Source organism: Capra hircus, chromosome 2 (genome assembly GCF_001704415.2).
Source record: "Capra hircus breed San Clemente chromosome 2, ASM170441v1, whole genome shotgun sequence".
NCBI lineage: Eukaryota > Metazoa > Chordata > Mammalia > Artiodactyla > Bovidae > Capra > Capra hircus.
The window spans coordinates 47682608-47826786 of NC_030809.1; positions in this window are offsets into that span (position 1 = coordinate 47682608).

A 144179-nucleotide genomic window follows, 5' to 3' on the forward strand; every position below is an offset into this window, starting at 1 on the left:
AAAACATTATTAGGAGGAGAGAACATTTGATCTTGGCCTGAAGCAACAAGAAGTGGCAGGGCTGCAGATGGGGATAATCACAAAGGCACAAAACATGCCAAAAAAGCAGGAAATATTCATAAGGAAGAGCAAATAGATGGGAGAGAAAATTGTCCCAAACTTGATCTGAAATAAAATGGTTTTTGCGTGTGAGACTGTACACGACCAACTCTCTTCTGGAAAGAAATGAGCAATTCCTAATAAATGCTTAAGCAATTTTCTGATAAACTTGAAGGTATTAAGAGCTCCTCTGAGAAATTAGCTCCTTATACTCTCAGCTCATCTTCTTTAACCAGATTATTTTTTTCTTAAATTCTGCCTGAAATTTTTATCTAAACAGTCTCTGTTCCTAAATGCATTCCTATCAAAGGTGAATCTCTGAATTTGCTTCTTTGGACTTTGTGCCTGGTGGCAAGGAAGAAGGAAAAATGTAGGCCTAAGATTTTTCCAGCATAATCAAATAAAGTGTGCACACGAGAGCCTAGAAGTTGATAAACCAAACTAAATAGTATTTGAAGCAAGGAATACTGGACTAAGGAGTTAAATCTCTTTCATGGGGAGTGTGGAGCCGTTTAATGTTTCCAGGAGCACGGTGGATGTTCAAATGCATAGTTGTTGAATAGCACTGAGGAGTTGAATGTGATCGCAGTAGTGCCACAGGGCCCCGTGGCAGGGGACCATGGGCTGAGTAATCCGTCAGTCTGAGCTGCTTGTCCACCACGGACTGAAGCTGGGATGTGAAGGTCACCAGTGACCTCCTTTACTGCCCTGTGATTTGTGCCGCAGCAATCTCAGCCTTCATGCTTTTCGACCTACACAGTTCATTTGTAGGGGGTATTTCCCCTCTCCCCATAATAAATCTCCCCTCTTGGGCTGTCATGACATTGCATTGACTCCATTCTGTTTCCCTCTCTACTTTTCTGACTCTTTCATTACCAGTCCTTTGTCTCCTTGGGGACTTTCTTCATTCTTCCAGCCCCTGGATACTGCCTTCCTGAAGTGCTGTTCTGTGTCCTCCTCTGTCTGTACACGCTTCCTCTTAGGGGACCTCCTATAGGGTAGTAAATGTCTTCTACCATGTGCAATATAAGAGCTATTTCTGTTAGCACTACGTTGAAAACAGTAGGAGAGATCACCACAAATCTGGGCTGGGCTGAGATTTACTTGGATGCATGAGGGTGGACCAAATGATATCTCAGTAATTTATCCCTAATGAGTAGTCTGTGCTTAAGTCTATGTGTTTTAACCTCAGGAAATCTTTGTCTGGCTTTAAATCCCATGGATGGAGGAGCCTGGTAGGCTGCAGTTCACGGGGTCGCGAAGAGTCGGACATGACTGAGCGACTTCCCTTTCACTTTTCACTTTCATGCATTGGAGAAAGAAAGGGCAACCCACTCCAGAGTTCTTGCCTGGAGAATCCCAGAGATGGGGGAACCCGGTGGGCTGCTGTCTATGGGATCACACAGAGTTGGACACGACTGAAGTGACTTAGCAGCAGCAGCAGCACTTAAGAACTACCTTACTTAATACTTTCCAAATTGGAATTAACAATATAGCTGATGGCACACTGAAAACAGGTGCAATTGAAAATCTCATTTTGCATGTCTGTGAAGTAGAATGAAAATACATAGTATGAGTTTGTCAACTTATTTTTCTTTCCCATATCTGTTCTTCTCTATGCCTTGTTTATGCTTCTAATGCTGCAGTCATCACAGGGAATTATAATTTTGACTGTGAACCCCTTGAAAGCATAAAATATATAAATTTGCTTCTGTATCCCAATTGTTTATCACATGCTTAGCATATAGCAGATGCAAAACAAAAGTTGATCAAATAAATTAAAAAGAAAAATGATGTCATTAAGAAAAAAATCAGAATTGTGGAACAAAAAAACTAGAAACTAGATAAAAGGTAAAAGTGATACCAAGAAGATTTTAAGGTCTGAATTTGATTCATGACAAATTTTAACATGTCCAAGGAAATTATGATGATTACCTTTTATACTTTGCTGTTTATCTTTTATTCTCAGTTGACACTCCTCTCTTTCTGACTTCCTTTGGGTTTAAGACAAATCTGCAAATTCTTTGTCAATTCTTCACTAAAAGGTGGAGACTAATTGCCCTCCTCCTATAACTGAGCCAGCCTTAGTGACTAGTCTACCAAATAGGATGAGGAGGAAGCCATACGAAGATACTTCTGTGGCAAGGTTGGGAGCAGTGATACAGCTTCTTCCTGACTCTGTATCTTAGGATATATGCCTTTGGGGGCTTGAGCTGCCACATCAGAAGCCCAGATACCCTGAAGCTGCCATGATGCAGAGAATAATAGAAAGATGACTTGGAGCAGCCCCACTTGTTGTAGCCACCAGCTGTTTGAGTCTTCCCAGCTGGGGCACCTGGCATATGAATGAAAAAGCCTTCAAAATGACCTAAACATCATTTACCTGTAATCTCGAGACCAAAAGCTGTCCAATTAATCCATTCCCAAATTCCTGAATCACAGAAACATGAAAGATAATATGCAGTTATTGTTATTTTACCAATAAGTTTGGGAGCTATTTGCTATACAAAATAGCTAACAAATACAGCCTCTTGCTATATTTTCATCTCAGCCAAATTCACCCATTTAAGTGCATCCTGCTTTTCAAAACATGCTATAATTTGCATGTAATAAATGTATTTATGTGCTTCTAAATTTTATTCCCATTTCTAGTGTTTATGCCTGAATAACTAAAGCAAGGGCCCTCTCATGCCAGCTTGAGAGCTATGAATATGGAATTCAGAACTTGAAACCTTTCAGAGCTACCAAGAATGTCACTTCATCACTGCCGGCAGGGGAGAAAGCAGATAGAGAGGGCAAGGGGTTACCAAGTGATTCTAGAAGTCAATTAGCGGGTAATTAGCATGCACTGGCATCCCTGATACAAACAGAATGTACTTTTCTAGGGAAAAGCCATATAAGCCTTTTAAGGAGATAGTATATCAGCTTTCCTGCGAACTAGAACATTGGAGAGTGTGGATCTGGTAGAGGACACTGTGACCCCACCAGTGTGAAGCCTCTGAGATTTTAAAGCAGGAACCATTATAAACAAATACAATAATCTTTAAAAAGAAGCTCTTTTTTTCCAAGCTCTGACTTTTGTGATGATAGGAGCTATATTTTTTTGGCCTGATCAGAAGGGAGGTTCCTTTTAATATATATAAGGTGCTTGGTTTGTTGGAAATCTTGGTGGGACAGAAAGAGCTCCTAGTCAGACAGATAGAAAAGTCAACTAGCCAGAACTAATATTAGCTAGCTAACATTGCCCCACGGAGAAGGCAACGGCACCGCACTCCAGTACTCTTGCCTGGAAAATCCCATGGACAGAGGAGCCTGGTAGGCTGCAGTCCATGAGGTCGCTGAGAGTCAAACATGACTGAGCTACTTCACTTTCACTTTTCACTTTCATGCATTGGAGAAGGAAATGGCAACCCACTCCAGTGTTCTTGCCTGGAGAATCCCAGGGGCGGGGGAGCCTGGTGGGCTGCCGTCTATGGGGTCGCACAGAGTCGGACACGACTGAAGCGACTTAGCAGCAGCAGCAGCAGCAACATTGCCCCAACTCAGCGACCAACTGGAAGAGGACATTGGTCAGAAAAGAGATGGGGAGAGCAGATATTTGACTTCAGAAGGTTCTAATGGAATTTTCACTTTTGAAGTGAACCTGGCATTGCTTAGTTGTTTGTGGACTTTAGGGAAACTGCTCTACACTTGTTAGACTTTAGCTTCTTATGATTTGACTCTTTCAAAATTTGTAAAATGGGGCAGCAAGGAGGTGATTATTTCTTTCACACTTTCGTCAGCTTGGTCGTAATTAGTGTTCCTGTGTAATGACATGTGTTTCCCTCTGCCTGAAATGCCCTTCTCTCAGCCTGTATCCATAGAGTGCCTTCCATCATGAGCAGAGATCCCTGAGGGAGATTTCCAAGACCCCTCCTTCCCCTAGAGTCCATCACTGCCTCATTTGTGACATTACTGATGCTGCTCATTCCTCTTTGCTGTGTGCTTATTATTTATTTTCAGACATCATTCACTAGATGGTGGCTCTGAGGTTTATTTCTTTCTTTGTTTGTTTTTGTTTTTGCCATGGATTAAATACAGATGCTATGTCTTTATTGATTTCCCCATCCCACTCCCTGGGCATGTAGTAGGTACATTCCTAAACAGATCTCAACATCTAGTCAATTGTGGAGGGACAAGAAAGGCTTGTCTGTTAGATCACTCTAGGTTGCCTAGCAGGAGCCAGCTGGGATCAGTTACTATCACCTCAGCAGGAAAGTCAGTGACCAGCTTCAACTTACTCTGAAGTTTCTAAGGGATGTTGGTGTCAGGAAGCTGGTATTCCCAGCACTGGTGTGTACTTGCCCTGAGCAGCTGTTAAAAAAATGTTGATCATATTGCGCACTGGCCCTGTGTCCTTTATTGCAAGGTGGCTTTCATGAGAACCCTAGGAAAAGAGCAGAAAAGGGGCCAGGTCTCTCTCCTGTAGCACCTCCGTGGGGTATCTGGCCGAGCCCAGTCTAACCACTCTTCTTCCTGGGGTGCTGAGAAAAGGGGGCTACATGTCTACCGACCTGCTTGTGTTTCAGTCTGTTCTAGGTGGTGATTATGCATGTTTGACTGGGCCGTTTGCCTGGTGCCAGATCATACCTTGGAGATAAGTGATCAAATAAAAATAAATGAGAAAGTAAAGAAACAAATACAAAGTTTGTGAACTTGGGAAACAAATGGCTTGCATCAGTCAGTTCAATTCAGTTCAGTCGCTCAGTCGTGTCCGAAACAAACACAAAGTTTGTGAGCTTGGGAAACAAATGGCTTGCACAAAAAAGCTAATTTTCAAAGGTCTCTGTCAGCCCATGGCCACTTTCTTCTGTTCTAGATGCCTTACTGAAGCAAAAACCCAGAGAGGCAGATTCTATTAGTTTTCCTGAAAGCTTTTAGAACTCTCTTGATTTCTGCTGTTGACCTCAGACAAAACTGATTTTTGAATCCTATTATGCCCTCTAGAGGTGTGACAGACTATCAAGGTATTACTTGATAACTCAGAGAACAGCAGGTGACTGTAGGATAATGAATGCAGTGGAAAGCTAGAACTAATGAAAAATTAAAAAAAAAACGTTTTTTTCATTGTTGATACCTGCTGAATTTGTTGCCACTACTTTTAGAGAATTTTGACATCAGTATTCACGTTCCAAAATAAAATAGTATGAGAATTTCTGCTTTTGGGTCAAAAACAGAAAGTTCTCTCTGTGACAAACATCTACCTTTCATCTTTCTGCAAACTGTTAATCAGATTCATGGTGTGATTGTTAGCTCAAAAAGGAAACCGGAAGGAATTATAGCACTCTCTCAGAGTATAAATCCATGTAGGGGTTATGCTTGCCAGTGGAAACATTATGGTTTGTCTAATCACCATTTGAATTTTTAATTTTGAGTTGTGGTACTCGGCCAGGAAAGCTGCTACTACAGTCTCAAAATCAGGCAAAAACTAATTCTTTTCAACTCTGTTGGTTTACAGGGGTCCCCAACCTCTGGGATCTAATGACTGATGATCTGAAGTGGAGATGATGTAATAATAATGGAAATAAAGTACACAATAAATGTAACATGCTTGAATCATTCCCTGCTCCCCGCCCCAGTCTGTGGAAAAATTATCTTCTATGAAACTGGTCCCTGATGCCAAAAAGGTTGGGGACTGCTGGAATATATTTTGCTCAATGAAGTCTCTCTAGAATTCTATTTTATTATCAAATTCCCTAAACCTTGTGGAAAACATTGTCATTGCCACCCTGATAATACAGATATCTAGAAAAAGGATTCATCATTGCATGAAACCATGGCAGGGACACAGGTAGACTAGTTAGTTCTTGAGTCTCCCAAATCTGTTTTTTTTTTTTTTTTTTGTCATAAGCTGCATATTACTTCACTGGCTTTATGGCTTAACGAACGTAAGGTTCAGCAGAATCTTTGGACATCAAATGGCCTTCGTGAAACAATGTCTTGACGAGTTAAGTAAAAATGAATCAGAAACACATGGACCCGACGTCCCTTGAAATATAAGCAGGCATACAAATCAAGGCAAGGAGCAGTTAACAAACATTGGATTTGGGTTTCCTCAATCTGAAATGTTAAAATAATTAGCAGGGACTTATTGAGGCTGAAAAGTGATCAGTTCCAGTATTCCTAATTCAAAACTGAAATGAAGAGAGGTGGAAGGGTCCTGGAAGAGAAGGGAGTGGCCACAGGGAACAAGGAGATCTTTGAAAATTAGCCCCCACCCCATACCCATGTTTCCCAAAGCTCACACATTTTGTTTTTATTTATTTATCTTTCTTTTCTTCTGCTTTGATTGCCAGATTTCAGCTGAAGACCTGCCTAAAATACTTGGGATCCGTTTAACATAAGTCCTTCTAGTCTCTTCTCCAAGGCAGGAAATGATGACATTTGGTGAGACAATGCTCTGTTCGTTCTCGACTTGGAGATAAATTCCTATAATGGCCATTCAGGAAGTTAGGTTAAGTAATCAAGATGAATTTATTTCTTAGTGTGTTGGACTTCTCAGCATTCCCCTAACCCAGAAAATAAATTCTTTCAGAAAGCACTTTAAAAATTTGTAAGAAAGAATTATTACCTACTATAATACAGATTTTGAAGTAGATCATAAACTTGGAGAAAAAAAAACAACAAACTTCAATTGTTAGAAACTGAGAGACAGTGGTTTCCTTGCTTGCTCCTACACTTGTCTGGGATTCCTAGAATCCCTGCTCTGGCCCAGGTCTTTAGTCTTTTCTTCCTCGCAAGAGGCCTCTGGGATTCAGCCAGCTTCCTCTCTTCTTCTGAAGTTGCTTCCTTCCATCCTTTGTGATATTTTTTCCCCACATTCAAGTCTGGCTGCAGAGTACAAAGCAATCACCTATCACTACTCCAGAGTGTGCATTATTTTTAAAGATTACTTCAGAGATTTTATTGGTAATCATCATGGGAAACTGACCAGAGTCACAAAAATAACAGCCATGGGGAAGTCTTAGAGCTGAGAGAGTAATCTCTGGTCTCTTTCCTGAATTTGTCACCTGAGAGCTTGACTGAGAGGTCCTGCCTTGTCTTTTATCTACAAAGGTAGATCTCAGCAACCAGATCCCTCTTCTGCAGGCCAGGTGTATCCCTGCTATCACCATAGCCCTTGGCCAGGCCTGAAGATTCTAACCAGGTTGCATCACTAATATTTCCTTCTACCAAGTGGGGGTAAGGGTGGGTTTCCATCTCTAAAGTCCTTTTGATTTGAAGACATTTGTTTGTACATTCACTCAGTATTGTCCTATCGCCTCCCATTTATGAAAAAGTATATATATATTTAGCCACTTCAGATCTGTCAATCAGGAGCAAACTTAAAAATAGTATTTGTTATCATTTAAATATGAAACATTTCACTTACTCATCAATACAACATATATTTATGTCAGTTAGGCCTAAAATGCTGGTACTATGAATGCAATGGTCAAGTGTGTGATATAATTCTCTTAAAAACTGTGAAAGTATTTAGCAATGCCCAAGAGTCCTGGCTGAGGGAAGCAACTTCATTAATTTATTCAAACATTCTCATATTGCTTCCTCTGGGGTCTCTACTGATCATATTGAAGCATATGATAAAAAATGACAATAATCTTTTGAGTTAGGGGAGCATTACTATACCATCCAACACTTCCTTCAATGCAAGACCGTTTTTCAAAAGCTTGTATCCATTATTTCCTTTCCTGCTATTCTAATAATATCTCCCTTCTATTGAGCACATATTGGGAGGCAGGCACATGACTTATATTCTCTCATTTGATGTTTGAACACTTTGAACAACACCTGGAAATAGGTAACATGAGCCATATTTCATGATCACACAAAGTGAGACTCAGAGAAATTAATTTGCTCAATATAGAGCCACTGATGGAATGAAAGAGTTCAAATATGAACTGATACAACTCAAAAGCATATTGTATTCATCACATTCCTCTCTATTTTCTCAATTGTTTTGAATAGAATGACTAGAACTTTCAAAGAATGGCAATTTCAAACAAATCGGTTCTAATCAGTCTCACTAATTTATACTTATACCATGATATGTTCACAAAGTATTAGAGCATTTATGATAAACAAATCTAACTTTATTTTTACATAGACAATAACCCCCTGGAAAAAGAACGTTGTCTTTAGAGTGACACTTGAGGCAAAATCAAGACTGCAATCACATCATCTCGTTTCTCAAGCCAGTGCGCTTTCTGATCTGTTTTGCCATCTGATATAACCAATCAAATCACATATACTCAAACAGAGAAACTTCACCAAGAAAAAGTAACTCAGAAATCTATTTTACTTCAGCCCCCAAATCATTATGTCTAAGGTCATTGTCAAAGTAACCATTTCTCAAACCAAGGGATCTGAGGAGACTTGTAAGTATTTAGCATTAGGTTCCAGTGACTCCAACTTTGAATACGCTTGTTTTTGACTGCTGAGGAGTCAAGATATAAGAAGGAAAGGTTGCAATCTTTCAAATGTTACTGTACCAATGATATGAGCACTTGCTATATTGGCCCAATCAAGTCCTTGTTTTTCATTTTTTTCAGTATATAGCTAGGTTTAGAAACTGTTCAGTCAATCTATAATAACTTTTTGATTGCTTAGACTCAGAGATCCTTATCAGTCCTAAATAATGGTCCTGTGTTTTCTTTTTCTGTTTGCCACAAGTCCTAGGAATTCAGCCCGTTTTCCTATTTCAGTGTAAAAAAAATGATAGTGCAACCAGAGTTGTTTTTATTGAGGTCTTGTTATATGCAAACACTGTCCTAAGTGCTTTACATGTATTGTATCACTAATCCTTATGAAGTAGATCTTGTTATTATTTCCACTTTATAGATGAGGAAACTGAGACAAAGAGAGGTTAAGTAATGTTCCCAAGGTTAAACAATTAGTGGTTGAGCTGTTCTGTAGTATATGATTTTAGTTTCTCCCTCCATAAAGGTCTCTCAGTTTTTCTTTGTTCCTCCCAAAATACACACACATATTATATGCCCCTCTCATCACATTAAAACAAATAGGGTTTTGCTGGGAATTACTGCTACAAAACAAACAGAGAGAAATACAATATGAACTTTGGTAAATTACAAGTTTACAGAATCTTATAAAGTTCTTTTGATTATGATTTGTGGTCTGTAGCCTATGACTGCCTCCTGACATGACAACTGGAAGCCCCCGTGGTCTTCTGTTCTCTTATTTCCTTGGGGAATCACAGGTTTATGGTGTTTTTGTTTTTTGTTTTTTTTTTTTAACTCATCTGTGTCTTTTTTTCCTTGCCTAAAGAAACTGGGATGACTGAATACACTGATAATAGAGGCTGAACCAAAAGTGTACCCTAATCCTATCTCATGGACAGACATCTCCACTGAGACCCTCCAGACTTCACAGTATGCTCATCACCAGATTTTTGTGTAGTCCAGACAGATTGATCCCCTTTTAGGGGAAGAGGAAGGAAGGAAGAGGAGAATAAGGAGACAGTGAAATATCCTTATGAGTTAAAGCATAATCAGTTTGCTTTCCTGTAGCATCTTACTGGTAAGGACTGAGAGTGTACCTGGACTTTAAACAGATCTATCACTTACTCTTGTGGGGATGGTAAAATATAGATACAATTAGGAGCACATGGTGAATTGGACCATTGACATTTACTATGGCAACACCGGAGATTGAACTTTTGTTTCCTAGTCTATCTGTTGCCCAGGGGTTGGGCTATTGGAAGCAGGCAAGCATATTTCACGCAGAAATGAGCTCCACTGTTTTTTATAATCTAATATTATGCCGACACTCCTATATGTTATAAATAAAATCCTAATTAGAACCAGAAAAACCAAAGAAGTCACTAATGGGAAGACACATGTCTTGGCTCTGCCACTAACTAGTTTTGTAATTTTGGCACATTCTTCAGCTTCTCTGGGACTCAGTTTACTAGTTTTTAAAGTGAGAGAAAAAACATCATTTCTAAGGTATCTTTTAATTCTCACATTTTTTGATTGTAGGAATCATGTGAATAAAAATGCTTTAGAAACTTGAAAACACAGTACTGTAGCAGAACGTATGGTTTTCTATTTTGAATTTTATCAGACTTTGTTTGATTCTGAATTCTAAAACAGGATCGAATATTTTTCAATTAGCTTTGTATGTAACACCAAACACATATCTAATTGAGGAAGGAAAAGAAACCCTAAAAACCTGTATTGAGGGAAAAAAGAAGTGCTCTTCAGTTTTCTTAGACATTAAATGGCTCATTCAAAGCAACATTTTGATAAACTGTGTAAATGAGAGAGGAACATATGGATTAAATTTTCCCTGAAATACATACGTACTTAAAAATTAAGAAGAAAAAGTGCTTGGCAAAGCCCATTTGGGGTTCTGCCAAATGGGAAACATTTGAAAAATAGTTGAAAATGCAGTTTTATCTCAAGATGCTGCCATATTCACCCATCCTTATTGATTATATATTTTAAAATTTGTTATTTACCCTCCTTGTATTTATTTTTGCAGTTTGTTTTATGCTCTGGGGGCTTGCTCAATTTTACCACCATTTTTTTTTTTTTTTAAACAGAGCACATAGTCCGTTAGTCACTGAAGAGCACATCACAATATCTATCCGCTTCCTGTGAGATTCGTGTTAATTGGACTTCTGTGGAGGTTTCAGTTTGATCTCTCCTGGTGTAACAACTGGCATTAATTCATATTGTTGCAATGAAAATTTCTAAGGAGCACTTTGTGGTAGAGAAAGAAAGGGGATCTGGTCTTTGAAGACGTAGAATATGGTAAATAACTTTCCAGTAAATCATGCTATTGCAGTGGAAGAGCTTTAAGAGAAGACAAGCCCAGAGTTTCCTGATTATATATAATTCAAAATCAGATAATCAAAAGACTTAGAGATAGCATCCCGCTGGATGGACAGAAGAGTTTGGTTTGTCAATAGATTCTGTGGTATAACTAGAAGAAGAGAAAAATAAAAAATTGTAAAAGTCACAGATTTCTGATCAAACTGATAGTCCTTCTTAGTTTTAGGGGGTAAATTTATTACAGTAAAATGACTCAGTACAATCTGTGTAATTACTTTACAGCTCCCTACCAACCCTGTGATGGATTTCAGCTGAGCTATTTTAAATCCTAAAAGATAATGCTGTTAAAGTGCTGCACTTAATATGCCAGCAAATTTGGAAAACCCAGCAGTGGCCCCAGGACTGGAAAAGGTCAGTTTTCATTCCAATCTCAAAGAAAAGCAATGCCAAAGAATGTTCAAACTACTGTAAAATGGCACTCATTTCACATGCTAGCAAGTAATGCTCAAAAATCCTTCAAGTTAAGCTTCAACAGTATGTGAAACGAGAGCTTCCAGATGTACAAGCTGGATTTAGACAGAGCAGAGGAACCAGAAATCAAATTGCCAACATTCATTGGATCATAGAAAAAGCAAGAGAATTAAAAAAAAAATCTACTTCTGCTTCATTGACTATGATCAAGCCTTTGGCTTTTGTGGATCACAACAAACTGGAAAATTCTTCAAGAGACAGAAATACCAGACCACCTTACCTATCTCCAGAGAAGTACAGTTAGAACCTGACATAGAACAATGGACTGGCTCCAAATTAGGAAAGGAGTATGTCAACTATATGTTGTCATTCTGCTGATTTCACTTCTATGCAGAGTACATCATGAGAAATGCTGGGCTGGGTGAATCACAATATGGGATCAAGATTGCCGTGAGAAATAGCAATAACCTCAGATATGCAGATGATACTACCCTAATGGCAGAAAGTGAAGAGGAATTAAAGAACCTGTTGATGACAGTGAAAGAGGAGATTGAAAAAGCTGGCTTGAAACCCCAACATTCAAAAAACTAAGATCATGGCATCCGGTCCCATCATTTCATGGCAAATAGAAAGGGAAAGAGTGGAAACAGTGACAACGTTTATTTCCTTAGGATCCAAAATCACTGTGGATGGTGATTGCAACCTTGGAAGGAAAGCTGTGACAAACCTAGACAGTGTATTAAATAGCAGACACATCACTTTGCTGACCAAGGTCTGTATAGTCAAAACTATGCTTTTTCCAGTAGTCATGTATGGATGTAAGAGTTGGATCATAAACAAAGCTGAGCACTGCAGAATTGATGTTTTCAAACAGGTGTTGGAGAAGACTCTTGAGAGTCCCTTGGACTGCAAGGAGATCAAACCGGTCAATTGTAAAGGAAATCAACACTGAATGTTCATTGGAAGGACTGATGCTGAAGCTGAGGCTCCAGAAATTTTGGCCACCTGATGTGAAGAGCTTACTCACTGGAAAAGACTGTGAAGCTGGGAAAGATTGAGGGCAAGAGGAGAAGGGGACGACAGAGGATGAAATGGTTGGATGGCATCACCAACTCAATGGACACAAGTTTGAGCAAATTCTGTGAAACAGTGAAGGACAGAGAAGCCTGTTGTGCTGCAGTCCATGAGGTCGCAAAGAGTCAGACACAACTTAGCCATTGAATGACAAACAGCAGACCCTATAGAAGTCACATCTCCATAGATAAATATACAGATTCAGGTCACTAGGACATATTCCTGAAACCTGATGTTCTGGGTAAGGTTTTTCTCCCCTTTCCCTACTTCCCCCCCCTTTTAATAATTTAATCCTTTTCTCTTTTGTCATGATAATACAAGAAAACAAGAACATTTTCTTGGTGTTAAAATCTCAAAGCCTAGGTAATGATACCATCAGATACAGCCTTCTACTCAGCATGTGTCCAAGGCAATGATAAGGTTTATTTTCACAAGATGGTAATGATAGTTTACTTATCCTTTGAGGCTAATCTTTACAACATAGGAATTCATTTTTATTGTTGGGTTGTTCTTTTACTTTTGTAGTATTGAAATGTCATATGTTATTTTTAATAATTATTTTCCATGAATTCTTTATAATTTAAAGTCCTCTTTGGGCTTCTATATTTTACCCGTGCAAAATTGCAATAGAATTTGTATGATTTCATGAGCTTTGAAATAGAAGATATCGTAGGCAATTTCGTATAACAACTCAGTAGCAGACACAGAATGACAGTCTTAGAACCTCCCATGTGCTTGGTTTTATGTTTAAAGGTGCATTCAACATAACAGAGTATATTTGAAATATAAAAGAATTAATGAAAGTCTTGATTCCACTTCCTTAGGGAATATTATATAAGTGATGTTATAAGACAAATTTTGATTTAAGATAACCCAAGCATTAAAATTTACATTATTCTATTCTTCAGTCTGCTTGTTTGAACTGTAGCTGCATATTCAGAAAATCTGAAAGGGAAAGAGTAAATGTGATTATTTGGCTGATGGTGGTGCTAGTGGTAAAAACCCACCTGCCAGTGCAGGAGATGCCGTTCCAATCCCTGGATTGGGAAGAGCTCCTGGAGAAGGAAATGGCAACCCACCCCAGCATTCTTGCCTAGGAAATCCCATGGACAGGGAAGTCTGGCAGGCAGCGATCAGTGTGGTCTCAAAGAGTCAGACACAACGGAGCACACACATCGTGGGAAATTATTTCATTTTATGAATAAAGGGCACTAAATACTGAAGTACGTTCCTCAATGTAAGGTGTTAGTCATATTTAGGTCAAACTTAAGTATATAGTGGCCTTTTGAAAACTTAGATTATTGTCATAGTTTCTTAGTTACTAAATTACTTTGAAGAAAGCAGTTTTATTGAGGTATCATTTATATATCACAAAATGTACCTATTTTAAGTATACATCTAGATGAGTTTTGACAAATGTAGACATCTGTGGAACCACCATCACCAGTCAAGATATAAAATATTCATATCACCCCTCAAATTTCCTTTGTTTTCCTTTGTAGTCATTTCCCTTGTTTAAAGATCCTTGGCAACCCCAGACTGACTTTATACCTCAATAGAGTAGTTTTGCCTATTCCAGAATTTGATATAAATTCATTTTTATAATATGTACACTTCTGTGTCCTACTTCTTTCACACAGCACCATTATTTTTTAGATTTATCCGTATTATATGTATCAGTAGTTTGCTCTCTTTACTACTGAATATGTTCCACTTTATGACTATATTACAGCTTTTCTGTGTACGCTTTGGTTGTTTCCACCTTTTGGCTATTATGAATAAAGCTGCTGTGAACATTTATGCACAGGTCTTTGTGTGGACATATATTACCTTTCTCTTGGGTAACTAGGTGTGAAATGGATGGGCTGTCTGATAAAAGTATGTTCTACTTTTTAAGGAACTTTTTTTCAAAATGTTTTTCCAAATTAACTGCACGATTTTATACTCCCACTAAAACTGTATGTGAGTTCTGGTCACTGCATATCTCACTAGCTTTTGGTATTATTATGATTTTTTGATATTAGCCATTCTAGTGGTACATAATGGTATCCTGTGATTTTAATTCATGTTTCCCTGATGACTAGTGATGCTGAACATCTTTTCTTGTGCATATAGGCTATTTGTATATGTATTTTTTGCAAAGCATTTGTTTAAGCCTTTTACCTTTTTAAAATTATGCTGTTTGTCTTCTTTTTGAGTCATACAAGTTCTTTGTATATTCTAGATAAAAGTTCTTAGTGAGACATATGAGCTCCTAATTATTTAAAAAGTTTTGGGGGAGCAATATTTTATCAAGGAATATTATATCTGGGGAATACTGTATCAGTTTATCTTATGAAGAGTAAATTTCCTCTCAACAGTGAAAAACTAAACAACTCAATTCAAAAATAGGCAAAGGACTTGAATAGACATTTCTCCAAAGAAAAAATATAAATGACCAATTAACACATGAAAATATGCTCAGTGTCACTAATTGCTGTTGTTGTTGTTTAGTCACTAAATTGTGTCCAGCTCCTTTGTGATCCCATGGACTGTAACCCGCCAGACTTCTCTGTCCATGGGATTTCCTAGGAAAGAATACTGGAGTGGCTTGCCATTTCCTTCTCTGGGGGATATTACTGACCCAGGGAATGAACTCATGTCTCCTGCATTGGCAGGTAGATTATTTACCACTGAGCCACCAGGGAAGCCCAGACTAATCCTAGGGAAATCCAAATCAAAACCAAAGTGAGAAACCACTTCATGCCCATTAGGATGTCTCTTATAATTAAAAAAACAGCTCCAAACCAGCAAGTATTGGCTAGGATGTGGATAAATTGGAACCTTTGGGCATTGCTTGTAGGAATGTAAAATGGTGCATCTTCTGTGATAAATGGTATGTTTGATTTTTCAAGAAAGAATATAGAATTACCAAATGATCCAGAAATTCCACTTCTAGGTGTATACACAAGAGAATTGAAAGCAGGAATGTGAACAGATATTTTTATACCAATATGTGTAGTAGCATCATTCAATAGCTAAAAGGTGTAAGGAATCCAAATGTCTATGGACAAATGAAAAGATAGATAAAATACAAATATATTCTTTCAATGGAATGTTATTCAGTCTTTAAAAGAAATGAAATTCTAATATGTGCAACAACATGGATAAACTTCGAAGATATGCTGGCGAGATAAACCAGACATAGAAGGACAAATGACAAATACTGTTTGATTCCACATATATGAGGTACCTAGAGTAGTCAAATTCATAAAGACAGAAAGCAGAAGAGTGGTTACCAGGGGCTAACTGATATTAGCCTAAAATAAGATGTTATAAATATATGATATGTAAGCCTTATGGTAACTATGAAGGAAATATCTATAATAAATACACTAAAGATTATGATAAAGGTGTCAAAGCATGCCCCTACAAAGAGAGGAAGGAAGAAACAGGATCTACAAAACACTCAGGAAAAAGAATGAACAAAATGGCAATAGTAAGTTCTTACCTATCAATAATTACTTAGATTAAATGGATTAAATTCTCTAATCAAAAGAAACAGAATAATTTAATGGGTAAAAAAACCCAAACCCATCTCTATGTTGCCTACAAGAGACTCACTTTAGCTTTAAGGACACACATAGACTGAGACGGGGGTCACAAAGAGTTGGACACGACTGAGCGACTGAACTGAACTGAACTGATAGACTGAGAATGATGGGATGAGAAAAAGATACTTTAAGCAAATAGTAGCCCAAAGAAAGCAAGGTAACTATACTTATATCAGACAAAATGGTGTTTAAATAAACAATGGTCAAAGAGACAAAGAAAGTTGTTATATAATGTTAAAGAGGTATATTCACCAAGATGATACAACAATTGCAAATATTTATGCATCTAACATTGGAGCATTTAATATATACGGCAGATACTAACAGAACTAAAAGGAGAAATAAGTAACTATACAGTAATAACTGAGGACTTTAATACTCCACTTTCAACAATGGCTAAATCATCCAGGCAGAAAATCAATAAGGAAATAGCAAATTTGAACAGCACTGTTGACCATCCAACAACAGCTAAACACATGTTCTTCTCAAAGGCACATGAAATATTTTCTAGGATAGATCATATGTTAGACCACAAAACAAATCTCAACAGATTCAAATAGATAGAAATTATATCAAGTATTTTTTCCAACCACAATGGTATGAAACTAGAAACTATAACAAGAGGAAAGCTGGAAAATTCACTGAATTCACAAATACATGGAAATTAAACAACACTGTCCTCAACAGCCAATGGATCAAAGAAAAGATCAAAAAGGAAATTTAAAAAGTATGTTGAGAAAATGAAAATGGAAATAACTTTCCAAATTTATAGGACGCAACAAAAATAGCTACAGAAGAGTTCTTAGCAACAAATGCATATCTCAAGCAAAAAAGAAAGCTCTTAAACAGGCAACCTAACTTTATACCTCAAAGAACTAGAAATAGAAGAACAAACTAAGCCCAGAGTTAGTTGAAGGAAGGAAATAATAAAGATTGGCTTCCCAGGGGCCCAATGGTAAAGAATTTGCCTGTCAATGCAGGAGACCCAGCAGATGTGAGTTTGATCTCTGAGTTGGGAAGATCCCCTGGAGAAGGAAATGGCAACCCACTCCAGTATTCTTGCCTGGAAAATGCTATGGACAGAAGGGCCTAACAGGATATGGTCTGTCAGGTCTCAAGAGTTGAATATGACTGAAAGACCAAACCACCACCAAATAAAATAGACAATAGGAAAACAATAGGAAAGATTAATAAAACTAAGAGTTGCCAATAAATATAGGTTATATGAAGTAGACAAATTCCTGAAAGATACAAATTATCAGAGCTCGCTTAAGATAGTGATAAACTGAACAATATTATATCTGTTAAATAAATCAAAAGTGTAGTTAGAAAACTTCCTAAAAGGTCAAACTTCAGGCCAGAATATTGGTAAATTCTACCAATATTTAAAAAATAACTAATAGTAATTCTATATTACCTATCTATGAGCCAGAATTCCCATAATACTAAAACCAACCATATTTGGATACTTGATTTACAAAAGTGGCACTAAAGAACAATACGAGAAGAACGATTTTTTTAAAGATCATAGCTCATTTTGTTTATTCATGTGGAAAGAAGTAAACCTAGATATTAGCTGTCAGAAAATTAAATGTTTTGGTTATTCATCTAAATGTGAAACATAAAACAATAAATCTTCTAGAAAGCAATGTAGGAAAATAGAAGACATCTTCATGGATTTGGGACAAAGGTTTTTGAAATAGGACAGAAAAAAGCACTAACCACAAAGGAAAAGATCCTAAGTTGAACAACATTAAAATTAAGAATTCCTTTTGTCAAGAGATACCATGAAAAGAGTGAGAAAGTCCACAGATGGAGGCAAGATATTTTCATGTATAAAAATAACAAATGACTTGACTCCACAATTATGGGATGGATCTACCTGGTTAACACCAGGCTATGGTCATTTAAGCTTGAACGCTCCTCTATGTTGGAAACAATTAAACCATACTAAGAAAGATCAACCTATTAATAATATGAAACTAGGCTGGGTAATTTGTGAATCACAAAAAGAGTGATTGGTATTGATTAGAACTCAGTGGATTTGTGGTACTAATTTATGGCCTCAGCATTTACAGGGATGGATATGAAGGTGTAGCCTGGGATTCACATGAACTTAAAGTCATACACGTTAACAAATTAGAGGTAACCCCAACCAATCTACCATGGGTACAAGTCCAATGGGTAAAAAAATCTGTATTCTACTGCTGTGGCCATTTAGCAGCTATTTTTTTGTGCCATCAAAGGTATCGGAAGATGTAACTGGCCATATCAAAGTCTTAACAACTTTCACTCAACAAGCTTTGAAAGAAAGTGAAAGTGAAATTTGCTAGTTGTGTCTGACTCTTTGTGACCACATTGCCTATACAGTCCATGGAATTCTCTAGGCTAGAATATTAGAGTGGGTACCCTTTTCCTTCTCCAGGGGATCTTCCCAACCCAGGGATGATTGAACCCAGGTCTTCTGCATTGCAGGCAGATTCTTTACCAGCTGAGCCACAAGGAAAGCCCAAGAATACTGGAGTGGGTAGCCTATCCCTTCTCCAGCAGATCTTCCCAACCCAGGAATTGAATCGGGGTCTCCTGCATTGCAGGAGGATTCTATATCAGTTGAGCCATCAGGGAAGCCTCAAGTTTGAAAGTGAAAGTGAAAGTCCCTCAGTCGTGTCCGACTCTTTGCGACCCCATGGACTGTATAGTCCATGGAATTCTCTAGGCCAGAATACTGGAGTGAGTACCCTTTCCCTTCTCCAGGGGATCTTCCCAACACAGGGATGAAACCCAGGTCTCCCGCATTGCAGGTGGATTTTTTACCAGCTGAGCCACAAGGGAAGCCCAAGAATACTGGAGTGGGTAACCTATCCCTTCTCCAGCAGATCTTCCTGATCCAGGAATTGAACTGGAATCTCCTGCATTGCAGGCGGATTCTTTGCCAACTGAGCTATCAGGGTAGCTTTAAATGATGGTAACCTGTCTATTGGGGTTTCTCAGGTGGTGCTAGCAGTAAAGAACTTGCCTGCCAGTGCAGGAGACTTAAGAGATGTGGGTTTGACCCCTGGGTTGGAAAGATCCCCTAGAGAAGGGCATGACAACCAACTCCAGTATTTTTGCCTGGAGAATCCCTTGGACAGAGGAGCCTGGTGGGCTATATAGTCCATAGGGTTGCACAGAGTCGGACAACTGAAGCGACTTAGCATGAGAATAAAATAAGCCAAATGTAGGGGAACATAATTGTTTTGGGGGAACATGCACACATTCACATCTAGAGTGTGACTGTCAGAAGAGGTTCTAGGCATATCAAGAACTGGAGTGTGGAAAACCGATCACTCTTAAACTGGCACTCACCACCATCTAAGCTCAGACCCTTTGGGCACAAAGGGCAGTAGGAGACGCTGTCTTATGGTTGACCCAGTCCATTGGCATTATCCCGATCACCAGGAGACTGCTCTAGATGTGATGACAGATTATCCTTTCCCACCAGGTTGGAAATGGCCACGTTTTATTGTTCCCCAAATATAGCAAGTGCACTTTTAACTCCATCTTGCTCATTTCATTTCCTTCCTCTCAAGAATAACTTTAGGGGTGGTCCTAAGATGGCAGAGGAATAGGATGGGGAGACCGCAGCTAGCTGGCTGCGGACCGGCCCATCCCCCGCTGGAGACAGGCAGGCGAGGGCAGCCAGAGCCGGAAGCGGGCAATCGCGGCCCCAGAGAGGCATCATCTACCAAACTGCAAAGACCTAGACTTTTTCCCCCACAAATTCACCAAAAGAACATTGGAACGCTGAGTAAATTCCACAAAACAACTTCTGAATGCTGGCAGAGGACATTAGGCACCCAGAAAAGCAGCCCATTGTCTTTGAAAGGAGGTAGGAAAAAATATAAAAGATAAAAAGAACTCTACTTAATGTTATATTTTGACCTATATGGGAAAAAAATCTTTAAAAAAAGAGTGAATATATGTTTATGTATAACTGAATCACTTTGGTGTACACCTGACTAATACAACATTGTAAATCAACTATACTCCAATAAAAATGTTTGAAAAATGTTAAAAAAAAAAATAAATAAATAAAAGATAAAAAGAGAGACAAAAGAGGTAGGGATGGACATCTGTCCCGGGAAGGGAGCCTTAAAAAAGAGAGGTTTCCAAACAAGAGTAAACACTCTCACTGGCGAGTCTGTGGCTAGCCTTGGAACCTCAGAGGGCAACATAACTGGGAGGAAAAATAAATAAATAATTAAAACCCACAGATTATGAGCCCAACGGTAACTCCCAGTGGAGAAGCACTGAAGACTCCCGCCTCCGCCACTAGCAATAGGGGGCTGGGCAGGGAGGCGTGGGCTGCGTTGCTTAGAGTAAGGACCGGGCCTGAATGCCCAGAATGCAATCTGAGGGAACTAACTTGAGATAGCAAACCAGACTGTGGGATAGTTATCCCGTGAAAAGCCCTAACCAAAGACACCACCAGGCCCGCTCACTGAACAAAGTACTGAGCAGAGCTGGCCGGCTGCGGACCGGTCCATCCCCTGCCGTAGACAGGCAGACAAGGGCAAGCCAGAGCCGGAAGGGGGCAATTGCGGCCCCAGAGAGGCATCATCTACCAAACTGCAAGCAGGCTTCTTTGCTAACCAAGACTTCTTGGGATTCTGGACAGTCGATATCCGCCGGGATGGTTGCCGCCAGAGATCACCTCCCCAGAAGAGAAACACGGCACACCCGAGAAGGGGCAATGGTTGTACACCCAGAAAACCGAGCGGCAGGGACTGGGGAGGCGATAAGTCACAGTGACTGTGCTTGCCAAGCACCTGGTCACCTGAGCTGCTCGGACCTGGGAAAGGCACAAAACGCAGGCCCAACCGAGTCTGCGCCTCTGAGGACTCCCCGAGTTCCTGAACCTGAGCGGCTTAGACCTGGGAAGTTCATACAACCCAGGGCCCTCCTCAGACAGTTCCAGCAGAGCAACCCAGAGCCTAAGCAGTGTAGACAAGGAAAGCACACACCCCGTGAGCGGGGGCAAAGCCAGTGTGGCCGGGACACTGTGAGCACACGCCAGTGTTATTTGTTTGCAGTGTTCCTTCCTCCCCACAGTACGACTGAACAAGGGAGCCTAAAAAAGTGTCCACCACCGCCCCCTTGTGTCAGGGTGGAAATTAGACACTGAAGAGACCAGCAAACAGAAGAAGCTAAAACAGAGGGAACGGCCTTGGAAGTGACAGGTGCAATAGATTAAAACCCTGTAGTTAGCACCGACCACATAGGAAGGAGCCTATAGATCTTGAGAAGTATATCCGGATCAAGGAACTATCTGAAAATGAACTGACCCCACACTGTCCACAACAGCTCCAGAGAAAGTCCTAGATATATTTTTACTATTATCATTCTTTAAATTAAAATTTTTTTAATTTTTAAGTTCTTTATTACTCCTTTAATTTTCATTTTTATAACCTACTATTACTTTGCAAAAAAAGACCCTATTTTTTTAAAGCAAACTTCATATATATATATATTATAATTTTTGTGACTTTGTTTTTTTCTTTAATACTGTATTTTTGAGAATCCAACCTCTACTCTGGAGTTTTAATCTTTGCTTTTTGGTATTTGTTATCAGTTTTGTACCTTTAAGAATCCAATCTTCAGTACCCATTTTTACTTGGGAGCAAGATTACTGGCTTGACTGCTCTCTCCCCCTTTGGACTCTCCTTTTTCCCCACCAGGTCGCCTCTATCTCCTCCCTCCCCCTTCTCTTCTCTATCCAACTCTGTGAATCTCTTCGTGTGTTCCAGACTGTGGTGAACACTTAGGGAACTGATTACTGGCTGGATCTGTCTCTCTCCTTTTGGTTCCCCCCTTTATCCTCCTGGCCACCTCTGTCTCTTTCCTCCCTCTTTTCTTCTCTGTATAACTCCATGAACATCTCTGAATGGTCCAGGCTGTGGAGCACACGTAAGGAAGTGATTACTGGCTAGCTTGCTCTCTCCTCTTTTGATTCCCCCTCTTCTCCTCCTGGTCACCTCCATCTCCCTCCTCCATCTTTTCTTCTCCATGTAACTCTGTGAACCTCTCTGGGTGTCCCTCACTGTGGAGAAACTTTTCATCTTTAACCTAGATGTTTTACCATCAGTGCTATATAGATGGAGAAGTCTTGAGGCTACTGTAAGAATAAGACTGAAAACCAGAGGCAGGAGGCTTAAGTTCAAATCTTGAGAACACCAGAGAACTCCTGATTCCAGGGAACATTAATCGATAGGAGTTCATCAAACGCCTCCATATCTACACTGAAACCAAGCACCACCCAAGGGCCAACAAGTTCCAGAGCAAGACATACCATGCAAATTCTCCAGCAACACAGGAACATAGCCCTGAGCTTCAATATACAGGTTGCCCAAAGTCACACCAAACCCAGTGACATCTCATAACTCATTACTGGACACTTCATTGCGCTCCAGAGAGAAGAAATCCAACTCTACCCACCAAAACACCGACACAAGCTTCCCTAACCAGGAAACCTTGACAAGCCACTGATACAACCCCACCCACAGTGAGGAAATTCCACAATAAAGAGAACTCCACAAACTGCCAGATACAGAAATGCTGCCCCAAACACAGCAATATAAACAAGATGAAAAGGCAGAGAAATACCCAGCAGGTAAAGGAACAGGATAAATTCCTGTTCCATCACTTCATGGGAACTAGATGGGGAAACAGTGGAAACAGTGTCAGGCTTTATTTTTGGGGGCTCCAAAATCACTGCAGATGGTGACTGCAGCCATGAAATTAAAAGACGCTTACTCCTTGGAAGGAAAGTTATGATCAACCTAGATAGCATATTCAAAAGGATATTACTTTGCCGACTAAGGTCTGTCTAGTCAAGGCTATGGTTTTTCCAGTAGTCATGTATGGATGTGAGAGTTGGACTGTGAAGAAGGCTGAGCGCCGAAGAATTGATGCTTTTGAACTGTGGTGTTGGAGAAGACTCTTGAGAGTCCCTTGGACTGCAAGGAGATCCAACCAGTGCGTTCTGAAGGAGATCAGCCCTGGGATTTCTTTGGAAGGAATGATGCTAAAGCTGAAACTCCAGTACTTTGGTCATCTCATGCGAAGATTTGACTCATTGGAAAAGACCCTGATGCTGGGAGGGAATGGGGGCAGGAGGAGAAGGGGACGACAGAGGATGAGATGGCTGGATGGCATCATTGACTCGATGGACGTGAGTCTGAGTGAACTCCTGGAGTTGGTGATGGACAGGGAGGCCTGGTGTGCTGCGATTCATGGGGTCGCAAAGAGTCGGACATGACTGAGCGACTGAACTGAACTGAACTGAAACCAATCAAAAGAGGAACAGATACGGAATCTACCTGATAAAGAATTCTGAATAATGATAGTGAAAATGATCCCAAATCTTGGAAACAAAATGGAGTTACAGATAAATAGCCTGGAGACAAGGATTGAGAAGATGCAAAAAAGGTTTAATAAGGACCTAGAAAAAATAAAAAAGAGTCAATATATAATGAATAATGCAATAAATGAGATAAAAAAATACTCTGGAGGGAACCAATAGTAGAATAACGGAGGCAGAAGATAGGATAAGTGAGATAGAAAATAGAATGGTAGAAATAAATGAAACAGAGAGGAAAAAAGAAAAACGAATTAAAAGAAATGAGGACAATCTCAGAGACCTCTAGGACAATATTATATGCTCCAACATTCGAATCATAGGAGTCCCAGAAGAAGAAGCCAAAAAGAAAAACCATGAGAAAATACTTGAGGAGATAATAGTTGAAAACTTCCCTTAAATGGGGAAGGAAATAATCACCCAAGTCCAAGAAACCCAAAGAGTCCCAAACAGGATAAACCCAAGGCAAAACACCCCAAGACACATATTAGTCAAATTAACAAAGATCAAATCCAAAGAACAAATATTAAAAGCCATAAGGGAAAAACAATAAATAACACAAAAGGGGATTCCCATCAGGATAACAGCTGATCTTTCAATAGAAACTCTTTAGGCCAGGAGGGAATGGCAAGACATACTTAAAGTGATGAAAGAAAATAACCTACAGCCCAGAATACTGTACCCAGCAAGGATCTCATCCAAATATAAAGGAGAAATCAAAAGCTTTACAGACAAGCAAAAGCTGAGAGAATTCAGCACCACCAAACCAGCTCTCCAACAAATGCTAAAGGATCTTCTCTAGACAGGAAACACAGAAAGGGCGTATAAACTCTAATCCAAAACAATAAAGTAAATGGCAATGGGATCATACTTATCAATAATTACCTTAAACGTAAATGGGTTGAATACCCCAACCAAAAGACAAAGACTGGATGAATGGATACAGAAACAAGACCCCTATATATGTTGTCTACAAGAGACCCACCTCGAAACAAGGGACACACGCAGACTGAAAATGAAGGGCTGGAAAAAGATATTCCATGCAAATAGAGACCAAAAGAAAGCAGGAGTGGCAATACTCATATCAGATAAAATAGACTTTAAAACAAAGGCTGTGAAAAGAGACAAAGAAGGACACTACATAATGATCAAAGGATCAATCCAAGAAGAAGATATAACAATTATAAATATATACACACCCAACATAGGAGCACCGCAATATGTAAGACAAATGCTAACAAGTATGAAAGGGGAAATTAACAATAACACAATAATAGTGAGAGATTTTAATACCCCACTCACTCCTATGGATAGATCAACTAAACAGAAAATTAACAAGGAAACACAAACTTTAAAGGATACAATAGACCAGTTAAGCCTAATTGATATCTATAGGACATTTCACCCCCAAACAATGAATTTCACCTTTTTCTCAAGCACGCACAGAACCTTCTCCAGGATAGATCACATCCTGGGCCATAAATCTAACCTTGGTAAATTCAAAAAAATTGAAATCATTCCAAGTGTCTTTTCTGACCACAATGCAGTAAGATTAGATCTCAATTACAGGAGAAAAACTATTAAAAATTCCAACATATGGAAGCTGAACAACACGCTGCTGAATAACCAACAAATCACAGAAGAAATAAAAAAGAAATCAAAATATGCATAGAAACAAATGAGAATGAAAACACAACCCCAAACCTGTGGGACACTGTAAAAGCAGTGCTAAGGGGAAGGTTCATAGCAATACAGGCGTACCTCAAGAAACAAGAAAAAAGTCAAATAAATAACCTAACTCTATCACTGGGTCGGAAAGATCCCCTGGAGAAGGAAATGGCAACCCTCTCCAGTACTCTTGCCTGGAAAATTCGATGGACAGAGGAGCCTAGTAGGCTACAGTCCATGGGGTTGCAAACAGTCAGACACGAATGAGCGACTTCACTTCACTTCACTCACACCTAAAGCAACTAGAAAAGGAAGAAATGAAGAACCCCAGGGTTAGTAGAAGGAAAGAAATCTTTAAAAAATTAGGGCAGAAATAAATGCAAATAAAACAAAAGAGACCATAGCAAAAATCAATAAAGCCAAAAGCTGATTCTTTGAGAGGATAAATAAAATTGACAAACCATTAGCCAGACTCATAAAGAAACAAAGGGAGAAAAATCAAATCAATAAAATTAGAAATGAAAACGGAGAGATCACAACAGACAACACCGGAAATACAAAGGATCATAAGAGACTACTATCAACAACTATATACCAATAAAATAGACAACTTGGAAGAAATGGACAAATTCTTAGAAAAGTACAACTTTCCAAAACTGAACCAGGAGGAAATAAAAAATCTTAACAGACCCATCACAAGCACGGAAATTGAAGCTGTAATCAGAAATCTTCCAGCAAACAAAAGCCCAGGACCAGATGGCTTCACAGCTGAATTCTACCAAAAATTTAAAGAGCTACAGCTATCCTACTCAAACTCTTCCAGAAAATTGCAGAGGAAGGTAAACTTCCAAACTCATTCTATGAGGCCACCATCACCCTAATACCCAAACCTGACAAAGATGCCACAAAAAAAGAAAACCACAGGCCAATATCACTGATGAACATAGATACAAAAATCCTTAGCGAAATTCTAGCAAACAGAATACAACAACACATTAAAAATATCATACATCATGACCAAGTGGGTTTTATCCCAGGAATGCAAAGATTCTTCAATATCTGAAAATCAATCAATGTAATACACCACATTAACAAATTAAAAAATAAAAACCATATGATTATCTCAATAGACGCAGAGAAAGCCGTTGACAAAATTCAACATCCATTTATAAAAAAACCTTCCAGAAAGCAGGAATAGAAGGAACATACTTCAACAAAATAAAAGCTATATACGACAAGCCCACAGCAAACATTATCCTCAGTGGTGAAAAATTGAAAGCCTTTCCCCTAAAGTCAGGAACAAGACAAGGGTGCCCACTTTCACCACTACTATTTAACATAGTTCTGGAAGTTTGGCCATAGCAATCAGAGCAGAAAAAAAAATAAAAGGAATCCAAATTGGAAAAGAAGAAGTAAAACTCTCACTATTTGCAGATGACATGATCCTCTACATAGAAAATCCTAAAGACTCCACCAGAAGATTACTAGAGCTAATCAATGAATATAAAGTTGCAGGATATAAAATCAACACACAGAAATCCCTTGCATTCCTATACACTAATAATGAGAAAATAGAAAGAGAAATTAATGAAACAATTCCATTCACCATTGCAACAAAAAGAATAAAATACTTAGGAATATATCTACCTAAAGAGGCTAAAGACCTATAGATATAAAGCTATAAAACACTGGTGAAAGAAGTCAAAGAGGACACTAATAGATGGAGAAATATACTGTGTTCATGGATCAGAAGAATCAAAATAGTGAAAATGAGTATACTATCCAAAGCAATCTATAGATTCAATGCAATCCCTATCAAGCTACCAATGGTATTTTTCACATAGCTAGAACAAACAATTTCACAATTTGTATGGAAATACAGAAAACCTCGAATAGCCAAAGCAATCTTGAGAAAGAAAAATGGAACTGGAGGAATCAACCTGCCTGACTTCAGGCTCTACTACAAAGACGCAGTCATCAAGACAGTATAGTACTGGCACAAAGACAGAAATATAGATCAATGGAACAAAATAGAAAGCCCAGAGATAAATCCACGCACCTATGGACACCTTATCTTTGACAAAGGAAGCAAAAATATACAATGGAGAAAAGACGATCTCTTTAACAAGTGGTGCTGGGAAAACTGGTCAACCACTTGTAAAAGAATGAAACTAGAACACTTTCTAACACCATACACAAAAATAAACTCAAAATGGATTAAGGATATAAACGTAAGACCGGAAACTATAAAACTCCTAGAGGAGAACATAGGCAAATCACTCTCTGACATAAATCACAGCAGGATCCTCTATGACCCACCTCCTAGAATATTGGAAATAAAAGCAAAAATAAACAAATGGTACCTGATTAAAATTAAAAATTTCTGCACAACAAAGGAAACTATAAGCAAGGTGAAAAGACAGCCTTCAGAATGGGAGAAAATAATAGCAAATGAAGTAACTGACAAATAAATCTCAAAAATATACAAGCAACTCCTGCAGATCAATTCCAGAAAAATAAATGACCCAATCAAAAAATCGGCCAAAGAACTAAACAAACATATCTCCAATGAAGATATACAGATGGCTAACAAACACATGAAAAGATGCTCGACATCACTCATTATCAAAGAAATGCAAATCAAAACCACAGTGAGGTACCATTTCATGGCAGTCAGAATGGCTGCTATCCAAAAGTCTACAAGCAATAAATGCTGAAGAGGGTGTGGAGAAAAGGGAACTCTCTTACGCTGTTGGTGGGAATGCAAACTAGTACAGCCACTATGGAGAACAATGTGGAGATTCCTTAAAAAACTGGAAATAGAACTGCCATACGACCCAACAATCCCACTGCTGGGCATACACACTGAGGAAACCAGAATTGAAAGAGACACATGTACCCCAATGTTCATCACAGCACTGTTTATAATAGCCAGGATATGGAAGCAACCTAGATGTCCATCAGCAGAAAAATGGATAAGAAAGCTGTGGTACATATACACAATGGAGTATTGCTCAGCCATTAAAAAGAATACATTTGAATCAGTTCTAATGAGGTGGATGAAACTGGAGCCTATTATACAGAGTGAAGTAAATCAGAAAGGAAAGCACCAATACAGTATACTAACACACATATATGGAATTTAGAAAGATGGTAATGACAACCCTGTATGCAAGACAGCAAAAGAGACACAGATGTATAGAACAGTCTTTTGGACTCTGTGGGAGAGGGCGAGGGTGGGATGATTTGGGAAAATGGCACTGAAACATGTATATTATCATATGTGAAATGAATCACCAGTCCAGGTTTGATGCATGATACATATGTTCAGGGTTGGTGCACTGTGATGACCCAGAGGGATGGGATGGGGAGAGAGGTGGGAGGGGGGTTCAGGATGGGGAACACATGTATCCCCGTGGCAGATTCATGTCAATGTATGGCAAAACCAATACAATATTGTAAAGTAATTAGCCTCCAATTAAAATAACTAAATTTATATTAAAAAAAGAATAACTTTATATCAGCCAGAGTCTTGGCGGCAGAATTAGAATATAATTCAGGCTGCCCAGTAAAAAAGGAAAGTGCAGAGCCTGTTATTCAAAAGTCTTAGGGACTGGATTCCAAGACAGAATGCAGCAGTTCATGAAGCCGGGTGTGGGTTCTTCCTCAGTGTGGGTCCGGATGTGACTGCCTGGGTCACATACTGTGAAGCCAGCCCCACCTGGCAGGAAACAGACAGCACACTCACCCAGATTTCTCAAGTAAATTTTTAATGAAGAGATCATCTACAGAAATGTGTGCAGAGTTGAGGGAATTTGATAATGCACATGGAAGCACCCAGGCATTAGCTTGGGGTAAAGAACCTACCTGCAGTGCAGAAGACCCAGGTTCAATCCCTGGGTCAGGAAGATCTGCTGTAGAAGGAAATGGCAACCGAGTCCAATATTCTTGCCTGGAGAATTCCATGGCCAGAAGAGCCTGGTGGGCTACAGTCCATGGGATCACAAAGAGTTGAACATGACTGAGCTATAAACATGCACACACACACACACACACACACACACACACACACACAGGCATTAGCTGACTACAACAGCAAGCTTTGCTGCCCCAGGCCTGGGGCATGGCCAGAACCAGGTTGAGAGCTAACACCAGGGAAGGTCAGTCACCCCCAAAGAGCTGAGGCAATAGCAGAATGAAACTACCGTCAGAATTGTGACAACACATGGCAGTGGGGAGAGGGAGGGAGTGGGAGGTGGGAAGTAAATAGCTCTTTTCCTGTTTCCATTGTTCAGCTCTTTCCAGTGGTCATGTATGGATGTGAGAGTTGGACTGTGAAGAAAGCTGAGCGCCAAAGAATTGATGCTTTTGAACTGTGGTGTTGGAGAAGACTCTTGAGAGTCCTTTGGACTGCAAGGAGATCCAACCAGTCCATTCGAAAGGAGATCAGTCCTGGGTGTTCTTTGGAAGGAATGATGCTAAAGCTGAAATTCCAGTACTTTGGCCACCTCATGCGAAGAGTTGACTCATTGGAAAAGACTCTGATGCTGGGAGGGATTGGGGGCAAGAGGAAAGGGGACGACAGAGCATAAGATGGTGGGATGGCATCACTGACTCGTTGGATGTGAGTCTGAGTGAGCTCCAGGAGTTGGTGATGGACAGCGAGGCCTGGCGTGCTGCAATTCATGGGGTCGCGAAGAGTCACACACGACTGAGCGACTGAACTGAACTGATTGTTCAGCTGGTACCTCTTGTTGACTGAATCCACCAACCAGCCAGAGGGCAAGGAGGCCTGGGTAATAAGGTTCCTGGAGAGCTTCCTGGGACCCACACAAGATACAGAGAAAGAAGGACTGAATGTGGGAGCAAACAGATTAACCAACACAATCAACTGGTAGCATACATTCCATCCTTTAGAAGAGTTGGAATGGTAGAAGTTAGAAGAGTCTACCTTGAATCTACCTTAGAATCAGGAGAACAGCTTTAAAAATATTGTTCCCTAGGTCCCAGTCCTAGAGATTTTGGTTTCTTGATCTGGGGTACAACCTGGCCATCAGGATATTTAATGTCTTCCCAGGTGTTTCTAATGGGTAGCCAAAGGTGAGCTGTGGAGTAAGATCTCTCAATCTCAGCACCACTGACATTTGAGGCCAGATAATTCTTTGTTGTGGAGGCTGTTCTGGGTATTGTAGAATTCTTAGAGGCAGCCTCATCTCTACTGACTAGATGCCAGATGCAACAGTCATAACAACTAAAAATGTTGGCAGGCACTGCTGAATGTCCCCCTGTGGGGCAGTATTATTTTCCCCACCTCTATGTGAAGACTATGGCTTTAGAACAAAGGTTCAATAATGCTCCCAGGACTGGCAGCATCAGCACAGCAGGTAGAAACCAGAGGCAGAACTTGTCATAAAGTCAAATGATCAGGTTGCATCCTAGATTTATTGAATAAAAACCCCAGGGGTGGGGCCCAACACTGCATTTTAACCATCCCTCTAGATGATTCTGTCACAGGCTCAAGTTAGAACCACTATTTTAGAGCCTGAATTGAGTTCCAATTCTTCAGAAAGAAGTTTCTCGCCTGTGTCAGCTTATACTTTTTCTTTGAACTTCCAGCGTAATATTTTCTGTTTTTCATGTTAACACTTAATCATACATTTGTTTCTTAATCAGTAACATTTTCAGTGGGTTAATTCTGACATATTTTTTCTCCTTTACAAGACTGTACAATAAAATATCTGTCTTGTCTATCCCACATAGGTGTATATGACTTGAAACAATCTAGTTAGGCCAAGTCTCAGTTTTTTCTTCTGAAATACAGAGATTATCGTAATTCAGTTCAGTTCAGTCACTCAGTCATGTCTGACTCTTTGCGACCCCAAGAACTGCAACACACCAGGCCTCCCTGTCCATCACCAACTCCTGGAGTTTACCCAAACTCATGTCCATCGAGTTGGTGATGCCATCCAACCATCTCATCCTCTATTGTCCCCATCTCCTCCTGCCCCCAATCTTTCCCAGCATCAGGGTCTTCTCAAATGAGTCAGCTCTTCACATCAGGTGGCCAAAGTTGCACGCCAAAGAATTGATGGTTTTGAACTGTGGTGTTGGAGAAGACCCTTGAGAGTCCCTTGAACTACAAGGAGATCAAATCAGTCAATCTTAAAGGAAATCAGTCCTGAATATTCACTGGAAGGACTGATGCTGGAGCTGAAACTCCAATATTTTGGCCACCTGATTCAAAGAGCTGACTCATTGGAAAAGATCATGATGCTGGGAAAGATTGAAGGTGAGAGGAGAAGGGGATGACAGAGGATAAGATGCTTGGATGGCATCACCAACTCAGTGGACATGAGTTTGAGCAAGCTTCGGGACTTAGTGATGGACAGGAAAGCCTGGTGTGCTGCAGTCCATGGGGTTGCAAAGAGTCGGACATTACTGAGAGACTGAAGTGAACTGACTGAGCCCTTATGACAACCATCAATATCTGTATATATTCTTTGGCTTTTTCTCAACTCCAACTCAGTATTATCCATTTGATTAATGCTTAATTGAATAGGAGAATAAATGAATAAGTGAATGAATGAAATCTTGTGACTTTTTGGTTTCTGTGCCTCCAGATAAACCAAAGTTTTGGGCACTTGGATTAAACTGAAGTGTTCTCCGTTACCCAGCAACAGAAGGCAAATCTACAAACACCTCCTGCCCTCCCCTAAGCAAACTGTGGGCCCCTCTAAACCAGTGAGTTAACTCTGGGACTTACTCCTAATTTCCAGGACCCTCAAGACATTCCCAGAGTTATAAAGAGAGAACCAGGGTTCCCTGACTCACAGAAATTTGAAAAAAAAAAAAAAATCTCTGGCATTGAAATACTGACAGATTTTATGACTGTCATAAATGGGAGATTATCCTTCTCTTTTTTTAAAGTGTTGTAGAACTAGTTTCTGTCTCTTTCTTGGATATTTCATTGCCAAAGTTAAAAACCTGTACATTCAAGTATGGTATTGGCACAAAAACAGAAATATAGACCAATGGAACAAGATAGAAAGCCCAGAAATAAACCCATGCACATATGGGTACCTTATTTTTGACAAAGAAGTCAAGAATATGCAATGGGGCAAAGACAACCTCTTCAATAAATGGTGCTGGGAAAACTGGACAGCTACATGTAAAAGAATGAAATTAGAACACTTCCTAAACCATACACAAAGATAAGCTCAAAACGGATTAAAGATCCAAATGTAAGACCAGAAACTATAAAACTCTTAGAGGAAAACATAGGCAGAACACTTGATGACATAAAGCAAAGCAAGATCCTCTCTGACCCACCTCCTAGAGTAATGGAAATAAAAACTAAACTAAACAAGTGGGACCTGATTAAACTTAAAAGCTTTTGCACAGCAAAGGAAACTATAAGCAAAGTGAAAAGACAACCCTCAGAATGGGAAAAAAAAAATAGCAAATGAAACAACTGACAAAGGACTAATTTTCAAAATATACAAGCAGCTCATACAACTCAATACCAGAAAAACAAACAACCCAATCAAAAAGAAGGAAAAAGACCTAAACAAACATTTCTCCAAAGAAGATATACAGATGGCTAACAAACTTATGAAAAGATGCTCAATATTGCTTGTTATTAGAGAAGTGCAAATCAAAACTACAATGAGATATCACCTCACACTTATCAGAATGGCCATCATTAAAAAGTCTGCAAACAATAAATGGTGGAGAGGGTGTGGAGAAAAGGGAATGCTTTTGCCCTGTTGCTGGGAATGTAAACTGATAACAGCCACTGTGGAAGACGGTATGGAGATTCCTTAAAAAACTAGGAATAAAACCATCATATGACCCAACAATCCACTCCTAGGCTTATACTCTGAGGAAACCAAAATTGAAAAAGACACATGTATCCCGTTATTCACTGCAGCAGTATTTATAATAGCTAGAACATGGACGCAACTTACAAGTCCATCAACAGATGAATGGATAAAGAAGTTGTGGTACATATATGCAATGGAATATTATTCAGCCAGAAAAAGGAACACATTTGAGTCAGTTCTAACGAGGTGGATGAACCTATAGCGTATTATACAGAGTGAAGTCAGAAAGAGAAACATAAATGTCATATACTAACACATATATACGGAATCTAGAAAAATGGTACCAAAGAATTCATTTGCAGGGCAGCAGTGGAGAAACAGACGTAGAGAAGAGACTTGTGGACTTGGGGAGAGGAGAGAAGAGGGTGAGATATATGGAGAGAGTAACATGGAAACTTACATTACCATATGTAAAATAGATAGCCAATGGGAATTTGCTGTATGGATCAGGAAACTCAAACAGGGGCTCTGTATCAACCTAGAGGGGGGAATGGGGAGGGAGATGAGAGGGAGGTTCAAAAGGGAGGGGGTATATGTATATCTATGCTTGATTCATGTTGAGGTTTGACAGAAAACAGAATTCCATAAAGCAATTATCCTTCAATTTTAAATAAATAAATAAATAAATAAATAACCTGTACATTCAAAAAGTCTTTTAAAATTTTTTACCTCCATCTTTTTTTCCCTACAAAGTCAATTTCTACTTATTTTGGCTGTAGTGGAGAGACAGAAAATCTCATCTGCACATTAGCACTCGATGCACTTGAAACCTTACTATATTAGGAAAATCTGAAATTTTATTTGCCTAAAGTAAATAGTTCTTACTAAAAAACCATTTTTCTCTTTTTCTGCTTTTCTTTATTGGCAATTCTATCAAAATAATGAATAAGGGGGAAAAATCTGTACCACCAGAGGTAATTAAATAAAGAACAATAAGCAGCTTTGGGTTTATAACTAGCAAGGGTATGTGTCAGGCTGTTCGGTCAAATGTTGCTGGGAAACATTATCTGGGAAGACTTTATGGGAAGAAGATGATTTCCAAAGAAGGCTCAAGTTTATAATGGAAAAGTTAAATATGAGCTTTTTAATAGTTGGCAAAAATACTTCAATACAACACAATACTATTTCAAGCTTCTCATGAATTATGTCATGTTACAAGGATGATGAAAGACATGCTTACTTACAGCTTTTATTGACAGTCCCATGATCTATTTCCATGTGCCAAGACTCAGCACAGTTTCACCTCCCAGATGACCATGGTTCCTCTAATGCAGGTCTGTATCATCAAATAGATTTACAAAATGAACCAACCCTCCCAAATTTTTTCTAAGAGTTGGAGAACTGGTTCCTGGACCTTCCTTTAGGTCTGCCACAACTCATGCTACACAGAGAAAGCTCTTTTTGTATTTTTCACCTATAGCTCTCTTTGTATTGTTAAGGTCAATTTCTACTTACTTTGGCCTTGGTAAAGATACTGAAAATTTGATCTGTGGGTTAGCACTATATGCATTACTTTATTAGGACAATCTGAAATTTTATTTGGCTAAAATAAATCATCCTAATTCCATTTACTTCCTTCTCCTCAAATACCCTATTACCCAAGCCTTGAATTATCTTTATTATAACCTTTTAGGCCTCTTTAACCTTTTCATGTCATTCTAAGTTGTGTTTCTAAAATTTAAGTACAATTATATGTTAAGGTCCCAGAAGGAGACAGTTAATATTCTTAAGGCTCCTATAGACTGCCTTTTCATTTAAATAACTCAGACTTGATACAGTTTGTTTTCTTATGAAAAACCCTTATTTAGGATGGTTCCTCCTCTGGAGCCTTGAGAAGGAAACTGGCCTGCCCACACCTTGGTCTAGGCCCAGTGAAATGCCTCTAGAACCGTGAGAGAATAAATTTCTGTTGTTTAAAAACAGAAATGAACAAACACCTTGTTTACAAAGTGGGGATTTACCTTCCAGTTTAAAATGGCAGACTGAGCACCGACATCTACCTCCCCTTTCTTCCAAAGATCCCTTTGAAATGACAGTAAAGGCTTTTTGTTTTGTTTTGTTTTTTAATAAAAGTGGAACAATGCTGGGAACCATCTGTCAGTCAAAAATGTTGAGGAATTCCTAGAATACTGAAAACATATGTGATTGGAATAGACAGAGAAAGAGCAGAGGAAACCACAGCCCAAGATATCAGAAGTAAATAAAGGCCATCCACAGGAATCCTAGAAATCTCCAAGTTCAAAGTCACTGAAAGCAAAGGGTATGGCAGGCCAGCTACCAGGTTAATACTTTAAAAGAGCATCCCTCTCCCACTCCCACTGTAAAGTAGTTGGCAATGAAAGCTTTTGCCCTTAAGCTACAGCCAGAATATTACATTCCAAAGATTTGATTTGTACCCAAAGATTTGTAGTGAGGGTCTTGGGAGCTGAGAAAGGAGCACAAGATAGGTTGAGTGTCTCTGGAATATACAACAGATCTGAAGAGGCTGGGTCATCACCATCTTCAACTCTGGGATCTAGGCTGATGGTTCCACCACATGGAACACTGTCATTAGCCAAGGCCACAGGGAAAAGGAAGCACTTCAGAGGTTCTCCAGAGAGTACTCTGGCTGGGGAGTGACATGTATCTCTCCACTCACAACTCAGTAGCCAAAATTAGTCACATAATCCTATTCAAAGTCAAGGAGGCTGAAAAGGGCAACCTTACCGCAAGCACGGGAAATATTTGGTGGGTGGGATGCATGACTATTCTGTTACCTACCAAGGAATGAGAGCTGTGCAAACAACAGAATTTCCATCATTAACACTTTGTGCTAGATGATAGTGAAGCAATACCTTCCAAAGTATAAGAAAAAAAAAAAAGATTGCCTAGTATTCTATTCCCACAAGGGGCTATTAATTAAACATGAGGACATGCAGGAATTTAGGAAATATATGACCCATTGACTCTTGCTGAAATCCTTTATATACAAATAAAAGGAGATCTTCAAACTACAGGTCCCATTGACATCAATGTCAGATACTTAAATTATTTTTTTGTTGTTATTCAGTCATTAAGTCATGTCCAACTCTTTGTGACCTCATGGACTGCAGTACACCAGGCTTCTGTCCTTCATCATCTCCCAGAGTTACTCAATCTCATGTCTACTGAGTCAGTGATGCAATCCAACCATTTCATCCTGTGTTATTCCCTTCTCCTGCCTTCAATCTTTCCCAGCATCAAATTCTTTTCCAATGAGTCATCTCTGCATAGAGAAGGAAATGTCGACCCACTCCAGTATTCTTGATGGAGAATTCCATGGACAGAGGAGCCTGACGGGCTATAGTCCACGGAGTCAAAAAGAATCGGATACAACCGAGCAACTAACATGTATATCTCTTGCATCAGGTGGCCAAAGTGTTGGAGCTTCAGCTTCAGCATCAGTCCTTCCAATGAATATTCAGGGGTGATTCCCCTTAGGATTGACTGTTTGATCTTGCTATCCAAGAGACTCTCAACAGTCTTCTACAGCAGCACAGTTCTTCAGCACTCAGACTTCTTAATGGTCTAACACTCATATCTGTACATGACTACTGGAAAAAAGTCATAGCTTTGACTGTTTGGACCTTTATCAGTAAAGTGATATCTTTGCTTTTTAATATGCTGTCTAGACTTCGCTACTTTCTCTAGCATTCTTGCCTGAAGAATTCCATGACCAGAAGAGCCTGGTGGGCTACAGTCCGTGGTATCGCACAGTTGGACACGATTGAGCGACTAACACTTTCACTTTCACTAGATTTGTCATAGCTCTCCTTCCAAGGAGCAAGCATCTTTCAAATTTCATGGCTGCAGTCACCATTCACAGTGATTTTGGAGCCCAAGAAAATAAAATCGGTCACTGCTTCTACTTTTCCCCCTTCTATTTGCCATGAAGTGATGGGACCAGATGCCATGATCTTGGTTTTTTGAATGTTGAATTTTAAGCCAGCTTTTTCATTCTCTTCTTTCAAAGTCATCAAGAGGCTCTTTAGTTCCTCTTCACTTTCTATCATTAGAGTGGTATCATCTGCATATGTGAGGTTGTTGATATTTCTCCCAGCAATCTTCATTCCAGCTTGTGATTCATCCAGCCCAGCACTTCATTTCAAATGATGTACTTTGCATATAAATAAGCATGATGACAATATATAGTCTTGACGTACTCCTTTCCCAATTTTGCACCAGTCAGTTGTTCCATGTCCAATTCTAACTGTTGCTTCTTGACCTGCATACAGGTTTCTCAGGAGGCAGGTAAGGTGGTCTGGTATTCTCAGCTCTTTAAGAATTTTCCACAGTTTGTTGTGATCCACACAGCCAAAGGATTGATTGTAGTCAATGAAGGAGAAGATTTTCTGGAATTCCCTTGCTTTTTCAATGAGCCAATGAATGTTGGCAATTTGATCTCTGGTTCCTCTGCCTTTCCTAAATCCAGCTTGTACATCTGAAAGTTCTTGGTACATGTACTATTGAAGCCTAGCCTGGAAAACTTTGAGCATTACCTTGCCAGCATGTGAAATGAATGCAATTGTATGGTAATTTGAACATTCTTTGCCATTGCTCTTCTTTGTAATTGGAGCGAAAACTGACCTTTTCCAGTCCTGTGGCCACTGCTGAGTTTTCCCAATTTGCTGACATACTGAGTACAGCACTTTAACAACATAATCTTTTAGGATTTTAAGTAGCTCAGCTGATATTCCATTACGTCCACTAGTCTTGTTTTTAGTGATGCTTTCTAAAACCCTCTTGAGTTCATACTCCAGGATGTCTGGCTCTAGGTGGGTGACCAATCCATTGTGGTTATCTGGATAGTTAAGACCTTTTTTGAATAGTTCTGTGTATGGGTATTCTTGCCATCTCTTTTTAATCTCTTCTGCCTCTTTTAGGTAGTTGCCATTTCTGTCTCTGTTGTTACTTAGGATTTTGACCAACAAACTACAGACTGGAGGTGCCAACGATCCCCTCCAATTCAGGATGCTGACTGTAAGTCCAGGTGAACTTCTGGTTGATTGATGACACATCAGAGTTCTCACAACCCCTTCTCAGGTTTGATTAATTTGCTAGAATGGCTCACAGAACTCAGGAAAACCTGTTTACTTGCTAGATTACCAACTTATTATACAAGGATATTAAAAGACTTGAATCAGCAGCTGAGTGAAGAGATACACAGGGTGAGATCGTAAAGGAACTTCTCTCTTCATGGAGCGCAGGGCCTGGATGGTGGCATATGGAAACACTTTGGAAAAGAACGAAAATCTGTCCTTTGGGTTTCTATGAAGGCTTCAGTACATACTCATGATTGACTAAATCTTGACCAGTGGCGACTGATCCAGCCTCAGGTCATCTCCTCTCCCAGGAGGGGATGGAAAGGAAAGTTCTAACCTTCTAATCACTTGGTTGGTTCTCCTGGCAACCAACCTCCACCCTGGGGTGGGATAAAATTCCAAGAGTTTTGGGAGCTGTGAGTCAGGAACTGTGGATGAAGACCAAATATGTATGAGAAATATTTAGGTCATCTGAGAGACTATATATATATATATATTTCTTATAAATCACAGTATTGCAAAATAAATGCCTTGCCTTATTTAGTACCATATGATACTAGAGAATCCATTCTAGTAATACAAATATTTATATTAACATGGACAACAGAAAGAAATGGAAATGAAGAAACAGAAAAAAGTAAAGAAAGCTGCAAAGATTATAAAAGGATATATACATATACGTGTATATGTATGTATATATTAAAATTGTATTTTATCATATCTATCACCATAATATATGCTATGTACTTATTTTCACATTTTATAGTCATTGCATGTAAAAACCCAAAATATGTTATTCTGATTATAGAAAAGAGTATAAATGGTGGAAAAATGGAGGATGTAGAGACAAGGGTGAAAAAAGTCAAAGGCAGGGTAAGTGTGATAAAACTTCTTTTATGTAGCACCTGGCAATTCACAGGGCATTTTAATTATTGTCTCATTGGTACCCCTTAATTGGATTCTCCCCAAATGGAGAATCTTTTTCATGAAATGACAATCTATCAACTAAAAATAATACATAAGACTTGAATTCTATTCTTGCTTTTTCTGAGGGCTTCCCTGGTGGTTTAGATGGTAAATAATCTGCCTGCAACGCAGGAGACCTGAGTTCAGTCCCTGGGTTGGGAAGATACCCTGGAGGAGGGCTTGGAAACCCACTCCAATATTCTTGCCTGTAGAATCCCCATGGACAGAGGAGCCTGGTGGTTACAGTCCATGGGGTCGCAAAGAGTTAGTCGGACAGATTGAGCGACTAAGAACAGCACAGTCAATGCTTTTTCTACCTAGATATTAAAAAGCTATCTTTTCAGGGAAGTGAATTTTTGGGCCAAGGGCCTGTTTGAAAATCCTATGAAAGTTAAGAATATTTTCTCCAAAAATGTGTATGCAATTTTGCGAACCACTTCAAGAGGTTTATCAAGTCCCTGAAACCTATCCGTGGAGCCCTGGAACCACAGATTCAGTATCAGAAGTCCTGCAGAAGAGTGGTCTTACTCCTACTGCTTTAGGACCAGGTGAGGTGGACACCTGCAATATGAGCACAAGAGTGGGCACTTGTTGGATGGCAAGTGGATGGCAAGGCAGTCAGGAAGAAAGTGGACTCTGCTTTTGCTCCTGAAGTTTATAGAGGTTTTCTAGGGCCTCGCCACGTGAGTGAGGGAGGGAATGCAAAGGAAAAAAGGTCTCCTGATAGGTACGCAGTAGAGTGGGGTTCTGCACTGGATAAGGGGCCCTCTCACCTAGATGTGGCCATGCATCGGAATAAATGACTTTGCACAGCATGTGGCAGTTATGAAGCACTTTCATGAATGTCGTCTCATTGTCACCCTTCAATGAGAGTTTAAATGTTGTGTCTTCAAGTGGAATAGGGTCAAGGAACAGCAGCCCTGCCTTATAAGATGAACGAGGGAAGCCTCGCAAAGGTTGAGTGACTTGCCGGGGGTCATCCAAGGAGTGAGTGTCAGAACTGGGTCTGACCCTAATCATCTAATTTTTCCATTCTGTCCCCTCAGGTTAACCTTCTGTGTGGGTAAAATGTGGAATACGATTTTGCACTTTTGGAAAAGCCTCTTTTCTCTAATAGAACATAAAATTGTTCTATTCACAAGCAGAAGGAAGGCTGAGAGTGCAAATTATATGTATTGTCATCTGGAACTAATCGCGCTCAGTTACTCAAGGGTGGGGCTGGAGGTTGGCTAGGAACTACCCTGTTTGGTGGTTTCAGGGAGCCTGTGTGGGGCACAGGGTGCCCGAGAAGGAGCTGGGAGAGGAAGCTGATTCCCTGCACAGTTGGCCCTTATTTCCCAATGAGGCCTAGGGCTAGACCTGAGAATAATTCAGGGACAGCAGGAAGTTGGCAAGAGAAGACAAAGTAAAAATAGCTCATTGTGTAGAGGCCTAGCCACTCAGGAACCAGGTTTCCTCAACATCTTGTCTCCTAGCCTGGCCTCATGGGCTGGTGTGAAATAGACACTTGGGATTGCTGGCACAAAGTGTGTGTGTGGGATGGGGGCACGTATTTTACCGCAGGGCATCAGATTCATAACTACCTATGAGAACAACATTTTTACAAGTGGTACTGTCCGCTGGTAGCAGTGATCCAGAGGGAAGTCCTCAATATACAGAATCTGGAGGGGCAAAGAGCTGGAAACAGCAGTGCCAGAAGTGGGAGGGCCCCACGTTGGCAGGTACTGGACCCAGTGACCTAAGAGATCTCTTTTGTCTCTATGCGATTCCCTAATGGTTAAATGACAAACTGCTTTTAATGAGAGCGACTCAGTGATTCATTTCCATAATAGGAAAAGAAACTACAATAACAATCATCTACTAGGACCTTGGATCCTTCCCACTGAGTGTGTGAAAGTGCTAGTCGCTCAGTCGTGTCCAATTCTTTGGGACCCCATGGACTGTAGTCTGGCAGGTTCCTCTGTCCATGGAATCCTCCAGGCAAGAATAGGGTGTGGGTGGTGTGGGTAGCCATTCTCTTCCCCAGGGGATCTTGCCAACCTGGCTCTCCTGCACTGCAGGCAGATTCTTTACCATCTGAGCCACCAGACACTATAGTAAGAGGGTGATGAAAGCTCCCCAGCTATAGCAGCAAGAGAGAGAAAGGCAAGGCTGTGCTAGGAATCCATCTCTTGCTTTTTCTTCATATAAAGACTGTCATGGTGATGGACGATTGGTGGCGTGACCACTGTGCTTCCTTATGAAGATGCTGGAAGGAGCACAGAGGAAACACTGGTGGGAAATCTTCGCTTTAGGATGCGACTCACCTCTGTTCCTCACAGAAGAGTTGAGAAACATCAGAAACACTCCCTGACCCAGGGTCTCTCAAACCTTAGTCACTTACTACTGTAATCATTTTTGTTCTATGCAAGTGACAGCTTTATTTGTTCTTCTTTGATATCTTTCTATAAATACATCTACATATTTTAACCTAATACTAGAGCTTAACACCAAGTGTTCAGTATATAAGCAATTATTTTTCTGGATACAATAAAATAGCCTCAGTTTTGTGCTGTATTTTGTGGCCTGAAAATGCATTTTTTCACTATGATATTTGTTTGAATACTTAGGTTCTTGGGGAATGACATCACTCTGAACAGAAACTGGGGAAACGCTTTGTACAAATTTTTTTAATGTGGTTAAAATTTGGGGAAAAAACAGATTCTTCCAATTAATGATAGCTTTGGAAGAAAGTGGTATACCCAAAACCTCTCCTCTGCCCCAAGCCTGGCTGAGCAAGCAGGGGAAGAGGTGACTTTCATTCAGAAAATGAAGTACAGCAAGAATGATGTGAATTTGCTTTAATAATAAGGAAAGGAAAACATTTCTTAAAGGCAAAAATCATACAAGTCAATTTGTATGTCCCTAAAAAAAAACTTGGCCAAGGTGAAATATTGTAGCTATTTCAGATTCTTGCTGAAGATTCTTCATTCCCAGCAAGGTGAGTCACAGGAAGTGGAATTTATAGGTTTCTAACCCAAATGATCTTCTCCATCTGAAAGGACCTCCCTAAAGAATATGAGAGAATTTGGCCTCACCGCCCTCCCAGGGAAGGAGTTGAGTTTTGTTTATTCCAATCAGCAAACACTTATTGCTTACTTACCAAGTTTAGAGTCTGTGCTTTGTAAACCTGGTGAGCACAAAGACACACAGAAATCCTACACTGAATGAGCTGTAATTGAGCAAGGGCAATATAAGTAAAGAAATAATTACAGTACAGTGCGACACGTAACCCAAGGCTCTAAGAGCTAACATTTGCTGAATAATCATGATATGACGCACAGTAATCCTCACAAAACCCCACTCTATATATGGAGAAACTGAGGCAACAAATGGTCAAGTCACTTTCAAGATCATTTATGAATGGCAGAGCCAGAAATCAAACCCAGACTGGATGGCTCCAAATCTTGGACATCACCACCAGTCTGGGATTCTTTTGCGAAAGGGATCTGAAGGATGAAGGGGAGTTCACTGGTCACATGGGGAGTAGAGGGTAGTAACCTGAAACGGACACTCTTGTAGGAAACAGCATGTCTGAAACACCTGTGAAAACTTCGTTTCTATATAAAGGGATACAGAGTGGTCCCAAGTAAGTGACTAGGCTAAGTCTCCACGTTTTGGATTCCTACTTCTCATTATTCAGTGATTAAGCAACTGTTATGTGCCAGCACTAAGTGTATAACCAGGAAGAAGACACCATTCCCTCTCCTAGGGCAAGAGGGTCATTATATTTGATTTGAAAATCCATTGAGTTAGGATAAATTGTTTGGGATGGCATAAACTCTTAAACTTTTAAAACTAAATTAGAACTGGGAAATCTGTCAAATTTGGGGTTTCTGTTCTACACCTCAGTTAAACCAAACAAACAAGCAACAACAACCAAGATCCCTCATCTTTTCCCCCCCTGGCAAAACACTTTTATTTTCCATAAATGCTTTAATCAGTTTGGAGAATTGGTTTAAACGTTTAGAGTGTACTTGAGAGCTTTAAGCATCAAACAGACTTTTAAAGTGGCTTTTCCTGTTAACATAATGTTTCTTGTAACCAGTTGGCTGTGCCAAAACTCACTGCACAGAAGTAACGCTGCCAGGTGGGCTTGTGCTTTGGCAGGAATGCACCTCCCTTCTGGATGGCACTGCATTTTTAGTCGGCGTTCCGTTCACATTTTTAGGGTCTTTGTCTACAACTTCCAGAATATCATTTTGCCATCTTGTAAATCGGTTTGCGTTATTTGTGATAATACTTACCCTTTATTATAATTACCACAAGTCATGGGAAGGTTCAACTGTTTCATTAGTTGACTGAGAACAACAAAGTCTAAAGTTTCATTGAAATCAGATGTAATGTTTGTGTTCCAAGGTCAGCTGGAAACTAATAGGAATAATTTAAGCCATAATATCCCAACTGAGGCCGAGCCACGCTAATCACTCTGCAGGTCATACTGGAGTGATTCTGAAGGAAAAAGAAAAATCACAACCTATTTCTCCCTCATTAAGTATACTGAGGCCCAACTTTATAAGAGGAAAGAACTAATCTATAGCAGGGTGGTCACAGTCCTGCCTTGGGAACCACTCATCAGTGACCCTTAGCAGCCAGGAGCCACAACCAAGTGGATGTTAGGAGACTGGAGAGCTGGGTTCCCTTCCCTCCACCCCCTGTTTCTTCTCAGTTCTCTTTTCCCTCTCCCATAACCCAGTAAATGTAGAGTCAGGCAAGTCTAAGAACGTCTAGAACCTTCCAGAAAGTTCTGTAAACACCCTTCCCTCCTCCCCCCGCCAAAAAGCTGTAGGTGAAAAGAGGCTTAAAAGTTGGAAAGTGTTTCAGGGAGGAGCTTTACACTTCTGGCAAGACAGCTGATTGAAAAACTTCCTCTGGCCTTTTATCTAAACTTTGCTAATTCTTACTTTTCATAATTTTTAAATTAATTATGAAGTGATCCTAGCAAGATAAGGCACTCACCTTTCTCACCATAAATAAAGATGTCTCTTCCCCACTCAGGATTCTGTCTAGCAGCTCCCAGCTGTGTCTTTCCTCTTTCATGATAAAATCAAGCTGGGAAGACAGTTTTTCTACAAGCTGTAAACCAAAAAGAAGTTTTTTCCCAAGGCAGTATATATTCTGAATACCTATAGCCATCATCTAGCCAGCGGTTATGGAGTTTTGGGTGTCCCAGTGGGTAAAGAATCTACCTGCAATGCAGAAGATGCAAGAGGCTCAGCTTTGATCCCTGGGTCAGGAAGATCCCCTGCAGGAGGGCATGGCAGCCCACTTCAATATTCTTGCCTGGAGAATGCCATGGATGGAGGAGCCTGGTGAGCTATAGTCCATAGGGTCACAAAGAGTTGGACATGACTGAAGCAATTGAACATGCATCCACACACACACACACACACACATGCAGAGTTCTACCAGAGACAAACGTGAAAATCATTTTATAGATTATTGAAAAATCTGTGGGACTGAATTTGTTAGCTCCACAGAGTAAATGCAAGCTTGTAGGACTGGAATCCTATAATATCAATGAGGTTGTATAAATAACCTCAGATACACAGATGATACCACCCTTATGGCAGAAAGCAAAGAAGAACTAAAGAGCCTCTTGATGAAAGTGAAAGAGAAGAGTGAAAAAACTGGCTTAAAACTCAACATTCAAAAAACTAAGATCATAGCATCCAGCTCCAACACTTCACAGCAAATAGATGGGGAAACAATGGAAACAGTGAGAGACTTTATTTTGGGGGGCTCCAAAATCACAGCAGATGGTGACTGTAGCCATGAAATTAAAAGACACTTGCTCCTTGAAAAAATGGCCATGACCAACCTAGACAGCACATTAAAAAGGAGAGACATTGCTGACAAATGTCCATCTAGTCAAGGCTATGGTTTTTCCAGTGGTCATGTATGGATGTGAGTTGGACTATAAAGAAAGCTGAACACCAAAGAATTGACGCTTTTGAATTGTGGTGTTGGAGAAGACTCTTGAGAGTCCTTTGGGCTTCAAGGAGATCCAACCAGTCAATCCTAAAGGAAATCAACCCTGAATATTCATTGGGAGGACTGATGTTGAAGCTGAAACTCCAATACTTGGGCCACCTGATGCAAAGAACTTACTCATTGGAAAAGACCCCGATGTTGAGAAAGATTGAGGGCAGGAGGAGAAGGGGACGACAGATGGTTGGATGGCATCACCGACTCAATGGACATGAGTTTAAGCAAGTTCTGGGAGTTGGTGATGGACAGGGAAGCCTGGCGTGCAGCAGTCCATTGGGTCACAAAGAGTCGAACACGACTGAAAGACTGAACTGAGACTGAGGACTAGAAATTCCTGGGAGAGTATATTGCTGCTTCCACCATACACACCCCATTCTCTCTCTCTGCTGTGAAGGAGGGAGGGTGGTAGGGTGGTTGGAAGTGGGAGGGACAAGAGATTAAAGCAGTATCTCTTCTTCAGGGATACATGACATGACAGAGCATGAGATGGTTGGGTGGCATCATCGACTCAATGGACATGAGTGTGAGCAAACTATGAGACATAGTGAAGGACAGGGAAGCCTGGCATGCTGCCATCCACAGGATCGCAAAGGGTTGGACACAACCGAGCAACTGAACAGCAACAACAAACATGACATGAAGGTCCTACACAGACCTCTGAGTAACAGCTGGGGCGGGGGAAAGGGTTCAGAAGCGGGACACACTGTTGACACAGAGGGTGCCAGACCAGGGATCAAAGAGTTGCCTCTGGTTGTAAGAAACTTAGAAGCCACAGTGCTGTGGTTCTTTAACCCTCACCCTGCTATTCTAAGTAAATTCAGGCATTCACCAAGATCTCTCCCTCCCTTTTCCTTTCCTTCTAATTCCCTCAGAATCTTAATCCCTGTGATCATTTACATTCTGCAAAATGCTTTCATATATTAGGCGGAAACCAGAAAACTGATACTAATCTATCTTGCTCTGTAGATGGACTGATGCTTCATCTAATACAATCTAATTTATGGTCTCACTTTATTGCTTTTTGCAGATGGAGCCCACTTGTTGTGATGAGTCTCAGCTCCAAGGTCATATAGCAAAGGAGGTAGTCCACCTAGAACTTGAACCTGGCTGTCTGACTTCAAATCCAGTGCTCTTTCACCCTACCTACTTCTCCTTGGGCTGACCTTGGAAGAGAAGTGTGAGAACGAAAGAAGATGTTTCAGGTCTTGGGTTCTTTTTCACCACAGGTGATAGAATCACTGTGGGTTTGAGCCACCTCCACTGGCCTCAGAAATCTCTTCCAGTGTACGTAATACCAAATACATGAAAATGCATATATAGCCATATTTATATATTTTACAAAATTGATGCTTGTATTCTTGTGCTTAAATTTATTTGGCTATGGATAACATACTTAATGTACTATGGTTTCTTGACCACTTGCGAGATGATAAAATCTAGCCCACAAATTGCTTCCAAGTATAATGGAAATTTCAAGAATTTTCAATTTAACACTGAATGAATTAGACATAATATTACATTTCAGAGACATTGAATCAAGTGTTTACTAGTTTCAGTTTGCCCCTTTTCAATTTTTGAGAAAGTGAGTTTCTTCTATTTTCAAATTTCAGCTTTTAAACTGTTTTTTAGGTCCTCGGAAATCTCACAGGCCCCAGGCCTTCAGAGCCCTTTAATATGTACATATGAAACAGTATGGCAATCTCCACTGGCCCCAGAGAGTGCGGATGTTCATCCATTGCCCATTTCCTGTGCACCATAAGTGCAGGAGGACATGCTCTTCCCTGTCAAACCTAAGGTTCATTCATGCATGCGTGTCCAGTCGTCTCTGATTCTTTGCGACCCCCTCTGATCATGGAATTTTCCAGGCAAGAATACTGGAGTGGGTTGGCATTTCGTACTCCAGGGGATCTTCCCGATCCAGGGATCAAACCAGCATCTCGTGCATTGGCAGGCAGATTCTTTATCACTGAGCCATCCATACCCTAAGGTTAATATCTTGAAAACTCCTTGTCACTAAAAATTCTCTCTGATCATATTTAAAAATATACTATCATAGGGGGCTTCTGATCCTACACCAAGTCAAAGCCAGTAAAACCTGGAGCAGCTGGAATAGTTGAATATTCTGATTAAAGGAACTTTGAGGTGTCTCAGGATAACCATGTTTCCTTCAGTCCTTGTCTCAGCTTCGTTTACAGCCCTTGTGTGCAGCCCACAGAAACAAACAGGAACATTCATGGTGAGGATTCTCAGCAGCTCATGTCCATGTTAATTGAATGGGCTCTGAACGTGCGTAAATTTAGGATGATCCAGCAATAGTTTCTGGACACTGATTTTCATTTTTAAAAACAAAATTTTGGCTTTCAACTATTTTTATAGCCTTGAATGCTTTCTGATGGAAGTGGAGTGCAGCAAAAGTCTGAGTTGCCTCTGCTAATCAGCGTTTTTGCTGTTGTCCCAATGTAACAGCCAAATGAAACATTTAATCAATGTGCTAGTTTACAGATGCTCTTTTCCAGAACATTATCTTACTCAGAAAATCAGGGGGAAGTTCTTTAACTTCATGGGTAACATTTTCTTCTGCACCTAATATTATGGGCTTTTACCCTTCTCTGTATCACTGCTTCTAACATCTTATAGCAGAATAGTTTTCTTTTAAATTAGGGGAAAAGATTTTCTCAGACATTTATCATGATGCTGATTGACTTTTCAACTACCATGATAAGTGCCATACTTCATTAAGAAAACAAGTCTTTTTGTTTTCAGTATTTTTGTCCTATAAAGAAAAGTGATGGTGACACTTCCTTTGTTCCAGTTCATTCACTGACTCATTCATGTTAGTCACCTCAGTCATGTCCAACTCCTTGCAACTCCATGGACTGTAGCCCACCTGACTCTTCTGTCCATGGGATTTCCAGGCAAGAATACTGGTATGGAGTGCCATTTCCTTCTCCAGACTCATTCATGATCACTCATTTATTCATGTAGCAAATGTTTATTGAACATTTACACTGTTAGGTACCTGCAAGACCCAGTATTGCTATCCTCACTTGGAATCAATATTTTATCATCAATATCCCAAAACACATACATATCTACATCCAAAGTGGGTGGTGGAAAAGCGCCAGTACCACTGCTGTTTGCTTACAGTAATTCCACTCAATAAATGCTATTTGTGTGCAAGACCTTACACCAGGTACCATGTATGTTCATTACTCCTTTCATTTATTTAACCAAAATGGCCTGGGTGTCTACCATTCACCAATACTTTGCTCTTCATTGAAGTCACAGGAGTGAGTAACAAGCAGCTTCTCCTCCCAAACTGTTTTCCCTTTATTGTGGGGGTTTACACACACAGAACTGTGTGACAGGTGCCCTGATGGGGCTGGCATTTGAGATGAAGGGTGAACACACACAGGGAAAGCTTCCCAGATAAGGTTTTTAAGTGTTGAGGCTTTTCTTCATGAGCATCTCTGGATATTTTGTCATCTACCATGATGAGTGTGAAGTTTAACCATACCAGGAATTATTTATATCATAGATATTACGGATGAGTATATATTAATGAGAATTTTCCTTAAGATGTTAATAAAATGTTTGTCTTAAGAAAATCCATGTAGTTCAACAACTCTCTGACAGAGGCAAGTGTCTTGAGTGAGGAGTGCTGCTTCTAGTGCGCACAGAGATGCCAGAAGAGCTAGGGGCTGTCGAAGAGTAGCCAAGCTGGAAAGGGATGCTCTGAGCAGAAAGACCAATTGTGTAAAGCAGGGGCCAGCGTGGCACACTGGAGGGACTGTCTCTAGTTCTGTGTGATTGGGTGGGAGGGGGCCCAGGTGAGCTGCTGGGAAGGAGACTAAAAAGGTAGTCTCCTATACCTGTCCTCCTACCTGCGCCTGTTAATCTTCAGCATCACATTTTAATGTAAGGCAGTTTTGCCTTCTCTACATGTAAGCCATTGGAAGGACGGATGCTGAAGCTGAAGCTCCAATATTTTGGCCACCTGATGTGAAGAGCCAACTCTTTGGAAAAGACCCTGATGCTAGGAAAGATTGAAGGCGAGAGGAGAAGGGGATGACAGAGGATAAGATGGTTGGATGGTATCACTGATTCAATGGACATGAGTTTGGGCAAACTTCAGGAGATAGTGAAGGACAGGGAAGCCTAGCGTGCTGCAGTCCATGGGGCTGCAAAAAGTCAGACATGACTTAGAGACTGAACAGCAAAAACATGTAGGTCAAACACAGGTCCTTCACAGTTTAATTTACCTTAAGTGGAGGGTTATGGCTTTATTATTCTAATTTCTTGAGGCATATGTAAAAGTCAGTGTGGGATTTATCTTACATTTAACTCAGTACAGGAAACCTTTCTCCAGTCATGGATCCTTAATGCTTTTTCCCTCCATAGGACAGTCTTTCTCAAGTCATGAATCTTGTGTCTTGTGGGAATCTCAAAAGAATCTCCAGGATTCTATATATCTGAGAGCCATTCTTAATGCAAATCTCCTCACTGTTCAGGCTTTTCCACTCATGCTGGTCAGTATCGTCTCCATCCCAGTACCCCAGTCCATCCTTGCTTGTCTAGGCTCTCTTGTCCCCTCTTCTACTAACAGTGCCATCTTTTATTTCTATCATATGACTATAGGTAAAGCTTAGGTCAGGTGAAAATACCACTCCTCCTAAAATGAGCAGAACAGTGAGATATAATATCTTCAGTAAAAGCATTTTGCAAGGAGTCTGCTGGCGGGCACCTTGACCAGCATGCATTCTCTTTCTGCTTTCTCCCTACAGGTAAGCCAGTTGGTAAAGATTCAACTGACACCTCTGATTATGAGCAACAGTAAAGAACCTTGTGTAGGTTAAGAAAAAAAGGGAATGTGTGGGAAAGGTGCGGAGGAGCTAAAGAAGCAAAGATCAGAGGGAAAATTCATATGGGGACTCAGGGGTTCTGGGCAGTGGGAACTAATGGACAATCTTGGCAAGGTACTGCCACTAGCAGTGACCACTCAACTCTCCTTGCTATACTGGACCGAGGATTCAAAGCTCAGGAAAGTGGGTCTGATTGACCCCACCTTGGGTCCGGTACTTACTTGTTGGCTGAGCTGGAGGGAACCTTCTATTTAAAGGAACATTAGGACCACACTTAACGTAGCCAGGTGATTTCCCCCAAAGGAACAGAAGGGGAGGTGGATGCTGACGGTCAGGAAAATATTTGATCACTACAGTATGTTTCTTTCTCTTTTGCAAACTATGAAAATCCTACCTTCCTTTTTTGGATGTTGGTAGAGGAGTTTTAAAGTTTTAAGAGCCTCTGGAGCTAAAAATGGTGAGAAACATATAGCGTGAGAAAGAGAAGTCTAAGGAGTTTCTCTTTCCCCATTTCAGATTGCCTCAGTCAGATATTTTTTTCTGATTCCATTTTCTAATTATCAATCATGCACACTTGAAAATGTGAAAACAGAAGAAAAATCTTTGGGGAGAGGAGGGCTTTTGAAACCTGACTTAGAATAATGGGATTTCTTCAATTTACTATATGCAAAGTAACAGAGAGCTTAGTGTATCCCAGAGATGGATTAGACAGCTGTAGCACTTAACTATTAACATTTGTGGAGTTCATTCCCACCAGTGAGCTTTGCGAGTGGCTTCCATGAGATGCTATGCAAAATCAGTTTAGTACTTTCCTCATTTGTCACTGTGCCGTGAAACTGGTAAAATATAGAGGAAACAGAAAATTGGGCACATCTGTGAATTTGGTTGTGTCCTGATTATAGCAAGGCAATTCCACATATGTGCATGTTTTCACAGGAGAACAGGTTTCTATTTGACTCCAAACTCCATCAATACTCAGCTGATGTTTTATAGCTCCCTTGAGTTAAGCGTGTCCTCACTTTACGGAGCCAAAACAGTAACTTAGCTATAAGAGCCACTGGCACCACTTCGGTACCTATTTTCTTAAATTATGGCAAATGGGAATTTGAGGCATGCATATGTCAACCCCATCTATTACATATTTCTCCTATAATAATGCTTGGCACATTTATACTACCTTTTAGCAGAGAGCCCCAAACACTTACTAAACATTTATTCATTCATTCTTCCATTAAAAAGAGTTTGGTAACTCTCATAACTCCCATTTTACAAAAAGGTGAAAGTGGAAGGCTTGGAGGCCATGAATGAATATATAATCGTAAGTATGAATCGTCTCTTTTTCCTCAAAGTAAGAAGTGCTTGGAGCTGAAACAGCATCAGTAGTGCCATTAGTAAGTTCTGCCGTGTTCTGTATTGAAAGTTCTTACACTTGGGTGTGCACGAGGGTCACCTAGAGGCCTGGTTAAGATACAGAACTGTCTCTCTCCAGCTGCAGAGATTCTGATCCTGAAAGTCTGGGATGGGGCTTAGGCATCAGCATCTTTGACAAGCACCCTCAGGTGATTCAGTGGACCACCTGTCGAGGAACGATGGTCTAGATGATATCATCAGATTGCAAGATCCATTAATAGAGAAGCAAAATCAGAACTCTGAGCCAACCACAAATCCTATTCTCAAGCAGGCCTCCCCTTCTTCCCCAGCCACCTCTGACCTCATAAGATTATTCCATTTTTCAAAAGTATTTCATGAAAGCAGCTGCTGTTATCACTACAGGATCCCCAGAAGGATAAACCATCTCAAAAAAAAAAAAAAAAAAAAGAAAAGAATGATCATGTAAAAATAAAAGCCTGAATTTGGTTTTAGGATCATTTATATAGTCAGTCCGGAGAAGGCGATGGCACCCCTCTGCAGTACTCTTGCCTGGAAAATCCCATGGATGGAGGAGCCTGGTAGGCTGCAGTCCATGGGATCACAAAGAGTTGGACACGACTGAGCGACTTCCCTTTCACTTTTCACTTTCATGCATTGGAGAAGGAAATGGCAACCCACTTAAGTGTTCTTGCCTGGAGAATCTCAGGGACGGAGGAGCCTGGTGGGCTGCTGTCTATGGGGTCGCACAGAGTTGGACACGACTGAAGTGACAGCAGCAGCAGCATACAGTCAGTCAGAGAAACATGGCCTCAATTTGTCCTGCCAGGACTTGGAGGGTCTGGAACCGTCTTGATCATTCAGAAGAGAAGCAGAAGCCATTTCCAGAAGTAGTCTCCACATCTTTAATTATATTTCTGACATCCATTAAACTGCTTCTCACAGGACAGATGAGCCTTCTTTAAACACGTATGGCCCATCCCTACAGTTCCACGTAAGGACCTTTATGACCCTGGTAATAATGACCGCTAACTTTCATTGTTTAGTGTGTATCAGTAACTTGATACTCAGTAAGACATTTGATTCTCATTTTACTTAATGAGGATCCTTGTTTTACATGATGCCCATTTCACAGATGCAGAAACTGAGATAGATTTAACAACTAGCCAAGGGTAATAAGGCTGCTAAGTGGTTAAGCCTTGATCTGAAACAAATTTTGTTTGTCTCTGAGTCCCTGAACATAACCACTATTGTGCCGCTTCTCTTGGAAGAAGGATGGTGAGTTACAAAGGCAAAGTTTGTCCCCTAGAAAAGTCTTTGGGATAAGAAAATAGGCTTTGATAGAATTAAGCCATGCTTGCAGGTAGAGGGCAGTGGGTTCTCATTTCTCAGAATTCCAGCTACAGAAGGGGGTTGCTGAACCTTACATACCATGTATTACTCTCCTGGGGATAGTACTGAGTAGAATACCTTTTGAGTAACTGAATACATAATTGAATATTGTACAAATTGAAGAGCTTGAAAGTGCCTGCCAACTCCCCCCACCCTAGACCAAATGGAATCTTATGTACTAAGCCATAGTTATAATTTTCCCCCTGGTTTCACTTGGGTTTCCTTTAATAATGTTTGATTGTAATTAAAAATTGGTGTATATGTGGAATAGAGGAAGAAACCAAAATTATTCTCTTTTGTCTTTTAGGAAATGGACAGTTATAAAAATGCTCAATATAATCAATTCATGTTTTTTCCCCCATTGAATTAGTGTTTTATCAATCACACATATGCTTCTCCACATAAGAAAGTCACTGCAGTTCTGCGGTAAATGCAGCAGGACTGAAGTCATTGCCAAAGAAGCATCAAAGCTTTCAGGCTTGCTATTGATGTGCTCAGTTCATAGCTCAAAGAAAGCAGAGAAAGAAGCCAATGGCGGGAATGGCTTTGGGCTATGCTTTCAAAATAGGTTTAATATAAAGGCTAAAGCAGTGGTAAGACAATCACATACAGAACAGATATCTGCCACTTAGTGAACCAAGTGGAATAAGGTTTCAGAAGCTCGCAATGTTCAGGCACTGCTGATCCTAGTAACAACAGGATTGAAAAAAATAATAGAGACTTTTTGACTCTGTGGGAGAGGGAGAGGGCAGGATGATTAGGGAGAATGGCATTGAAACATGTATAATATCATATAAAAAAAAACAAAAAAAAATTAATAGATCCTAACAGCTAATTCTGTCCTCATGGCATCTAAATGAGAAGTCCAGACATTTTAGTGATCTGTTATCTTTTCAATCCTATTGTTATGAGGATTGATTGTGCTGGAACATTGAGAGGTTCTGGAATCCCAGTTCATCTTTCAGGCCAAAGTGACTGACAACCATCCAGAGACTCATCCAGACAGACAGGAGAACACTGATCTTTTCTTGGGTAAACTTACTTATTGATCTGAGAAATCACAGCCCTAGGTTTGGGAGACATTCATAGCAGTGATATTATTTGAGAAATTCTACTCTCCCCATAGCACCTTGAAAATCTCAGATTTCACTGGTCTATAGTCACTCTGTCCTTTTTTTCTACCTGGCCTAATGTGGCCGCATTATGGTTGTGTAAGAACTGTGCTTGGGCTGAGTGCCTGCCGCCTTAGTCACAGCCTTTCACGACAGCCGTCTCTATAATGGATAAGAATTCCCTCTTTATTTTGGAGGGCAGTGTGCTACAGGGATGACAGTGTAGTGCTGGGAGACAAATGAAATCTAGTCTAACCTAAGGATTGTCATTTAGTAGCTTTGTGGCATTGAGCAGACTATTAAATCTTTCTGAGTCTCATCAGAAAGTTGAGAGGAAACTCAACTTCCTAGTGTCCTTGTAAGGCATAGAGATTCTTTACCATCTGGGTAAAAGCCACCAGGGAAGCCCGTAGAGGTATTAGAGTGAGGTCAATAAAAGGTGGCTTGTGTCATCACTGAGATGGCGATGGTAAAGAACACTTAGCAATGCAGAGTCTAGTCTTCATTTTGAAGAACAGGGTTCACGTCTGGTGATTTGCAAAAGAAGGTGGGAAGAGGGTGGCAAGACCATTTGTTTTCCATGGTTGATGGAAGATCACTGGTAGGAAGCACCAACAGTATTCTCTAGAGGCAGCGTGATAGCACCAAGGCAGAGAGAGAAGACTCAAGGTGATAGAACTCTCTAGATAGACACTGACAGAGTGAGACTGGGTCCCCTTGGGAGTCACCAAAGACAACCTCAACTCTTCCATTACTCTGAAAGTTCCGGAATCTACTCAAAAGAGAATGCTGAGCATAGTAGTGGGCAACTGTAAGTGAGAATCATAGCATCTGAGAGTAAGACGATTGAGAAGTCAGTGGTAGTCTTTATGAATGGATCTTTCAGATCCCAAATTCCTCTTCTTAGAAATAGAATAGATATTCTCCAGTGTTCTTGTTAGAGCAGATACTCTCCAGGGTCTGTAGGCAGCAAAGCTAGGAAACAATCTACATCTGAATTGAGGGGGTCCTGTAGCCTACATATTGTCCACAATGCATTGTAGAAGGTTCCTCGTCCTCTTTCCAGCCTCACGATTCTCCTCTTGGTTTGAATGAAATTTTGTGATGCATTTTTCAAACTCCTCTGGCAGTTAGTGTTTCAAGTACACAAAATTGTACATTTGAAAAAATTCTGGCTATTTGGATGAAAACAGGAAGCTATGATTTTGTAGATAACATATTTTTACATTCTCTCATTTAAAAACATGGATTTTGTTTCATCATTTATGGAAAATTTTGTACTTTTGAGCACCAATTATATAACTAAAAGAAATGGTGATACTGGATAAAACTCCCTTACCTGAATATTTTTTCATAACCTTAAAAACCTTCCCTCTGTTAGTAAGAGCATCCTCATCAAGTAAATGCATGAAAATTACAACTTTCTGAAAGAAGTCCAACCACATGTGAAAGATAATAAAAATCTAGAAGATTATTTTTATGACACCATGGCCTATTACTATGGAAAATATGATAAGGTAAGTTGAACAATATTATGCTAATAGAAAAATTAGGTAAAACAGGGATGGGAACTGGAAAAATAGAAGTCCTATAATACTGCACAAATACCTTCCATAATTAGAAAATGTAGCAGAGGAAAAAAAGTATGATATCAAAGTGAAAGGTAAATAGATATGTGTTTGATCAGCTTGAAAATTATCCTCATCCCCAAAAGGGTGTCTTCAAATGTGAAATATAGAGATGATTACTTTTTACTCAAGTGTACATTTTTTTATATAACACTTTGAACTCCTCAGTCTCCACCATCTGTAGAACTCAATTTCCGTTTCGTAAAAAAAAATTGCTGACATCTGTTTAAACCCTAATATCTCCACAACCATGTAGAATGTTAACTCAAGCTTGGTGTCATGTTAAACTGTTTTAACTTTAAAATAATATTAAACTTATGGTTCTGTTTCAACTTTGCCATGATGCTAGTATTTAACCCTTCAGATATTCTAAACTGCTCACCAAAGAAAAAATCTTGGATGGAAAAAATGAAGTCAAATGTGAATCCCTCATCTTTACAGAAACTGGAGAGATTTGTCTAAAATCTACTAAGAATTTGGAGTCTTGGAATAATATGACAGACTGTAGGAAGGCCAGTGACTTGACTAAAACATAGAACAGTCAGACTTAAAGAGATCTTGTGCTACTGACTGTGACAGCTAATTCTTTGCTTGGGACAACCCATGTCAAAATTGTGAAGTAGTAAAAATAACCTGGACTTATAAAGTGTTGAACAAATTTAAAGCCCTGCTACATACATAATCTCATTAAATTTCCAGAACCGCACCGGTACATATCAGGGCAAGTTTCACCCTGGGTTTCTCTCCCCACCCCTATCCTGTAGGACTGAGCTTTTTATTCTGCCAGCTATTAAGAGCATTGCCTCTGATGGCTCACAGTGTATCACTCCCCAGGAATTGCCCTTTGCCGAAAGGAGCTGCCTCACACGTTTGTCTTTACTTCAGGGACTGCCCATGTCCAAAGACACTGTGGTCAATAAGGGAGCGACAAAGTTCCTGCCCCCTCGTTTTACTTCATCAACTCTGAAAGGCCATTCCAGACTCTTAGGGGATCAGCTGGGGCCTCTGTTGCAACTTCATTGCTAGTTCAGTTTTTCCCTCTGCTCAGTCCTATTCTCTGTCTTCCCCCCATACATATTGCTCCCAAGAATACTTCCGTCAGCATCTTTGTATGCAAATCTCCATCTCAGAGTCAGCTGCCTTGGTAATTCAACTTGAGACCTTGGTGCCAGGAAGTTATCAGTCCCCAATGACAGTCCCAGAAAGTCATCTGTGAAATGGGATTTAGGAACTATGTATCTGCCAGCTGGCTGGCAGTGAGGTCTCCGTCCCTGATAATTGATGGAATGTGGGCAGTCCTTAGCATGTTGCAGCAGGGCAATTGGTAAAACTTTCGCTGACTGTGAACTGGAATGAGGTACACAAGGAAAGGAATGCACTGGCAGGCACAACATCTCAGAGATTTAGGAGAAGAAGTGATTATAAAGACAATGGAATCAGGTTGCTTTTGCTGAGTGTAATCAATGCAGTGGAGAAAGATAATGAAAAATGTGTGTATGTTCAGTCGCTCAGCTGTGTGTGACTCTTTGTGCCCCTGTGGACTGTAGCCCGCCAAACTCCTCTCTGTCCATGGGATTTTCTAGACAAGAATATTGGAGAGGGTTGCCATTTCTGCCTCCAGGGAATCTTCCCAATCTAGGAGCAAACCTGAGTTTCCTGCATGGGCAGGCGGATTCTTTACCACTGAGCCACCTGGGAAGCCCAATGAAAAGGGTAGGGTGATTAATTACCAATTTAAGGCAAATTGTAAGTTCAGAGGGCTTTCTCAGAAGCACATGAAAGAACAATCATCTCCTGCAGCCAGAGAACAGAAAATGCTGAGGATCAGTCCCCAGACTTAATTACAAGGGTAGCTGAGCACCAGAGAACTTTGAATTGTCAGCCCTCCAACAAAGTCAGCTATGCTAAGTCAGAGCCCTGGCTGGGAAGAGATGGATGCTGTGACCTGAAATATGGAAGCTGAGTGTGTGTGCTAAAGAACTTTGAACCCTGGGCCCTTGGCACAATGCAAAAAAAAAAAAAATTAAATAATAAAGCACTTTCTTTTCCTACTGAAACATTCCCCCTTGTTTGAACATGGCCCAGAGTGCTCTGCCTTGTAAGAAAACACCTTCCTACCTTAAGATTTACTCCCAACTCCATTCTTAGCTGCTGACCAATAATTAAGGACACACCATAACATAACTTGTTGAAGGATATGCTGACCCTGCTAAAGATACTGAAGGGGGTCTAGGATCCAGGCCACATGGACCAACATTGGTGGTTCTCATCTCTGCAATTCCAGGCTTGGAGGGGCAAGGGGCCCTGGTTCCAATGGGATTTATAGCCAGAGCTCCTTTCACCTCTAAGTTACAGCTGCTAGTTGCTCACTTTAGGCTGCCTATGTCAAGGGCAAAGAAGGATATTGCTCTCTGGCAGGTATAATTTAATCATCCAAAAAATAGGGAAGCTGCTACACAATAGGGAAGAACTCATATGGGATCCATGTGATTCATTGGGTCATCTCTTGATACTCAGTTCCCCAATTTTTACTATCAATGTTCATGTGCAACAGCCATAGTCAGAGAAGGGCATAGGGTCTGGGGCTCAGACCCACTCAGGAAGGACTGTCTGAACCACTTAGACCAGCAGAGATGCTAGGGGTGAAGAGAATCTAGAACATGTAGTAGAACCATGAGATGAGTGTCAGTTGCAGCCTCAGGACCAGTTGCGGTGGTGCAGGCTGTATTTCATCCATGAACCCTCCCGCTGTCAGTTTTCCCAGGGAGAGAGATAGACCAGGATCATGGGGGAGCTGTTTCCAGATGGTACATGCTTACACACAGGGTCAGTGCATCTGAGCGATGCAGGGGTGCATGTGGTGGGTGTTGAGCACTGCCCTATCTCTCCCCTTGAGGAGGCCTCTTTTTCTCCCAGCTGCCTGTGTTAGTGTTGGTGATGGCTTCAGCTCAGCCCTCCCCAGACTTGCTCTCAGCTGCCTCTTCCAGGACTGTGTCCCCCCTTACATAGGAGGGGACGGACCAGTCTGCCTCCAGTGACTGGCTGGTCTGAGGGTCCAGACATCTGCCCTTTGGTCTCCATGCAGGGCAATTCTGAAGAGCTCTACTCGTCAGGAGAGCCCTGCAGGGTCACCTGGGACTGCTGCTGAAACTTCATTATGGTTCATCCTCTCCCACTGCCCAGTCCTGCCTCCCTCAGGCTCTTGTTCCTGAGGGCTATCCCATGGAACATACATCTCAGAGTCTGTTTCCTTGGGCACCCAACCTGAGACAGGAGGTTACTGCAATTTTACCCCATTTTGGACCTGTAGAAAACGTGCCCTACTGAAGCTGCAGAATTCCCCAGGGTCACAGAGCTGGCGAGGGACAGAGAGAGAATTGCACTGCAGTGGACTCCAAGTCCATTGCATCCCGCTGCTTTCTTCTGACTCGGTTCTCCCCTCCACCGGCCGCTGCTCTGCCTTCATTTGTCCTGGACTCAGATGCCAATGCCCCAGTGGTAGGGGTGGTGGGCAGGCGCTGACTTGATGCTGGAGCCGGTAATGAGCTGAGCACTACCCGCCCTCATCACACTCAGCGATGGGTGAGCTCACTGACTGGGTCCCTCACAGGTGTCCCGGCTCTTCCATGGAGATTCACCCTCCAAGATGCCCACTCATTTCTTAGCCCCAGTGGGGATCAGATCACTGGCATGGATAAAGATTGGGGACAGGGAGATTAAATGAACTCTTCAGCATTCAAAATAACGTGAGAATGAATGCATTATTTCCCCCAAAGAATGTCATTCTTTTAATAGGGGATTCATCTCTATGAAACAGCGGCATTTTTGGTTTCAGCACAGGGCATGGGAAAATTGAGGTCTGTGAAGACCTGGAAAGCCTAGAAGCAGGCTAAATAGGAGTCTCCCCATTCTACCTACAAATGCAACTGGCTGGACTGGTCACCTACAGTGGCTGCTGTGTGCACAGGGTCCAGGTTCCAGGATACAACTTTTTAATAGTTAAAGGTACAAAATTGGCTTTATTGCAGAAATTCAGTTTTTAAATACTGGGATTAAGTATTTAAAAATGTGTTTTCACTGTTATCCCAAGTTCTCTAAGCCTTTGAGGATATATACACTTTCTAAAAACATGCAAAAAAGGTAGTGAGTGTTAATTTTAATCCCCAAACTCTTGAATAAATGGAGTTCTCTAACATTTCACCTAGCTCAATGTTCACTGTGATCCAGCTTTCTCTTCTTAAGTAGATTTTCACCCATATACATTCTATATTTTTCTTTGCTCAATTTCATCCCACTTCTCTTTTTTATGCCCAATTGGCTTTCCTGTAAAACTCTGCTACCATTTTAGTAAATTATTAGAATATGCTGGGCTAAAGCCCAAGGTCTGAGCTAAAGAAATCCTTGCAAAGGTTTTCTCAAGCTTGAGTCAAAATCTACAAAATATTAAGCTTACTTAATCACATAAATATGTTGAAAAGATTAGAAGAGAATTTTTATCCTAAAATGACAAACTAAGAGTTTGACAAATATAGATACACTCTCTCTCTCTCTCTCTCTCTCTCTCTCTCTCTCTCTCCAAGGAGTTCTACCACTTAAAAGGCAGCAAATGTGTTAATGCAATACATCATTAAAGATAATACTGCAGAGTAATACACAAACTAAACCAGATTTTAAACTAAGTCTCTGAGGATCCCTGACCTGGAAAATCCTTTGGATCAGTGTTGTGGACATACCCATGCCCCTGTTGATTGCAGATATACTCAGATGAGGGAAAACTGATAAACTTACTTAAGCATTGCAAGTGGAGATTCCCTATAGTGATTCATGCTTGGAAATTAATTTATTTTAGTGGGCATAGTGAGAAGGGGCTGAAGTGTGACTGGAGAGGTCAAACACACTTTTTACCTCCCAAGCTAGTACTCTGACTATGATCGTCACATCATCTTAATCACTAAACTGACCCTATGGTGTGATAAGAGCTGCTCTTCAGAGGACCTGCAGTGAGGCCTCCGATCCACACCTACATTTCTGTGGTGCAGGTAAGGAGGAGTCCTCTGGGCTGTGGCTCCACCTCAGCCCCTGAGAATGGCGCAAACCTTGGAACTTCCGGTTGGCTTTGGTATAATGCGAACCAGTTCTTGTCAGGCCCTCAGCTGCAGCAAGAAAATGCCTTTTTTCACCTTAGCTATGACTTCCTTAAGTGCCTCAGTCAGTCTTGGAAGCTCTAACCAAGTACCACAGAGTGGGTGGCTTAAACAACAGAAGCGTATTTTCTCACAGTTTGGGAGGCTAAAAGTCTGAGATCAATATACCAGCGGGCTTGGTTTCTTCTGAGGCCTCTCTCCTTGGCCCTCAGGTGGCCGTCTTCTCTCCATGCCTTCACATGGTCTTCCTGGCACAAGTGTCTGTGTCCTAATCTCCTTTTCTCAAAGGATATAAAATTGGATTAGGGGTCTCATTTTTATTTAACCTCTGTGAAGAAGTTATTTCCAAATGCAGTGATATTCTGAGGTACTGGGGATTAGGACTTCAACGTATGAATTAAAAAATTCAGCCCATAATGCCCATATCCTATGCTATTGCTCTTTGGCAGTGGGATGGGTGGGCTTTTTAAATCCCAAGAACTGCTCTGTAGCAATGAGAGCCTCCACAAATGAGAAGACCTGGGTCCAGCTCTCCATGAGAGTCTAACTGCCACCTGATCATAGCTTTTCTTCACCCTGTGATGGCTGTTTTATAAATGGAAGCTATTGTTTTACAGTTCAAGTCTGTGTCCTCAATATGATAGATTTCAAAACTATTTTTAAAAATACAAACTTCCTCTTGATTCAATGACTGTTACTGACTTATACATCAAGGAATAAAGTAGATGTATTCCTTCCCTTATGAATCTTCTAGTTGAACAGGAAGGACAGATACTAAGGAAGTAAGACATAAGTGAATATTTAATTACAAACTGTGATAAATACCACCTAGGAAAATAGCAGCCTTGCCATAGCTTTTCTTCTCACTGTGCTGGGCATATTATGAGAGAGAATAACAGGATGGGGAACTGACTTTACCTAGGTCAGGAAAGGCCATCGGCATCTGAAGGCTCCATGAGAAGTAGCAAAGTGATGAGTGGAAGGGAAAACATTCCAGACTAAGAGACACCGTAGAGAAAATCACCGAACTCAGGAAGAGGACATATAGTGCCCTGTGGCAGAAATGCAGTGAACAAGCGGGCAGGGGCTCTCGATGAGGCTGGAGCTGTAGCCCAAGGGAAGGTGTGGGCTTCTCCTGGAAATGCCTTGGAATGTCTGAGCATGGGGTGACCTGGCCTGCCTTGAAGTTTTAAGATCATTCCGGCTACCATGTAGAAAATGGATTAGAGGGCACAAAAGTGAAAGTCTAGACAACAGTTAAGAAAACTTTGAAGAGGACATAAGCAAAAGGAGATGATGACTCACACAGACAGTAAGAAGGGAAGTAGATGGATTTGGGACATGGCTTGGAAGTAGGAAGAATAGGGATGCGTGACTTTTGAGTAAATGTGAATGTGTAAGGTAGGGATGCTGATGGAGAGGAGGTCAAGAATGACACCTAGTATGAGCAACTCAGGGGAGAAGGGGCTACCCCAAGCTGTATAGGAGAAGACAACTCAAGACACCTGTGGGTTCCAAAAGTGGAATTCTGACAATACAGACACAAATGATCTGTCAGAAGAGAGATATTTTGGAAACCAACACAAAGAAGTCTATGTTGGCCTCAGATTTCAAAGAACAATATAAAAAAAAAGATAACAAATAAATATTTTATGTCCTGAACACAATATAAACCTTATCATACATTGACAATATATAAACACTATCAATATTGAATACAAATTCCCAGTTTCCCTGTTCAGTTTCCAAGTGCCTTTGCTTCTACCAGCTGCTGCTTGCAACTATCTTCAGAAGATTGCCCTTGAACCATTGTGTGTGCACACGTATACACACAAAGAGACACACACACACTCCTATGCAGAGAGCCAGAGGGACCCACCCTCTCCTTCTATCCCTCCCCCTGCCCCGGAGTCCCCAGTTTACAATGTAAAAAGTGACACAGTGAACCCCTCAACTCTTGTGTTGACTCCATCTGGTCTATTAAAGAAAAGAATTGCCTCAAACTAGAAAGAGTAGAGCAAGGTTGCTTAAGAAAATAGAGAAGGTAGTGTGTCCTGAAGTAGAATATATCATTTCGGATGTGTTTTCATTACAAGGCCCAGGCAAGGCACAGCCCAGAACTTTTAACATTTTAGGTGTGAATTCATAAACACCTGTGGATTTTCAAGAAATCATGAAGGAATACGGGCAGGGGTTGCTTAAAGAATGGAGTTGGAAAAATACATCCTTCATTTTCAGAAATGGGAAAAATGTACAGTGGAAAATTTGATTGTTAATTGCTTCCAAGTTCAAGAGTGTGTAATCAAAGAGACAAATACTTAGAAAAGAATGGAATGATTACTAGGTGCTAACATAGGATCACTAAGAACCTTCATGATTAAGAATTTGCCTTTTTTTTATTCACTCAATGCAAAATGTTCTCAACTTAGTGAACATCATCAATAAGGTGTCTGATAAAGTCACACATAATTGCCTGTGGAGAAGATAAGGAAACGTCATTTTGTTGACTGTAAAGTGCAGTTAGAGCTGGCATCAATTAACAGGCTGAGATCAACCCAAAAAGGAGGTTTTGGGGAATTTACTATTGAGAACTTCATTTTCTTCAATGACCTAGAAAGTTACCACGATCTCCTAAGGCTTGTCCTTTCCCAGTCCTGAATTTCCACCAAAACTGCTTTCCCTTTCCCAACGCCTCAATCCTTCTCTATCCCTACAATATACCAGCTTCCTCCTCCACTGGACCCAGTGACCAGAGTGGCATTTACAAGCATTTACAAGTTCTCCTGTTACTTCTAACTTACCAATATCCCCCTTTTAGAATAATTCAGCCTTCTCTTTTCTTCCATTATGATCCCAGGCTACTGAGAAGTATTGGAGAAAATTGCAAACTTGCAGTTTGCAATTACAGCCATTTCTCCCTCTAGTAGTTTCTGCTTCTCTTAAGCTTTCTAACCTCTGCAAATAACATTGCGTACTGAAACTGAACTCCTGAGAGAGGTCAAGCCGCTTTCTCTTCTTTATTCTTTTTACCTAAACAGTCTCATAATCTTACTGATTCCACCTCCTAAAAATGATCAATTCTGTCTCCTTCTCTTCTCTTCCATTTTCCTTGCTGTATTTCAGCTCTTATTAACGCTTACCTAGTTCAGCTTATACTAACTCCTACCTGAAAACTTGCCACAACCTCGGAACTCACCTTTCTGGCTCCAGTGGTCTTTCTTTCAACCCATCATCCCCTCTGCTGCCAGAGATGTTCTCCTAATACAGATATCTGATAGTTATTCCCCTTGCTTGAAAATTTCCTAGGGTTTAAAGGGGCAAGTTCAATCTCCTTAACAAGGTAAGTGATGACTGTCATGCTGACCCCAATCTATCTCTCCAACTTCATGTCTCATGATCACTGTCTCTCATCTCTCCTTTGAGAATGAGCAATCTTATTTGTTTTTGTATTCCTCTCACCTAGAATAACACCAACTATATAGTGGATCATTTGTATATTAGTGAAAAATTGAAAGCACACACTCAAAAAAAGATTTATCAAATGAGTCAGGATTCAAACATGGAGAGAGTAGCTCTGACCTGACAGAATAATAACCAGAAGATTTCAGCATGCTAGACTCCAAACTAACCAAATCAATTTTAATGGGAACCAATGGTTCAAAAACCTACTTTGAAAGAATAGGATGAAAGAGGCCTGCTTCACTTTTAGTTAAGATGAAAAAGATCTAGGAGTTTTGTTGATTTCCAAATGAATAGTGGTCAGGGGAATGTTATGGCTAGCAAAATATGATGAACCCTAAGTTGTATTACTAAAGGCACAGAGAACCACACACTAAAGGATGGAGTTCCACAGTGATCTGTACTAATCGGAACACAACTGGATTCCAAGGACACAAGGATAGATGAGGCACAGAGAATGGCACCTAGGAAGAAGGAGGATCTGGAAAATTTGTCATGTGAGGAACTACTAAAAGCATGGAGTATTTAACCTAGCAAAGAGAAAGCTTAAAGGGAACACTGATTTTTTTTTTTTTTTCAATTTTTGCAGAACTATTGTATGGAAGAGTGATTGATATGAGCTAGGTTCTTTTAAGGGCAGAACTAGCTTGAATGAGATGAAATTATAGGGCAGATGACTTCAGTCCTGTATAATGAAGACATTTCTATCAATGAGAGTTATTAAAAATATAAATGGGCTGTTGTCTGAGTGTCTTGAAAACTGGAAATGTTCAAGCAACAGTTGAATGATGGTATGTCAGCAATATTGGAGAGGGAATTCTTGAAGGCCTCCAAGTTTTTTCTAACTGCAAGATTCCGCCATCCTATATTATGTTTTTAGTTAAGTTTTAAAGGAGCCCACTGAGAAAATCCATTTGGAAACTTTCAGTAACAGTGTAAGGTAAAAATTCCAGGCCTCCAACTAAACTGTTTGAAAGGCAACCCCTAACCTATGTTTTATTTCTTGGTTCTAGAGGCCCTAAGCACCTCAGGGCTTGCTTGTGAAAGGAGAAAATCATAGATGTGATCATGACCCTTATGGCTAAATTCAAGATTGGCATTAGTAAAGCTCTCCACAGGTGATAATCTAAGGATGCCTACAAGTGATAATCAGGAAGGAAATGTAGAAGGAAAAACATCCAAAATGAAACTTAATCAGACCAAAGAATTCTCCTGGTTTGTTGCAAGTCCAGAGTAGGACTTGGCCAAGTAAAGCAAACGATGGAGGAAGCATTTTCGTTATTAGCTCGTAGGCGCAAGGTTCAGCTCTTTCAGTTTCACTGTTTAGGTCCTAGGCTGCTCTGTGCCTTGCTTTTTCCAACAACAAATTACAGAGACCAAGCACATCCCAACCCAGCAGAGGTTGATTTCTGTACAGTGATTGTGTTCTTATAATTGATATAGTGAAGGAAAATGCCTTCATGGAAATTCAGATGTTCAAGAACCCCAGGACCAATCCTATGGGACATCACCGATGCCACTTGCCAGAGGCCTGGGACTCAGGAGTTAATGTCTGCAAAGCATTTTGAGCTTGTTGGAAGAAAGGCGCTAGATAAATACAAAGTGTTGTTGTTATTATAGGGAAGAAAAAGTAACTGTTAGCTCAGGGTCTATAATTAGGAAGCAAATATAGTGTCTGGTGGCTTTGATAATAGGATTTCTATAAAGATGTGGCATGCAGTAAGCCTGTTGACTGAAATGTTATAAATGACATGATTTTTGCCATACCAGTCAGAATCCTTGAAATTTTAGTTTTCAGTTTGCCTTCCTGCCCTTCCCCCACACTCTATATTGAGGTCAACTCTAAGAGGGCAAGTGTCAAATTAACAGCTCCGAAACTAATAAACTTTGGTGTGTCCATGGAGAAATTATGGTCCTGAAGAATCAGGACTTGCTTCCTTCTCACTGAAGCCAAATTCTGAAGACTTGGAGCTGAGCATTGAGAAGATCTTGAAGTTCCTTCTGAGCCTGGGTCCTTATCCTGCCTCTTGCCTTCAGTTGGCAAACCCGATGTGCCCTGAGTGAGGCCTGGTCCTGCAGCTTGCAAGAGGAAGCTTGGGAATTCTTTCAAGAGAAGCATAAATCCGAGTTCAGGCCTTGGAAAGTAAGTAAAGAAGGAAATAGTTTTAAAATATTTTAATGTGTTTATCTGCATATTTTCGGTCTACCCATAATGTTCTGAGAATTTAAATGGTTTAAGAAAATCACTTCTTAAAATAAGGAATATTGTTTTTCGTGGAACAGTTCACCATTCAGACTCCTGTGACTCTTTCTGTTATCAATTTGCTATGTGATTTTTACCTGTATTTGCCTCAATTTCTGCCCTGTGAAATTGTCATAACCAATTACTCTTCTCATCGATGTTGCTGGAGAAAGGCAGCAAAGGCAGGTTTCATAGCTGTACAGTTAAGAGTTTGATTTTGACCCATCATTCACTCGACAGCTAGAAGGCTTCACGGAAGTCGCTGAACCCCTTGTGCTTGTGTCCCCATAATTTAATAATTATTAGATGATTTAAATGAAATGAAACGCATTTTCATTTGAAGGAAACATTTAAAGAATTTAAGTGAAGCTCCCATTAATGATTTTTCCAGTTTCAAAATCTTCTCATGTTCTTACAACTTCAGTATCTTTTCTAAGAGAACACACGCAATTACATCTTTTCATGTTGATCTTTCTTGTTATTTTTCTAATTTTACTGTGGCGACTAGTTTGGTCCAAAGAACTTGGTGCCATAATCTTGATTTGAAGGTACCTAATACAATTTTAGAATAAAGAAGTTTCCTGTTTATTTCATGGATAAGGTCTTCTTTCTTAGATGTGTTTCCTGGGGTAGTGATAGGGTTGCTTCCATTATTGCATGGGTTTGGGCTATCTTTTTAATGTAAACACTTTTCCTCTTACAGCTACAAACAGGTTAAAATAAAAATATGTAAGATAGACATCTTTATTTTTCACATTCTTCTTGTCAGCTGAGTTTGGGGAATTTGGTCCAACACATTTATCCAGCAGTTACACTGAGGCATGTGGCATCTGCAGAAGGGGAGAGTGGGGATGGGGGTGGGGGAGGTGAGGGGCTGTGGGCAAAAGATAAGTTCTCTACAGGAAGTTCTCTGCAGGCCAAGGGTGTGTTTAATGCCTTCAGAGGTGTTACAACTTAGTGTTTATTTAAATGTATTAAATCTTGCTTTGCTTTAAAATAAATGGACACTATCTGAAAACTCGGGCTTTCCAGGTGACACAGTAGTAAAAAAATAAAATTCACCTGCCAATGGAGGAGACCTGGGTTGGATCCCTCAGTTGGGAAGATGCCCTGGAGAAGGAAATGGCAACCCACTTCAGAATTCTTGCTTGAGAAATCCCATGGGCAGTCCATGGTGTCCCAAAGAGCTGGCGCAACTGAGCGCACACACACACACGCATACACACACACCTGAAAGCACACTTAAGGCTTTACAGTTCCAAAACAGGATCACTGACTTTTTAATGTCAAAATCCGTTTTCCTCGGAAGCAGATGTCCTGAGTATTTGCAGTTATCAGGGCCTGTTCCTGGACTCCTGTCACTGCAAAGTCACATCTGAACGGCATGAAGAGGTTCTCACACCAATTTAGGGAAATCTCCAGGAAATCTTTGTGTAACTCAAATAACTATTGTGAGCGGGCGGAAGATGAATGAGATCATGCTTGCAAAGTGCTTCGGGGCTACAGATTGTGTCTGAGCAGGGCGAGCAGGGCGTGGGCGGTGGGCACAGGAGGTGATGAGTGTGTCGCAGGCCCCGCGGCGACCATGGTGGGAGGCGGCCTTCTGCTGTCCCCGGGCTGCCTCCACCGCTCTGGGCCAGAAGGGAATGGCTCATCCCAGGTCCCGGCCCTGTGGTCACCTCCCAAGTCCTCCAAGTCCCCGACACAGCTGCCTTCCCAGAGTGACCAATTAAAACGTCTGAAGCGGCTGGAGCTCGCTGCCGCCAGCACACACGGACCACATGTGAGGCTGCGATATTCTCTCGTTGTGACGCACTCCATCCAGGACACAGGGACAGCAGTGTTTAGCAGCTGACACAAGAGGGGTTTCTACTGCCTGCCAGACAGCTTAAAGGCTGCAAGAAATCTTTTGTGGGTTCCGGGGAACGCTTTGAATTCTTCTAGCCGGCCTGACAGCCCTCCAATCGCACTCTGGAAAAGACTGCAATATTCCTGTAGGGCCAGGAGAGCCGGCCTTCTGGGGCGTGGACAGGCCCCGGGGAGAACTTGAAAGGGACACTAAACTCCAGAAAAGCAGAGCCCCTCTCCTGCTGTCTTGCAAAGCAGCATCAGAAACTCTGGCAGGCAGGACACGCCTCTGCCCTTCTCTTATTCAGGGGAGAAAGGAGCCTGGGTATCTCAGTGGATCTCAATTTTCTCTCACCGCCCCCCAACCCCCATCTCCTAACCCACCTCTCCCCTCCCCAGCCCCCTTCTGCCCCTGCAGGGTTTGTGTTCAGCATCAAATTAAGTGTTCATGACAGCTAACCACAAGTTATTAAATGTGATTCACTGCCACATTGCTGGGCCTTCACTGGTGGTACAGAATAACCACTTAGACAAACCATTTGATTCATGGCATCCATACAAAGAGTCTTTGAGAAGGAGAGAGGCCTTCTCAGGCCTTTTGCTGAAAATTGTTTTATTTCCGTGATTCTCTTCAACAGGTCGGTGAGCTGAATTAAACCCCAAATCCTTTCTAACTGCTTAGCTGTGAAGTCTTTAAGATATTACAGAGCTCGTGAGAAGTGGCTGTGGATTGCCAAGTCAGCGGAAATTTAAGAAATCAGCGTCAAAAATGAACTTATGTTTGACAAGTGAAACCAACGATCTGCAGCTGGTGTGAAGGGTGGTGATCTTTCAGTGTTTAATGCTCTTAATAATTAGGTTTCCTATCCTAGAAAGGCATTATTATTTTTTAATAACTCCCTGCTGTGAAGGGAGAGTTGATGAAATAGTAACTTTCCTTACATTGAAATCCCGTCCACCCCGGGTTCTTGTTTGGAGACAGTGGATAATGAAAGACCAATGGTCTTTCAAGAATCAGACACCTCATTTAATTGTTTTCCTATTTCATCATTCAGGGCCTCAGGGTTACATGTTGGCTCCTTGGGAGGGGCACTGTCCTCTCTTGGATGGAGTGTTAAATTTACTGGGGTGTTAAGTTCTGCTTATGGTGAGCCAACTGGATTTATGCATTTAGAAGGCCCTAAAATAGGAAGCTGAGTGGTCTTTGTTCAAAACTGGCTGGCCCATGTTTCTTCCTGATGATGTCTGTGGACAGTACCCCATAAAAGTACAGTGTGGCTTGTACTCGCCACAGCACGCCAGGCTCAGAGGCGTACCATCTGTTTATAATTGGCATTCAGATTTGATCCATTATAGAGGTATCCCAAGCTTATTGAATTTAAAAGGGGGCACAAAGTTTGTGTGGGATAAATTCAGGTCTAACTTGTCATCTCTCTGCCAAGAGCATGTAATTCATTTTCTTATTACCAACACAGTCTATTAGAAAATAAGTTAGCTATGTAACAAATTGAAGTCTAAGAAATATCCATATTAGGAAACTTAGTTTGATGATTAAATTAAGCGAGGATTACTTTGGCGTGAATAATTCCACAATCTGCTTTTCTGTCCTGAAAAAATGAGTTTAGCAAGGCATGGCTGTTCTTGTAATATTTAACAGCTTTGTTTTCAAGGTTTTGAGTTGTTTCCCTCTCCATCAGTCTTCCAAACATCTTGATTTCCTGTCACCTATTTGATTATCATTTATGATATTTACAGAATTTGGTTGACTCAAACAAACGTCTTACTAAAGGGCCAGATTTAACATCATATACATTTTTCGTTCATTCATTTATTTATTCAGTGCATAATGAGTGCTTCTTTCGTGAGAGGTATCTTGGAGCAAATCAAATGCATTTCTTCATTAAGAGGTCATTCAAAGTAATTTAAAAAATACAATAAAGCATAATTCACCAAAATACATAGAGTTAAGGTTAATTAAGTTTTCTTTTTAACTGAGGATGAAAATTAGAACTCTTTTTGCTTCAGTGTTTACAGAAAAATCTAAATAGATAATTTCATTCTTCTCCCTTTTAGAGAGAATGCAGGAAAAGAATCGAATCTTTGGTGACTTGGCATATTGGTAAATCAACATTCTTTAAAAAACTCATGTTCCTTTTAATACATTAATAAGCACCTGCCACAAAATGTATGCTCCAAATGTTTTGTTGTTGTTTTAGGTAAAGCTGACTTGTTTCATTGTCTTTGGACTCTTTTCCTCAAGTATAATAGAAAAAGTAAACCCTGGATGATGGATAGTTAGATTATGGTTAACCAGTATTCTAATATCCTTCAATAAAAGAAGTGTGTTATATCATACTCTCTATAAGGTAAAGATGGTCTTTACCTGGAAAGCAGTTTCACTAATATTCATTAAAAAAAAAGTTACTGAAGAACAAAAGGAATGCTCGAAATAGTTTTGTTTACTTGAATTGTATATTAGAGGTTGGACTAGTAACTTGTTTTTAGTTTGTAACTTTTTGCATACCCATAAAAACCTGGTACAGTCTTACTGAATTAGCAAGATCAGAGAGAAGGTTTAAAGTTCACAAAAAACATTTTGCCACATGAAGTTCAAAATCATCCAACACATATGATAATTTAAGGATGAGTGTTGGAAGAGTAAGAAGCTTGGAGAGAACATGAAATTAAAAAAAAAAAAGAACTCTAACGTAAATTGGCAAAATTTGCAGAATTTTATGATTCATGATAGATCCATTTGAGTGTATAAATAAATTTCAAAAATCAGTACTCATCTAGTATGGCAAATGTATTCATTCCGTCAATACATTTATTTAACCCCCTACTATGAGTCACTCTTGGAGGAGGGCATGGTGACCCACTCCAGTATCCTTGCCTGGAGAATTCTATGGACTGAGGAGCTTGGTGGGCTGCACTCCATAGGGTCACAGAGAGTGGGACATGACTAAAGTGACTTAGCATGCATTCATGTGTTGCTCTCCTTACTGGATACCAGGATTCAACACTGAACAAGATAACTTTCATACACATTGTGTCCTACAGTGGGAAAAAGCATGAAGAAGCAATTTCCACAAAGTGTGGAAAATACTATTCATTTATCCCATCGCCGATTAATTAATACACACCTAATGTGTACTAGAGGGCTTCCCTGGTGGCTCAGATGGTACAGAGTCTGCTTGGAATGCAGCAGACCTGGGTTCGATTCCTGGGCCGGGAAGATCCCCCAGAGACCCAGTATTCTTGCCTGGAGAACTGCATGGAGAGAGGAGCCTTGTGGGCTATTGTCCATGAGATCGCAAAGAGTCGGACACAACTCAGTGACTAACATGCTTTAATGTGTACTAGAAAGGAAAAGGGAAGCCTTCTAGTAGAGGTCGTAGTCTGGGAGGGAATGTGAAAGCCACATAAGCTCTTAATGAAGAATAAAAAGCTAGGTGGAAGCAGTGGGTGTGTAGGTAGAGGAAACTGTATAATTTCAACTGAGAAAGTAGACAAGAGCTCAGTGTGACTTGAGCAGAGGGAAGCAGGGTGGAGAGAAAAGAAGCTGGAGACCTAACAGCTAACACTGAATTTATAGCCTGGGCCAGCATCTCCTAACAACCCTGTGAAGCAGCTGCTATTATTATCTCCACTTTAGAGATAAGAAAATCAGGGTCACAAGATCACATATCTAGGAAGTACAGAGCCAGGACTCAAAACCAGCATCCTGGCAGTAGGCTCTCAACTTTTAATTGCTTAAGAAGGGCAGAGAGGAATGACGATCAGCACTAAGGAGTTACATCTTAGACTAGGTTAAAGGGAAGTCAGTGAATCATTCAACTGAGGAATGAGATATTCCCATATATCTTTTAGATGGATCATTGTGATACCAGTGTGGAAAATGGACTCAAAAGGAACAAAATAAAGATATCGATTTGGTGCTATTGCAATGGCCCAGTGGAGAGATTCTTGAGGCCAAACTAGGATATGAAAGGCAGAATGGGGAGAAAAGAGAGCTTTAAAAGATGTTCAGGAGATAAAACAAAGACAATTTAGTAATTGACTGGAAGGCACAGGGTGGGGAAGGGTCAAAAAGAGCTCTTGGATAGATGTGGGTGCTGTTGCCCAGGCTGAGAATAGAGAAAATTTGAAAGTGAAAGAGCAGTCGCTCAGTCATGTCCGACTCTTTGCGACCTCATGGACTGTAGCCTACCACACTCCTCCGTCCATGGGATTTTCCAGGCAAGAATACTGGAGTGGGTTGCCATTTCCTTCTCCAGAGGATCTTCCCAACCCAGGGATTGAACCTGGGTCTCCCGCATTGTAGGCAGATGCTTTACCGTCTGAGCCACCAGGGAAGTCCCGAGAATAGAGAAAGTGGACTAAATTTGGGATATGTGAGCAACTCAGGGGATAGGACATTTTGACTTTGAGTTTCCTTTGAGAGATTGAAGCAGATATGTTGAGTATGTAGCAGAATGTCAGAAGAGGAGAAAGACTGGGCTGGCTCAGAGATTAATCACCTTTAGCACCTACAAATAGGAGGAGTCACTCATATGCAGTGAAAGGAGGCTGTACCCCTGGTCTGTACTTCTGTCTGCATTCCTGCACAGCAGTTCTCTGAGTCTGCTGTTTTCTACTCCTTCCCACACCCTTTCCCTCGTTTTCCTTTCTCACAAAGTAATAAAAGATAGAGAGGGGAAGTGACGCTTTATCTGCTTCTTCAGATTCCTGCCCTTGTACTTCTTCATTCTTCCTCATCTTCCTGTTTTCCGTTTTCAGCTAAGAGTAAGTTACCTACAGTTCTTTCAGGCCACAGAACCAGTAGACACCTCTGACTATTCCACACCACAATCAACCACCCATTATATCCTAGGACTCTCCCCTAGAAAGATCTACAGAGTGGGGCCCCATGGTCAAGTCACTTTCTTCTCCTTCTCCCATTTAAAAGCCCTCTTTACATGACATCATGTTCATCTTTCTAGAGAACAAAGCAGATCAAGCCATTCTTTGTATGAAGAAACTCAAGAGTTCTTAATAACATTCAAAATGCAGCCCAAGATTCTTAAAAGGAGAGAAAGGACCTATATGTACTGAGAACCCATCATGTGGCCAAATGCTTTGTGGACTGATTCTGTGTCCTAACAGAGACGAGACAGCATGCTCAAATTAGGTAAAGGAAGGAGAGTTTATCAGAGGTGTGGGTATAGGAAAGGAAGCCACGAAAGAGTGCGGTAACTAGGAGAGAAGATCAGAAACCTAGGGGGAATGTTTTAAAAATCTAGATATTTCCAGATATTTCCCCAATAAGTTACTATGATTTATAGTCCTCCCAATAATGTTGAAGAGTAACCATTTCCCCTTATTCCTGCCAGCATATAACGTTTTCAATCATTTTAATTTTTGTCTACCCAATGTGTCAGTGGGCAGGGGAGAGAAAGCTCATTGTTTAGATTGCATTTTCATGGAGGAACATCTCTCCATGCTTATTGGCCATATGTCTTTTATTAATGAGGAAACTGAAGTTTAAAAATTTACCCAATATCACACAACACATAAGTGGCAAAAATCCGATTCAAGAGTCAAACACAAATCCGTCTACTCTTCAGCCTCTTCTATTTCTACTTCACTATCTACCCTCTGTGGTGTGGCATTTAAGACTTTTCATAATCAGACTCTTTCTGTTCATAACGTTCCCTTTTTATCATCCCTCTCTCCTCAACTCACCTCTAATTATTGTAACGGATTCCTGAACACATCATACCCTTTGAGACATTGTTACTTTGCATGTTTTCTTCTCAGCATTCACTTAGTAAATTTTCATTCATCCTTCAAATCATGAATAAAGCCTTTCCACTTAGAATTATTGCCTGACTTTACTGAACTAGCTATGTGAGCACTCTGTGCATTTGTAGGATTCCGGTTCACATTGTATTTTATTGTAATTTCCTATTACTCATCTGCCTCTTTCCCTGGACCACACACTTTCTCCTCACACAATTTCCTTTGTCATCCACCTCTGTCGCCCTGTGCTTTGCCCATCACAGGGCTCAGAGTGGGTGTTTGATAAGTGATTGCTGGATGGATATTAAAGATAAGAAACTTTAAATTCCAAACAAAAATAAAATAAGGGGAAATATCAACTCTATAAAAACTGGTTGACCTCCTACCACAAAATACATGAAATATTATGTCGGCCAAAATGGGGAAGCAGCCTTCTGTGCTCCCTGTCCTTCAGGTTGCCTGCCAATCTCCTGCTCCTCACTGCCCCTTTATCCTTCCATAAAGAGAATCCATAGGAAGGTAGAAGACCTTCTTACCAAAAATTATCCACTGAGAAAAGAAAGCTGGACTTTATCCTAAATCCCCTACAACTGAGTTTTTTTATCAGAGAATATCCAAGTTTTTCTTGCACACCTGAATTCAGGGAAATTCCTGTAACATTAGGTCTTATACTGCAGGCATTTCTCTCTCTTGCCAGCCTTAATTTGTTCCCAGGTTTAGAGGTTTAAAATAAAAGAAACTGAGTTTCCCCTCTTCTCAGGCTCATTTTCTGAGTCTTTTACGCAGACCACCTTGGATGAGTAGTCCAAGCTTGGATGAGCTACCTGTACGAGTAGCCTCTTGCTGCTTGGGTTCCCTTCTCACCCTCCCCTGCTCTGCTCTGGGTCACAGTGAGCCCGTATCCTCAGGTTCGGCAGTGACACAACGTTGGTGGGAGATTGCAAGTTGAGAGAAAAGAAGCCAAAGGTGCCTTTCCCTTCCCCAGGTCCATCATGAACAGTTATAGAGTCCAAGGTAAAAGGTCAAGTGGAGGCCCCCATAACATTTGTCTATATACCTAAACATTTAAGAGTTACAAAGCAAGCCCACAAATTATTAAATAAAGCATACTCTGTCCTTCAGTCTCACCAACTATGCTTGCCTATCAACTCTGAAGGCTAGGTGAACTCCAGACGTCCCACGCCTGGACATGGAGACACAGGAAGAGTGGCCCTGATCCCCGTCCCCAGCCTCACCCAGGCCCCTCTTGGGCATGGCCTCTGGCCTGCTGCTTGCTCTGTGTCACCATGATGCACACACACTTGCTTCACTCAACTTCCCTCCAGCTCCACAAGATTCGTATCACCACCCCCGTTTTACAGATGACTGAGGCACAGAGATGTTAAACACATTTGCATAGTCTTCCTGCAACAAATGGCGACTCTGGTGGGATTCTTCTTCTCTGAGACTGACATCCTGACCACTCGGGGTACTCAGGGGCCAGCCTGCCTGCCAATGGACCAGACCCAGCAGCCGCAACTGGGACCCTTTTGTCCCTGGTCTCCTCCTGAGGCGGACAGCTGGCCAGAGTGCCCCGACCGGTACGGAACAAGAGACTTTATTGACCTCTCTCCCCTTCCCTCTCTCTTTCCTCTCCTTAACCCTTCCTATCCTTCCCGGTTTTTCTAGTCCCCTGGTCCTGGACACAGGAATCTGATCAAAGGGCCCTCAGCCTGAGCTGAGGATTGGAGACTGATCACCTCCTCTTGGCAGAGAACTCGAATTCTGGTTCTGATCTGGTCTGATTTCTGGTAGGGCCGAATTCCAGTCCTCTCTTCTCTGGAGGCCCAGGGAAGAGTCCCATAACGCCTGGGTATCTGTAGCAGGCAGGAGACGTCTGTAAGTCCACCCCTTTCGCTCCCCCTCCCCCGACCTCCTCCCTCTTCTTCTTTCAACCTGGCTTCCTTTCCTCCCTTTAAATCTTTGATGTTAGTACTTGGAGCTGAAGTTCTGTGTCACTATAGGAGGTTTTCTGAGAGACTGTATTTCTGCCTGCAATGTGAGAGACCTGGGTTCGATCCCTGGGTTGGGAAGACCCCATGGAGAAGGAAATGGCAACCCACTCCAGTATTCTTGCCTGGAGAATCCCATGGATGAAGGAGCTTGGTGGGCTATAGTCCACTGGTCGCAAAGAGTCGGACACGACTAAACGACTTCACTTTCACTTCACAGGCACATCAGAACCCAGGTTGAAGTCCAGCTTAATTTTAATCTTGACAACTATACCATTTATTCCCCAGAGCTGATATCGTCATTGATTATTTATATTTTCCATTTATATTTCATTATTATGTCCCTGTCCAAAAGTCCAAACTCCATCTCCTTTACTCCAAATAGTTGTGCTTGGTTGCCCCAGGCCCTTGGGCTGCTAGAGAGCTCACTGGATGTGGGGGCCAGGGCAGGTGGGGGCCAGAGGCCTGCCTGGTCCCTGGGGTTAGGCTCAGGTCATCAGGACAAAGAGTCTAGCATGGTTTGAAGCAGGTATGCAGGTTTTGAGGCCATAGGTAAATTCTCTGTACCCCACCCACTCCTGCCTCCAGGGCCAGAGTGGAGAGCTCACTGCTGGAGGAGGCTGCAGTGGGCTCTAAAGTGCTCATGTGCAGACGCGTGTGTGGGCCCTTCTAGCTCTGGCCTGGGGGCTGTGCTGTCCCCTTCTCTTCTGCCTCAGCCAGTGACTGTCTCCTGCTAGGCTCTAGCTGGCATCACCCCATCCCCTGTTCCCTTCAGCCCAGGAGAGCCCCCACGCCTGCTCTTGTTAATCTCTGGATTTCCTAGATGTCTCTTGTTGGCTGAAAGCCCTCTTGCAGCTCCAGTGTAACCAATTCCCTGTATTAAAATCTGGTTTTTTAAGTGCTCAAAGAGGGACTTCCCTGGTGGTCCAGTGGTTAAGAATCTGCCTTGCAATGCAGAGGATGCAAGTTTGATCCCTGGTCGGGCAACTAAGATCCCATGTGCCTCGGAGAAACTAAGCCCACGTGCTCTCAACTAGAGAGGCCCCATGTTGCAACCACTGAGCCTGGACATTTTAGAACTAGTGAGCCACAACTACTGAAGGCTGTGCACTCTGGAGCCTGCGTGCCACAACTACAGAGCCCAAGCACTGCAACGAAAGATCATATGTGCTGCGACTAAGACCCAACACAACCAAATAAATGCTTTTGAAAAAAATAAGTGCTAAGAAAGTTTTCTGCTTTGTTGACTGGACCCTAGCTGTTACAACAACAAGTAATTAAGGATTTTGCCTGTGGTCATTTGGAAAAGGGGTCAAATCCTGGTGTACCTCCTCCTTTGAACTAGCTTGAAAGGGCTTGTGACCCTGAAGGAAGTCTTTCCATTGAGGGAAGCCATAATTTTACATTGGCAGGGCTAACTTCCCAAAGACCTATCTTGGAAAAGACCCTGATGCTGGCAAAGATTGAGGGCAGGAGGAGAAGGGAACAACAGAGCGTAAGGGGGTTGGTTGGCATCATTGACTCAATGGACATGAGTTTGAGCAAATTCCAGGAGATAGGGAAAGACAGGGAAGCCTGGAGTGCTGCTGTCCATGGGGTCATAAAGAGTTGGACATGACTGGGAGACTGAACAACAAATCTCGGAAAAAGGGAATAAAGTTTCCTGCTGAAGTAGCCTATTGAAAAACTCAGTGGAAGAACCTTCCCGTTGTTAACAGTTGCATGGCTCCCAGAGTTGACCTTGACAGCTATTTTCAGCGGAGTCGCTTCTATAGGAACACTATCCTTTCGCAAAACTTTATGAAAACCAGACTTTGTACAGTGTTCTAAGTTTTGCTGCATCAAAAAGAAGTTTAAATATTTTCATTTAATGTGGAAATATTTTTAGATGATGAAGATGATTAAGTGTTGAAAATGTAGCGATCTGTTTGGCACAGAGAGAAAAGAAATATGAAGAATTTTTAATAAAAATCTGACCACAATGGTGTTGGAACACAATCTGTCTGAAATACAAGACAGATACTTTATCCCACAGGCTAAGCTGACTTTACTAATAGTTTTGGACAGTTACAGGTGTAATTTTAGCTACCAAAGGGAACACAAATTGTATAAGAATGCAATAGAAACAATGGGAAATGCAATTAAGTTTTTCAAAGAAAAACTGAATATAAAGTTAACAGAGCTAATACAAAGCATATTTTCATAGACTTTCACCAACAATGTATGTGAATTCAACTATTATGAAAATCAGATTTACTGGCTGGCCTTCTTATACACAGACTATAGAATGTGAAGATTATTTTTGCTGTGAACTCTGGCTGTAAACATGAAATAAACCTTACACCTAATACAACTATTTTTCATATGTTTGGTTTATAAAATTAAATCTTAAAAGAAATATCAAAAAAATCATAATGAATACATATCTAGAAAGAGATGGATGCTTATCGCCCTTCCTTCTATACAGTAAGTAAGGATCTCTTTCTCGCCTTTGTTTTTTTTGTCTACGTGGCTTTAATTTACCATTGTGAGATGCAGTGTGTTAGGGGGAAATATGTGGAAAGAAAGCTTTTATGTGTTTTTTTGATTAAAAAAAAAATCAGTGCCACCAGTCCATGAGTGATCCTAAAATAACAAAGCAGTTATATGTGTGTGTGTGTGTGTGTGTGTGCATACTGAAAAGAAAACTTTGGTAAGGAAACAGATTTAAGTTTCAAGTTTCCAAAGATCTATTTTAAATGACAGCAAGGAAAAAAATATTATAAAAGTGATGAAAAATATCCCAGCAGTATCCTTTCAGAAAGCCATTTAACTTCTGGTGGTTTAAGTTGTGCAATATAATTTCTACAGCCTTTGAAATATGCGGGCGCCCTCACTGCTATTTATGTTCCCAACACTTGGAATCAAATGCTCCATTAGGGCCCAGAGAAGACAGGAGTTTCCAGAAGAGTTTGGTAATTGCCCGTTCATTACTCAGAAACAATGACAGGGAATCGGCGTCTTTTTCCCCTAAGTAACGCTGGCATGTGGTCTAAGTCAGGCACAGGAAGAGACAGGAAAGTGTCCACTCAGGAGGCTTCTGTAGACTGGTTAGTAATGCTGTGTGTGGACTTAAGGCTTCTCTGAGGGTCAAGCTGTTCTTCTCCTGAGTCAGAGGATGATGTCTCTTCCACACAAGGATGCTCTTACACAGGCAAGCTCAGGCCTGTCTGTCCTGATAAGAAGGTTACCCCTACCTGAAGCAAGGAAGTAGACAATGACTCACCTGTCCGTTCTCCTGTTCTAGATTTTCCACAGGCAACATCCTCTGTAATGTGGACAATCTTATTTCCGGTCAGTGATGAAGTGCACTGCCCCAGGCATAATTAATAATGTTGTTATCATCCCTCTGATGGTTGCTGTGGAATTTGCAGACCTCTGTCCTCCTAACGTCACCTTGCTGGTGCCCCTTTCTACTGTTAAATTCCAGTTGTGTGTGCTGGGCCCCATGGTGTGTGTGGGTACGAGTGTGCTCAGTCGCTTCATTAGTGTTCAACTCTTTGCAACCCCAAGGAATTTGGCCCATCAGATTCTCCCATTCATGGGATTATCCAGGCAAAAATACTGGAGTGGGTTGCCATGCGCTCCCCCAGGGGATCTTCCCTATCCAGGGATCAGACCTCCATCTCCTGCATTGCAGGTAGATTCTTTACCATTGAGCCACTGGGGAGCTGGCATGTTCACACTAGTAACTGAAGCTCCCAGTTCAGTGCATTATTGTTTTTGTCAATTTGGTCTGTTTTCCCATTTACTTTCTTGACTTCATCTCAGCATTACAGTAAGGCTATACTATTAGGTAAATAAAGGACGCTTTTTTCTTTAACGTGTCCCAGAAAGTTTCCGGGTTACAAGGCTCAGACAGTAAAGAATCTGCTTGCAATGCAGGAGACCCAGGTTCGATGCCTGGGTTGAGAAGATCCCCTGGAGAAGGCAATGGCAACCCATTCCAGTATTCTTGCCTAGAGATTTTCATGGACAGAGGAGCCTGGTGGGCTAAAGTCCACGGGGTCGCAAAGAATTGGACACGACTGAGCGACTAATGCTCACTCACTCAGAAGGAGTTTACCTTACGTTTTCTTTTTTCACGGAATTTAGGATTTGGAATTTAGAAACTGATTCCTGGTCCCCACTCCTGGGCATATTCCTTTTCTCCTGGCTCTGCATCTCAAAGTAAGTTTATTTTCAAAGTGAAGGGGAGAGAAGGTGTTCTATGGGAATTACACCTTCATCCAAATACTTCTAGGTTGTAGTGTTTTCCTTTGAAATAGACTATTAGTACTTAAAATAAGAGGAATGGATATTTAATTAGCGTGATTAGTTTAGAAATATAAACAGAACCAATTCCTCCGTTCTTTGAAAAGATCGTTTCCTAAAGAGCTTCTTCTCTCACCTAGGGTTCCACATCAATGGGATAATTATGTACCACCCCCGCCCCACCTCACCCCCTCAGGAGAGTCTTTAGTGTGTGGGCACAGAGGGTTGCTGGGGCTTTCCATCTTGGAGACACAGGATGCCCTTCAGGTGCTTTCTGATAATCATTGTGCTGGAGAGGTAATCTCCTTTGACATCTTACCAAAGATAAGCTGTATCCTTGGCTACAGTCCAACAGTCCTATTGTTCTTTTTTGGTGAAAATCAGTGAAGACTGTTAAACATATGACCCCAGGCATCAGACAGTTTTGGAGTTTACAGTGTCAACAACTGCATCTAAATATATATATATATATATATATATATATATACACACACACATACATATATACTGGTAGAATTTTACATAAATTATAATCTTATGCTCTCATCTGGGCTTTCCTGGTCACTCAGATGGTAAGGAATCTGCTTGCAATGCAGGAGACCCAGGTTCGATCCCTGGGTCAGAAAGATTGCCCCCAGAGGAAGGCATGGCAACCCACTCCAGTGTTCTTGCCTGGAGAATCCTATGGACAGGGTAGCCTGGTGGGCTGAAGTCCATGGGATCACAAAGAGTTGGACATGACTGATCAACTAATACTCATACTCTCATCTACCCAAGTGAAGTACCATTTGAATTAACCCTGAAGACCAAATACAGGATAATGTCTAAAGATTAGACCAGAAAACAGAGTCATATAACAGCTCCACTGAGGAGAGCTCACGGTTGCATAGATTCATACTTAATGTAGGTCCAATAAGGGCTGACCATCATAAAACCTCCAGCTTGGGAACCAGGGCGAACTGCTATGAAGAGTCAGTCAGGCTGAAGGAGGTGAATCTGTTTAAAAAATTCTCTTCTGGTTGTTCATCCTTAATCTTGTGCTTTCACACAACTTTGAATTTTTCTGTGTTAAATAAGGAAAAGAAAACTGCCTGTAATTGGTTTTTATCGCATATGAGTCTGCACACAATTAAGTGTCACTGTGAAATCGTGGATTGCTTCTTCACAGACCTTTGATAGATGACCCCTCACCATAACCTCTGCGGGTCCTAAGTCACTCTGCTGGCTTCATACAGCCCCTGCGTTCATGTGGCTCATTGGGAAATCCCACTGTTTTCCTGCCAAAGGGTTTGTTACCTAGGTTTAATTTCTGTTTGGAATGAAAAGTATAGTTAACTTGTTTCTGCGGGCTCTTTTAGAGCGATATGCAAAACCAAAGTTAGAGCAACGGAAAACAAACATTTAAGAAAGCACATAATTAAGGGGATGCGAACTCAAACTGGGGAGGCTGATTTCATAAAGGGGACAGGACTGTGTGTGTGGTCAGAACGCAGGAAAAGTGTGCAGGACTCCTCTGCTTTGGGAGAGCAGCCTCCCTTAGAAGTGGAGTCCGAGGAGCCAGAAAGTTAAAACCGTACAAATTGATAAAAAAGAAAAAAGAAAGAAAGAAAGAAAAAAGTCAACAACCTAAATGGATCTGATTAATAATCAAAGATGTAATTATTTCCCTGTTACAAAGTCTCTCGTTATTCACAGGCCTCATAAAGTGACCGAAGAGCAGGAAGCAAAGAGCGAGTCATTCCTTAGGAACTTTACACTGAAGGGTTTACACCAAGTTTTTTTTTTTTTTCCTGAAGAGTGGAGAAGCATTGTTACAGAACCACGGGAGAGAGTGAGAAAACTGAACGTGTAGCGTGGTCCCTCTCCAAGAGGAAGAGGCTGAGAAAATTTAATAAAACAAAATACACTCACTCCCCCAAACATCGAACCACACTGTTTTTCGGAGGAAAGAGAAAAAGAACGACGATTCTTATCAAAACCAATATAGTGCTGCATTTGAGGGGTACAATGGGGAAAGTTACCGCTGTGCTATGGGTAGGTTTCTTTTCTCTCTTTCTAGGTGGCAAAGGCAGCAGTCATTTGAATGCCGTCGAACGGCTTTTCAGCTAACACAAAAGAGCAGACGGTTCCACTTATTTCTGAAATTAGATGCAATCATATCTGTGAATCACGCAGCAGCAAACCACCGTAATCTGCATTATAATACATTATCCGGCAAGCTCCCTAACTGCAGCCTACCGCGGCAACAGAAAACACTTTGCGGTGACCTGAACCGCGTCTGCCAAAAGCGCGGAGCCGCGTGAAGGCAGGAAGGCGACAGAAAAGAACCGCTTTCTGCTGCGAAAAAAGAGCAAATTATAACAGGAGTCAAGTCTCAGCTAATGCAAGACTAGCATCTTCTTGTTCACAGTTTGCATAATTAGATATCATGAATAGGGGTTTCTTTTTTTTTTTTTATTGTTCTAAAAATACTCCCGCTTTGTTTAAATCAGCTATTTCCTTAACAGCATGACTTTGCTACCAGAATTAGTGAGGTAGTTAGGGGCAGAGGAAGAGAGAAGGTACTTTCAGTTAACATTTAGGGGGAAAAAAAAATCACTTTATGGACTATTTCCCCCTGCTGGCTCTTAGCAATTGTCAAAAGAGGCTTAGCTTTCCAACACCATATAACTGGAGAGGTCGTCCTCCTCCCTCACCCCCCGGAATAAATGATGCGAATTGAGTCAGGAGTCTGAGGGTCAGAGGGACCCCAGGGTCCTAGTACTGCAGAAACCAATTCATAACTTCCCTAAAATAAGACATTCAGAGCCATTACCAACATCTTCGCAGATTAAAGTCCTTAATACAGTGAGGCCCAGGGTAGCAGTTCTTACACCCTAAATAATAACATCTCAAAGTTCAAATCCAGAGGAAAAAGATAAAATACTTTTAGGCTTCACATTAGGTTTGAACGATTCTCCATTTCCCCTATGGGATGGTGAGGGAGAGGGGGGGACATACTGCTTGACTTTGTAATCTCCAGCCGCTTTTCCGTTTTCCTTCTCATTTACTCATAGTGTGCTGTAAAGAGCCTCTTTCTTTCAAGGGAGGAGGTGGACATCAGGCTCTTTCAAGAACTAGAAAGTCATTAATATGTTTTTGTTTTTCCCTTTTGTTCCCCCTCTGCCTGTGAGCCTGAACACCTGCAGCTGAGGGGCTAGAGAGACACCTGTCCTGGGTCTATCTTCACATCGTACACCAATGGGACCTCATGAAGAGGAGGCCGTGGGGAAACTGTGCTCCGTATTCCAGGTCCCCAGAGGTCCGGGCACTGGCTGAGAGCTGGGGGGGCGGGGGGGGGGGGGGTGCAGGCAGACCCCTAGCAGCATTGTCACGCTTCTCCCACTGGGGTCTTGGCCCTCAGTCAAGGCAGCCCCTAGTGGAGACATTCGGAATTTCTGTCTCTCAGTCCCCAGGACACGTCTGCAGGGGCATGTGGCAAAACACCCTAACAGGCATCTGAAGGGCAAGGCTCTGTTATCCTTGAATATGCCTTTCAACACACTTTTAACTATTGCTGTTTTTAATTTGCATTGATGATCCATAGGCTGCCGGTGACTAAGGCAAAGAAAATGGCACCAAAGCTTTTATTTCTGCATCCAGCAAAATGCATTTTCTTACAATTTTTGTGTTTATATAGAAGTTACTGGCAAGATCTTTCAGACCTGAACATCGTTCCTTTTTTGTAAGGGAAATAATAATAGCCTTATTGTACATTTATAATGGTAACAATGCCATGATAAATGATGTATTGTGGACTGTTTCTATTCCTGCTAGAAAAAGTTAGCCCTTAGGACCTCCCAGCTCTTGTTTCCACGTAGCCTGAAAGCTCAGTGAAATTATATGACTCTTCCTTTTTCCTTCTCAAAGCTATGGGGATCCTGCATCAGGTCTTCTATGTATAGCTGATAGATAGATGTGTCAGGGGCTACTGTCATCCTCATAAGAAAATTATAAAGAGATTCTCCATAAACCCCATCTTCCTGACACTGCTGATTAGAAACTGACTTCTGTGATTCCATCTAAGCTCTGAATAAACTAACTTCTCAAATATTTGAGATAATGAGATTTTTAAGAATACTCTGAAACTTGAACTTCTTTTTACTTAATCTAAAATTATGCTTTTCATAGATCTGGTAATCTGAGCTTAGATAAATGGGTATTGACACCTTTCATGATTTAACTTTGATCAGCTTTCATCTTCCTAGAGAGAAATGTGCTACTTTACAGACTAATCTCAGCAAAGAAATCCCTTAAAATCCAGGATTTTTTTCCATATCCCTCTATGGATAAATTTACAGTAGGTTTTGCATTTCTTGAGATACAGTGACCAGAACTGCATTGGGGTACAGGTTTGGAAATAAGCCGTGTTGTACAGAGTAACCTAATACCTGCTGACAGCTTCCAGTTCCTCCCAATGCTTGGTTCCTTATCATCTAAGTAAGGTTGGCCTTGCTTCTAAGAAAAGACACTTAAAATACACAACAACCTTCGTATCTCTGCAGACGAAATATTTGAATGTCTTTGTCTCATCTTAATACAAACTCCATTGAAATAGACAATAATTAATCAGCACTATAACTTTTAATTAGTAACATGAGAGATAGAGAAAATCTAGCCATTGTGCATTATTTCAGGGTATTTGAAAATTTTACTTATGGAAACCAAAAGGGAGAATTTTCCAAACTGTTGGACTCCGTTGAAGCATGAATCCTGACATAGTTTAATTTCATTGTGTGCAGACTCTAGGATACATTTTGAGCCTTTTACAAAGTCCCCGGTGATCTCTGTTTTCTCACTCAAGGCCTGGCACATGTGGTGTTGATTTCTTGTGCCAGGAAAGGTGATAGCCATCCACATTGAAGGGTGGTGGTGCCTAGACTGGAATAGCTCTATACCCATGTGTTCAAGGGGGAAAAATGAAGTCCCATCAGACAGGCACTGGTGTGGCACAAGCTCCTACTTCCACCTACTGTTTTCTCCAAGGGTGCTGCCGGCTAACCTCGCATTTCTCAATGTTGATTATAAGTGAAGCTTTGACGAGAGGGCATTCTGGGTATCAGATAACCACATTATAATTCTACTGAAAAGTGTTCTTATTGTTTCTAAATTACTGGTTACAGTGAGCAGCCCTGGTGACTTGGGGGGAGGAGGCGTTTGGAACAAACACATTAAGCCTTAAAGTTGGTCTCTGTTAAAGGGGGAGAGTAACAGATAGAGATCACCTATGTATTTCACTATGCAAAGTGGCTTCTGCTTTGGAAGAAGTAGCCACCATTAAGCTAATCAGTTGCAAATATTAAAGACCCTCTGGGGTACATGTCAGGAATAATCATGGACCTCAAACTGAGTTTTCCTCTCCTAGAGACAGACGCACAGCATTCTTTTACCAAAGCCCCACAGGCCAGCAGAAACCATCCCTTATATTTTCTAGTTCATTTTTGTGCCTAAAGGTCAGTGTGTCCAGGGACTCTTCCTGACCCAAGGATTGAACCTGTATCTTCTGTGTCTCCTGCGTTGGCAGGCAGATTTATTATGACTAGAGCTACCTGGAAATCCACCTAAAGATCAGAGTATAAGAGTCAATATGGTCCAACTTCCAGAGGCTCCACTATAGAATCTTGAGGGAATGATATAAATTCTAAAGTAAAGGTGAGAAAAGAACTCTGTCCCTTCAAATATTCACCATATCCATATTGTCTTCGAGAGAGAACTTAGCAAATTCAAGGCAACTAGAGCACTCAAGGACTACACTGAGATTCCTCTGTCTGATGGATATTTTGTATGTTCTATGCGTGCTGCCTAATAGCCTTGTATTTTGAATGACACTATATAATCAACGCTTTGCTTATTTTCTTCAATTTACTTGCTGATTCCAAGACCTTCTTAATTCTTCAGAATTCCTGAATTCTGTTTATTGATGTGTAGACAAAAATCACAAAGGCGAGTGATATCTCTTAGAAACAAGGGATGGTATCCAGATTACAGCAGGTTTTGAATAATAATGGATTTAAGAAGCAAAACCGGAATGTTGTCCACTGTGGGCGCCATTCCCAGCAGGTCTGGCCCTGCCTCCTGTAGAAGACAAAAATGTCAGTTTCACGGCACTATTGTGGTCACTGTTGTAATAAGAGAGGATAATAGCTAGGTTTTCTTGGTTTCAAACAACTGATTTATGATGCAAAACTGCTGAATATTTCTGGTAAGGGAATGCATTGTTCTTTTTTCATTTCTTTCTGAAGCTGAGACTTTGAGTATTTGACCAGAAATACTAAGGCCCATCTTGCATTCTAGATGACAGTATTGCTGCTTCATTCACTCTGAAAAGATGGCTCTTTGGTCTCCATTCCCTTCACTTTATTCTTCTACTCCATTCTCCCATCCTACAGTAATCTGAGCAAGTCATAGAACTCATCTTTTTTGTCAGTTTGAGTATCATAGTTGAAGGCAGAGAGGGCTTTTTCTATTTGTTCTGAACACAAAGAACCCTTAATCAGCTGTTTTGAGTTGGTTGAATTTCTCTCATGTTTTAGAGATCAGAGCATTGAGAATTAATATATAAATATGCTTAAAGAACTAAGTAAGATTTGCACATGTTGGTAAGTGGTCGTTATGTCACATAACGTGTATATGTTGTGAGTGGGATGGAAGGAAGCAAGGAAAAGTGTAGAATGTGGGGAAGAAGGGGAGTGATACTGAGGAAGACAGAGGGGTGCTTGTGAGGAATGAATACATATAATGTGCAAAGAACTGAAGGGCAGAGATAGCATCATAAACCACAGCCAAACCTACCTGTTTTAGGTGCCCTTGCTAGACCTTAAGTAAGTAATTCAATCCACTTGTTTAAATAGGACTGTGTGACCTTTTTCTGCAAAGGTCTGATTGGACTAAGTGAAGATAGAGAGGCTGCCATGAGTCGGAATGACACAGTGTCTGGCACTAGAGATGACCTTCTGGTCGCCGACCTTCTACCAGCCAGTTGGATGAAGTCTCAGGTCTTTGGAGCTTTTGTTTCTTCTTCTAGAAAAATAAGATTATGGGCCTAAATAATGTCAAAAATCTCACTTAGCTCTAAAATCTTCTGTATTTCTTGGCTACCTTGAAGTGGCTGAACAAGCCAGAGGAACAGCCTCCTGGCAGCTGAAATGAAGCAAGCTCGTGCGTGTGTTGGTTGCTTAGACATGTCCAACTCTTTGCAATCCCGTGGACTGTAGCCCACCAGAATTCTCTGTCCCTGGGATTCTCCAGGCAAGAGTACTGGGTGGGTTGCCTTTCCTTCTCCAGGGGATCTTTCTGACTCAGGGATCAAAACTGGGTCTCCTGCATTGCAGGTAGATTCTTTACCAACTGAGCCACCAGGGGCTGTCACTCAACATTAATCCCAATATCCAAATGTTAACTAAGGCTGAGCCCCAGATGTGGAGCACAAGGGTATTTTGGTGCCTCTTTAAAGAGTATCAGAGCCCTGGGACAAAGGCACCCATTCACACAAGAACATGCATGCACATAGAGACATGTCCTCACATGTTTTTAAGGAAAAATAAGCTCTACTGAATGAACATTCTCCTAGAAATTACAGCTGGGAGCAGTGGGCAGAAAGAGGACCAAATTTAGTTTCAGTTGCCGCTTACCACTTTGGCCACATAATTGAATCTGGTTGATCTCAGTTTTCCTGTCTATAAAATGGAGATAATACATAGGTTCTAGGTGCTTTGTGAGAATTAAGCAAGACTGAATACTCAAAAATGCTTTATAAACATACAATTTACCCAGACATTGTTATTATCCAATCTTCACAGCCATATGTATAGCTAACTGTGTATAGCTAAAACTGAAGCATTCTCTAGAATGCTTGGGGGTTTGTGAGAGAAAAGATCTCCTCAAATCATTTGGGAAGTCACCGGCTCTACTAATTCAATGTGAGGTATTTGCAAGGTGTTCTGACAGAATTTTGAGCATCCACAAACGATCCCCGTTCCATGTAAAATGACAAAATTGTGCTGATAGGAGCAAAGAACTAGAAAGTCAACATTCACATTTTTCAGTTGAGAAAACTGAAGTCTTCACAGAGATTAGATGATATGACTAAGGTCACACAACCAGTTGGCAGCAGGACCCTGGTCAGAGTCCTGGGTTCCTGATGCCCTATTATTTGTTTAAAAAATCTTTTCTACATTACCATTATTTTAGCTAAATCTAATAAACCTGGGGGAGTTATCCTTAGACTGAATGACAATTAGTAACCCAGATCCTTGGTATTAGTTACCTAAAATGTTTGGGGAAAATAAAATAGACAATGAAAAACCAAAGTTAGAGGAAGGGAGAAGAAAGCCTTTGCAGCTTTCCCCCCATAGTCCAAATATATGAGTCTATAAATCCATAGTCTCTGCTTCTCTATAGCACTAAAAACCACCTAAGGATGCCCTTGAATGTTGGGGGCAGGGGACACTGGAGACATGTTTATCCAGCCATTACCAGTGAATAAAGTGAATTCTTTCTCAAATTTTACTTTGAGGCCAAGATTTATCTAAATATGTCACTGTTTAGACCACTAAAAAAATACGGTAGAAACTTCTGAATCTCATTTCACAATATGTTAATCTTCCTTTATTTATTCCTCCCAAATGTTTTTAAAACAATCTCTCTCTGGGACAATTGGATCTTGTGTATCCTGTCAAATTTTAGTAGAAAGCAAATTTTTATAACCAAATTATAAAACTTTCAACACTGAGGCTTATTTATGATGGAAACATTGACAGAATGTTAACTCTAGTGGCTTCAGTGATATATACACCAATGAGGTAGAATTTCCAAATTGGGAAATGCTGAAACTCTTTAGTATCTATTTTAATAACCTTCCCTGCCTCACCAACCACTCTCCATTTCAAGAGTATCCAATCCATTTCTGGATTGAATTCTTAGGTTTGACATCAACTTTATACATCTCTTGGGAAAAAAGACCTGAATGTTGCAGATTTTTTAAGCTTGTAAAACGTGTGCTTATTTCCCCAGTAATTGATTTAAAAAAACAAAAAAATAAAAAAATAAAAAAAACAAGACTTAGCAGCCATTCGATGTTTGATCTTAAATTTAGCTCTCATTGACTAGGATTAAATCTTCCAGAAGAGAGTAACATTTTGCTTTTACCTCAGAACCACAATTGGGAGGGAAAGGGGAACTTAAATCCAACCCTTCCTTTGAAAATCGCTATCTTGAGTTCAAACCTGGGTGGCTATGAATAAAATTTCTCCAAGAGGCCGGACAAGTTTTCTCCCATTTGAATAACAGCAGAAATTCCTAGTACTTTTCTTTCCGGAAGTCTTAACAGACTTCACAGACCGGGGTTAAGCTTTATAATGAAATTAAAAAAAAAAAAAAAAAGAACATGACTGAGAAATTGAGGCTCTGATGAAAATAGCAAGCCCTTATATAAAGCCATTTGTAGCCCAGGGGCCCGAGAGCAGGAATTTCAGTTCATCCAGATTGCCTCCCCTGATCTAAACAGATAATCAGGCGAGGATTCCATTCAGGTCTGGAATTGTTCCTGTGCTTCACAAACCCCTGGTCTTGTGTGAAATGAAAATGAATAGGACACAAAGGAAGGAACCACTCAAAAGAAACACGAAAGAACGTCCAACTCCCAAGCTGGAGGGACCGGGGACACCCCAGATGAAGATAATTTAATAGGGAGGAGAATGTTTTTGACAGCCTTTCCCTCTCAGGCTTCTGAAAGGGATGTTGCTACCAAATGTAGGGAAAAGGGAAAGGAGAGAGAGACATTAAACATTTGCCTGTCAGGGGAAGGAGCAGAGATGGTAGTAGCCTCAGAGCCTGGGAAGGGAGGAGAGATGGAATAAGAGAAGAAAGTGAAACCCACTAGCTGAGCTCACCTCTCCCAAGTAGACAAGCCCCAAAAGAGGGCAAAGGGGAGGAAATGGGTAAAATTAGATGTGAACACATGAATTCTAAGGGATTTAGCGATCTAAGAAGAGTCACCCGCTTGGAATAGTAATAGTTTCTTTTTGCAAATATAATCCTTTGGCTAATGTATGCCTCTTAAGATATCAGTCTCAGATGCTTTTCTGTTATGGAAGGCTACCAAACCGTCTCACTGATCAAATAATTGGCACCGAAACAGATGAAAGAATCATGCAGAGAGAAAACGAAACATCTTTGATGTGCTCCTTTATCAGAAATGTGTGTCAAAGGTCAAAAAAGCAGTGCTCTGGAGTCTTTTAAACATGTCGTTGTCATAATATAAAAACTGACTCACTAACTTAGATTATTTGGAGAGTTAAGTGCTTGTGTTATTGCAAATTAAACTAATTAGTATCATTTCCTGACAGCTGCAGCGAGTGTTAGCAATTCCACGATTTTTCTTCAACCGTTCATGTGGGATGCACAGAGAGGAGACAGATTTGTGATTTAATGGAATGGAATCAGCTTATCATACTAAGGGCACATTGTTCCACTCCCAGCAGAGAACAGCTTCCGCCCCCATCCCTTCCCCAGTTCACCCATTATTGTCAACCTATTAACTTATTACATATGAAGAAGCACAGGGATGTGCGGAGTCAGTGGCCTCAGAAACAGCCATGAGATGGAAATGTGTCGGAATTTGCCTGTAATATTACTCTTTTGGAATTGCTGAGATTACCCACTCCTTCCTTTGAACCAAAACTGTAGCTACCCATAAAACACGCTAGAACTAATTTCCTACCACAGCTAGCTTAATTGTTATAGAGCAGCTTTATAAAGGCACCCCAACTGGAGCTTCCAGCATCTGTAAATGAACAGTTAAAGCAAAGGGTTACGTATTTCACCAGCTTTCCTCTGGAGCCAATGGGTTTCTAACCATGAATGACTGTCAAAGAATAACGAAAGGTGCTTTGCAACATTAAGCACAGGGAAGTTTACATAATGGCTTCACCCCATTAGACACAAAAATTAGGGAATTATTGAGACTGGATACTATCAGACACAATCTGATCTTCATAGCAATAAGCTTCTATATTGGTGAAAAACAGAAGCATGAGGAAAAAAGGAAAAGGAGAGAAGGAAGGCAAGATAGAATGAAAAATGTGTGTCTGAAAAATATGAAATGAAATATAAAATGAAAAATATAAAATGAAAACATAAAAATATAAAATGAAAAATATGTGTGTATGTGTGTCTGTGTGTGTGTGTGTGTATGTAAAAAGGAGAAAAACCAAGGATCTCTAATAGTTATGTAGCAAGGAGTGCAGATTAATGGACTCTTGTCCTCCACTCTTGATTTGCTCCTCATTTCAACTAGTACTGATCTTTGGCTCATATTTAATAAGGCAGCAGAAGACTTGGCAATATCTCTAGGGCTATTCAAGGTGAACCAGTTAAGAGGCAAAAGAGGGAGCTAAGAGCAAGGAGAAAGAAAGAGGAACCTCTATTCTGTCTGAAGGAATATAAATAATTTATATATTTATCATATAAATAATCCACAATTCAACAGTGCTTTCTTCATAGTTTAGTGTTACTCTCTGCCTAGGACAAACTGAAGGATGCCCTAAAAAGGAGTAGTAAGACTGAGATCTAGATCTCATCAGTTACACGTTAGAATCACTGATTAGAACAGAATCTCTGAGACTGGTATTTTCAAAAGCCCCATGATGATGCTGCTGATGTGCAACAGGGTTAAGAATCTCTAGGATAAAGAAATTAGGGTCAGCAAATCTGGAGAAGAGCCAATGACAAGAGGGTGAGCAGGATGGATCTTTTAAAATCTCTAAATCGTTGTTGAAAGGCAGGGAGAGTACCAGACTTGTAAGCAGCCTTGAACTCAGAGCCCTGTTTCTGACAAGACATCTTACAGGAGTACTTACCTATGTGGGTACCAGAATACTGGTCATATGACTAGCTGCAATATCGAAATTTTTGACTCCAAGGTGGCAGAGTAGAAAGACCTGTGCTTATCTCCTGCGAGAACTCCAAAATTACAACTTGCTGCTGAACATCTCTTTGACAGGAGAATGTTGGATCCCACCAAAAAGATACCCCATATCCAACAGCAAGGGAGAAGTCCCAATAAGATGGTAGCAGGGGTGAAATCACGTTTAGAATCAAACCCCGTACCCACCAGAGATGCTCGGAGGGCTCAGACAAACATTGTGCACACCAGGACCCAGAGACTGAGCCAGAACTGTGTCTCCTTGCCAGGTTCGTGTCAGCAGTGGCCTGCTGCAGGGGCAGGGCCTCTGGGTGCAATAGACCTGGGCATAGCATAAGCCCTCTTGGAGGAGGTTGCCATTAACCCCGCCATAGAGCTGCCAGAACTTACACAAGACTGGGAAAAGAGAGGCTTGGAAGGCACAAACAGAACCTTGTGCACACCAGCACCCAGGAGGAAGGAGCAGCGACCAACAGGAGACTGACCCAGACTTGCCCGTGAATGTCCAGGAGTCTCCAGCAGACATGTGGGTCGGCGGTGGCCTGCTACTAGCTAGGGGGCACTGAGTGCAGCAGTGCCTGCATGGGACCTTTTGAAGGAGGCCGCCATCATCTTCATTACCTCCACCATAGTTTGGCCTCGAGTCAAACAACAGGGAGGGAACACAGCCCTCCCCATCAACAGAAAATTGGATTAAAGATTTACTAAGCATGGAGGTTAAAGCATCTGCCTCCAATGCAGGAAACCCGGGTTCGATCCCTGGGTTGGGAAGATCCCCTGGATAAGGAAATGGTAACCCACTCCAGTATTCTTGCCTGGAGAATCCCATGGACTTAAAAGTCTGGTCGGCTACAATCCACGGGGTCGCAAAGAGTCGGGCACGACTGAGCGACTTCACTTCACTTCAAGCATGGCCCCACCCATCAGAACAAGACCCAGTTTTCCCCTCAGTCAGTCTCTCTCATCAGGAAGCTTCCATAAGCCTCTCATTCTTCTCCATCACAGGGCAAACAGACTGAAAACCACAGTCACAGAAAACTAACCAATCTGATCACATGGATCACAGCCTTGTCTAACTCTATGATGCTGTGAGCGATGCTATGTAGGGCCACCCAAGACAGGTAAGTCATGGTGGAGAGTTCTGACAAAACATGGTCCACTGGAGAAGAGAATGGCAAACCACTTCGGTATTCTTGCCTTAAGAACCCCCGTGAACAGCATGACAAGGCAAAAAGATGGGACTCTGAAAGATGAACTCCCAAAGTTGGTAGGTCCCCTTGCTACTGGAGATGAGTTAAGAAATAACTCCAGAAAGAATGAAGAGATGGAGCCAAAGCAAAAACGATGGCCAGTACTGGATGTGACTGGTGATGGAAGTAAATTCCGATGCTATAAAGAGCAATATTCCATAGGAACCTGGAACTTAAGGTCATGAATCAAGGCAAATTGGAAGTAGTTAAACAAGAGATGGCAAGAGTGAACATTGGTGTTTTAGGAATCAGCGAATTAAAATGGACTGGAATGGGTGAATTTAACTCAGATGACCATTATAGCTACTACTGTGGGCAGGAATCCCTTAGAAGTAATAGAGTAGCTCTCATAGTCAACAAAAGAGTCCAAAATGCAGTCCTTGGATGCAATCTCTAAAACGACAGAATGATCTCTGTTCATTTCCAAGGCAAACCATTCAATATCACATTCATCTAAGTCTATACCCTGACCAGTAATGCTGAAGAAGCTGAAGTTGAATGGGTCTATGAAGACCTATAAGACCTTCTAGAACTAACAACGAAAAAAGACGTCCTTTTCTTTATAAGGGACTGGAATGCAAAAGTAGGAAGTCAAGAGATACCTGGAGTAACAGGCAAATTTGGCATTGGATTTTAGAATGAAGCAGGGCAAAGGCTAATAGCATTTTGCCAAGAGAATGCACTGATCATAACAAACACCCTCTTCCAACAACACAAGAGAAGACTCTACACATGGACATCACCAGATCGTCAACACCAAAATGAGATTGCTTATATTCTTTGCAGCCAAAGATGGAGAAGCTCTATACATTTGGCAAAAACAAGGCCAGGAGCTGACTGTGGCTCAGTTCATGAACTCCTTATAGCCAAATTCAGACTTAAATTGAAGAAAGTGGGGAAAACCACTAGACCATTCAGGTATGACCTAAATCAAATCCCTTATGATGATACAGTGGAAGTGAGGAATAGATTTAAGGGCCTAGATCTGATAGATAGAGTGCCTGATGAACTATGGATGGAGGTTTATCACATTGTACAGGAGGCAGTGATCAAGACCATCCTCAAGAAAAAGAAATGCAAAAAGGCAAAATGGTTGTCTGAGGAGGCTTTACAAGTGGCTGAGAAAAGAAGAGAAGCTAAAGGCAAAGAAGAAAAGGAACCATTTGAATGCAGAGTTCCAAAGAATAGCAAGGAGAGATAAGAAAGCCTTCCTCAGTGATTAGTGCAAATAAATAGAGGAAAACAATAGAATGGGAAAGACTAGAGATGTCTTCAAGAAAATGAGAGATACCAAGGGAACATTTCATGCAAAGATGGGCACAATAAAGGACAGAAATGGTATGGACCTAACAGAAGCAGAAGATATTAAGAAGAGGTGGCAGAATACACAGAAGAATTATATAAAAAAGATCTTCATGACCCAGATAACCATGATGATGTGATCAGTCACCTAGAGCCAGACGTCCTGGAATGCTAAGTCAAGTGGGCCTTAGGAAACATCACTACGAACAAAGCTAGTGGAGGTGATGGAATTCCAGTTGAGCTATTTCAAATCCTAAAAGATGATGCTGTGAAAGTGCTGCACTCAATATGCCAGCCAATTTGGAAAACTCAACAGTGGCCACAGGACTGGAAAAGGTCAGTTTTCATTCCAATCCCAAAGAAAGGCAATGCCAAAGAATGCTCAAACTACCAAACAATTGCACTCATCTCACATGCTAGCAAAGTAATGCTCAAAATTCTTCAAGCTAGGCTTCAACAGTACATGAACCATAAACTTCCAGATGTTCCAACTGGATTTAGAAAAGGCAGAGGAACCAGAGATCAAATTGCCAACATTCTCTGGATCATCAAAAAAGCAAGAGAGTTCCAGAAAAACATCTATTTCTGCTTTACTGACTATGCCAAAGCCTTTGACTGTATGGATCACAACAAACTGTGGAAAATTCTGAAACACGTAGGAATACCGGGCAACCTGACCTGCCTCCTGAGAAATCTGTATGCAGGTCAGGAAGCAACAGTTAGAATTGGACATGGAACAACAAGCTGATTCCAAATAGGAAAAGGAGTACGTCAAGGCTGTATATTGTCACCCTGCTTATTTAACTTATATGCAGAGCACATCATGCGAAATGCCGGGCTGGATGACGCACAAGCTGGAATCAAGATTGCTGGAAGAAATGTCAATAATCTCAGATATGCAGACGACACCACCCTTTTGGCAGAAAGCAAAGAACGAAAGAGTCTCTTGATGAAAGTGAAAGAGGAGAGTGAAAAAGTTGTCTTAAAACTCAGCATTCAGAAAACTAAGATCATGGCAACTGGTCCCATCATTTCATGGCAAAAAGGGGAAATAATGGAAACAGTGACAGACTATATTCTTGGGCTCCAAAATCACTGCAGATGGTGATTGCAGCCATGAAATTAAAAGACGCTTGCTCCCTGGAAGAAAAGCTATGACCAACCTAGACAGCATATTGAAAAGCAGAGACAGTACTTTACCAGCAAAGGTCTGTCTAGTCAAAGCTATGATTTTTCCAGTGGTCATGTATGAATGTGAGAGTTGGACTATAAAGAGGGCTGAGTGCCAAAGAATTGATGCTTTTGAACTGTGTTGTTGGAGAAGACTCTTGAGAGTCCCTTGGACTGCAAGGCGATCCAGCCAGTCCATCCTAAAGGAGATTAGTCCTGAATATTCATTGGAAGAACTGATGCTGAAGGTGAAGCTCCAGCAGTTCGGCCACCTGATGCAAAGATCTGACTCATTGGAAAAGACCCTGATGCTTGGAAAGATTGAAGGCAGCAGAAGAAGGGGATCACAGAGGATGAGAGAGTTGGATGGCATCACCGACTTTATGGATATGAGTTTGACTAAGCTCCGGAAGTTTGTGATACACAGGGAAGCCTGGTGCGCTGCAGTCCATGCAGTCGCAAAGAGTCAGACATGACTGAGGGACTGAACTGACTGTAAATAACCTTAAAAGGCAATTGGTTAAGCAGATTATGCATAACCACACAATGAAATACTACAAAAGATTAAGAAGAATGAGGCAGATCTGTCATTGCTAATGTGGACCAGCCTTAAGAGAAAATTATTAATTTAAAAAAGTGAGATAGATGACATCCCTTATATATGGAATCTAAAAAGAAATGATACAAATGAACTAACTTACAAAACAAAAAGATACTCACATACTTAGAGAACGATCTTATGGTTGCCCGGGTGAAGGATGTGGGGGGCAGGGATAGTTACAGAGTTTGGGATGGACCTGCTGTATTTAAAATAGATAAGCAGCAAAGATCTATTGTATAGCACATGAAACTGCTTAGTGTTATGTGGAAGCCTGGATGGGAGGGGAGTTTGGAGGAGAATGAATACATGCATATGTACGGCTGAGTACCTTTGCTGTCCACGTGAACTATCACAACATTGTTAATCAGCTATACACCAATGCAAAATAAAAAGTTAAAAAATAAAATTAAAAAAAAAGATGGAAAATAGTACGTATGGTGTCCTAGCGGTTTTGCAAAGAAGGAAAAAAATGAGTATATATGTGTTTGCATAATCATAGACTATCTATGGAGAAATACACAAAAATCTGGTAACCATAGTTGCTGTAATTTTCTCTGGGGAGGGGATCTGAGAAACTGGGGTTCAGAAGAAGGAGAGAGACTTTTCACCATATGCTCTTTCATACTGTTTGACTATTTTTTCAATGTGCAAATTACAGATATTGCCTCTAACAGTTGATTTTAAAAATTAAATCTCGTCAGTAAGATATATTCTATTATTTTAATTCTTCTAGAATATGCCACTGCTATCATATAGGCACAGTTACATTTCTTTAACTTCAAAAAAATTCTGTCATCTTTTTATACATTAAGCAAACTGATAATGCTGTGGGTTTGTTAAAATGATCAGCTTTTGGGGGGATAGTTATCCAGTTTGATTCCATGAAATAGAACTATAGCTTATTAAGTCCTAATTGATTGGAGTAGATTGCTCCAGTTATGCTGTAGGAACACAAAAGATGAAAGCTCTAACCACGGATTCTGGCATGTGCGAGGGCCTTGACTGGCTTTGCTGGATGATGAAATGATGTAGGTATGAATTATAGAGAAGAATAAGAAACAGAAACTTCAAAGACTTAACAGTGAAGCCTGCAAATTCATGCCAAAATTTTCACCAACTGACAGCAAAATGAGAAGAGCAAAGATATGAAACGGGTTTTTTGAAAGCTACATTTACTCAATTTAAATTCTGACTTTGGAAATTAGGATCTTCTATGTTTTGTATGTGACAAGTCCTTTCTTTTATGAATAATGTGATAACAAATAGTAATTGTTGACTTTTATCTTTAAAGCTCTTATTTGATAAAATAAAAGGGACAAGACCTATGCTTAACTCCCAAATTTTGTTTTGTTTGGTAACTATGTTTGGTAACAACGAGAGGCCAGAAGTTATAGAGCTTTCAAAACAGACTATCAATGAAAAACAGACTTCCTAGCAATTGGCTACTTCTTATTAGACTTTTTATTTTTTATCAATAGTTCTATGTAAGACATTATTTCTAAAAGTACTACATAAAACAAGCATTGATATTAGTACATTCTCAATATGATTTGCTTTTTAAAAGAATTATCTAAAACTCTCACGTTATTTTTTTAAAATTTTCACTTGGAAACAGTAACTCTTTCATAAAATAACAATTTTAAGAAAATTGAACATGACTCCTAAAATAGTAAGCTAAAGCACCATGAGAAAATGTTTTACATTTGATTAAAGCCTAACTGGGAAACATCAGCACCCTTAATTCTCAGTGACCACTTTCACCCTCCCTACCATGAAGGCCTGCTCATCATTAACCAAAAGGAAGAGAGTATTAGAGCTATGACAGCAACTTCAATCTGTTGACAAACTGTTGACCACAGATTTTTTTTTCCCTCAAGGATTCATTTTTTGTCTTCCAGCCTTTTGGGGTCATTGTAAATCTGTATGGCAGCTTTGACGGGAACACATAGTCAAATCAATGACCCAGTACACTGGGAAATAAATGACCCTGGAATTGGGTTCAATTTAGGGAGCATCTATCGAGTGTCTGTGGCAGGCTGTCCTAGCATCTGAGCACAGAGCGTATGCTACCTGGCCGCTGTCTGATCTCAGATTGCTCACTGTCTACCCAGAATTCTTGTATGTATGTCACTAACCATAATACGAAATCTGCGTTCTGCTATAAACAGAATAAAGTACTATGGAAAGAAAAAGGGTGTGGAAGTGGGTAATTCCACCTGTATCCGGGAAGCTTTTGAAGGGTTCTAGGAGATGACTGCTTTGAAACTAGATCTTAAAAAATGAATGGTGAAAAAGACCTTCTATGCTCTGATGGCAGCTATCACAGAGATTGAACTTAACCTATTTATGAGCTTGTTTTCCCTATTAAAATGTGAGCACTTTAAGACAAGAGCTCTGCTTCATTCTGCTTTGTAGATACACTAGCACTTACCACCAGGGCTTCAGGCAACAATAGCTCAGTACAGGAAAGGAGGAACTGACTAAGCAACAAAGTAAATTCTGAAAGGCAGAGTTTAAAGCAGAAGATTACAGGCTCCTGATCAGTAGTAAGCCAGATCAAGAGGGACGCTTTGGAAGAAACTAATACATAATACATGGTCATGACTCTTCAACTACCCAATCATGTCTTGAGTAAACAGCTTTTTTTAAACTTTTTTTTTGGGCGAGGGGAGGGGAACCGCAGTAGGTCTCTGTTGCTGCATGTGGGCTTTCTCTAGTTGGTGAGTGGGGGTTACTCTCTAATTTTGGTGCAAGGGCTTCTCACTGTGCTGGCTTCTCTTGTCGTGGAGCATGGGTTCAGGGTGTGTGGGCTTCAGTAGTTGTGGCACCGGGCTTTGTTGCACCACAGCTTGTGGGATCCTCCCAGACCAGGTATTGAACCAATATCTCCTACACTGGTAGGTGAATTGTTAACCACAGGACCCCCGGGGAGGTCCCTTGAGTAAAGCAGTTTTGAAACATGCTTTCTACCATGAATTTTTACAGAATTCATTTATTATATTCCCGTCCTTGGTGATGAGGTGTCAAACTTTTTAAATATCTGAATTCTGGACCTGATAGAGTTTGAGTATTTGACCTTACCTGAGGCTGATGACTTTTGTACAACTTGAAAGAGGATGGAAAATGGATGCGCAATAAATGGGGTTGAAGAATGGCAGTATCTCTTGCTTAGAAAAGTTACAGCACGTCTCACGTAAAAGAAAATTCTTTGTTTTGCCTCCACACTGGGAAAGAGAGAAAAGATCACAGTTTCTTCCTCCTCCTCCTTTCTCTTCCCCTCCTGCTCCTCCTCCGTCTCCTTCTCCTTCGTCTTTGTTTACTCAACTTGACAAAAATTATTCTTGTGGCTTTGGTTCATTTGTGCTTATTCTATGTTCCAATAGGTAGTTCTGAAATCTCCCCGGTGTAATGTCCATTTTCCATTTGATACTACCCACAGACACACCTTCAGTCTCCTAAGAAGATGGATATTGAGTCTTTCCCCTCTCCTCATCATTTCCTTCCTCGGGTAACACCAGTAAATTCCTAAGTCCAGGGATTGCTGGTGCATACCCTTATTTTTGTAGCTGAAACAAAAAACACACCACCTTCCTAATGCCCTCACTCCCAAACATGGTGAAGAAATGTGGTACGGGCAGAGAATGAAACTACTTTTGAATTGGAGAGAGGGTAAGGCTTCAAAAAAGATACCTTAAACAAAGAGGTATTTACTTATTGGTAACATGATGAGGGACCAAAATATTCTGATACTGAACCAAAATAAACGTTATGGTTTCAAACGAGGTCAGGTCAGTTATAATTTTTGTGGCTAAGGAGAATCACTACCTGGACTGAGTTTCCATATTTCAGGCTCTGTGATACCATTTAATGTGATGTTTGGCTGCTCATTTGTGGTATCAGAGAGGTGCCAATATCTATATTTACACAATAGAACAGAAAAACTATTACTTCCTTTTAGCCAGATGTCCATTTTTTGAGTAACCTAACTCACTCTGTTCTGTAAAGAAACAAAACATATTTACGGTTCAGGCTTCTGCAGATTCAAAAGCAACAGTAGTGGCTCTAAAGGAGCACTAATGGGCTATTGGATAATAAGCATGTACGTTTTATTAACTGCATAAACAAGCATTAGCATTGTAGATTTCACTGCAGGCTATATACAGCCCTTCTTTCAGGACTCCAGACTGGAGCCAATTATTAATTCTTTCACAAAGTAATTTACCCAACAAGGAACATGTTGAAAACTGATTCTTATGCCAACATTTTAGTCTTTTCTGAAGATGTTTCCCATTTAAAATAATGAAAATTTGGCTTGAGTTACTGGAAGGCCCTGGACAGCAGTGGTATTTAATGAGAAAGCTTGTCATTTATTAATTTTACAATTGTTATTCACTTAAAGAAGGAACTAGGTAAAACTGTATACTTATAGAAACTTATTTTCTCAATCTTTGCAGCTACCCAATAGTTTAGCTAATAATACTATTCCCATTTCACAATTGAGAGGTAAACAGAGAGGCATGAGATAGAATTGAAGCCTGAGCTTTTCTGAGGATTTAACATTTAATTTTAAGGGTATCTCTTTCCAGGTGGTGCAGTGGTGATCTGCTTGCCAATGCACCAGACACAGGAGACACAGGTCCCACCCTTGGATACGGAAGATCCCCTGAAAGAAGAAATAGCACCCCACTCCAGTACTGTTGCCTGGAGGATCCCATGGACAGAGGAGCCTGGTGGGCTATGGTCCATAGGGTCTCTAGAGTCTGACACGCGTTAGCAACTGAGCACAGACACACACACACATACACACACTTCTAAACAAATAAGCCAAAACAGTTAATGAAGACCTACTGTGTGCCGAGCATGTTGATAGATACCTTCATTATGTGTTAAAATATTCAATTTTAAATAAAAAATGATGTCTCCACTTTTTATTATTACAAAAACAAGATAGATTTCAAACTAAGAAAAAGAAAAGAAAAGAAGCTAGTAGGAGAAAATACCTACAATCTTCTTCCTAAAGATGACTTATGTCTCCTTCTGGCCTCTCTTATTTTCTCTTCTTTTCGTTGAAAATCCTTCCTTACTTGTACTTTAATATGGTCACGATACACATCTTGCTCTGTAATCTGCTTTTCTCACTTAAAAAATCTTAGGTATATTTCTATGAGAGTTCATATAGATTTTGTTTTGTTGTGAATCTTCCTTATGTCCTTTCATATTTGTCAAATGTGAAAGGGCATGTCTTACTTTTATAAAAAGAAAGCACAAAATGTATGTGCATATGCAGACACATACATTCTAAGTTGATTTTTCAGGCCATAGTTTTCCCGGTCCTATATATACGCAGAGAAGGGCTTACCTCCCTGAGGACTTTTAAAGTGGTTTTGCCTCTGAAAGTGAAAGTATTAGTTGCTCAGTTGTGTCTGACTCTTTGCAACCCCATGGACTGTAGCCCACCAGGCTTCTCTGTCTATGGAATTCTCCAGGCAAGAATACTGGAGTGGGTTGCCATTTCCTTCGCCAGAACATCTTCCTGAGCCAGGAACTGAACCTGGATCTCCCGCATTGCAGGCAGGTTCTTTACGATCTGAGCCACCAGGGAAGCTCCATCTGACTCAGAGAACACTTACTAAATGTGTATAATCAATAACTCTGAGAATAATGCAGATAAGATTCTATCTGTGTCTTTATATCACAACCAGCAGTGGGGAAAAATGGAAATTCAAAAGTTTGCTGCAACATAGCAATCCTTGGTGTTTCTTGGCCTCCAAACAAGTTTTGGGATTCAGTTTATCAACTGTCAATAGGCAAATGCATGTTTTTCTTTTCCCATGAGCTGATTAAAGTTGTGGTCTCTTGTAATTCATGGCATTCCATTGTATTTATTTCGGCTGGAATTTTCAGGCTGAATTACTGTAACTAATATACCACTAAGTCTGTGCTGCAAAATCCCTGACCTTTTGAATCTTCCTTTTTAGCAGAAAATTGGCATAAGAAATTTCAACACAATAAACACTTTAATTTTTTCTTAATCTTGATCCAGAATCCATATGGTTCAATTTAATTATGTCAGAGGATCTTTGCCATCAGTATCAATTTGGATTGAGAGGTTTTGAAGATTGTGGTGATAGGAGGAAAAAAAGATAGATGAGATAATTCTATTTGCAGTGGATTATTGGGGCGGGGGGAACAAAAATATGAAATGTGAAATCCTTTGGTCTTTTCTAAAATAATTTGTGCCCACAGCTCATTTTGAGTAAATAGAGTTGTTGGCTTTTAAACCATGAGATCTGAGAATTATTTTCAATCTTTCATTTGTCATTGAAGAATCTCTATGTGTACCTATCAACAACACAATCATGGACTGTTCCTGCTCGTGGATAGATATTCTTCAGTATAGAACTGGGAGAGATTTTGAAGAGAGGACGCAGAAGCAGCAGCAGCAGAGGGTGGTATATTCAGGATTTGGCAGGGACATTGTGGGGTGTAGACTGATATTTCTACTATCTAGGGGCTGACAAACTGTTTGTAAACGGCCAGATAGTAAATTATTTTAGATTTTGTGGATGACATATGGTCTCTGTCGCTGCTGCTTCTTCATGTTGCTTTTGTTTTGTTTTATTTTTATAACTCTTTAAAAATGTAAAAATGACTCTCAGCTCATGGACTGATCCAAAACAGGCCATGGGTTGGATTTGGCCCACTGGACTTAGTCTGCCAATGCCTTTATGGAATCATTGGAAGATAAAGTCACTCATAAACCATCAGAGTGTGAGATGCTGCTGAGGATAACTACAATCATACTTTCCTTTTTTATTGTTTTATGGTTTACCCAGTATTATCCTTGGACTTTGTCCCATTTGATCCTCAAAATAATGCTTACGGCAAATGTCATTATTCCTATATTAGAGAAAAGAAAATAAGTTCAGAGGAGTAGTGACTTGCCCCAAACTACACAGATGATGAGGGGGGAAGCCAGAAATGAATGCATCTTGTGATTCACGTCTGTTGCTCTTTCTGTTAAACTCAAATTGAGTCAGAGAAAGCATTGGTAGAAATAAACCCAGGCGGAGGAAAATGCTGCGTGCACGCTTGCGTGCTCAGTCGTGTCTGACTCTTTGTGACTCCATGGACTATAGCCCGCCAGGCTCCTCTATCCATGGAATTCTCCAGGCAACAATACTGGAGTGGGTTGCCATTTCCTTCTCCAAGGGATCTTCCCAACTCGGGGATCACACCCATGTCTCCTGCACTGGCAGATGGATTCTTTACCACTGAGCCACCTGGCAAGCCCAAGGAAGCTGCCAGCTCAGGATTAACATGTCTGTCCTCTGGGACTCCCAGCCTTAATGTGAACTAAAAACCCAAGAACACATATTCCCCACTTCTTCCACAGTGCAGCGGCTCTCAGGTTTTGATAAATCACCACATCAATTTGCAGCCAACTCAGGATTTGGGGAAATCTCTAGTTAGCTCATTATTCCCACCTACACTGATTTTTTTTTAAAAAGATGTGATTTGTGTTTTATTAATGCTTTAAAAGACTGAGCATGGGAGTGATAGTTTAGGTCCCAGGAACATAGTCCAAGTTCCTGTAGTTGGATTGGGGCGGTTAGGAGAACAACAACTGTTTGATTCATCAGCCTGCCAACAGGAGTCAAGCAGTGAAATATAACAGAATTGTTTGGAAAGACACGTTAACTCAACTTGTGTGGCCCGGAGGCTAATCAGCATCTACATCATAAAGACTAGGCAAAGGTACATATGGGACTCATTCCTGCATTTTTATGGGTTAGAGACATGAACTGTGTATCCCATTACACAGCAGAATAGCACCAGTATGGGGGAGATAAGGTCCAAAAAATACAGTAACTCTGTGGATTATATTGTGATATCATTTTCACTAAATATCATGGGCCAGAACTGTTCAGTTATATTTATTTCTTGATTTGGGTTTTTATTCATTGTTTCCTATATATAAAAGTGCATCTTTCTAAATAGCCTGTCACTCTGTTACACTTACTTATTGAATGAGTGCTACCAGAGTGCTGTGACCACTTGTGGGTTCTACAACTTGAAAATGTGGAAAGGTTGAAGAAGGTTCAGAAGAAACTCTGAAAAATAAAAGTACTAGAAAAACAAAGCCTGAGAGGCAAAGAGTAGAGGCATTTATTTTTGCTGAGTTTTGAAAAAGCTTAAGGGTGACTGATGCTGTGATTAGTGATCACATAGAAGACTTTTTTATGCAGAAGGTACAGAACAGTTATTTTCTCTTTCTGTTCAGAATGAGAATATAAAGAGCAGAATCTAGAACTTTGATTTCCAATTTGTGGACTTCAGAAAGAACGGGTGGGAAAGAGGGAGGGGGAGGTTACTACTGAATTATTTTTAAAGACTCTCAAATTTATTTTATTTTATTAAATACTAAGTATAAAAATATGATGATTTTTTTATGGTGGGAAATGTTTGCCATTGAGAGGTGGCCTTTGTCTTTGAAAGGACTGAGAACCACTAATTTTGAATATAGCACTGGGATGTGAGTGTGGCACAAAGTGAATTTCTTAGCAATAAGAATCATTAACTGACAAACATTGTAACATAATTTGCTGCTGCTGTTTGCCGTTTAGTCTCTGAGTCATGTCTGATCCTTTGAAACCCCGTGGACTGTAGGCTGCCAGACTCCTCTGTCCGTGGGATTTCCCAGGCAAGAATACTGGAGTGCTTGCCATGCCCTCCTCCAGGGGACCTTCCCAACCCAGGGATCAAACCCGAATTTCTTGCATCTCCTGCATTGGCAGGCAGATTCTTTATCACCGAGTTACTTTGCTAGACCAGTTAAATAATTGAGACCATTATTGTTTCAAGGTGACACAGGAACTTGTTCATCTATTTATTCCACTGTTATTCACTGAGCGTCATCCGTGTACCGATGCATCAAGCTCTCTGCTAGACCTGGAGCTACAGTAGGGCCAAGGCAGTTAGTGTCCCTGGAATCAGGTCACTCACAGTCTCTCAGTGGCTAGTAGTACAATATATTAATTAATGCCCCACGTGTGGGATCACTGCCATTTCTGCAGTTCTATTACCTTCTATTGAACAGCAAGAATAACCGATTTTGAAAAATAAAGATGAATATTTACTTCTGAGGCTTATTTCTGTACTCAAAATAAAATTACAACTAGTAATTTAAAAAGAGAGTCTCCTTTCAAAATCCTAAATTTTATTTCCTAACGTGGAACAGCTGAGAATATTCACTTTTCCTGCCCAAATGTCAGATGAATGGTTCCTGTAGTCAGAAGTTACCTCACACCCCTCCTTCTGCTTGTTTTTTCTCCAGGGTAAGGGTAAAGAGGGCTGAATCCTTTTAGTTGTAAATCGGCCTCATTCCATAGATGATGATTTAATCTCCAATTAACTCACTGAGCTTTCAATTCACTTAGAAGTCTTCATGATGATAACTTCTCTTTAAAGAAAAATCATACATTTATCTTACTGGACTGGCTACACAAAGTCTATGATTACAATATAGATAAGAGATACTCATCTCTTCTACTTAAGAGCTGGATCACAGTAAAATAATTTTACTTGAAGCTCATCTTTTTTCCTTTCTTTTTGGTCCATTTGGCATTATCTTTAACAGCGCAGACAGTACGAGAAAGAGATGAGAGCTGTCATCCTTTCTTCAGGAATTTTAGAAACAGTGCTTTTCTCATTAGCTCATTAATTGAAAAGTCTTAAAACAGTTTCCATTACACACTTAAATCTGCAAAAACATCTAGACTTTGTTCCAAATCTCTGCCTCCTATGGTGGATAATTTTTACTGAGCACTTAAATATGAACCAGCCCTGTTCCAAATACTTTACATGTATTTGCTCATTTCATTATTGTAACCTCTCTATGAGACAGATACTATTGTTATCCTCATGATACAGGTGAGGATGCTGAGGCTCAGAGAGGTTAAGTAATGAATCCAAAGTCACGCTGGTAAAGCCTTGGAAGTGGCTCTTCACCACATACCCTGTACTGTTTCTCAAGAAGGAAATGGTTGGGGGATTTGAAGCATTCTGACCGAGGATGAGATGGCTGGATGGCATCACTAACGCGATGGACGTGAGTCTGAGTGAACTCCGGGAGCTGGTGATGGACAGGGAGCCCTGGCGTGCTGCGATTCATGGGGTCGCAAAGAGTCAGACACGACTGAGCAACTGAACTGAACTGAACTGAACTGAACTTGAACACAATAAAGAAGCATTCATCAAAAGAAAAAACTTTTTAAACGTGACTTTATTTCCGAACTGCCTCTTGTGACATGTTTAATAATGGAGTGCAAAATGAGTAGCAGTGAAAAATGAACGAACTGCAGCTAACTATAGTTGTCCCCTTCTCATCTGCCATCCTGCTTTCCTCGGTTCAAAAATGTCCAATGGAAAATTCCAGGAGTAAACTAAAAATTCCGGAGAAGGCAACGGCAACCCACTCCAGTACTCTTGCCTGGAGAATCCCAGGGACGGGGGAGCCTGTGGGCTGCCGTCTATGGGGTCGCACAGAGTCGAACACGACTGAAGCGACTTAGCAGCAGCAGCAGCAGCAGCAGCAAACTAAAAATTCACAAGTTTTAAACTGCACCCTGCTCTGAGCAGCATGGTGAAATCTCACAAGGTCCTGCCTTGGTCAAGAATGCTCCTGTCTGCCCCTCCTGCTTGTCACTTAGCAGCCATCTGTCTGGGTTCTGAGATCTCAGATGACCACCAGGGAATTACAGTGCTTCTGTTCAAGTCACCTTTATTTTGCTTTAACAGTAATGGCCCTAAAGCACAAGAGTTGTGACGCAGGCAATTCTGAGAGCCAAAGAGACGTCATTAAGTGCAAAGGTGAAAGTACTCCATTTAATAAGGAAAGAAAAAACATCGTACACAGAGGTTGCTAAGATCTATGGTAAGAAGGAAAAAGGAATTGCTAGTGTTGCTGTCTGCTGTCGCACCTCAGACTGCAAAAGTTACAGCCACAGTGCATAATCAGGGCTTAGTTAAGATGGAAAAGACATTAAACTTATACAATGAGATAGTCTGAGAGAGGCCACATTCATATAACTCTTATGAAAATACATTGTCATAATTATGCTATTTTATTACCAGTTATTGTTACTCTCTTACTGTACTGAATGTATAAATTGAACTTTAGCATGAGTATGTATGTTAGGAAAAATATAGTAAATATCAGGTGGAGTCCTATCTGAGGTTTAAAGGCTTTCACTGATAGCCTTGGATGTATACCCTGTGGATAAGAGACATGACAGTGTATCAGCAGAGACAAACATCACAACATAGAGTTTTAAAAAGGACATAATGATTCAATTTATAAAAAGTTCAAAACTTCACAAGCCAAAAAGGATAACATTTAGGAACATTCCTATATGCTGAGACTTGAGGGAGCCCTATACACAAAACTCAGGAGAAAGAAAGGAGAATATAATTTGGGAAAGCTATACAGGATTTCAAAGTACTCATAGTAGGTGCACAGATTTTTTTTTATTATTTTAGCCACTCATACGTGTTATGTATTTTATATGTATTATGCTTCATACTCACATATTTTAAGGAAATAGTATTATACAAATACAAGGAAGTATTTTAATACAAAGCAGATTGCCCCAAGATTTCATCCAGTATCCTATAGCTAGGATAAATTTAGCGTGAATTTCTGCACACTAAAATGACTTTTTGTCATTGTTAGGACTGAAAAATCTTTTGAATTGTAACAGAATAAATTATGCCTATTATAATTGCCCCCTCCCCGCCCACGGGCATGGCTCAGCGGTGAGGCATCCACTTGCAATGCAGGGGTTTCAGGAGGTGGAGGTTGGATCCCTGGGTCAGTATCATTCCCCAGAGAAGGAAATGGCAACCCACTCCATATGCTTGCTTGGAGAATCTCATGGACAGAGGAGCCTTGTGGGCTACAGTCCGTGGAGTCACAAAGAGTCGGATGTGACTGAGGGATTAAGACTTTCACTTTCAATAAGAACAAAAGAACAGAAGAAGTAGTGTTCAGCTCAGTCGCTCAGGCGTGTCCGACTCTTTGCGACCTCATGAATTGCAGCACGTCAGGCCTCCCTGTCCAGCACCAACTCCCGGACTCAAACTCACGTCCAGCGAGTCGGCGATGCCATCCAGCCATCTCATCCTCTGTCGTCCCCTTCTCCTCCTGCCCCCAATCCCTCCCAGCATCAGAGCCTTTTCCAATGAGTCAACTCTTCGCATGAGGTGGCCAAAGTACTGGAGTTTCAGCTTTAGCATCATTCCTTCCAAAGAACACCCAGGACTGATCTCCTTCAGAATGGACTGGTTGGACCTCCTTGCAGTCCAAGGGACTCTCAAGAGTCTTCTCCAACACCACAGTTCAAAAGCACCAATTCTTCGGTGCTCAGCTTTCCTCACAGTCCAACTCTCACGTCCATACATGACCACTGGAAAAACCATAGCCTTGACTAGACGGACCTTTGTTGGCAAAGTAATGTCTCTGCTTTTGAATATGCTGTCTAGGTTGGTCATAACTTTTCTTCCAAGGAGTAAGCGTCTTTTTATTTCACGATGCACGTAGAACTGTACTTTACATAAGATATACGCTTCCCAGGTGGCAAGAGTGGTGGCACTTCCCAGGTGCCAATGCAGTAGACACAAGAGATGGGTTCAATCCCTGGGTCCGCCTGGGTTGGGAAGATCCCCTGGAGGAGCGCTTGGGAACCCCCTCCAGTATTCTTGCCTGGAGAATTCCATGGGCCGAGGGGTGTGGTGGGCTACTGGTCCATAGGGTCACGAAGAGTCAGACAGGACTGAAGTGACTTAGCACAGCACATACATAAGATGTCCTGCCTCTTCCAGACTTCTAGACTCCTATTCAGTACCCAAGAAAAGAAGTTTTCAGATGCCATCAATTCTTAACTGTTACTTTTCAAGCATGAGTATGAATTCAATAGACATAGACTAACAACAGTGATTGAATCTTGCAAATGCCACACTGATGTTCATATATGATACCTGGTTCTCTACATGTGATCTGAATCTCAAGAGCAATCAGTCAATGGCAGGGGTTCCTAGAGCCCACTCCACTTGTCCCCATCTCTGACTTTTCAGCCGCTCCCACTCATTTTCCCCTGGCTATTTTTTTTTTTTTTTATGCATGGAGACAAAAGACTTGGATGTGGAAAAGGTAAAGAAGTTTTTTATTTTCTTCTCATTACTCTCCAAAGTCCAACCCTGAAATCATCGATGTTGAGGGACACTGAGAAACAGGAATTAGCTTATTCAGTCATTCCATCGCAATCAGTGAGTGTGTTTATTGAGTTATCTGCTGTTGAGTTTTTGGGTCCTGGTAGCCGTGAATTGTGCTGGGTGCTGAGAGAAACACAAAAGCTAGGTTAAATGTGATTCCTGCTAAAAGATATATCATTTAATTGGGGGAGAAATGTTAAATAAATTCTGTAATTGAAAAACAATACAAACACAACATATATGCATGTATGCTTATGGAGTTGGGGTGGGGGGAGAAGAAGAAATTATAAAAAAAACTGAAGCAAACATTTTACAAATCTGGATAGTTTACAGAAATCCCTTGTACTATTCTGCTAACTTTCTATAAGCTTACAATTATATTAAAATAAAGAGTTACCCCCCCCCAAAAAAAGTTAAAAAAAACATACACTACAATTGCTTAAAGAGTGTACCACATACAATAAATGTTTTAGGAGTTCAACACTAGCTTTTATTTTAAAACAAAATTTTTTCTTGAAAAATTCTATGGATCCTATAGATTATTGCATTCTAAACCATTTGAGAGTTAAACCAAGGCATAAATTTTAAGATAGTGCATTTTAACAAAATAACATCACATCATTTAAAGTAACAGTTATATTTTTGGTAAGTAAAATATTATATATTTGCTTAATGCATCATGAGGATAACGAAAATGAATGAACTACATCTCCATACATTGCATCACTGTGGATAAATCTAATTATCATAGCTTTGAGTAAGGAGTACTTCAAGAATACCAAATATCACTTTTATAAAGTTTAGAAACATACAATAATCAATATATTATCTAGGGATATCAAGATTAAAAAGCATAAGAATGGTAAACACAAAATCAGAAGAATGGTTATCCTTGGGAGGAAGATGGTATCACTCAGAGGGGTGCCCAAGACTTATGTATAAAGATTTCTTTCCTAATCTAGTGATAGGTACATGGGTATTGGTTTTTATTTCTACATAAAATATGGTATACTCTTTTATATGCATAAAACACCTTATAATAATTTTTTATTGTGGTAAACTATATGTATTCTTAAAATTTAGCATTTTAACCATTTTTAAGTACATTTGCAATTCAGTGGTATGAAGTATATTCACACTGTTGCACAACTATCCACCTCTAAAACTGTTTTTAAAAAACAGTTTATATTTTAGAGCAGTTTTAGGTACGAAGTAAAATTGAGTGGAAGATACAGAGATATCCCTAAACTCCTTACTCCCAAACATGCAAGCTTGACCATTATTAACATTCTCCACCAGAGAGGTGTATTTGTTATAACTGATGAATCTACATTCAGTTCAGTTCAGTCCAGTCGCTCAGTCAGTGTCCAGCTGTTTGCAACACCATGGACTGAAGCACAGCAGGGTTCCCTGTCCATCACCACCTCTTGGACTTGCTCAAACTCATGTCCACTGAGTCCATGATGCCATCCAACCATCTCGTCATCTGTCATCCTGTTCTCCTGCCCTCAATCTTTTCTAGCATCAGGGTCTTTTCTAATGTATCAGTTCTTCACATCAGGTGGCTAAAGTATTAGAGATTCTGCTTCAGCATCAGTTCTTCCAATGAATATTCAAGACTGATTTCCTTTAGAATTGATTGGTTTAATCTCTTGATCTCCTTGCAGTCCACGAGACTCTCGATGATGACCCTGTATGCAAGACAGCAAAAAAGACAGATGTGTATAGCAGACTTTTGGACTCAGAGGGAGAGGGAGAGGGTGGGATGATTTGGGAGAATGGCACTGAAACATGTATACTATCATGTAAGAATCGAATCGCCAGTCTATGTCCGATGCAGGATACAGCATGCTTGGGGCTGGTGCACGGGGATGACCCAGAGAGATGTTATTGGGAGGGAGGTGGGAGGGGGTTTCATGTTTGGGAACGCATGTACACCTATGGTGGATTCATGTCAATGTATGGCAAAACCAATACGGTATTGTGAAGTAAAATAAAGTAAAAAAAAAAAAAAAAAAAAAAGAGTCTTCTCCAACACCACAGTTCAAAAGCAACAATTCTCTGGCAGTCATCTTTCTGTATAGTCTAACTCTCATATCCATGCATGACTACCGCATAAACCATAGCTTTGACTAGATGGACATTTGTTGGCAAAGCAATGTCTCTGCTTTTCAATATGCTGTCTAGGTTGGTCATAGCTCTTCTTCCAAGAAGCAAGCATCTTTTAATTTCATGGCTGCTGTCACCATCTGCAGTGATTTTTGGAGCTCAAGAAAATAAAGTCTCTCACTGTTTTCATTGTTTCCCCATCTATTTGCCACAAAGTAAAGGGACTGCAGGCCATGATCTTAGTTCTTTGAATGCTGAGCTTTAAGCCAACTTTTTCACTCTTCTGTTTCACTTTCATCAAGAGGCTCTTTAGTTTCTCCTCCCTTTCTGCCATAGGGGTGGTGTCATCTGCGTATCTGAGGCTATTGACATTTCTTCCAGCAATCTTGATTCCAGCTTGTGCTTCATCCAGCCCGGCATTTTGCATGATGTACTCTGCATATAAGTTAAATAACCAGGGTGACAGTATACAGCCTTGACGTATTCCTTTCCCAATTTGGAACCAGTCCATTGTTCCCATGTTTAATTCTAACTGTTGCTTCCTGACCTGCATACAATTTTCTCAGGAGGCAGGTCAGGTAGTCTGGTATTCCCATCTCTATCAGAATTTTCCACAGTTTGTTGTGATCCACATAGTCAAAGTCTTTAGCGTAGTCAATGAAGCACAAGTAGACTTTTTTTCCGGAATTCTCTTGCTTTTTCGATGATCCCACAGATGCTGACAATTTGATCTCTGGTTCCTCTGATTTTTCTAAATCCAGCTTGAACATCTGGAAGTTCACGGTTCATGTGCTGTTGAAGCCTGGCTTGAAGGATTTTGAGCAGTACTTTGCCATCGTGTGATATGAGTGCAATTATGTGGTAGTTTGAGCATTCTTTGGCATTGCCTTTCTTTGGGATTGGAATGAACACTGACCTTTTCCAGGTCTGTGGCCACTGCAAATTCAGTAAGGTGGTTGGTTAAAATAAATCACATTTCTATATATTAGCAACAACCAACCAGAACTTGAAACTAAATAGTAATACTACTTACAATAGCATCCAAAACATGAAATACTTAGAAAAAATAAATTTGACAGTAGATTTGAAAGACCTGCACAGTAAAAGTGTACAACCTTGCTGAGTGAAATTAAAGATGATCCAAATAAATGAAGAGATAAACCATATTCATGGGGTCAAAGACTCAGTGTTGCTATAAACAGATGTTTAGAACAGAAGAGAGCTCAGGAATAGATGAACACATGCACGAACAATTAACTTTTTTAAACCACAATGCAAATTAGAGATACCAAGGGAACATATCATGCAAAGATGGTCTCAATAAAGCACAGAAATGGTATGGACCTAACAGAAGCAGAAGATATTAAGAAGAGGTGGCAAGAATACACAGAAGAACTGTACAAAAAAGATCTTCATGACCCAGATAAACACAATAGTATGATCACTTACACTCACTTAGAGCCAGACATCCTGGAATGTGAAGTCAAGTGGGCCTTAAGAAGCATCACTACGAACAAAGCTAGTGGAGATGATGGAATTCCAGTTGAGCTATTTCAAATCCTGAAAGATGATGCTGTGAAAGTGCTACACTCAATATATCAGCAAATTTGGAAAACTCAGGAGTGGCCACAGGACTGGAAAAGGTCAGTTTTCATTCTAATCCCAAAGAAAGGCAATGCAAAAGAATGATCAAGCTACCACACAGTTGCACTCATCTCACATGCTAGTAAAGTTATGTTCAAAATTCTCCAAGCTAGGCTTCAGCAATATGTGAACCGTGAACTTCCAGATGTTCAACCTGGTTTTAGAAAAGGCAGAGGAACAGAGATCAAATTGCCAACATATACTGGATCAACGAAAAAACAAGAGAGTTCCAGAAAAACATCTATTTCTGCTTTATTGACTATACCAAAGCCTTTGACTGTGTGGATCACAGTAAACTGTGGAAAATTCTTAAACAGATGGGAATACCAGACCACCTGACCTGCCTCTTGAGAAACCTGTATGCAGGTCAGGAAGCAACAGTTAGAACTGGACATGGAAAAACAGACTGGTTCCAAATAGGTAAAGGAATACATCAGAGTTGTATATTGTCACCCTGCTTATTTAACTTATATGCAGAGTACATTATGAGAAACGCTGGACTGGAGGAAGCACAACCTGGATTGTGCTTCAAGATTGCCAGGAGAAATATCAATCACCTCAGATGTGCAGATGACACCACCCTAATGGCAGAAAGTGAAGAAGAACTAAAGAGCCTCTTGATGAAAGTGAAAGACGAGAGTGAAAAAGTTGTCTTAAAGCTCAACATTCAGAAAACTAAGGTCATGGCATCCAGTCCCATCACTTCATGGCAAATAGATGGGGAAACAGTGGAAACAGTGGCCGACTTTATTTTTGGGGGCTCCAAAATCACTGCAGATGATGATCGTAGCCATGAAATTAAAAGATGCTTACTCCTTGGAAGGAAAGTTATGACCAACCTAGACAGCATATTAAAAAGCAGAGACATTACTTTGTCCACAAAGGTCCATCTAGTCAAGGCTATGGTTTTTCCTGTGGTCATGTATGATGTGAGAGTTGGAGTATAAAGAAAGCTGAGTGCCGAAGAATTGATGCTTTTGAACTGTGGTGTTGGAGAAGACTCTTGAGAGTCCCTTGGACTGCAAGGAGATCCAACCAGTCCATCCAAAGAAGCTCAGTCCTCGGTGTTCATTGGAAGGACTGATGTTGAAGCTGAAACTCCAGTACTTTGGCCACCTAATGCGAAGAGCTGACTCATTTGAAAAGACCCTGATGCTGGGAAAGATTGAGGGCAGGAGGAGAAGGGGACAACAGAGGATGAGATGGTTGGATGGCATCACCGACTCAATGGACGTGGGTTTGGGTGGACTCCGGGAGTTGGTGATGGACAGGGAGGCCTGGACGACTGAGTGAACTGAACTGAATTGAATGCTTTCAGCAGGGAAAATGTAGTTTTTTCAGCAAATATAGCTGAAACAATCGAAAATTTATATACAAAATAACGAATTTGTATCCAAATTCATACTATATAAAAAATTAATTGATGATGGACCTCAGACCACTAAATGTAAAGCATAAAATTATAAAAACTTCTGGGAAAATAACATTAAAATTTTTTTGAATTTTTAGCTTGAAAAGTTTTCACCTTTGACCATGAATTAGTCAAAGATTTCTTAGGTATAACACCCAAAGCATGATCTATAGAAGAAGAAAGAGACAGGCATCCGTAGTTGGGGCTACCAGGATCTAGAGCACAGGCTCAATAGTGGTGCACAGGCTCAGTTGCTCCACAGCATGTGGGATTTTCCTGGACCAGGAACCGAACCCATGTCTCTTGCATTAGCAGGGGGATTCTTTACCACTGAGCGACAAAGAAGCCAAAGTACTTCTTTTTGAATGACACTATTAAAAGAATGAAAAGACAAACCTCAGAAAATATTTGCAAAGGATACATCTGACAAAGGACTTGTGTCCAGAATATTTAATGAAAAACATTCTCAAAGCTCAATAGTAAGAGAACAAGCAACCCTATTTTTAAAAATGGACAAAAGTATCAATCAGCCAGTCATCAAAAAAAAAAAAAAAAAGTATGGATGGCAAATAACCATGTGAGAAGACACTCAACATCATTAGCCATTAAGGAAATGTAAATTAAAACCAGAATGAGATATCACCATACACCAATAAAATGTCTAAAATTTAGAAGACTAACCATACCAAGTGCTGAGAATGAGGAGAAATTTGAACTCTCATGGACCGTGGTAGCAACATAAGATAGTACAACTATTTGGAAAACAGCTGGCCGATTTCTTAAAAATTTAAGCAGCCACCTACCATATGAATCATCTATGATATTCCTAACTATTTACCCCAAAGAAAATAAAGCATATATCCATATAGTGATTTGTACATGGCTGTCTCAAGCAGCTTTATTTGTAAAAGCCCCAAACTGGAAATAATCCATATGTCCAGTAAGAGCTGAAAAGATATACTTACTGTGGTATATACACACAATGGAATAGCAATAAAAAGGGATGAGCTATTAATACATGAAACAACATGGATGTATCTCAGAATAACTATGCTGAATGTTTGAAGCCAGAAAAAGAGTACATAATGTGTGATTTGATTCCATTTAAGTAAAACTGTGGAAAATGAAAACTAATCTATAGTGACAGCTGATAAGTTGTTACCTCAGGCAGAGTGTAGACAGGGATGCAAAAGAGGGATTCCAAGAAAGAAGCAGAAGAAAAATTGGGGAGTTATAACTACATTCACTATTTTGATTGTGATTGTGGTGATGGTTTTACTATGATGTATTTATGTATATATCATTTATTTATCAAATATATATACCCAAACTGAAAAGCGGAGACATTACTTTGTCCACAAAGGTCCGTCTAGTCAAGGCTATGTTTTTTCCAGTGGTCATGTATGATGTGAGAGTTGGACTATAAAGAAAGCTGAGCTCCGAAGAATTGATGCTTTTGAACTGTGGTGTTAGAGAAGACTCTTGAGAGTCCCTTGGACTGCAAGGAGATCCAACCATTCCTTCCTAAAGGAGATCAGTCCTGGGTGTTCATTGGAAGGACTGATGCTGAGGTTGAAACTCCAGTACTTTGACCACCTGATGCAAAGAGCTGACTCATTTGAAAAGACCCTGATGCTGGGAAAGATTGAGGGCAGGAGGAGAAGGGGACGACAGAGGATGAGATGGTTGGGTGGCATCACCTTCTCAATGGACATGGGTTTGGGTGAGCTCCGGGAGTTGGTGATGGACAGGGAGGCCTGGCGTGCTGCAGTTCATGAGGTTGCAAAGAGTCGGACATGACTGAGCGACTGAACTGAACTGAACTGAGGCTTATAAACGTGTACAGTTTAAATAAATGCTGTTTATTATGTCAGTTATACATCATAAAATCACTAAAAAATTTTATATAGTTCCTATGACTTTGTGCCCTTAATCATTCAACCAAAGCCTCCAATCATGTTTCAAATGCTCACATTTTCATCTTAATGACACTAACCATAAGCGGAAAACTGAAAATTCATTAACTGCACTGTGAATTATTTTTAAGTACAGAGTGCAAATAAACAATTATTTATTTTAAAATGTCTTTAAGAATATATATAAAATAATATATAGCCATACTATAAAAATCTAATAGGACTAGCAGTATGTGGAATTCAACCTAGAATGTAAAGTGAAAATTATGTACCTGTCCAAAAATAAAATAAAGTACATTGGAGCTCTGTGTGAAATTCTGAAGGAGCTTTCTCTCTTGGTGTGGTTCTAACCCTGTGATGAAAAATATCTTTTTTAAAAAGTATATAATTACCCTCTGTCACTCTTAAATCTCCTCTGGTGTGTAAGCTCACTTAATAATGGTGAACAGATGAGCAGAAATTAAAAATAAAGGACTTCAACCAATTTGGCGCCCTGCGCATAATGTACCCATAATGATAGTTTGATTACCAGTGCCCGTTATTTTGTTTCTGCCTTTTTTTTCTATTACTGCACGAAAACCCTGGGTTTACAAAAAGAATGCAGCCGTCTCGTCTATAAAATCAAAGCAATTTACATGAACATCAGCATTAGCCTGTATTAGAAAGATGCATAGAATAAAACAGAAAACATAATGTCATGCCACGTGGACCATTGAATGTCACTGGCACTCTTCACTTAAATATCATATTACATTTTGGTTAATTTATTTTCCAAAAAGTAAAAAGCATGAATTTTTTCCAGTGGAATAGGGAAGAAAATTGAAGTGTTTATGGATATTAAAATGAATAAGAAAAATATATTGAAATGAGGCTAGCAAGTCCCATACCATATTCCCCATAGTTTATATGGAGCAATGAAAAAAATAAAAAAAGACTTTAAAGGTAAAACCAAAGAAATATGATTCAGCTCTGACACAAAGTTGAAGAGTCTTGAAATACCATTAAATTTTAAATTATTTTTGGAATCTGAGAAACTGTTTAAAACCGTTACCTTTAATTGCATGGTATCCAATCACTTTTGACCTCTTATTCATATTCATGCTTTTCTTGGGATGTCTACATGACCATAATACCTACTAACAATCTTAACTAATCAGTGCAGTAAAAATAAGCTGCTTTTTTAATAGCAAAGAAGATCTCCTTCACTTTCTAAAACTAAATCAATCAGTCTTTCTAGTAAAGGCAGACAGCCTTCAACACCCCTGCCTCAGTTCTTTGGTCAGGAGAACATTTCTCTGAGGACGCTGTATTCCCAGCTGAAGTGTGATCAGGACTGTAAGGCTTTTGGGTGAATTGTGTTTGTGCAGTCAATGCGGGACGAGTGAGTGAGGAGGCCAGTGACATGACTTGATTAAAATTCAGCATATTCCAAGTTCTGTGAGAAAATCTGTTCAGTAAAACCCTACTCACCACAAAACACAGCGTCTTAGTGCAGAGCTGAGGGCTCAATTATCATGGCCCCTGCCGGGCAGACGTGGAAGATGTAAACAGCTTGTGTTAATACTAGGGCCCTATCTAGTGCTAGGAAAAGATCTCCCTCTCCACAGACCTAGGGAATTGCCCAGGAGAACTGTGGATGGTTTTCAGTTACCTTAAAAACATCCCGTATAGGCCCTTCTTGTAGGTGGACAAGTAGACTGTATGGGTCATTTGTCTTTCCGTGTACGCTTACTCCCACCCTACACCACCTGTACAAGCAACCCTAGCCCTCAGTGTGAATATCTTCAATCATTATAACCTTTTCCTCAGTCACTTCCTTGATTTTATAGCAAGCTTTGCTCCATTTTGCCCCTTAGATGTTCGGGGGTTTGAATAGGAAAGTGAATAGGAATTTGAATCAATTCTTTTGGGCTCTTTCCTGAAACCTGTTCTGTGTGGGGCCTTTGAGCGGCTTTTTGGTGTGTGAGGAGATGGAAGCCCCCTTGGCCCTCACGCTCCCTGGTCGCTTGGTGGTGGGGGGTCGGGGGTGTGGCAGAAAGCACTATTCTACACACATTAAGTGCCTCTGTGCACCGAGTCCTGTAGAGAACCAACCCTCGACTTCCGCACGAAACAAGGGCACATAGACTGCAGCTGCCGGGGGGTTGAGAAGGGCCGTTTATTTGGGGGGCCTAGCACTGGTGGTAGCCCTGTCTCTACGGCTCTGAGGAGACCACCTTTAGGCTGCTGAGCCCAGCCCTGGTCTCTTTAGGACAGGTTCAACGTTAGCAAGCTGGAAGTCATGCAGAAGAAAAACAGCAGAAAGGAAGAAGGCTCAGGGGGAGTGCCTTGACTAGGCCAGCTGAGAGGGGACCAGCCTCTCTGCCTTGGCTCAGTAACAGCCAGTGGGGCATGCAGGCCCCTTGCAAAGATCTGCTGAGCTTCATCTCTGAGGAGCCAGGCCTTACCCAGGAGAAGCATTGAGCATAGGATGCGACCCATGAGAAGAAAATGTCCCAAACTTCAAGGTGGCCTGTGCATCTGTTGTGAACAAACAGCAAAGGACTCTTCAAGGAGAAGTTGGATTTCAACCTTTTGAAGAAAAACTGACAACTCCCAGGTTAATAGTTGGTCAGTGGCTTGGACAAAGGCCTTTCTGTTGCAGTAGTACATCTTGCTGTCTTCTTTTCTCTCCTCCTTGGCATTCATAGACCCAGCAGAGAGCAAGAAGGGACAGATAACCCGCTTTTCAGGTGCTGGGAGACAGGGACATGCCAGGGTGTTGTCATAGCTGTCTTCCAGGCCCAGCAGGGAGCCGGCCTACATAGTGGAAAGGATGGTCGAGCTGACCTAATAAATATTTTCCATCCCTAACCTCAGTAATTATTTTCATGTGTCACAGCTCAGCAAGGAATGATGAAAAATAAAGTTTCCCTGATTAGACGAGACCCGCAGATCACTGGGAGCAGAATCTGAAACTGTTCTCTGGGTTGCTCAAGAAGCAACTCTCCACGCTCTTCAGGGTGCCGACGTCTCCACCTCTGCTCAGTTACAGAAAGTAAGTGAATTTGTTTCTTTTTCTGATTACACTTCTGTCTTTTCTTTGTCATCTACTCCTACCCTACTCAAAAATCTTCAGTAGAGATTTTTCCCTGCTCCGTTCTCCCTCCAAGATGTGAAAATACACCTATTTCACTCTGAGGACCTCAGACAGAATTCCCCTTGCAGCCACAGTGCTTCTCTGGTGGGGTGGGAAATGTGGTTAGATGAGTGGTAGGAAAATGCCTTTGGAAAATTGTTTGATTTGCTACAGTCTATTGAGTCCTAGTGGGAAGTCAGCATCCTTTTGCTATTTTGGAAAATTCTCGGAAATGATAGGCAAAAAAAAAAAAAATTCAGCTAAACATTTTCCATCTCAATAACTTTTCTAGATTGTCTCAAGGTAGGGGAAGAGGGCCCTGGGGGGAAGGGATCTGATGAACCAGGCCTCTCCCCTCTCCCCTCGCTGGTGCTGGGAAAATGCCATCACAAAGCAAGGATCTCAGCTTAGGGGAGTTTTGGCCCAGTGAAGGGTATGGTTAGCATAATAAAGGAAACCTCACTTAAACTATCTGCATTTAATTTCTGTTCAGACCTCCTCATTAGAATTTGGTTGGCAAAGGATGGTTGATAACCCCGGTTTATTAAGAGGTCAGATGCAGTAGGTAATCAAAAATCAAATGCTGTGTTTGGCAGCTTCAAGAACATAACCCGCCTCAGAGCAGCCTACTGAGGTCTTTAAGGTTGATTGCTCACTTGCTCAGTTGTGACTCTTTGTGACCCCAGGAACAGGAGCCTGTCAGGCTCCTCTGTCATGGAATTTTCCAGGCAAGAATAATGGAGTGGGTTGCCATTGCCTTCTCCAGAGGATCTTCTTGACCCAGGAGTTTACCTGTATCTCTTGTGTCTCCTGCATTGGCAGGCAGATACTTTACCACCAGAGCCACCCAACTCTAATTTTTGCTTTAACCCTTCCTACTTCTTCTATTAGGGCTTCCCTGGTGCCTCAGACTATAAAGAACCTGCCTGCAGTGCAGGAGACCCGGGTTTGATCCCTGGGTCAGGAAGATGCCCTGGAGAAGGGAATGGCAACCCATTCCAGTATTCTTGCGTGGAGAATTCCATGGACAGAGGAGCCTGGAGGGCTACAGTCCATGGAGTTGCAAAGAGTCAGACATAACTGAGCAACTAACACTTTCACTTCTATTAGGATTAAGGATAAATTCTTTTTAGAGGATTATTTCTTGATGAAACCCAATACTGACAGAATACAGGCTACCAGGTCGGGGGTCAATAAAACATCTTTTTCTACAGATTTGTTCTAGTGTAGTTTTCCATCAAACTGCCTAAGAATCTATTTGAGGAAGAGGCAAACTTCACCTTTGGGAACACTTTAGAAACTGGGTTCTGCCTCCTATCCTGTCTAGACAGGCAACAGATTTGGTGGGAAGTACACTGGCTTGAAGGTCACTGCTTTTGTTAAAGCCAAGAGAAATCTTAGGGACCTCTGGTGACATCCTCTCTCTTTCAGAAGAGGAAAGTGAGGTCAAGAGGTCAAATCTTTTGATGGAACTCTGGTCTGTCGACCCTACTTCTCATGTTCTTACTCAGAAAACCAGCAGAATTAGCAAAGCATCTCTCCAAACTGTAGTCCACCTTTTTTGTACAAGAGACTGTTTTGTTCTGTTACATAAATTTTATTGAGATGTAACACGTGTGTATGTGTGCTTAGCTGCTCAGTCGTGTTTGAGTCTTTGTGACCCAACAGGGTCCTTAGTCCATGGGGATTCTTCAGAACAAGAATACTGGAGTGGGCTGTCATGCCCTTCTCCAGGGGATCTTCCCAACCCAGGGATCGAACCCAGGTCTTCCGCACTGGAGGCAGATTCTTTACCATCTAAGCCACCAAGGAAGCCCAAAATATAACATAAATGTACACTAAAATAAGTGTACACTTGATGCATTTTCACATAGGGTAACCCTGATGACCTACATAATCAAATACCTAGGTCAAGAAACAAAATATTACCAAGCCCTCATCTGCCTTGTGTTCCTTTCTGGTCATTATTATACTAAGAGAGACCACCCTTCTGGCGTCTGGCTTCTGGCACCATAAATTAGCCTTGCATGGTTTTGAACTTCAGGAAAGATGAGTCAGATGATGTGTGTGCTGTCTGGTTTCTGACTTCTTTCACTCAGGTATATTCATGAAATTCATTTATCATGTTGTATATAGCAATACTTTTGGGGGCATGCAGTATTTCATTTTATGAATACCACAAAATGAAGATCATGGCATCTGGTCCCATCACTTCATGGGAAATAGATGGGGAAACAGTGGAAACAGTGTCAGACTTAATTTTGGGGGGGCTCCAAAATCACTGCAGATGGTGATTGCAGCCATGAAATTAAAAGACACTTACTCCTTGGAAGGAAAGTTATGACCAACCTAGATAGCATGTTGATGTATGGCAAAACCAATACAATATTGTAAAGTAATTAGCCTCCAATTAAAATAAATAAATTTAAATTACAAAAATAAAAATAAAAGCTCAAAAAAAAATAAAGACAAAATCAAAATTAAAAAAAAAAGAAAAGCTGAGACATTACTTTGCCAACAAAGGTCTGTCTAGTCAAGGCTATGGTTTTTCCAGTGGTCATGTATGGATGTGAGAGTTGGACTGTGAAGAAAGCTGAGCGCCAAAGAATTGATGCTTTTGAACTGTGGTGTTGGAGAAGACTCTTGAGAGTCCCTTGGACTGCAAGGAGATCCAAACAGTCCATTCTAAAGGAGATCAGCTCTGGGTGTTCTTTGGAAGGAATGATGCTAAAGCTGAAACTCCAGTACTTTGGCCACCTCATGCGAAGAGCTGACTCATTGGAAAAGGTTCTGATGCTGGGAGGGATTGAGGGCAGGAGGAGAAGGGGACGACAGAGGATGAGATGGCTGGATGGCATCACCGACTCGATGGACATGAGTTTGAGTGAACTCTGGGAGTTGGTGATGGACAGGGAGGCCTGATGTGCTGCAATTCATGGGGTCGCAAAGAGTCGGACATGACTGAGCGACTGAACTGAACTGAACTGAACAATTTATTCATTCTACTGTTGACGGACATCTAAATTACTTTCCTTTTTATCTATTATGCATAAAGAAAACTTTTCTGTATGTGTTTCTGGTGGGCAGATGTATACCTTAGGGCTTCCCAGGTGGCTCAGTGGTAAAGAATCCACCTGCCAAGGCAGGAAAAGCAGGAGATGTGGTTTCAATCCCTGGGTGGGGAAGATCCCCTGGAGAAGGAAATAGCAATCCACTCCAGTATTCTTTCCTGAAAAATCCCATGGACAGAGGAGCCTGGCAGGGCTACAGTCCGTGGAGTTGCAAAGAGTTGGACATGACTTAGCAACTAAACGGCAAGAGCAGCATGTGTACCTTACTGTTGGAGGAGAATTATTGGGTCATAAGGTATGTGTAGTCTAGTTTTAGCAGAAAATGCCCAACAATTTTCCAAGTGACTGTGCCAATTTGTATCTCTACTACCCGTATACGAGAGTTCCTATTGCTCTGTATGGTTGTCAACAATTGCCACTAATAATGCCTTTCTGAAGAAATGAGTTTAGTTACTTTTCTTCTATGTGTATAAGAGCTGGAAGGTCAGGAAAGAAGAGGGATTTGGTCCCCTATTTCTTTTATATCTTTAAGTGCCCCTGAGACTTTTCAGGCTTTCTGTTTGCATCAGTATTGCCATCCTTAGGTGGATTAACATAGCAGCAGCAGTCACATACCTTGAGGAACTGCCTCTTTAGGACCCTCAATTCTACTATAGCCTACTATTCTACTATAGTCGTCTAATCTAGGAATGCTGCCAGTGAAGATGACCTCTGTTGCCTCCTGAAGTCTTTGGCTCTTCAGGATGACTCTATTGAAAAACAAAGACTTATTTTTTTCAGTTCCACCATAGCTGACAATTTAGGAATGACTTGATGGTTGAGAACTTGATTTTAATTCCAAAGAGAAGCACAGAAAAGATGTCAGGAGTAGGTCTGTAGAAGAACACCATCATCTCACTCTTGGGCTAACTGCCAGTCTGTGGCCTCAACATTTTATAGCTTATTTTTTCCTAGAATGTTTACTTGGCCTATCAAGGTGTGCTAAAGCCAGAAAGAAGACAGACTATTAGAGAACTTAGACTTGACATCAATCTTTTAAAAACAGAGTGAATTTTCTTGAAAACAGAACATCCAGCTGCTAGGTCCAAAAGAAAGGTTATACGGAAAAAGATAGAATCAGGTGGTTGCCAGAGAGGAGGGAGGTGAGAGGAGGAAAGAAATAAGGTGAGGGAAATTAAGAGGTACAGATTTCCAGTTGCAAAATAAATGAGTCATGGGTATGAAACACAGAGCATGAGGGATATAGTCAATAACTCTGCAAAATCTTTTTATGGTGATACTGTAACTAGACTTACTGTGGTGATTGGTTTGAAGTATATAGAAATATCAAACCACTATGTTGGTTATCAGGAATGAACACGATGGTACAGGTTAATTATACTTCAAAAGCAAACAGACTCATAGAAAGAGATCAGATTTTTGGTTACCAAAGGAGAAAAGTGGAGGAAGGTGGTCAAAAGGTATAAACGTTCAGTTATAAGATAAATGAGTACTAGGAATGTAATGTACAACATGATAAATATAATTAACACTGCAGGATGTTATGGAGAAGGCAATGGCACCCCACTCCAGTACTCTCGCCGGGAAAATCCCATGGATGGAAGAGCCTGGTAGGCTGCATCCATGGGGTCGCTGAGTTGGACACGACTAAACAACTTCACTTTCCCTTTTCACTTTCATGCATTGGAGAAGGAAATGGCAACCCACTCCAGTGTTCTTGCCTGGAGAATCCCAGGGATGGGGGAGCCTGGTGGGCTGCCGTCTATGGGGTTGCACAGAGTCAGACATGACTGAAGTGACTTAGCAGCAGCAGCGGCAGCAGCAGGATGTTATATATGAAAGTTGTTAAGAGAAAATTCCGAGTTCTCATCACAAGAAAAGGTTTTTCTATTTAATTTTATATTTCTGTGAGATGATAAATGTTCACTAAACTTGTGGTAATCACATCTCATGTAGGTAAATCAAATCATTATTCTGTATACTATAACCTTATATAGTACTGTAGTCAATTTTATTTGAATAAAACTGCAAGGGAAAAAATTAAGGCTATACCCCAGACAGAAAGCAATTAATCTAGTATTTTTATGCTATGTTAACAGCACATTCTGGTAAGCCACATCTCTGTTTCTACCAAAATCAATATTTGGGCCAATACTCTATAAAAATAAGTTAATTTACACCCCCAATATCTGAGATAAAGGTAAACTCAATTAGCTTACATTTAACGGTAAAAAGTTTTTCATAGTATCAACATCAGTTGTGAAATAACCTCCTCGTATACAATACCTCGCGTGGTCCTGACCACATCCCTCTGGGGGAGTTGTGTTGTCCCCATTGTATGCATCAGAAAACGGACATGTGGAGAAGTTAAAGACCTTGCCCTTCTGTAAGTGGCCGACCAAGGATTCAAGGTAAAGTCTGCTGGATTTCAGGTCTCTGATACTAGCTCCTACCTTCAACTGGCTCCTGCAGGGAACGGTAAGAGGGCTTCAAGTTGGAAAGACCTTGAAGTTGTAATATCAGTCCTATGTTTATCCCCATCTCTCTCTTTGTCTGCACCTTGTTCCTCTCCCTCTCTCTTTCTCTCTTTCTTTCTCTCCCTCTTTCAGGACCCATCTACTCACCCAGTTACTCACAGGCAAGGTACGCCTGGTGCATTTGCTTCTCCTGATAAAACTCGACAGAGAAGTCCTCATAAACACGTTTCTGTTTTAGCAGACTGCCGAACACCATCTGCCAGCCCGATAAAGACAATCCTCCTTTAATTAGGAATGCTGAAATGTTGGAAATCCAGGCCAACTTCTAGCATTACAGAGAAAACTTAGGGCATGGAATCCTCAGAGGAGCAAACTGAGAGTCGGGCCCAGGTTTTCAGGGAAAACACACGACCTGCTGAAGTTCAGGAGAAATGGGGCCTTGTGCCCTGTTCTTGGGACGCTTCTATGCACCCTCTAAAGTGGCCTCAGTGGTTGCAGGGCCAGGAGCCAGACACACAGGGAAAACTTTTCAGTTATACTGCTGTGTTTCTAGCTTGTTTCTTTCCTTACATATGTGTGTGTGTTTCATAATAAGGGCTTAGTCAAAACTAAGATTCCTCTTTTTGGGTGTGCCACTATTGAGCAGATTCTAGACATTTCTCCAGCTCTCCTACCAAACTTAAATGCTCCAAAAACACATTTTTCTTTTTCCTGGAGATGGTTTTATTCAACATTTCAGACATGGGACATATTCTTTCTAAAAAGTTAAAATAAAAATTGATTGTACCTGAGAATAATTACATATACAGTAAATACAATATTTTAATTTGGCATCCATTATGGAGTTAAGACAATGCCATTTTCTATCATAGAAAGAGAATGTTTATTTGAATGTAGTGTGGTTTTTTTGTCAGCCGTGCTCTCATTCACATGTTGTTCACAACTAGGTTTCTTTGTTTGTTGGTTTTTATTTGAACTATAGTTGATATACAATGTTGTGTTAGTTTCATATAGCAAGTGATTCAGTTATATACATATACATATATATATATGTATATATATATATATCTCCTTTTTAAAAAACTAGTTTCCACTATGGTTTATTACAGGATATTGAATATAGTTCCTTTGCGTTATACAATAAGACCTTGTTGTTTATTTTATATATAGTAGTTTGTATCTGCTAATCCCAAACTCCTAATTTATCCCTCCCCCACCCCTTCCCCTTTGGTAACCCTAAATTTGTTTTCTATGTCTGTGAGTCTATTTCTTCTTGGTAAATAAGTTGATTTGTGTTGCATTTTAGATTCCACATATAAGTGATATCATATGATATTTATCTTTCTCTGACTTACTTCACTTAGTTTGATAATCTCTAGGTCCATCTCTGTTGCTGCAAATAGAATTATTTCATTCTTTTTATGGCTGAGTAGTGTTCCATTGTATATATTTATATCCGTTCATCTGTTGATGGACATTTAGTTTCCTTCAGTGTCTTGCCTATTGCAAACAGTGTTGCTGTGAATATTGGGGCGCATGTATCTTTCGGAATTTTAGTTTTCTCTGGGTATATGCCCAGGAGTGGGATTGCTGAATCATATGGCAAGTCTATTTTTAGTTTTATAAGAAAACTTCATACTGTTTTCCACAGTGGCTGCACCAATTTACATTCCCACCAACAGTGTGGGAGGTTTCCCTTTTCTCCACACCCTCTCCAGCATTTGTTATTTGAGACTTTTTAATGATGGCCATCCAGCCCTGTGTGAGCTGGTACTTTACCGCAGTTTTGACTTCCTTTTTCCTACTAACTAGCAATGTTGATTATCTTTTCATGTGCCTATTGGCCATCTGTATGTCTTTGGGGAAATGTCTATTTAGGTCCTCTTTGATTGTGAATATAGTGTATTTACTAAAGCCAAACAGATTTTTTTTTCCCATTGTGTTAAATAAATTTCAATATATTAATGCCTTCGTGAGGAAAAAACTGTTTGGTACATCAAAATAACAGATGCAGTTGTTTCAGCTCTTAATATTCCTCAGTGGTTAAGGTTTTTTGTTGTTGCTGTTGTTGTTGCTATTGTTCCTAAATTTTAGCCTTTTTTGATTAATTTAGGGAATAATGTTACCTGTTATTATAACCACCATGTAGATGAAGTATTGTTTTAAAAGAGTTTTTGTAGCATGATTTGATAGTAAGTGTCACTCAATTCTAAAAAGATCTGAGTCTTGGAATTTAAAATATGAGGCCATATGAAGTATTATAATAATCAGAAGGGTAAATACATGGCAAGTTTTACCTTAGGGAAATTGTGGAATATCTCAGACAAAATTCTGTGAAAGGAAATCTGACAAGAACCTGAATATTTCAGCAATGCCACGCACCATTATTGCTTAATGTAAGATGTAGTCATTCATGTCTCTTTAGCTAAAATCACTGAAGACCTAGAAATAAGTTGAACAAACAAAATTAATTTCATTTTGACTGTAATGGACAATGTCACAAACACCCACACACACTCTCTCCTAAATGGGCTCATATACAGGAGGAATGAGGAGATAGTTCCCATCAATATGATGTAATATAATAATATGGGTAATATATTAAGTTTAACTGGTTAGAACATTGAGATGGAATTTTATTGATTTTTTTTAATTCTCTGCATGTTGTAGTCACAAGTACAAATGCCAGATCCTAATCCGAAAGGATTCAGTATCATGCTAGAAATAAACCACAATAAAAGGAAACCTCTGTAATGCATGTCTCCTTAAATCAGAGTCATGGCTGACATTTTTGCTTTTATGAGAAGTGCTGTATTAAAATGACCATCTAAGACCTTTGACCCTAATTACTTCTTGCTAATGACAGTATTCTGCTGTCCCTGGTGGAATCCATACTTCCCTGATTTGTCAATGGCAGGCTTTCATGGGAAACATGTTTAGTCACCAGCACTGTACCTCCATGAAACAGCTTGATATTTTGCTATCAATATTAATCTGTCTCTTAAAAAAATCATTTAGGTAATAGCAACATAAAAAGTTGGGGATACAAATCAGGAAATTTTCATTTATATGAATGTCACAGAAGAGATATTAGGGAAAACCTTGCACAGCCCACACCATAGATGCTGTTTTTATGTGTGCCTCTGGCAGGTTATAGTCCGTGGGGTCACAAAGAATCAGACACGACTGAACGATTGATTACACATGCATATTGGGTTATCAGCCCATGTTATAAATTGTTTATAGAGATGACATCAGATATTTGTGCTAAGTTGCTTCAGTCATGTCCAACTCTTTGTGACCCTATGGACTATAGCTTGCCAGGCTCCTCTGTCCACGGGATTTCCCCAGGCAAGAATATGGGAGTGGATTGCTATTTCCTCCTCCAGGGGATTGTCCTGACCCAGGGATCAAACCCAAGCCTCTTAAGTCTCCTGCATTGGCAGGCAGGTTCTTTACCACTAGCACCACCTGGGAAGCCCTCAGATTTTTGTTGTGTACCCTGCTAAAAATCTATCTTATATTATAACTCCTACTTTTTATCCTTTTTATCTTGGTAATCACCAGCCCCTGTCAATTCTACCACCTACATCTTCTCTCTGAAATCTCTCCTTTCCATCTCCATTACCTCTACCTTTTTCATGTTGCCTTTGCAACAGTATCCATACATATCTTCTATACCTTTTCCTCAGATACCTCTTCTAAGCTGCTACCAATCACACTAAACCACACTAATCTGGTCATGCTAAACACCTTTAATGACTCTTAGCCAAGTAATAATGGTCACACACACACCTTTAATTTTCTAGACATCAACCGTTAGTTAGTTAGATAGATAGATAGATAGAAAAGTCATGGATGATAGAAATTACAATGTAAATACTGAAATGTTGCAGACAGAACTTAGGTTTCATTTCACCAAATAACACCAGGTTCCAGAGTGAGTGAGAGAGGAGGTATGACTCTTCTCTTCCTTCACTTGAGGGTTTCTTCCTGCTTTCATGGGATGGGCATTTCACCACACTAAATGGAATGATGGTATTTAAATATATATATTTCTTGTGCAATGTGAATTCAAAACGTAAGCTACTTTTTTCACTTGGTGCTCAATAGGAAAAACAGCCACCTCTATGAATTTATGGATTTTATGTCTAGAATGATTTATTGAGAGATGGCACATGAGCACCAGCTCGGCACCTTTATAAAAGACCTCAAAGATGATGAAATCTATTGAGATTTTTGCCTTGCTTTCTGGCTCTCAGACTTAAACACGACTTTGGGCTAGGTTGAGATTCTCTTGCGATTCTTCTGAGTTGCCTCCTGTGATTTGCCTTTCCCTTCCAACATTCATTGTCTAGAACTTTGTGAACTATTTAGTGCCCTGTGTTCAGGCTCTTTTCAGTTTCTGTTTGAGTCAATACAAGGCCTGGGTTTCCCAGGTGGATCAGAGGTAAAGGATCTGCCTGCCAAAGAAGGAGGCGCTGGAGATGCGGGTTCAACCCCTGGATCGGGAAGATCCCCTAGAGGAGGAAATGGCAACCCACTCCAGTATTCTTGATTGGAAAATTTCATGAACAGAGGAGCCTGGTGGGCTATAGTCTATAGGCTCACAAAGAGTCAGACATGAGTGAGTAACTGAGCATGCAACAAAGCCTGGCCTGAAGTAGATGTTTAATAAACACGTGACAGTGTGGAAAAGACCAATTTTAGCTCTAGTGCTATGTCAATAATTTTTTCTTAGCATTATGACCATTATATGCATGTGCAGTTGGAACTGAAAAATCACTCGTTTGGCACCAAAGCATGACTAATACAATTTTGCAGGAAATGCCTCTAATTTCTTTGAGTACCATGTGGAGGCCTCATGGGCCCAGAGTTCCTGACTGAGCTAAAGGACAACTGTAGGTGCAAAGAAAGGGAGCCGTATGATGGGGACTCACAGGGGGCTCTTTACCAACTACAGAGGAGATTTCCCTGACTATTCTTTGCAGTGAATTGTCTTGCTGCAGTGTTAAGATGAGAAGAAGCATCTCCATTTCAGAAATACAAGGGAAAACAAACAATCTGTCTGTCTGTATAACATTCCTTTAAAGTCAGATGAGTTTATTTAAAGCATGGTAGCCCTGGGAGGGGTGTGTAGACTGGCCAACCATACCACAGAGCCTGCGGGAACCAGTGGCCTGGCTAACTTTCCACAGAAGTCTGTGTCAAGGTTTGTTGGGGTGGAGTAATGTTTCCTACCAAATAACTCAGACAGAGGATTAAACACATTTCTATGCAACTGTGGCAGATTTGGGTTTTATTTTTACCCTACAGTCCTTAAATTACAATACCTCTTTTGATGTGGCATATGCACATTGTGTATTCTTAACTGCTTATTTAGATACATTTGGGACTTTTAGAAGTCTTTTTTTTTATTTTTTTTTTGGTTGTAGATGCCAATAAATATGTTTGTAGGGGGAAAGGAATAAACTGTACTTTCATATTCCTGGTTTGGGGATCTTAATAAGGTTTTAGAAATTTATAACCTAATGGCGAGCCATGTCTACCACAGCACCATATCAAAAGATTTTTCCTTAAAAGGAAAGATGCAAGGTTTTTTAGTCTAAAAATGACCTGCTATAGTTTCCCATCTGGAAATTCTAACTGCCTTCATTGTTGGTATTTCCCTATTGTCTCTGCAAATTAAAACTATGGACAAGCACCAAGCACCGATTAAATGAGAGCACAAGATTCCTAGTTAAAGGACTTTTCCTTTTTCACTGATAGCTAAGCTCATCCTAACTCCACTACATCTTCGTTCCTTCTGATCCTTGACTTGCAGGTACAATATTATATTTCCTCTTTGACACGGTAGACATTAGTGATGTTTTTGCCATCTCAGTGATTCCTAAAAATGCTCTTCTTCAGATTAGGAGCCTTGAGCTCTGAGAGCCTACATCTTTATCATGTTTGCACCCACAGAGACTATGAGAGAACATAAACAAGTGGGTAGGGCAATTGATGCTTAAGGGCACCCCCAGTGCTCTTGCCTGGAACATCCCATGGATGGAGGAGTCTGGCGGGCTGCAGTCCATGGGGTCACTACGAGTCGGACACAACTGAGCGACTTCATTTTCACTTTTCACCTTCATGCATTGGAGAAGAAAATGGCAACCCACTCCAGTGTTCTTGCCTCGAGAATCCCAGGGACAGGGGAGCCTGGTGGGCTGCTGTCTATGGGGTCGCACAGAGTCGGACACAACTGAAGCGACGCTAAGTCGCAGCAGCAGCAGCAGCAGCAGCAGCAGCTAGCCAGTGACTGAGGTTTCATCAGTTTTGAAGTTCAAATTTCTGACCATTGAGTTCATTGCCTAGTGCTTCCATTTCCTCCTTCATTTGAATTCCTACTGTTGTGGAGGCCATTTAAGTTAATTGATGACTTGGCATATTTTTAGCCTCTGGAGTTTTGCATGTGAGGGCAGAGGAGGGAGACTGGGATTGTGGTTGGGCCTCACTGCCAAGCATAGCATTGTGTGTTACCCTGACCTTTGTCTGGAGTTCTCAAGACCCTAATTGAGTAATCCTATTAGTGGTGTCTTTTAGGAGAAAATATAGTAGAGGAAAAAACAAATACTGTTTCATAACCATGTGCTGCTGCTGCTGCTAAGTTGCTTCAGTCGTGTCCGACCCTGTGCGACCCCATAGACAGCAGCCCACCAAGCTCCTCTTTCCCTGGGATTCTCCAGGCAATAATACTGGAGTGGGTTGCCATTTCCTTCTCCAACGCATGAGAGTGGAGAGTGAAAACTGAAAGTGAAGTCACTCAGTCGTGTCTGACTCTTCGAGACCCCATGGACTGCAGCCTACCAGGCTCCTCCATTCATGGGATTTTCCAGGCAAGAGTACTGGAGTGGGGTGCCATTGCCTTCTCCATAATCATGCAGAGTAAACTTAATATTATAATAATCTATTGTCAATCATTGTGTAAAAATGATATATCATACTGACTTGGAAAACAAATCATTTGAAAGTTTTATTCTTTTCATGTTTTGTTATTTGGAATTTTCTACTTCATGAATTTTAGTTAGATTTGAACTGTCTTTATTTTTTAAAATAAGATTTAGTCTTTTTTTTTTAGAAACTAATTTTCTACTATCTTTGAGCTCTTATAGAAATGATAGTAGTCATGGTAAGGACATATCCTTTCAAACCTTATCTGATTTGGCTAATTAGTCAGCTCCTGAATAAGAGAGTACGCTTTTGTTGATAAGTGTAGAAAAACATTTTATCCTTTCTCCAAAACCTTTTCACATTTTCAGACAAGTTATGTCTGAATTCTGGAATAAGTAGACATTTCAGAAAAATAAAATAACAAGTGTATGGATTTATGGAGACAGGAGAATGCAATTTCTTAATCAACATTTGAGAGCATCAAATTCCAGAGAGGAAAGTCTACTTTGAATATTATTGTGTAGATTGAATGATCATATGTAAATTGCTTGGTATATTTTTCTGTTTATATGCAAGTATGTGTATGGACTCTGTGGGCTTTTTTGTGTGGGTGGATATGTGGTCAAATTATGTGGATGGGTTTGTTTGTGGGGAAGTATGGGGTGTATACAGGAAATTAGGAATCAGAAGCCCTTATGGTTTTACTTTAACAGAGGTAAGGATGGATCGAAGTGGCTTTCAATTTTCATATGAAATCATTTAAGCTGGCATTGGTCTCATAATATACATCAAACATGAATTAAAAACAGTTTTAAGGAATGAAATTCTCCCAAAGAAGGTAAGCTTACAAAACTACATGAGTGTGTGTATTTTTTTTTAATTGAAACTATCTGACCCAGCATGTAATAATTTTATGTCTAGAAAACTGACCCCCAGGTCATTAAAGAACAATTCTTTTACACCTTAAGTTATTGAAAACCAGTGTGAATAATTTAGCCCATTTCAGACCAATAGCTGTATAGCCATCTGCCTACATACGCTTTAACCCTAAGCCAATGAGCATGGTAACAGTGGAGAGCTCCAAAAAGAGTACAGTCTGCACATAGCGTAGAACTGAAAAAGGACACCAGCATCCACAGATGGATTTGCCTACCACATTGAAATCAACATGGCAAAGAGGAGAGGGAATGAAAAGTGTTTATTTCCTCAGGAAATCACATATATTCACTCTGATGGGAACACATCCATTCAACAAACATTTACTGAGAGCCTACTATGTGCCAGGCCCTGTTCTGTGTGCCAGAGAAGAGTCCTGAGAGAGCCCCTTCTGGTCTGTAAGGATAGCCTTATACCTGGGATGTGTTACCCTAGAGTCTGGGCAGAGTCTGATTGTACCTCCTCAGGCAAGGTGAACCTCCCTAGGGACGAGTGACACTGGGGCTGGGTCCTGAAGGATAAGTAGGAGTTTACAAGAGAAGAGTGAGGAGGGCATTGCTGGCAGCAAGGTCAACCCTGAAGAGGGGTTCGAAGCGTATGACACATTTGGGGGAATGGCAGGAAGTGTCATGTGTGTGGAGCAAAAGGCTAGGTAGATAACACTTTCTGGCTCTTCCCAAAGAGGTCACAGTCTTAGCTGGCAGAGATTTTTTTTTTTTTTTCTCTTTTGGCCCACACAGTGTTTTAAAAATATTTTGAATTAGTTGCCAAGATTTAAAAATTGGAAGATTTCTCATAAAATTCCAGATTTCTGGCTTCTCTTGGAAAAAAAAATCAGAAGATCTGGCAACACTGGGCCCACATTCCCACATGGCAACAAATGACTGGAGCTGAGTAGCAGCTCCTATGCCTCCTCCCTCTGCGAAAGAGGCACGAGCTTGCCAGTTCACCTCCCCCTCCCCCATTCCCCTTCCCCTTCCCCTTACTATCTCCACCCCCATCCTGCTCTCTTCTCCTTCCTGTTATGTACCTGGCCACCTCTGAACCTGCTGTTGTTCTGGGTAACTGCTGAACAAAATGGCCATGTTTCTTGCTTGCATGGAGCACAGACAATAGAAGGCTTCCTGGAGAAAAGTGAGAGGACAAAGGGCCTTGGATATCTTCCTAAGGAATGAGGGTTTCATCCTACAGGCCCACAGGGAGACAAGAAATATACTTAAAACAGTGATGTGATTAAGTCTGTCCTTTAGAACTCTGACAACAGAATGAAAGATGATGACATGGATAGACAGGATCCAAGGCCAGGAAACAAGTAAAAGGCCATCACAGCAGTCAAGAGAGATCCAAACTAGGAAATGATATTCTACTTATGACCCTAAAAAAGCTATAATCAAACTTTGAACTGTTAAAGCATTCTCCAAAGAGAAGTCTCATAAAACTTCAAATACAGTAAAATCTCAATGTATGTATTTTGAATGTTGATGTATAAAAAGGAAAAAGAAAGTTCACCAGAATAACATAGCAATAGCAAAGAAATGCCGACCTTTGAAGTTTTGTAATGAGTAGCAAACGTAAAGCCTCGGGCCTTCAGATCAGCCCCACTAAAGAGTCTGTAGGCAGCCCCATGGGTCTGTTTTTTTCAATTCATAGTTCACAATATACCATGATCTAGCCCCACATGCAGGGATTTATATATTAGGCCAAGTCAACCCAATTGCAAAAGGGAAGTTTTAAAATGATAGACATATTCCTTGTCCTTTTTCAAAGTTTCCCTCAACAAGAGAATATATACTCTTTAAATTAGCTAAACGTTTAGAAGCTGGAATTCTATCATCCTCAGAAACTTTTTAAGACACAAGTAATTTAAATCTCCACAAAATGTGCTCTATTTCACTCATGTTTTATGGATGGAGGTTTTGCTTTCTTAGAGTTCTGCCTATTCACCTATAGCTGGAGTTGTCCTTTTATCATTCTCATCATTATATTCTTTTCCTCAAACTTCTCTAGAGTAGGGAAGAGGAAGAAGAAAGTTAGGAACAAGGAGAGATCATGATGCGAAAGGATCTTTTACTTTAAAAGCTTTGAAGTTTCACACAAATGTACGATTGTGTGGTTGAAAGGGTAAACAGATTGCTGGAGGTCTTTCTTAAAATAATTAAGAATTCTTCAAATCTCTAGTGCTTCTACTCCAATGGGCTCATTGTCAAATAAAGTGGCTCATAAATGCCCAAATCCTCCACCCATTCTGCCAAACATTCCATCCTTTAAACAGCCTGGAACATGCTTCTTGTGTTTCCTGTCAATATTACCCACAGAAAGATACACAGAGTTCCATGCCTTCTGTATAGATGCTTGGATCCACCTTGAATGAATGAGATCTCAGAATATACAGCTGCCCTGAGACGAGGAGCAAAAATACCTTCCAAGGTGCCTTGTGATATTTATCATCAGCACTCTGTGTTCTTCTAATAAGATAGTAAAGTCTTAGAATGTTTAATTATAAAAAGTTATTAGTTCAACAGTCTTTCATGGACATGAAGCTCAACAGGGTATAATGCAAATAAGTGTTCCGATTCTTTTTCTAAACTGTTGTATGCAAAGAAGCTATATGAGGCTTTTTAAAGTTGAAGTCTGGAGCATAATAATAACAAATGCTTTATACCAATCACTGTTCTCAGTAATACATATATGTGTGCTTAGTTGCTCCATCATATCTGACTCTTTGTGATCCCGTGGACTGTAGCCCACCAGGCTCCTCTGTCCATGGAATTTTCCAGGCAAGAATACTGGAGTGTGTTGCCATTTCCTCTTCCAGGGGATCTTCCCGACCCAGGGACTGAACCTGCATCTCTTGCATCTCCTGCATTGGCAGGAGGATTCTGCATTGGTAGGAGGATTAAACTTCACAACCTTATCAGATAAGGGTGTCCTTAATATCATGATCTCCTTTAGCAGTTGAGAAAACTGAGGCACAATGAGTTTTAAGTAGTTTCCCCAAAGTCTCTCAGCTGGGAGAACTAGGGTTTGAACCCCTGCTGTTTGACTTTCAAGTCGGGGCTTAATGTCACTGTTCTTAACTCCTATACTATACAGATGTGCTTGCTTAAACATCCAAGGATACTGATAATTTACAAATGGCAACTCCTTCCCCACCCTCAGGCTCCAAATCTCATCATTTTGGTTAATCTGGAGACAGTTTCAAGGTCCCTGTGTGCACGCTAAACCGCTTCAGTCTTGTCCGACTCTTTACAACCCCATGGACTGTAGCCCATCAGGCTCCTCTAGCCATGGGATTCTCCAGGCAAGAATACTCAAGTGGGTTGCCATGGCCTCCTCCAGGGGATCTTCTTGACCCAGGGATCAAAGCCTCGCCTCCTCCGCCTCCTACATCACAGTCGAATTTTTACCACTGAGCCATGGAGGGGAGGTCCCTAACATGTGTCATACGAAGCTAAATTGCAAAACAGAGCAAAACTTCTTATAAAAACACAAGATAAAAACTGCTCCTCAAATATATCTGGCATTGGTGCAGATCTAGTACATGGTATATAGCCAAGAATAATCAGTGGAGAAAGGATAGCCCTTGAATAAATGATATTGGGAAAACTGGACCTCCACATGCAGAAAAATGACGCTGAATCCCAGTCTTACACCATTCACAAAAATAAACTCAAAATGAATTCTAAGTAAACATAAGAGCTGAAACTGCAAAATTCCTAGAAGAAAATATAGATAAAAGCTCCTTGACATTGGCCTTGACAGTGATTTCCTGCATAAAACACTAAAGCACAGGAAACAAACCTTCTAGAACTAACACCCAAAAAAGATGTCCTTTTCATTATAGGGGACTGGCATGCAAAAGTAGGAAGTCAAGAAACACCTGGAGTAACAGGCAAATTTGGCCTTGGAGTACAGAATGAAGCAGTGCAAAGGCTAATAGAGTTCTGCCAAGAGAAAGCACTGATTGTAGCAAGCACCCTCTTCCAACAACACAAGAGAAGACGTCACCAGATGTTCAACACTGAAATCAGATTGATTATATTCTTTGCAGCCAAAGATGGAGAAGCTCTATACATTTGGCAAAAACAAGACGAGGAGCTGTTGCTCCGATCATGAACTCTTTATTGCCAAATTCAGACTTAAATTGAAGAAAGTAGGGAAAACCACTAGACCATTCAGGTATGACCTAAATCAAATCCCTTATGATTATATAGTGGAAGTGAGATTTAAGGGGCTAGATCTGATAGACAGAGTGCCTAATGAATTATGGACGGAAGTTTGTGACATTGTACAGGAGACAGGGATCGAGACCATCCCCAAGAAAAAGAAATGCAAAAAAGCAAAATGGCTCTCTGAGGAGGCCTTACAAATAGCTGTGAAAAGAAGAGAAGCAGAAAGCAAAGGAGAGAAGGAAAGATATACCCATTTGAATACAGAGTTCCAAAGAATAGCAAGGAGAGATAAGAAAGCCTTTTTCAGCGATCAATGCAAAGAGATAGAGGAAAACAATAGAATGGGAAAGACTAGAGATGTCTTCAAGAAAATGAGAGATACCAAGGGAACATTTCATGCAAAGATGGGCTCAATAAAGGACAGAGAAATGGTATGGACCTAACAGAAGCAGAAGATATTAAGAAGAGGTGGCAAGAATACACAGAACTGTACAAAAAAAGATCTTCATGACCCAGATAATCATGATGGTGTGATCACTCACCTAGAGCCAGACATCCTGGAATGTGAAGTCAAGTGGGCCTTAGGAAGCATCACTGCGAACAAAGCTAGTGGAGGTGATGGAATTCCAGTTGAGCTATTTCAAATCCTGAAAGATGATGCTGTGAAAGTGCTACACTCAATATGTCAGCAAATTTGGAAAACTCAGCAGTGGCCACAGGACTGGAAATGGTCAGTTTTCATTCTAATCCCAAAGGCAATGCCAAAGAATAGTCAAACTACCACACAAGTGCACTCATCTCACACGCTAGTAAAGTAATGCTCAAAATTCTCCAAGCTAGGCTTCAGCAATATGTGAACCGTGAACTTCCAGATGTTCAAGCTGCTTTTAGAAAAGGCAGAGGAACCAGAGATCAAATTGCCAACATTCGCTGGATCATCAAAAAAGCAAGAGTTCCAGAAAAACATCTATTTTTGCTTTATTGACTATGCCAAAGCCTTTGACTGTGTGGATCACAATAAACTGTGGAAAATTCTGAAAGAGATGGGACTACCAGACCACCTGACCTGCCTCTTGAGAAACCTATATGGTAGGTCAGGAAGAACAGTTAGAACTGGACATGGAACAACAGACTGGTTCCAAATAGGAAAAGGAGTACATCAAGGCTGTATATCGTCATCTTGTTTATTTAACTTATATGCAGAGTACATCATGAAAAAGGCTGGGCTGGAGGAAGCGCAAGCTGGAATCAAGATTGCCAGGAGAAATATCAATAACCTCAGATATGCAGATGACACCACCCTTATGGCAGAAAGTGAAGAAGAACTAAAGAGCCTCTTGGTGAAAGTGAAAGAGAAGAGTGAAAAAGTTGGCTTAAAGCTCAACATTCAGAAAACTAAGGTCATGGCATCCGGTCCCATCACTTCATGGCAAATAGATGGGGAAACAGTAGAAACAGTGGCTAGCTTTATTTTTAGGCTCCAAAATCACTGCAGATGATGATCGTAGCCATGAAATTAAAAGATGCTTACTCCTTGGAAGGAAAGTTATGACCAACCTAGACAGCATATTAAAAAGCAGAGACATTACTTTGTCCACAAAGGTCCATCTAGTCAAGGCTACGGTTTTCCCAGTGGTCATGTATGGACGTGAGAGTTGGAGTATAAAGAAAGCTGAGTGCCGAAGAATTGATGCTTTTGAACTGTGGTGTTGGAGAAGACTCTTGAGAGTCCCTTGGACTGCAAGGAGATCCAACCAGTCCATCCTAAAGGACATCAGTCCTGACTATCCATTGGAAGGACTGATGTTGAAGCTGAAACTCCAACACTTTGGCCACCTGATACAAAGAGCTGATTCATTTGAAAAGACCCTGATGCTGGGAAAGATTGAGGGCAGGAGGAGAAGGGGACGACAGAGGATGAGATGGCTGGATGGCATCACCGACTCGATGGATATGGGTTTGGGTGGACTCCGGGAGTTGATGATGGACAGGGAGGCCTGGCATGCTGCAGTTCATGAGATCACAAAGAGTTGGAACGACTGAGCCACAGAACTGAACTGAGCTGAACTGAACAGACAAGAAAAGCAAAAATAGATGAGTGAGACTACGTCAAACTGAGAAGCTTTTGTGCAGAAAAAGAAATGGTCTAAGAAATGAAAAAGCAACCTTTGAACTAAGAGAAAATATTTGTAAACCATTTATCTAAAGGTGGCTCAGAGGTTAAAGCGTCTGCCTACAATGCGGGAGACTAGGGTTCTATCCCTGGGTCAGGAAGATCCCCTGGAGAAGGAAATGGTAACCCACTCCAGTATTCTTGCCTGGAGAATTCCATGGACGGAGAAGCCTGGTAGGTTACAGTCCAGGGGGTTGCAACGAGTCGGACACGACTGAACGACTTCACTTTCACTTTTTACTTTCATGCATCGGGGAAGGAAATGGCAACCCACTCCAGTGTTCTTGCCTGGAGAATCCCAGGGACGGGGGAGCCTGGTGGGCTGCCATCTATGGGGTCGCACAGAGTCGGACACGACTGAAGCAACTTAGCAGCAGCAGCAGCAGCAGCAGCATATGGATTTATAAACTTTGGAAATTAAAAAGAAAAAACAAGTGCTGCCGAGGATATGGAGAAAAGGGAAAACTTGTGTATTCTTGTTGGGAATGCAGCTTTGTACAACTGCTATGAAAAAAAGTAAAGTATTAAAATCACATTATCCCTATTCGGGTATGTATTCAATGGAAGTGAAATCAAGATCCTAAAGAGATAAATGTGCCCCCTTGTTCATTGCAACTTTATTCACAACAGCCAAGATATGGAAACAACCTACATGGTCACCTGCAGGTGAATGAATAAAGATGTGATATATATGATATTATTCATATGAAAAAGACAGAAATCTTGACATTTAGAACAACATGGATTACCCTTGAGGATATTATACTGTGAAGTAAGTAACACAGAGAAAAGACAAATGCCATGTGATCTCACTTTTATGTGGAATCTGAAAAAGTCAACCTCATAGAAACAAAAAGTAAAGTGGTAGTTGCCAAGGGCTGGGAATAGGGGAAGTAGAGAGATGTTGGTTAAAGGATACAAAATTTCAGAAAAGATAAATAAGTTCTGGAGAACCAATGTACAGCATGGTAACTACATTTATCACTACCACATTATATACTTGCAAGTTGCTAGGAAAGCAGATCTTAAACATTCTCACTACTCTCACAAAAAGAAAATTATATGAGGTGATGGAGGTATTAGCTAACCCTCTTGTGGCAATCCTTTTACAATATATATTTGTATCAAATCTTCGCACTGAATACCTTAAACTTACGCCATGTTGCATGTCAATTATATCTCAACAAGGCTGGAAAAAACACAATAAAATAACTTACCTCAGCAATAGACATTCTTGTGTACCATCAAACATTGCAAATTAATATTTTAGTGACACTGGGACTCTGGTTTAAGATGGTGCCAACCTAAGTAGCCTCGGGTTCACAGCCCACAAACTGTCCATTTGAAATACATATTAAGACAGCTAAAATTATGAAAAGTCATACTACAAAGAAAAATAAACTCAAAAGCTTTACCACATGTGAGAATCTTCATGGAATTTCCACAAGTAAGAGTGCTATGGAGCTGAATTCACAGACATCATGGCTTTCCCACTCTGTCCCACTTTTGAGTTACAATAACATCTTTGGCTATTGAATAGGTGTGTTGTGTGCATGCTCAGTCATGTCTGACTCTTTGCAACCCCATGGATAGTAGCCTACCAGGCTCCTCTGTCCATGGAATTTTCCAGGCAAGAATACTGGAAATACTGGAGTGGGTTACCAGTTCCTATTCCATGGGATCTTCCTGACCCAGGGATAGAAAATGTGTTGGCAGGCATATTTTTTTTACCACTGAGCTACCTGGGAAGCCCCATTAAATAGGTAGGAAAATGCTATTGTTAATCTCTCTTCAGTGATGCAGAAGCTAGTTCTATCAGAAAATAAGGCAAAGACTACTTTTTTTACAAGCAAAAAATTTCCTTTAAAAGCCAAAGCTAAATTTTACCATCCCTCCTGGGTTTCCCAGGTTGGTCAGTGGTGAAGAATCCACCTGCCAATACAGGATACGTGGGTTAGATAGGGTCGAGGAGATCCCCTGGAGAAGGAAATGGCAACCCACTCCAGTATTCTTGCCTGGAAAAGTCAAAGCACAAAGAAGTCTGTGGGCTTCAGTCCATGGAGGTCCTAGAAGGGTCAGACACTACTTAGCGGCTACACAACAATAACCAGCATCAGTGCATCACACTATGCCCATTCAGAGACCATTACATGGTTTTTGAGGGAAAAAAAAAAAAACAAAAACGAAAACCAGGTCGGGGGAGTGATTAGGGTGCATCACCCTCTGAGAGGAATGTCCCTTTAGATGAAGTATCCTAACAGGGTCAAGAAATGGTGTGTGTTCTAAGACTGCAATGCCCAGTATGCTGACCTTTAGTCACATGTGAATGTTTAAATTTAAGTGAAAAAAAAGTATACAAAATTAAAACTTTATTTCCTTAGTCATACTAGCCATATTTCCAGTACCCAATGGTTACATGTGACTAGTAGCTACTATGCTTGGCTGTGCAAATTATAAACCATCTCTATCATCAGAGAAAGTTCTCTTGGCAGTGCTACTCTAAGATAAAATCCTTCAATAAAATATGAAATATGGAATAGTAATAATACCAGTTTCATAAGATTTTTTAAAGCCTACCAAGCAAAGACCATCAGGAACATATTTGAAGCCAATGTTTGTTGAGCTTGGTACGTATAGAAGAAGTACTCCAGAGGAAACCCAGGGTACTTCAAGAGGGAGAAATTGAAGAAGGGTACCTGCAACATGTGGGGGGTTGAATTAATCAAAAGATGGCTTTGACAGAGTAAGTGGCTGAAACAGTCCGTGGTCTTTAAACCCATGAGTCTGTGAGAAGTTACTGCTAGGTAAGTTTGTCTATGATCTTATCTCAGATTGTATGTGTCTGAATGACCTTGTGGTAAGAAAGTGTGAGCCTGGATACTCTGTGATGCACAAGATACTCTGGTGCAGCTTATTTGTTTTGCAGTTTTGAAAGTTGTACCTTCTGTCTCAGTTCTCAGTATCTTCCTCCCTCCAGTGCAGCCTAACTACCAGTAAGGACATTTTCATTTTCTTGGTGATAGATTATTTTCTTTTGGAAATATGATTAATTTAGTCCTGCACCTCTCTTGAAAGTATAGTATCTAACAAACTCTTGCTAAATAATGAATGAGTTTTGAGGATCTAATGTACAGCATGTTGGCTATAGTTAATAACACTGTAGAGTATATTGGAAATTTGCTAAAAAAATAAAAAATAAATCAACTATATTTCAAAAGAAAAAAAAGGAGAAATGAAATTTGCTAAGAGACTAAGAGAGTAGATAGATCTCAAGTTTTATCCAAAAAACAAAACAAACCTGTGATGTCTGTAATTGACTTGATTGTGGTATGTGATTGTTCACTTGATAAGTCACATGCAAGTCTTTGTGACCCCATGGATTGCAGCACGCTAGGCTTCTCTGTCCCTCACTATCTTCTGGAGTTTAGTCATACTCTTGTCCATTGAGTGGGTGATGCTATCTAACTATCTCATTCTCTGCTGCCTCCTTCTCCTTTTGTCTTCAATCTTTCCCAGCATCAGGATCTTTTCCAGTAAGTAGGCGCTTTGCATCAGGTGGCCAACGTATTGGAGTTTCAGATTCAGCATCAGTCCTTCCAATGAATATTCAGGGTTGATTTCCTTTAGGATTGACTGGTTTGATCTCCTTTCTGTCCAAGGGACTCTCAAGAGTCTTCTCCAGCACCACCATTCAAAAGCATCAATTCTTCAGTGCTTAGCCTTCTTTATGGTCCAACTCTCACAACTGTACATGGCTATAGGTAAAACCCTATCTTTGACTATATGGATCTTTGTCAGCAAAGTGATGTCTCTGCTTTTTATTATGCTGTCTAGGTTTGTCATAGCTTTCCTTCCAAGGAGCAAATGTCTTTTCATTTCATGGCTGCAGTTACTGTCTGCAGTGATTTTAACTGCTTCCACTTTTTCACCTTCTATTTGCCATGAAGTGATTGTAGTAATCAATTCACAACATATATACATGACAAATCATCACACTGTACATTTTAAACATATATAATTTTTTCAATTATATCTCAATTTTTAAACAAAGAATGACAAAAAATAATTTAAAATTAAAAAATAATAGAATGTATAGTATCTGAATCTATTAAAAAGGGTTGAATATTTGTAATGGCAGTTGTTTGGAAAACTGTAGGCATTATACCCCCTAGTTATTTTTTGTTGGATAATTGTTTATTGACCCATCTGGCGTGACAGTGACTATGCAGCAGTATTTGAGACTCTGGAGATTATGCACTTGGCAACTATAACAGAGAGAAACATGGACACAAGGATCATTATTAATGGTTGAAACATGTCCCAAGTGTCCCACAAACTATTTGGATCTTCCTCAGATGATCAAGTGTTTGGGGTTTTTTTTCTCTTTAATTTGAATATGGGTTGTTTAGTTTTTCCAGTAACTGAAGAAGTGGTCCAGTATCTGGAAATTATCAAGGATACAGTTGT